At 43.8% G+C, this 126,243-nt stretch overlaps 2 protein-coding genes and 1 long non-coding RNA gene across 15 annotated transcripts; 1 reads left to right on the top strand and 2 right to left on the bottom strand.

Annotated features, from left to right (window-relative positions):
• Positions 1 to 17,616: 17,616 nt before the first annotated feature.
• Positions 17,617 to 58,241, bottom strand: LOC121283151 (caspase-1-like). 2 transcript variants are annotated; one of them, XM_041197312.1, is made up of 10 exons: positions 58,106 to 58,241; positions 50,373 to 50,645; positions 49,139 to 49,186; positions 46,218 to 46,333; positions 36,014 to 36,190; positions 34,530 to 34,764; positions 28,400 to 28,528; positions 25,663 to 25,772; positions 21,356 to 21,489; positions 17,617 to 18,024 (listed from the first exon to the last, which is right to left on the bottom strand). In XM_041197312.1, exons 1-9 carry the CDS (start codon positions 58,116 to 58,118, stop codon positions 21,397 to 21,399), a joined length of 1,194 nt encoding a protein of 397 aa, XP_041053246.1. In that variant the 5' UTR covers positions 58,119 to 58,241; the 3' UTR covers positions 17,617 to 18,024; positions 21,356 to 21,396. The 2 variants fall into 2 exon arrangements, with proteins under 2 accessions (XP_041053246.1, XP_041053245.1); XM_041197311.1 differs by lacking the exon at positions 17,617 to 18,024 and having other exon boundaries at positions 19,364 to 21,489.
• Positions 58,242 to 58,297: 56 nt separating this feature from the next.
• Positions 58,298 to 107,001, top strand: LOC121283154. Its single transcript, XR_005944201.1, has 3 exons — positions 58,298 to 58,416; positions 67,834 to 67,928; positions 105,039 to 107,001. It is a non-coding gene; the product is annotated as an uncharacterized LOC121283154 (long non-coding RNA).
• LOC121283153 (protein bfr2-like) lies at positions 69,268 to 121,884 on the bottom strand. Of its 12 annotated transcripts, none has more exons than XM_041197319.1 (5): positions 121,688 to 121,834; positions 97,847 to 97,920; positions 92,705 to 92,757; positions 77,125 to 77,314; positions 69,268 to 69,685 (listed from the first exon to the last, which is right to left on the bottom strand). In XM_041197319.1, exons 4-5 carry the CDS (start codon positions 77,147 to 77,149, stop codon positions 69,375 to 69,377), a joined length of 336 nt encoding a protein of 111 aa, XP_041053253.1. In that variant the 5' UTR covers positions 77,150 to 77,314; positions 92,705 to 92,757; positions 97,847 to 97,920; positions 121,688 to 121,834; the 3' UTR covers positions 69,268 to 69,374. The 12 variants fall into 12 exon arrangements, 10 of the variants coding, with proteins under 10 accessions (XP_041053253.1, XP_041053255.1, XP_041053250.1 ...); XM_041197321.1 differs by lacking the exon at positions 92,705 to 92,757 and adding an exon at positions 109,815 to 109,902 and having other exon boundaries at positions 121,688 to 121,832; XM_041197316.1 differs by lacking the exons at positions 77,125 to 77,314; positions 92,705 to 92,757 and adding an exon at positions 109,815 to 109,902 and having other exon boundaries at positions 121,688 to 121,835.
• Positions 121,885 to 126,243: the final 4,359 nt, after the last annotated feature.

The following is a 126,243-nucleotide window of genomic DNA, read 5'->3' as shown; positions in this document are numbered from 1 at the left end:
TGTCTCTATCATGGATCTGTCCCATTTATGGACCAACTGTCCTGCTTCTTAGAGCTGCAATCTCCATATCTGGTGCACTTTGCCAAACATTGGTGCTTTCTTCAGGCAATAACAGTAAATATAAGAAGTTTTTGATAAACTAATGTGATTACAAACATGTTGCTAGGGAGCATTGTTTGGCTTTTTAGTATGCTGGAAAGAATGGAACTGTAAAAAGAGAGAATATACCTGGAGGTAACAGAGCAATATATCAACATTGAAGGCAGTTATTGTGAAGACAGCAAATTCCATTTAATTGGAATGTAAAGAACATTCAAGGTGCTTCATAAATATCACAACTACATTAATTCATTTTCCCTCCAAACCCAAGGCACTGTCGCCAATTGTAGGATTTCACTTGGCGGAGATCAGTTAACTCAGCAAAGACCAGAGATTGAGCTAGTGGCCTTTTGATCTGCATGGTTCTAAACTAATTTCCACTTCTGTTTCTTCATAATGTGTTCACAGTATGAACATGGTAGCAGTTTCTGCTGTGAAATTGGTATTTGTTTTGTCAATTGAAGCTTTTATTGTAGGTTTTGCTGAGTACAAATGTAAGATGGAAATACAGCAGAGCTTTGTATATAAGATTGGGAATGACAGTCATTAAGTAGCAAAATCATCAACTGTTCACTTCATGTTTCACTGTGAAGTGAATGAGTGTATTCCAGACTTTGAAGATGCAACAGTCTGAAAGTTGTATCACTGTGATCAGTACACAAACCAACCTAACATTGTTCAGGTGTGAAGGAAGAGAGGTGAAGCATCAGGAGCTGTTGTAAAACAATTGAGTTCTTATAAAAGGTCATTACTTGAAACATTAACTTTGTTTGTCTCTTCACAAATGCTGCCTGACATTTTCCAGCATTTTCTGTTTTCTTATATTTCCAGTAGCTGTAGTATTTTGCTTTTTATTTTGTTAAATAATTTAGCTTTCAGTAACATTTCTGGACAAGAACTGTAGTTATGATGAGATTCTGGTGCAGTTGGGTGACTTTAGGACCATTAACACTGAGAAGCTCAGGGAAAGGTACAGGACAAATGCAGATGAAGATAATAAGGGGAAGAGAAGACTGATGGAATTTTGAGGCTCTGGATAAAGATGTATTAAAGTATGAGGTTTTGTGAAGACATATGAATATACAAATTAGGAGCAGGAGTAGGTCACTCAGCCCCTCGAGCCTGCACCACCATTCAATAAGATCATGGCTGATCTGATTTTAACCTCAACTTCACATTCCTGCCTATCCCCGATAACCTTTCACCCCCTCGCTTATCAAGAATCTATTTACCTCTGCCTTAAAGATTCAGGGGTTCTGCATCAATCATCTTTTGAGGGAGAGAATTTCAAAGTCTCACAGAGACTTCTGGGACACAAAACATTTCCACATCTCTGTCCTAAGTGAGCGACCCTTTATTTTTAAACAGTGCCCTGAGTCTAATTTCTCCGACAAGAGGAAACATCCTTTCCACATCTACTCTGTTAAACCCCTCAGGATCTTACATGTTTCAATCAAGTCACCTCTTCCTCTTCTAAACTCTATTCCAGCAAAGTAAACGTGCATTAAAAGACACCCAGATAGGGCCAACCACCAGGGTTGCTTTGGGGTCAGTGAAGTATTATCAGAACAACTGCTTCTGGTAGAAATAATACTAGAGGAGCAGCCATGTGACCTCATGCAATAAATCACCCTTTTAACCATCAACTTATGTTTTGCCCTCATTACTATGGCTAGTTTGAGAGGATGAACTCAGGGATGGCTCAAAGTGTAACCTGCCTTCGTAGCCACTAATGAATTCCTGCTGAGTTTAAACACCGAGTGAAGCATGAGATCACTACTGGAGCACACAGGGCAGGAGTGGCTGCAAAATCCAGGTTTAGTGAACTTTGTTCTGACTTATTTCTGTATTGTGTCTGGTCATAGTTTTACTACATTGTTACATTGTTCTGCATCGAAAGTGAAGCTGCTGCTGATCCCCTGACACTCTAGTGATTGTCCATTTCAGGTTGAGATTTGAGGCTTTGATGCTGTTTGTGTATTTCCTGACATCTTTGAATAATGTGAACACAGGATGGGCGACTCCAGCCAGGCATTTATTGTTGTACCTATTCACAGTTTTATAGCTGTCACCACCGTGGATTCCTGAATAACCTGATTTTGAGAAGGTACGGTCTAAGGAGATACAATCAATGGAAGCTCCTTCCTCCCGTGTTTTCTTAAAATCCTTTGAAAAAATGCTTGAACAGACCATTTTGAGTAATTCAAAAGTTTAAAGACATGTTAATAATATATGAACAATAATTAAAGGACATAGTCAATAAACTGTGAGAGTGAATATAGAATGAAGCTCTCTGTCTTTGTCTGGTTATACCTCTGTGTATCTCTATGTATCTTTCTCTATTGCTAACGTCCTCTCAAAGACTTCTGGAGATCCCCACCATCATAGATGGCAATCTTCAGACAATACCATTCTCTACAGATGATATCAGAAACAGCTGAAAGCACTGGATATGGGAAAGGCTATGGGGCCTGACAACCTCCTGAAGACTTGCTGCATCTAGCTGCACACTTAGCCAAGTTCCAGTACAGTTACAACGCAGGCATCTAGGCAACAATGTGGCTAATTACCCAGCTATGTACTGCCCACAAAAAGCAGGACAAATCCAATCTGGCCAATTATCCCCCATTAGTCTACTCTCAATCATCAGCAAAGTGATGGAAGATGTCGTCAACAGTACTATGAAGCTGTTCTCAGCAACAACTTGCTCACTGATGCTCAGTTTGGATTTTGCCAGGTGCACTCAGTTCCTGACCTCATTACAACCTCGGTCCAAATATGGTCAAAAGTGTTGAATTCCAGATGTGTGACATCAAGGAGACCTAACAAAATTGAAGTCACAGGGGGAAAAAGGAGAAAGCTCTCCACTACCTAGCACAAAGAAAGATGGTTGTAGTTGTTGGAGACCAATAATCTCAGCTCCAGGTCATTGTTGCAGGAGTTCCTCAGGGTAGTGAACTAGGCCCAAATATCTTCAGCTGCTTCATTAATGATGTTCCCTTCAACATAACAGTATGTTTGCTAATGATTGCACAGTGTTCATTGCTACTCACAACTCCTTGCATACTGAAGCAGTCTGTCCCCACATGCAGCAAGATCTGGACAAGATTCAAGCTTCGGCTGATAAGTGGCAAGTAATATTCACACCACATGTGTGCCAGCCAATGACCATGTTCAACAAGAGAGAATCTAACCATCTCCCACTGACATTCAATGGCATTACCATCCTTGAATTCTACACCATCGACATCCTACGGATTGCCAATGATCAGAAGCTTAACTGGGTCAGGCATATAAATACTGTGGCTGCAATAAATAACTCACCTCCTGATTCCCCAAAGCCTGTCCACAGTCTGCAAGGCACAAGTCAGGAGGGTGATAGAATACCCTCCAAATGCCTGGGTGAGTATATGTACCATATACAGGATTCCCTGCATCAATTTGCCAAGGCTCCTTCGAGAGCACCTTCCAATCCTGCTACCTCTACCAGCTAGAAAGCCAAGCAGATGAGTAGGAACACCATCATCTGCATGTTCCCCTCCAAATTATGCACCATCCTGACTTAGCACTATAATGCTGTTCCTTCAATGCCACTTCAAAATCCTGGAGCACCACCACAACAGTGCTGTGGGTGTGCCTACATGGACTGCAGCAATTCAAGAAGGCGGCTTATCAAGGGCAATTAGGGATGGGTAATAAATGCTGGCTTTGCGAGTATAGTTCACATCCTAAGAACAAAAAATAAGAACTACATCCTTAAAGTGCTAGGTACCAGCTGTGGATCACTGTTGCCTCTGGGCTCAAAGTTTGTGGGCTCAAGTGCCACTCCATGTAACTTGAGCACAAAATCCAGACTGACATCCCAGGGCAATACTGAGGGAGTGCAGCATTGTTGGAGATGCCATCTTTTGGAAGAGATGCTTAATCCTGTCTTCCTTCTTGGAAAAACATAAAAAATCCCTGGCACTGTTTGAAGAAAAGCAAGGGAGTTCCACTAGTGTCTTTGTCAGCATTTATCCCTGAGCCAGCATTTAAAATATAAGTTAACTGGTCATTATGTCTGTGTGGAACCTTGTTGAGTAGAAAATTAGCAGCTGTGTTTCCTACATCACAACAGTCATTACACTCAAAGTGTGCTTCATTAGCTGTAAAGTGCTTTGGGGTCTCCTAAGGTCTCCTGATAGATCCTTTATAAATGTAATTTACAGTTGTATCATTCCTGAGTGCATGGCACTTGGTGTTGATTGAATACAGGCCAAGAGTTTCCAATGAATGGAGTTGGTTTACAGTTATAAACTTGACTTTTAAAAGCCTCCAGGCTGTGTGAGAATGGAATGATTGATGGAAGTAAGGAATTTCATAGTCTGAAAGTGTTAGCAAAGAACGGATTATGCTAAATTATTCAATTTGGTGTGTTGCATTCCTACTCAAAATGTTCATCATGACATTCACTGCCTCCACAAGATGCTGAAAGCACAGTGCAGATTTGAAGTGTGGCCCAATGCAGAGCAGGCATCAATGACTTGAATGTTTGTCTCTTCCACCAGTTCCCTTCTCCACCCCTTTCACCTCCTCATTGTGCTGACTGACGTTGGACTATAGCCTGGCAGGTGCCAAGGGCCCTGTGACGCCTTATCCAAGCACCCACTTGACAGTATCTCTGATCTAATGCCCTCAGGATGATTTACTATGTTAAAGGTGCTATATAAATGCAAGTTTATTGTTGTTATGGAGGTGATAACATCAAAGTCTAATTGGGTTCCAATCATGTACTTCCAGCTGGGTAATCTATGGGCAGGATCTCTGGTTGATTTTGCCCACTCCCAGGTCATTGATGAAGCAGTTGAAGATGGTTGGGCTTTGAACACTACCATGAGCAACTCCTGCAGCGTTGTTCTACAGCTGAGATGATTGGCCTCCAAAAACCACAGCCATCTTCCTTTGTGCTAGATATGACTCCAACCAGTGCGAACTCCATCCTAAATCCTATTAACCTCAATTTCACTAGGGCCCCTTGGTGCCACACTTGGAGACACGCTACCTTGATGTCAAGAACAGCCACTCTCACTCACCTCTGAAATTCAACACTTCAAAAAGCCTCTAAGTAACCACAAATGTAATATCTTCACCCCAGGAAGGAAGGACACAGAAAGCAGGAAACCACAGGCCAGTTAGCCTAACATCTGTCATTGGGTGGAATTTTCCCAGAATTGCACTAAGTGAGGTAGTGGGGGGTAAAATGGAGTCCCACCCACCGATGAAAATGCTGGGTTTTCATGCCATATCATCCCGAACCCACCTCATTATTTATTCACTCCCACAAAATATGCTGTTTCCATGGTGAGCGGGCTCTCATTCACCTGCCCACCATCATCCCGCTGTTGCATCACGCCGGCTGCCATCTTTAAAAGGCAGCCGCCAGGAAAGTGGTCATCGCCAGCAGATCACCACTGCTGCCCAGAAGACATGGCCAGCAAAGGACAAAAGACTGCAGTCCCCTGCTTCAATGACAGGTCCTCAAGTGACTGCTCAATGCTGTGGAGGCCCACCAGGATGTGCTCTACCCCCCTCTGGCCACAGGATGGGCAACAAAGTCACCAACCTGGTTTGGGAGGAGGTGGCAGCGGTGGTCAGTGTAAACGCCCTGTAGAGGAGGACAGCCACCCAGTGCCACAAAAGGATGAATGATCTCTTTTTTTCCACCAGAGTAAGTCACTCTTTTCATCACTCCCAACTCACACACTCACAAACCCATCACACACCCACAGGGCCTTCACTCTGCCAGTTCAAGTGACATCACCATTCACTCTTTCACACACACCGACATTGTCCTCATCCCATCCATGGGACCACTCACCACCCACACAGGCCAGGCACACATATCATCTGGCCCAGTAGGCATCCTGATACACTCTCCCTATCTCTATCCATGCAAGACAAACTGGCTCACAACAGGAGGGAAAGGTCGTAGACAGGTGGAGGGATGCTGGAAATCAAAGTCCTGCCAGAATTCGAAAACAGAGCCATCCAGTGGCCGGCGAGGATCTGGACCCGTCCTGTGCTGATGGTGAGGTCGGCGCTGCTCTACCAAGTGAGGATCCAGCAGTGCAACATCCATCAGACAACCATGCCGTGAGAGATGTGTCCTCTTTCACAGGCCACTGCCATGCACTAATTATCTCCCCTTGCTTTCGCAAGCACATCTGCCAAACAGCTGACAGAGTCCATGACCCAGGGCCACCAATCAAGCTCCAAAGAAACCTCTGAAGAGGAATCTGAAGGCACCCTCGCTGAAGTCCCTTCACAGCGCTCACCCTCATCCTCCACCAGCACAGAGACACACACCTCGGTGGGACCTAGCATTAGAGTAGCCACAGGATCACAATCTGGTGAGCACATCGCACTTTCTGATCCACAGCAAGTGGAGGCAGGGACTTCCCAGGTCCTGGCACTCGGAGGATTGCTGGAGGCCAGAACGTTGCTGAATCCGAGTCAGATGACGAGCCTCTGGACTCAGTCTTTTCACAGTTGCTGGAGCTACAAAGGCAAGCTAGGAAACAACAGGAAGGGATGTCCACTGCACTTGCAAGGCACGATGGAGGAGTCCATCCGTCTTCAGGCTGAGGGGATAGCGCTGACATTGCAACGCACCGAGGTCAACACTGGCAGGATGGCGGCCTCCATGGAGACCTTGGTCCAGGACGTCATTCATGCACTGCTACCCGAGCTTAACTCCATTGCTGATGCCTTGGTTGGCCCCCAACAGTGTGTAAACGAGAGGGGTGCTTGGCAGCTCAAACTCACTCCAGCTACCCCTTCCACTCACGGAGTCAGACAGGGGCGTTCGGGCACCCATGGGGAAGAGGATCAGCAGGTGCACACTGTGGGGCCATCCACCCGGGTGACTCTGGGAGTGACCGGCCCATCTGACTCCCCTCTTCCTGTGAGCCCAGCAGTTCCAGCTTCACAGGCCGAGGAGGTTTCCACTGCCACACAGCAGTGCTCTGAAAGCAGGCCGGTGCCCAGCAAGTCTCCGCCCTCCAGAGGACGCCCGTTAAAGTCATCGCAGACAGGGTGTCACAGTCAGCAGGCTGCCTCCACCTCTGCTGTGGATGTCCAGGGAGCACCAAGACATAGAGGCAGGGTTGTACAGCCTGGCCAGGGGTGTTGATCACTGGTACATACTGTTCACTATTGTAAATAAACTCCTAAGAATATCTCCCTACCTGTGGCTCCTTGTTCTGATAAGCAGTGTTCGTGTCAGTCAGATGTGAAACCTTTCCACACAAAATAAAAGGCAGGTGTCTCAGTCCAGGGCCTCTTGCCTGTGCTCTGTGCAGCCTTCAGACCATAGTGATGGTCCAGCCTCACACTCCCTGGAAATATTACTGATGCCTGCACCTTGGCGGTGCTGGTCATTGCTGCCAGAATGTAGTGGGCAGGCGTCACAGGGTTCTCTCATACTCTCTGTGCGCTCTCAGCACCTATAAGGTGGAGCCGGCCCATATCCCATCAGCATCTGTGATCAGTGATGCTGTGCACCAGCTCCTGAGGGGTAGAGGTGTTGAAGGTGGACCAAGCTCAGGTGTGCCTAAAGTTTCATGGCTGCGTCTCTAAGATGGCCCTGATCATTGATCGCAAGCGATCTATCCTTGGCCAGACAGGAGTCAGACATTCTCAGAGGCTATGTGAAGACCTATGGAGTGTCCTCACTGCATGTTGTCATCATCCTCCTGCAATCGAGTGACTATTAGGCCTCCACTACATCTCCATGACAGGAAAATTCTCACAGAGGGTATTGACGCTGCCATAAGCCAAACTGAAAGTGCTGGCAAAGAGCAGATTATGCTAAATGGGGACACTTCACTGCATGTCATCATCATCCTCCACAAATCTGGCAGCTATGAGGGCTTCCTGAGCGCGCCTGCCTCATCTAGCCAGTGCGAGAGCCTCATCCCCATCACTGTCACTGCCGAGGACCTCCTCACCCTCATCTCCATCAGCGTCCTCCTCATCAGAGGAGGCATGCAGCTCCTCTCCCCATTGCAGTGCCAGGTTTCAGAGGATGCAGCAGACAGCAATGGTGCATAATGCCCGCTGCGAACTGTATTACAGGCCTCCACCACACCAGTCCAGGCACCGGACGTATCTTCAGCATCTCAATGATCTGCTCCACCAATTTGCAAGTTGCTACGTGAGCCTTATTATACCATCGCTCTGTTGCCGTCTGAGGCTGCTGCAGGGGTGTCATCCGCCACTGCCTCTGTGGGTAGCCCTCCGTCCCCAAGGAGCCGACCCTGCAGCTTCGGTGGACCCTAGAAGATTGCATGGATCTGCGAGCGACTCAGACGTAGGCGTTGTGCTCACTCCCTGGAAACAGTGCGCATACCTGCAGGATGTATTTCTGGTGGTCACATACCAGCTGACCAGCCACAGCTCCCTGTCACTCCTGGGCAGCGTGTGCAGGAGCCCCTGCTGCCCCTTCTTCATGAGATTGCTGCTCCTGCCTTTGTGCAGCCAGGAGCTTCTCCTCCATCTTCTACAGTCTCTGTAGGCCATCAGGCATACAGCTAGGTCACCAGGATACATGATCCTGATGTGGTCCTCCTGCAGCATGAAAGACAGAGAGAGACATGGTTATCATAGCCGAATTAAGCACATTTCCTGGCCCTGTGTGACCGCCCCTTAATGCTTCCCAAAGTATGCTGGTCACCCCTCGGATGGCTGCCCTATCAACCTGCAATATGGAGGACACTGGTCCAAACCAGGATGCTGAGGTTGCAAGGGGCTGTGAGTGCCTCCAGCAGTGACTGCTACATGGCCAGTGTTGACGAGGAGATTGTACAACGTGTGCAGTCCAACTGCTCCACTGTTTAATAAAGTGGTGGCGGACTTGAAGTCTGTGCTGGGGACTGTGTCAGGGCATGGGAGAGTAAGGTATGGAGCGCTTGGTGGCCCTTTGGTGCCTCTGTGTTGCTTGCATGGGTGGGCAGTCTAGGAGCCCGACCCCAATCCTATCACTGTGGATGTGCCTGATCTGTCAGATGCAGAGGCATGGTCAGTTTATACAGATGTCCCTAATGCATAGCCACTTCCCTTGCTTCCCTGCCCCCCATCTCGATTTCTTGTGCGCAGGATGCAGCGCCAGGGCAGCACTTGGCTCCCCCACCCCCCTTAAGCAGTCGCCTCCGAGGCTGGCCAGTACTTGCCCCCAGACACTTACCCCACCCCCTCTCCCCCCCACCCCACCCACCTCAGCAGTCACTTCCAAGGCTGGCCAGCACTTGCCCTCGGACACTCCCCACCCTCACCCCCCCACCCCAAGACTAAGCAGTCGCCTCCGAGGCTGGCCAGCATTTGCCCCCAGAATCCCCCCACCCCTTGGCAGTCGTTAGTGGGGCCAGGCATCAGTTGCCCCCGCCTCTCGGTGCCCCGAGGCCTGTATACAACAGGCGAGCTCTGGTGAACGCTGCTGCTCAGTCACCTCAGTTCCCCAAAAGTGAAGGCCACCAAGTGCACATCGCCTGCGTGCTGTTGTGAAACACGTCGGTGTGCTTTCCCGCCAATGTGGATGGACAATATGGCGGGGTTCTAAGGGCCTGGCGGGATGGCCTTTTAATTATATGCTAATGTATTACAATTAGCTCCCCACCGACCGATGGTGGGAAACGTGGCCCGTCATTGGTGGGCTGAGCAGATGATCGCAACCTGCCTCCACGCTGTTGTGAAGCAGGTTGCACCATATTTTCCACGCAGGCCACCTATACGCCTGCTGCCAGTGAGCTTGGAAAATTCCACCCATCAGGGAGATGCTGCAATCCATTATTAACAAAGGAGCAGCAGGATATTTAGAAAATCAAAATTCCCTTTTATGAAAGGGAAATCATGTTAGACAGTAGAACATAAGAAATGGGAGCAGGAGTAGACCATTTGGCCCAACGAGCCTGATCCGCCATTCAATTTGATCATGGCCGATCTGCCTCAACTCCGCTTTCCCGCCCGTTACCATTATCCATTGATTCCCTGAGAGACCAAAAATCTGTCCACCTCAGCCTTAAATATATTCAATGATGGAGCATCCACAACCATCTGGAGTAGAGAATTCCAAAGGCTCACAACCCTTTGGGTGAAGAAATTTCTCCTCATCTTAGTCCTAAATTTGTTGTTTAAAATTCATTTACGGGATGTGGGCATTGTTGGCCGGGCCAGCATTTATTGCCCACCCTTAGCTACCCTTGAGAAGGTGGTGATGAACTGCCTTCTTGAACCTCTGCAGTACATGTGGTGTAGGTACACCCACAGTACTGTTAGGAAGGGATTTCCAGGATTTCTCCCCAGCAACAGTGAAGAATGGTAATATATTTCCAAGTCAGGATGGCGAGTGACTTGGAGGGGAACTTCCAGGTGGTGGAGTTCCCATCTATCTGCTGCCCTTGTCCTTCTAGATAGTATTGGTCATGGGTTTGGATGGTGCTGTCAAAGGAGCCTTGGTCTATAGTGCATCTCGTAGATGGTACACACTGCTGCTACTGTGCATTGGTGGTGGAAGGAGTGAATGTTTGTGGATGTGGTGCCAATCAAGTGGGCTGCTTTGTCCTGGGTGGTATCAAGCTTCTTGAGTGCAGTGGGAGCTGCCCTCATCCAGGCAAGTGGGGAGTATCCCATCACACTCCTGACTTGTGCCTTGTAGATGATGGACAGGCTTTGGGGAGTCAGGAGGTGAATTAATCATCACAGGATTCCTAGCCTCTGACCTGCTCTTGAAGCCACAGTATTTATATGGCTAGTCCAGTTCAGTTTCTGGTAAATGGTAAGCCCCAGGATGTTGATAGTGGGGGATTCAGTGATGGTAATGCCATTGAACATCAAGGGATGATGGTTGGATTCTCTCTTGTTGGAGATGGTAATTGCCTGACACATGTGTGGTGCCAATGTTGCTTGACATTTGTCAGCCCAAGCATGCATATTGTCCAGGTCTTGCTGCATTTGGACATGGACTGCATCAGTATCTGAGGAGTCACGAATGGTGCTGAACGTTGTGCAATCATTAGCGAACATCCCCACTTCTGACCTTATGATGGAAAGAAGGTCATTGATGAAGCAGCTGAAGATGGTTGGGCCGAGAACACTACCCTGAGGAACTCCTGCAGTGATGTCCTGGAACTGAGATGACTGACTTCCAACAACCACAACCATCTTCCTTTCTCCCTGATTCCCATTGACTCCAGTTTTGCTAGGGCTCCTTGATGCTACACTCAGTCAAAAGCTGCCTTGATGTCAAGGGCAGTCATTCTCACCTCACCTCAGGAGCTCAGCTCTTTTGTCCATGTGTGAATCCAGGCTGTAATGAGGTCAGGTGTTGAGTGGCCCTGGCGGAACCCAAACTGGGCATCAGTGAATAGGCTATTGCTAAGCAAGTGCCACTTGATAGCACTGATGATGACCTCTTCCATTACTTTACTGATGATCAAGAGTAGGCTGATGGGAAGCTAATTGGCCGGTATAAAAACAAAAATAAAAACAAAAACAAAAAACTGCGGATGCTGGAAATCCAAAACAAAAACAAAAACAAAAACAGAATTACCTGGAAAAACTCAGCATCGGCGGAGAAGAAAAGAGTTGACGTTTCAAGTCCTCATGACCTTTCAAAAATTGACCGGGTTGGATTTGTCCTGCTTTTTGTGTACAGGACATACCTGGGCAATTTTCCTCATAGCTGGGTAGATGCCAGTGTTGTAGCTGTACTGGGACAGCTTGTCTAGGGGCGTGGCAAGCTCTTGAGCACAAGTCTTCAGTAATATTCCCAGAATGTTCACAGAATCACAGAATCACAAAGTGCAGAAGAGGCCCTTCAGCCCACTGAGTCTGCACTGACACATGAGAAACACCTGACCTACCTACCTAATCCCATTTACCAGCACTTGGTCCATAGCCTTGAATGTCATGACGTGCCAAGTGCTCATCCAGGTACTTTTTAAAGGATGTGAGGCCACCATCCTCCCAGGCAGTGCATTCCAGACCATCACCGTCTTCTGGGTAAAAAAGTTTTTCCTCACATTCCCTCTAAACCTCCTGCCCTTCACCTTGAACTTGTGTCTCCTCGTGACTGACCCTTCAACTAAGAACAGCTGCTCCCTATCTACCCTGTCCATGTCTCTCATAATCTTGTACACCTCGATCAAGTCACCCCTCAGTCTTCTCTGCCCCAACAAAAACAACCCAAGTCTATCCAACCTCCCTTCATAACTTAAATGTTTCATCCCAGGCAACACCCTGGTGAATCTCCTCTGCACCCCCTGCAGTGCAATCACATCCTTCCTATAATGTGGTGACCAGAACTGCAGACAGTACTCCAGCTGTGGCATCATCAAGGTTCTATACAACTCCAACATGACCTCCCTACTTTTGTAATCTATGCCTCGATTGATAAAAGCAAGTGTCCCATATGCCTTTTTCACCACCCCGCTAACATGCCCCTCTACCTCCAGAAGTCTATGTACACAAATGCCAAGGTCCCTTTGTTCCTCAGAACATCCTAGTGTCATGCCGTTCATTGAATACTTCCTTGTCAAATTACTCCTTCCAAAGTGTATCACGTCACACTTTTCAGGGTTAAATTCCACCTGCCACTTATCTGCCCATTTGACCAACCCGTCTATATTTTCCTGTAGCCCAAGTCACTCAGCCTCACTGTTAACCACCCAGCCAATCTTTATGTCATCTGCAAACTTACTAATCCTACCCCCGACATAGTCATCCATGTCATTTATATAAATGACGAATAGGAGACCCAGCACAGATCCCTGTGGTACTCCACTGGACACTGGCTTCCAGACACTAAAGCATCCTTCTGTCATCACCCTCTGTCTCCTACTACTAAGCCAGTTTTGAATCCACCTTATCAAATTACCCTGTATCCCATGTGCATATTGTCAGGGCCCATAGCCTAGCCAGTGCCTTCAGCCGTTTCTTGGTATTACGTGGAGTGAATCGAATTGGCTGAAAACTGGCATCTGTGATGCTGGGGAACTCCGGATGAGGCTGAGATGGATCATCCACTCACACTTCTGGCTGAAGATTGTTGTGAATGCTTCAGCCTTGTCTTTTGCACTGACGTGCTGGGCTCGCCCATCATTGAGGATGGGGATATTTGTGGAGTCTCTTATTCCAGTGAGTTGTTTAATTGTCTACCAGCATTCACGACTGGATGCGGCGGGACTGCAAAGCTTAGATCTGATCCGTTGGTTGTGGGATCACTTATCTCTGTCTAACACTTGCTGCTTATGTTGATTGGCACACAAGTAGTCCTGTGTTACAGCTTCACCAGGTTGACACCACATTTTTAGGTATGCCTGGTGCTGCTCCTGGCGTGCCCTCCTGCACTCTTCATTGAACCAGTGTTGATCCCCTGGCTTGATGGTACTGGTAGAGTGGGGGATATGCCAGGCCATGAGGTTACAGATTGAGTACAATTCTGCTGCTGCTGATGGCCCACAGCACCTCATGGATGCCCAGTCTTGAGTTGCTAGACCCGTTTGAAATCTATCCCATTTAGTGGTAATGCCACATAACACGATGGAGGGTATCCTCAATGTGATGGGTGGGGTGGAAGAGGGGTGGTGGAGGCGGTGGGGGGGGGCAGAGTGGTGATATGTGCGAATCAGCAGGAGGTTTCCTTGCCCATGTTTGACCTGATGCCATGAGACTTCACGGGGTCTGGTGTCAATGTTGAGAATTCCCAAGGCAACTCCCTCCTGACTGTATACCATTGTGCCCCACCACCTCTGCTGGGTCTGTCTTGCTGGTTGGACAGGACATACTCAGAGATGGTGATGGTGGTGTCTGGGACATCTGTAAGGTATGATTCCGTGAGGATGACTATGCCAGGCTGTTGCTTGACTAGCCTGTGAGACAGCTCTCCCAATTTTAGCAGTAACTCCCAGATATTAGTAAGGAGGACTTTGCAAGATCGACAGGACTGAGTTTGCCATTGTTGTTTCCAGTGCCTAGGCTGATGCCAGGTGGTCCGTCCTGTCTCATTCCTTTTTTGTGACTTTGTATCGGTTTGTTACAACTGTGTGGCTTGCTAGGCCATTTCACAGGGCATCGAATAGTCAACCATATTGCAGTGGATCTGGAGTCACATGTAGGCCAGACCAGGTAAAGACCACAGATTTTCTTCCCTAAAGGACATTAGTGAACCAGATGGGTTTTTACAAGAAGTGACAATGGTTTCAAGATCATCATTAGGCTTTTAATTCCAGATTTTTATTAAGTTCAAATTTCACCATTTGCCATGGCAGGATTTGTACCAGGATCCCCAAGGCATTACCCTAGGTCTCTGGATTACTAGTCCAGCAACAATAACACTATTGGCTCCCCCACAACCTAACAAAATGTCCAGCAACTTGTTCTGGGGCTCTGTTCCCATCTTCCAGAAGGGAAACAACCTTTCAATGTCTACCCTGATAAGCCCCTTCAGAATCTCGTTTCAATGAGCTCACCTCTCATTCTTCTAAACTCCGGAGAATTTAAGTCCAATTTACTCAGCCTCTCATCATAGACAACCTTTCATCCCAGGGACTGGTCTAGTGATTCTTCACTGTACTGCCTCCAATGCAAGTATATCCCTCCTTAAATATGGAGGCTGAAACTGCACACATTATCCCAGGTGTGGTCTCACTAAAGTCCTGTACAATTCTAGCAAGATTTATTTACTCTTGTATTGTAGTCCCCTTACAATATAGGTCAACATGCCATTTGCCTTCCTAATTGTTTGCTGTGCCTGCATGCTAACTTTATGCTCCTTGTATGAGTTCACCCAAGTCTCTCTGACCATCAAATGTACACATTTCATGCCTTTTAAAAAATATTCTACTTTTCTGTTCTTACCACCATCATGAATCACCTCACACTTCCATCTGCCACCTTGTTGCTCACTCACTCAACCTGTTTAAATCTGCTTGCAGTCTCTTTGCGTCCTCCTCACAGCTTGCATTCCGACCTAGCTTTTACCATCAACATACTTAGATATATTACCCCCGTCTCTTCATCTAAATCATTAATATAAATTGTAAATAGCTGAGGCCCCAGCACTGATCCTTGCGGCACTCTACTAATCACATTCTGCCAACTTGAAAATGCCACATTTAGCTCTACTCTTTGCTTCCTATCCATTAACCAGTCCTCTATCCATGCTAATATATTATCCCCAACTTCACGAGCCCTTATCTTGCCTCATATTAATCCTGTGCTCAGGAACTTATCGAATGAATGCCTTTTGGGAATCTCAGTAAACTACATCTACTGGTTCCCCATTATCAACGCTACTATAGTTACATCCTCAGAAAACTAATAGACTTAGCAAACACAATTTCCCTTTCATAAAACCATTTGACTTTGGCTGATAATACAATGATTTCCTAAGTGCATTGTTAAGACTTCCTTAATAATAGATTCCAGTTCTTTTCTGATGACTGATGTCAAGATAACTGGCCAGTGGTTCTGTGTTTTCTTTCTCCCTCCTTTCTTGAATAGCAGTGTAACATTTGCTAACATCCAATCTGCTAGGCCCATTCCAGAATCTAGGGAATTTTGGGAAATTATAACCAGTGAATCCACTATCTCTGCAGCTATGTCTTTTAAAACTCTTGGATGTAGGCCATCAGGTCCTGAAAACGTGTTGAATTTTAGTCCCTTAAATTCCTCAAGTGCTTTTTCTCCACTGATGTTAATTATCTTAATTTCCTGGCACCTTTTAGCCCTTCGGTTACTTTGTCTCTCTGATATGCAACTAGTGTCTTCTACTATCAAAACAGACACAAAATATTTGTTCAATGTCTCTGCCATTTCCTCATTCCCCAGGACAATTTCTCCTGTCTCTGCTTCTAGGGGACCAAATTTACTTTAGCTATTCTCTTCCTTTCAAACACTTGTAAAACCTCTAAAATCATTTTTAATTATTCCTGGCTAGTTTACTCTCATATTTTATTTTCCCCCTTATCAACTTTTTGGTGTCCTTTTTGCTGGTGTCTAAAACATTCCTAAGGCTCAGACCCTCTGCTTTTCTTTGCAATAATGTAATCCCTTTCCTTTAATCTAAAACCATCCTTAACCTTCTTAGTAATTCATGGATGCATCTTCCTTGCTGAGTTTTTGTTTTTCAATAGAATGTATTTTTGTCAAACATCTTGAATTGTTCCTTTGAATGTTTCCCTTTATTTACCACCATGCCTTTTAGTCTATTTACCTAACCATCCTTAGCCAGCTCTTCCCTCAAACCTATGTCATTGACATTTTTTAAGTTTAAGATTCTTGTTAGTGGTTTGAGTATTTCACTTTCAAACTTAAGATGAAGTCAATTGTATCATGATCACTATTCCCCAACGGATCTTTTACTTTGAGTTTACTAATTAACCCTGCTTCAGTACACAATATTAGATCTAATATAGCTTCATCCCTAGTTGCTTCCACAAAATATTGCTCTTGGAAATGGTTAGGAAAGTATTCTACAACCTCACCTTCTAGGCTACCTTTTCCAATTTAATTGGTCCAGTCTATATGAAGATTAAAGTCACCCACAATTATTATATTGCCTTTGCGACAATAATTTCTTATTTAATGCTCCATCCAATGGTTAACTACTATTAGGATGGTTCTGCACTACTCCTATCAGCATTTCTGACTCTTGTTATTCCTAATTTCCACCCACACTGATTCTACTTCCTGATCTTCTGAGCCAAGACCCTTTCTCAATAATGTCCTTACGTCATCCTTTACTATTAGGGCTATCTATCCTCCTCTTCCACTCTGCTGTCTTATAGAAATGAGAAGTTTAATAAAGTTCTTTGGGGATGTAACAAGCAGGGTGGATGAAGGGGAATGAATAGTGTGTTTGGATTTTCAAAAGGCATTCAACAAGTTGCCACAAAGAAGGTCATGACACAAGAGAACAGCTCATGGTGTGGAGGTAATATATTAGCGTGGATAAAGGATCCACGCTAACATATTACCTCCAAATACAGGATACAGAGAATCGGGATAAATGAGTCATTTTCAAGTTAGTAAATGAACTAGTGGAGTGCCACAGGGATCCGTGCCGGAGCCTCAATTATTTATAATTTGAATTAATGATGTGGTTGAAAGGATCGGGTGTACTGTAACCAAACTTGCTGACAATGCAAAGATAGGGAGAAAAATAAGTTGTGAGAAGGACACAAAGAATTTACAAAGGGTTATAGGTAGATTAAGTGAGTGGGCATAAAAATGGCAAACGGCGTAGAATGGGGGAAAATGTGAGGTTGTCCACTTTGGCAAGAAGAATAGAAAAGCAGATTATTTAAATGGAGAGACTGCAGAATGCTGAGGTGCAGAGGGATCTGGGTGTCCTTGTACATGAATCACAAAATGTTAGCACGTAGGTATAACAAATAATTAGGAAGACAAATGGAATGCTCTGCTGCTAATGGATCACAGCACCTCATGGGATTCTGTTCATCCCATTTAGCATGATGGTAGTACAACACAGTACAATGGAGGGTGTCCTCAGTGTGACGATGAGACTTCATCTCCACAAGGGCTGTGCAATGGTCACTGCTAACGATACTGTCATGAACAGTTGCATCTGCGACAGGTAGATTAGTGGTGACGTAGCAAGTAGGTTTTTCCCATTTCTTCCTGCCACAGGTGTGGTCTGGCCCATATATGTCCTCAAGACTCAGTCAGTTCAGTCAATAGTGTTGCTTCTGGGCCACTCTTGGCGATGGACATTGAAGTCTCTCATTCAGGGTACATTCTTTGCCCTTGCTAGCCTCTGCTTCTTCCAAATAATATTCAACATGGAGATGTACTGTTTGAGTTGGGGAGAAGTGTCTGCCTTGTACTTATGATTTTCTGGATGGGGCATTAAACTGATGCTGTGTCCGTCTACAAGAGTAAAAGATCCATTAGCACTCCATGAGCCCCAACTCCCTGGCAGTAAAGGATCCCGCCCTTGACTCTGAGTAGCCCCACCATAAAACTGTGTAACATGACATTCAATATCTATACCCAACAATATGGTGCAGTCTGTAGCATAGTTTACACTCTGTCTCAAACCATGAGCTCAAACATGGAAATCCCTTGTATAAAACAATAAAACACATTTTTAGGAAAAGAAAAATTAAAATTTCAGCCAGTTTTATTTTCCAAGAATATGGTTGTTGCTAGATTTCTGAATCTTCTCTAACAGCATTAACACTAAAACAATTAAAATAACCTAGACCATAATTAATGAAATGGAAATAAATCTCAACTTATTAAAAAGCAGAAACATTAAAAATCATTCAATGCTAACAATAGTGATTGAATTAAACTAACAACAGTACAGGGTTTTTCAACATTCAGAAGGGTCGGTGAAAATGAGAATACTACACCTGCTGGGTTCAACAATTTTGGATTTGTTGAAAAAATTTTGGATTGAGTGGCTTTCACTGAAGAGAATAAAAAATGGTTGTGGTCTGCAGCACATGACAGCTATGCAAACACAGACAATGGCAGGCCTCACTTCATGAGACCCCACATAGCAAAATCTGGCAGTGACTGCCCTCTGCTGCCAAAGCCTGGCATTGACACCAACCCCACCTCCCCAGCTGAACTGGAAAAACTCAGCAGTCTGGCAGCATCGGCGGAGAAGAAGAGTTGACGTTTCAAGTCCTCATGATCCTTCAACAGAACTGAGTGAATATTAGGAGGGGGGTGAAATATAAGCTGGTTTAAGGTGGGGGTGGGGGGGGGGGGTGGTGAGGTTATAGGGACAAGCAAGCAGTGATAGGAGCAGATGATCAAAAGTTGTCACAGACAAAAAAGAACAAAGAAGTGTTGAAGGTGGTGATATTATCTAAATGAATGTGCTAATTAAGAATGGATGCCAGGACACTCAAGGTACAGCTCTAGTGGGGGTGCGGTGGAAAGAGTAGCAGGGCATAAAAGATATAGATTTAAAAATAATGGAAACAGGTGGGAAAAGAAAAATCTATATAAATTATTGGAAAAAACAAAAGGGGGAAGAAACGGAAAGGGGGTGAGGATAGAGGAGGGAGTTCAAGATCTAAAGTTGTTGAATTCAATATTCAGTCTGGAAGATGTAAGGGGGAAGGCTTAAACCATCTTATATTTCACCCCTCTCCTAATATTCACTCAGTTCTGTTGAAGGGTCATGAGGATTCGAAACGTCAACTCTTCTTCTCCGCCGTTGCTGCCAGACCTGCTGAGTTTTTCCAGGTAATTCTATTTTTGTTTTGGATTTCCAGCACTTGCAGTTTTTTGTTTTTATCCCCAGCTGAACTGTAGGATTAAAGAGTTTTTGGAGTATCCTCATGTAAATATTGATTATATACTCGTGTTGCAAATTACATGTTGTATACTGAGCCTTGGTCTGACCTCATCTGCATTCAGTTTTGCCCATGGTACTTTAAGAAGGATATACTGGCCTTAGACATGGTCCAGTGCAGAATCACCAGAATGACTTACAGGGTTAAACATGAGGACAGGTTACATAAATTGGCTTGTACTCCCTTGCGTACCAGGAGATTGAGGGGATGATACAATTGAGATGTTTAAAATGTTAAAAGCATTCAATATGGTAGATAAGGAGAAACTATTTGCTCTGGTGGGATAATCAAGAATGAGAGCTCATAATTTTAAAATGAGAGATAGGCCACTTTTTCACACGACAGGTTGTAAAAATCAGGAGTTCTCATGCCCAAATGACTGGCTTCTGGGTGTATTGGAGATTTCAAGATTGAGATCAACATAGTTTTGTTAGATAAGGATATCAAGAGATATGGAGCTAAGGCAAGTAAATGCAATTCAGGTACAAGCCACTTATGGTCTAATTGAACATTAGAACTTAAGAAATAGGAACAGGAGTAGGTCATGTGGCCCTGCTTTGCCATTTAATATGATCATGGGTGAACTTCTACATCAACTCCATTTTCCCACCCCGTCCCACATCCCTTAATTTGCTTATTGCCCAAAGTCTATCAATCTCAGTTTTGAATATATTTAGCGGGTCAGCATCCCTTCTGGCCCTCTGTGGTAGAGAATTCCATAGATTCAGAACTCTTTGAGTGAATAAATTTCTCATCTTAGTTGATCCTTTATCCTGAAACACTGCCCCCTAGTTCTTGAATCCTCAGCCAGGGGAAATAGCCTATCAGCGTCTACTCTGTCAAATCCTCGAAGAATTTTATGGATTTGAATGAGGTGATGTCTCATTCTTCCAAACTCCACACAATCTCGGCCTATTCTACTCAATCTCTCTTGAGAGGAGTTTGCTCATCCCAGGGAATCGATCTAGTGAACTTTTGTTGCACATACTCTAAGGCAAGTATATCTTTCTTTAGCCAACTAAATGGTGGAGCAAGTTTCAGTTGCTGAATGGCCTACCCCTATTCCTATGATGCAGTGGAAGTAAAGAGGCTGGGATTTGCTGGGAAGAAACAGAAATGTGCTTGTGCTGCTTCTTAAAGTGGCTCCTGCATTTCCTGCTGCTATCAAAGTTTGAAAATGGGCATTTTCTGTAGCGTTCTGTGCTGAAAGGTGGCAGGATGGCATAAGCAGTTCAATGAGCAAGGTGCCCTGAGTGGTAGCATGGAAAGTTGAAAGCTAGCAAGGGAAAGCAAATAAACATTCAATCCCAGGAAAAATGCCAAGAGACCAAGAAAAGGACAAATCCTCTCAAAAAAGTCAATCCCGATACTTTTAAAACTAGTATCTCCTGAGAGCAGAAACATCATACCAGAGTGGGTAGGTTAACAGCAGAGGTTAGATGGATGACCTTTGCCCTTGAATTTGGATTGATTTGTAGACAAAGAAGGTTCCCAAATAGTAGGTTTTCTCAGCAGGTTTGATAGTCTGGTATTCATATATGCAACAGTAAATTGCACACACTAACAATGCGCTGATCTACTGTGACACTGCTTGAGACTTGGTGAAGGAATATACTAATCCTCTAGCAAAGTAAATAAAAGCACTAATTATTTTAGTATGATTATAATTAGGATCTGAAGCAACTGGCATTTGTATCTTTAGGCACCATATATAATTATCAGCTTATTCTGTAAAGCATAACCTCCCTGCAACATCACACAATACCCCATCACCGCAATGAAAGCTTTAAAAAAAATAATTTTCCAAGAAGTACTGAATGCATGCAAGTCACAGATCTGAGGGAAATTTTGATCTCTAGGCATGCTCTGTAATTCTGCTGCAGGACCTGGGGTCAGGCGTAGAGGTTTGCTTCTGGGAACTGATGTGTTACATGCCAGGAAACAGGTAAAACTTCTTCATCAGTGTGGCTCTTTCCTTCACAGGTAGCTGTCTGGTAAAGGTCTGGAATGACTGCTGGACCTGAAAGGGGAGAAGTCACACAGTTCCAGTTACCAACTAAGATTTACGGCAACAGTTCCCAACAGGGTCAACCAACCTGTGGATGGGCTTCGCTACTGCCTAGCATGGTATCACAATATAGCTCCCATTTCAAACACGTTCCTATTGCTTATAGTAATGCTGCTGCATATTTTCCATATTCCCCCATCTTTTATTATCTTATTTCTGAATGTTCACAATTCTCCATCCTTACATTCATATGCCCATTTCCTCATGCTTCTCCAGTCCCTGTACTTCTCCTACTGCATGCTGTCACTCTAATGTTGCTGCTTAAATGCTAGTGTAAAACTAAACTGGAGGTAGAATGAGACTAAATTCACATTTCTCGGTCACTGTGGGGGAAGACCAGACAAGTGAGGGACTCCACAGACTTCTCTGTCCGGGTGCACCAGGCATGATACATATGGGAAAACTTGAATTTTTAAAATATTTTGAACTAAGGGTAGTTAGCCAATTATCTAATGTCATACGAAAGTCATTATGAACATGGGCTGTCGTAGGCAATTTGTGTGCATTACAGCGACACTCGTTTTACTGTAGATGTCACTCACTTCAAAGATGCTTTGAAGCAAAATTCCATGTAAATACACATAATAGCTCGGCAGCACCGCATGCAGGGGCAGACTGGCTCCAATGAAAGGGCGAGGAATTCTTCAGGATTCCTACGGTAAAAAGGGGGGTGTTGTGCGTCAATAACACAGCCTATGGAACTATTCCTGCTGGCAGTCAGGAAACCTCTTGATTTCCTACATAGTCACTGCACCCCTGGGGCTGAAATTTGTGCCAAGCAGGCAGGCGCGTGCCCAACCCGCTCCAGTGTAAAGTATGGGCGATGGGGTTGGGGCCTGATCGCATGTGGCGGTCTGCTTCGCCGCTGATCCCGGGCCTGCCCGTCGTGCTCTCCTGACAAGGGCAAAATCCTGGCCCTAATCACAGCTATCCATCCGTGGAACACAGAAATAACCCAAAATAAATACTAACTTTTGTATTACCACTTGCCTCGCAATAAACCAGACCGTTTAAGCATTAATCAGTTAATTCCAGCATTAAGATTCCAATAGATAAAAACAAAAAACTGGGGATGCTGGAAATCCAAAACAACAACAGAATTACCTGGAAAAACTCAGCAGGTCTGGCAGCATCGGCGGAGAAGAACAAAGTTGATATTTCGAGACCTCATGACTCTTCAACAGAACTAAGTAAAAATAGGAGAGAAGTGAAATATAAGCTGGTTTGTGGTGGGTGGACAGAAGACGGGATGGGGGGGCGGGGTGGTTGTAGGGACAAGCAAGCAGTGAGAGGAGCAGATAATCAAAAGATGTCGCAGACAAAAGAACAAAGAGGTGTTGAAGGTGGTGATATTATCTAAAAGAATGTGGTAATTAAGAATGGATGGCAGGACACGCAAGGTACAGCTCTAGTGGGGGTGGGATGAAAGAAAACTAAAAGGGCATAAAAGGTATAGATTTAAAAATAATGGAAATAGTTGGGGAAGAAAAATCTGTATAAATTATTGGAAAAAACAAAAGGGAGGGGGAAGAAACGGAAAGGGGGTGGGGATGGAGGAGGGAGTTCAAGATCTAAAGTTGTTGAATTCAGTATTCAGGCTGGAAGGCTGTAAAGTGCCTAGTCAGAAGATGAGGTGCTGTTCCTCCAGTTTGCGTTGAGCTTCACTGGAACAATGCAGCAAGCCAAGGACAGACATGTGGGCAAGAGAGCAGGGTGGAGTGTTAAAATGGCAAGCGACGGGGAGGTCTGGGTCATTCTTGTGGACAGACCGAAGGTGTTCTGCAAAGCGGTCACCCAGTCTGCGTTTGGTCTCTCCAATATAGCGGAGACCGCATTGGGAGCAACAAATGCAGTAGACTAAGTTGGGGGAAATGCAAGTGAAATGCTGCTTCACTTGAAAGGAGTGTTTGGGCCCTTGGACGGTGAGGAGAGAGGAAGTGAAGGGGCAGGTGTTACATCTTTTGCGTGGGCATGGGGTGGTGCCATAGGAGGGGTTTGAGGAGTAGGGGGTGATGGAGGAGTGGACCAGGGTGTCCCGGTGGGAACGATCCCTACGGAATGCCGACAAGGGGGCTGAAGGGAAGATGTGTTTGGTGGTGGCATCATGCTTGAGTTGGCGGAAATGGCGGAGGATGATCCTTTGAATGCGGAGGCTGGTGGGGTGATAAGTGAGGACAAGAGGGACCCTATCATGTTTCTGAGAGGGAGGAGAAGGTGTGAGGGCAGATGCGCGGGAGATGGGTCGGACACGGTTGAGGGCCCTATCAACGACTGTGGGTGGAAAGCCTCAGTTGGGGAAGAAGGAGGACATTTCAGAGGAACTGTTTTTGAAGTTAGCATCTGTTCTGATGATGCTACCTTCATAAACAGTTCCTCTGACATGTCCTTCTTCTTCCTTAACCGAGGTTTTCCACCCACGGTTGTTGACAGGGCCCTCAACTGTGTCCGGCCCATCTCCCGCGCATCTACCTTCACACCTTCTCCTCCCTCTCAGAAACATGATAGGGTCCCCCTTGTCCTCACTTATCACCCCACCAGCCTCCGCATTCAAAGGATCATCCTCCACCATTTCCGCCAACTCCAGCATGATGCCACCAGCAAACACATCTTCCCTTCACCCCCCCCGGCAACATTCCGTAGGGATCGTTCCCTCCGGGACACCCTGGTCCACTCCTCCATCACCCCCTACTACTCAACCCCCACCTACGGCACCTCCCCATGCATACGCAAAAGCTGCAACACCTGCCCCTTCACTTCCTCTCTCCTCACCGTCCAAGGGCCCAAACACTCCTTTCAAGTGAAGCAGCATTTCACTTGCATTTCCCCTTAGTCTACTGCATTTGTTGCTCCCAATACGGTCTCCTCTACATTGGAGAGACCAAACGCAGACTGGGCGACCGCTTTGCAGAACATCTTCGGTCTGTCCGCAAGAATGACCCAGACCTCCCTGTCGCTTGCCATTTTAACACTCCAGCCTGCTCTCTTGCCCACATGTCTGTCCTTGGCTTGCTGCATTGTTCCAGTGAAGCTCAACGCAAACTGGAGGAACAGCACCTTATCTTCCGACTAGGCACTTTACAGCCTTGCGGACTGTATATTGAATTCAACAACTTTAGATCTTGAACACCCTCCTCCACCCCCTTTCCGTTTCTTCCCCCTCCCTTTAGGTTTTTCCAATAACTTATATAGATTTTTCTTTTCCCACCTATTTCCATTATTTTTAAATTTATACCTTTTATGCCCTTTTAGTTTTATTTCACCCCACCCCCACTAGAGCTGTACCTTGCGTGTCCTGCCATCCATTCTTAATTAGCACATTCTTTTAGATAATATCACCACCTTCAACACTTCTTTGTTCTTTTGTCTGTGACATCTTTTGATTATCTGCTCCTATTACTGCTTGCTTGTCCCTACAACCATCACACCCCCACACCCCCCCACTTCTCTCCCCCCAATCTTAAACCAGCTTATATTTCACCCCTCTCCTATTTTTACTTAGTTCTGTTGAAGGGTCATGAGGACTCGAAATGTCAACTTTATTCTTCTCCGCTGACGCTGCCAGACCTGCTGAGTTTTTCCAGGTAATTCTGTTTTTGATTAAGATTCCAATGTTGGACTCCGTAGGAGTCACATATGAACTTTGGATACAGTGTAGTGGAAAGATAATTTCTTTAGCAATATCTTTTTATGATATTCAATAAAGGTTGGGTAGGGAGTGGTGGTTGAAAGTTCACATTTTGCTCCTCAAATGATCTCTCTATTTCTGCAATCCTGTTGCTGATAGGGAGATGGGTGATGAAAGCTGAGGCAATTCCAGTCATATCCAACATATGAGGGGAAACTTTTATCAACTTCCTGTATTAACCTGCAATATATTCTTGATGAAGCGGGTTCCTGGTATTTAATCCCTGTATTTAATGTTGCTTTTCCAGCATTTTCTGTTTTTATTTCAGATTTCCAGCATCCGCAGGATTTTGCTTTTAGATAAGACAGCAGCATTGGCAGAGCCCACCAAGCAGGTATCTCTGCAAACTCTAGGGTAGGGATTGGTCCATGGCATAAAGGACAATTTCCCATTCCCTAGTCATCCCTTCAGTCCCTGCAATAGTTATCTTGCTTCCTCACCTTGAAGAAAAGCTCCTCAACATCAAATTTCGATGCATTTTGCTTCATTACATCGACTAACTTCTGGATGAATATGCTTCCATTTTGAACGTGCCTAAGGGACACATTTTCTGCAAAGCAAAAAGGACAATAGCATTAGTGGGTAATGGAAGGAGGATTCCTGTCACCCATAGGAAAGGAAAGCAGCCACAACATTCAACTGGCCCCTGAATTATGCCACTTTCTTCCTACTGTTCAGATTATTGGTAAACCCATCAATCTTGTAGATTTAGAATCACTCTGTCTGTTGCTTTGACTAGTGCATTTACCACACCTGATACAAGAACATCCAATAAAGGTACAGTACCCCAAATCCAGCTGTCTGAAAATTAGAATTGTCCGAAAACCGGACATTTTACTCTCAGCCCAAAGAACACAGTTAATGGAGAAAAAAAATGATTAATTGCAAACCCTTTGAAATACAATATGTGGTTATATGGGTGCTTACATAAGTCACATTCTTGGAATCACTGGAACCACTGAACAGTATTTTGGCACCCTCACTCTGAAGCCTGGGCATTAAATACAGGGATTAAATACCAGAAACTCGCCTCACCAAGAATATATCAAGGGTTAATACAGGAATCCAGGAGGGGTTGCTGACCTCAGAAGCAAAAGATAGAACAACCTCAGGCTAGTTCAGAAACTTGAAAGCAAAATGCTTATCTTAATCACCTGCCTACTCTCATCTGATCCAGTGGGTAATCCAAATTCAGGAAAATTCAAAACCTGTCACGGTCTCAGTCCCGAGGGTGCCAGATTTTGGACATTGAACCTGGAATGCTAAATAAGGCTAGGCCCTTCAGCCTGGGCTGTCTGATACAACCATTCCAATTTACAATGTAATGCACTCTTCAAACTGTCTCCCAAGGAAGATAAAGGATAACACTCTAGGAGTAAATATATTTGAAATCACTTTCTGATCTCTAAAAACAATGAAACAACACTCCCTGGCTATCAATTTATCGCTACAATTAAACTAAACAACTCCGTCCTACAAAAAGAGACTTGTATTTCTGCAATATCTTTAATCATTTCAAAGCGTATCAGAGCTCTTTACAGCCAATTAAATACTTTTTAAAGTGTAGTCACTTTGTTGTAATGTAGGAAATGCAGCAACTAAGTTACACACAGCAAAGTCCCACAAACAGCAATGAGATAAATAACCAATTAAATTCAAATAGTGCCATGAGAGGGAAGACAAGATCTCAAATTAACATATCTTCCAAACGGCAGCACTCTCTCAATACTGCGCTAACACAGTGTCAACAGATATTTGGTGCTCAAGGCCAGATAATCTGTCAGTAAGGTTGACTGAGAGATAAATATTGGCTAAGATAATGGGGAGAACCCACCTACACTTTTTCGAAACAGTGCCATGAGATCTTTTAAATTGACTTGAGAGGGTAGGTGGGGGCCTCTGCACAATGTCCTTACCATGGCTCTAATATTATGGTATGGGACTTCTCCCTTCCTTTTCTCTCCAAGTGACAGATCCATTTCAATCTTGAAAACAGCTGCTGTGAAACGAAATTTATCATATGTGGGCATGAGCATATTTCAGCCCTTGTGCTGAACTAACCTCTCAGATCCCTATAATTTCTCTTGGAAAATTGCTGTTGCCCACTGATCTCTGCTGTCTCTCTGATTGTTGGTGTCTCACAACAACAACTCGTACTTATATAGCACCTTCAGTGTCATAAAATGTCCAAACATACTTAACAGGAGCATTATAAAAGTAAATATACCACCAAGCCACATGAGGGGATATTAGTTCAGATGAACAAAAGCTTCAAGAGGTATGTTTTAAGGAGCGTCTCAAAGGAAGAAATAAATGTAGAGAGGTGAAGGGAAGGAATTCTTGAGCTTAAGCCTATCACAGCTTGAAGACATCAGTGACAGTAAATAAAATCAGGGATGCGCAAGAGGCCAGAATTAGAAGAATGCAGATACCTTGGAGAGTTGTGGGCTGGCGGAGATTACAGAGAGCTTCGAGGCTATGAAGGGATCTGAAAACATGGATAACAATTTTAAAATCAAAGCATTGCTTAATTGGGAGCTAATGTAGGTCAGCAAGCACAGGGGTGATGGGTGAATGGGACTTGTTGCGAGTTAGGACAAGGGCAGCAGAGGTTTGGATGACATCAAGTTTTTTGTAGGGTAGAACATGGAAAGCCAGCCAGGAGCGTGTTAAAATAATCAAGTCTAAAGGCATCAAAGGCATGGATGAGGGTTTCAGCGGCAGATAAGCTGAGGCATGGGCAGAATCGGGAGATGTTACAGAAGTGGAAATAGGAGGTCTTAGTGATTGTAAGGATACATGGTTGGAAACTCATTGCAGGGTCAGATATGACACTAAGGTTACAAATGGTCTGTTTGAGCCTCAGACAATTGCCAGGGAGAAGTTGATAAATAGTGAGCAAAGTTTGCAGTGGTACTGAAGGCAATGGCTTCGGTTTTCCCACTATTTAGTTGGAGGAAATTTCTGCTCAGCCAATGTCAGATGAGCATTCTGACAATTTAGAGACAGTGGAGGGGCTGAGACAACTGGTGGTGAGGTAGATCTGTGTGTTGTCAGCGTACATGTGGAAAATGATGCTGTCTTAACAACTGCACCCCATGAGACTATTCTCTGAAGTGAACTGTCGGCCATGATATTGAGAAGCAGAGCTTGTTTATGCTGGTTATGCGCAGTTACCTGGAGTGGTGGAGCAGAAACAGATGAAGTCACTTTCTTTGTGAACTTGGTAAATGGGACCGTCTTCTTCATAGACTGTAGGGGATTCGGCCTTTACACAATCACTGACATAGGCATGACCAAGGTTTGCTGCAAAGAGACCGCACACATTACTCAAGGATGTTAACCCACTTCAGCGGAACACGACCCAAATTATGACTGATTGACGTTGTTATTTTTCCTTTCAATTATGTTGCTTACAAAGTAACACCAGATAAGTCACAGCTCTATGTGATAATTTTATTGACTGACCACCTTTCCTTGTCGCTGTTTAATTGTTGCATCCTTAAGGTGGAGTTGAATATTTTCAAAGGAAGTAATAATTTTGAATTAATGATTAACAGCAATGAAATTCTAATTGACAGTCAATGCAAAATTGTCTTCTCTTAAATGAAAAGCATTTGCAGCCTTGGAGGTCAGTATTGTGGTTGTTACCTGAAACGGAAAATAATTCAATACCAGATTTTAAGCTTATCACTGGATAACATGAAAATCTGAAAATACACTTTGTACTGCCATTCACTTTCAAATTCAACAAATCTAAGGATATAAAATTTATCAACAGAAGATCTAATGTCAATCACATTTAGTGGAGCTTAATGAATACAGGAGCTGTTATTGCCTGTAATGTACCCTGAATTTATTTTGTAGAATATACACGGTGGGGAGGAGGGATACGAAGGAGGAGAGCAATTTTTGGCTGTATGTTCAGGCACTAAAAGTTCTCCAAGGTGGCCAAGTTGGAGTCTTCAGCTGAAATTCCAGTTTAGCCTACATATTGAGCAATATGATATCTTCATAAACTAGTTATGAATGGCTGCCTGGAGGGCCATTCAAGGGCTGATTGCCACTTAATGCCTGTCTTCACTCATTAAGGAGGGTCCCCTGACAGCAACCAGAAATCTGGGAGTAAAATGGTGTTAATGTGAATTTCAAGTACTATTTAAAGGGATATTCACCATTCACATTCACGTGCTGCATTGTGAAGTGAACCGCTGAAACACATCAGGAGACTTTCTGGGACACTTCGTCAAAACATCACCAACACTCTAGCAATATTTTAACCCAGGAATTCTTTGAGGACATCACCTAAAAAGAGGAAGTGCTGTGCTATTTCATCTTTTAAGAGTCATCAGGAGAAAGAGTGCTTCCACACGGGCATCTTGCTAGGAGACCCTTAGAGCAGAATCGTCCCAGATTTGCTCTGTGCAGTAGCGTCCAAGGTTTTAACTGTTGGTTGCAATGGTGGTTTTTCACACCGCATCGTCCCAAACCCACCGCATTAATTATGCATTCCTGGGAGACATGCTGTTTCCATGGTGGGCAGGCTCTCATTCGACCACCATGCCATCACCTCGCTGCTTCAGCATGCCGGGCGCCATACTTAAAGTACAGCTGTGCGCACACCTCACAGTACTTCCAGTCCACGACTGCTGCAAAGAAGACATGGCCTCGAGGGTCTTTTGGATGCAGTGGGGGCCCGCTGTCATATCGTCTACCCCCACTCTGGCCGCAAGATGGGCACCAACTTCATTAATCCGGCTTGGGAGGCAATGGCAGCGGTGATTAGTGCCAACACCCTGCAAAACAGGGTGGCCATCCACTGCCAAAAGAGGATGAATGATCTCCTCCATTCCGTCAGGTAAAGTCACTCTTCTCATCATTCTCAAATCACACTCTCACAAACCTATCACACATCCACAGGGCGCTCACTCACTGCCGGTTCAAGGGCCGTTCACCATTCACTCTCACACACACACCTTCATTGTCCTCACCCCGTCCATGGGACCATTCACCTCCCACACATGCCAGGCATACTTATCATTTGGCCTGGCAGGCCCCTGTTCACACTTCCTCCATCTCTACTCATCGCAGACTGTTAGAGGGATGTCTGAAATCAGGGTGCTTACAGACTTTGAGAACAGAGTCATCCAGCTGGCCGATGAGGATCTGGACTGGTCCTGTGCTAATGGTGAGGTTGGTGGTGATCCACCAAGTGAGGATCCAGCAGTGCAACGTCCATCAGACAACCATGCCATAAGTGATGTGTCCTGTTTCACAGGCCACTGCCATGCACTAATTATCTCCCCTTGCTTTCGCAGGCACATCTGGGAAACAGCCGATGGAGTCCATGACACAGGCCTCCAATCAAGCCCCAAAGAAACCTCAGAAGAGGAATGTGGAGGCATCCTCCTTGAAGTACTGTCACAGTGCTCACCCACACCGTCCATCAGTGCAGGGAGACACACCTCAGTGGGAGTTAGCTTTACAGTAGCCTTGGGATCACAATCTGATGAGCACATCGCACTGTCTGGTCCACAGCAGGTGGTGGCAGGGACTTCCCAGGTGTCTGGCACTTGGAGGACTGCAGGAAGCCAAAAATCTGCAGAGTTTGAGACAGATGACGAGCCTCTGGACTCGGTCACGTCACATTTGCTGGGGCTGCAAAGGCAAGCTAGGGAACAACAGGAAGGGATTTCCGCTGCACTCCTCAGGTTGCAAGGCAGGATGGAGGAGTCCGTCCACCTTCAGGCTGAGTTGATAGCACTGGCATTGCAACGCACCGAGGTCAACACTGGTAGGATGGCAGCCACCATGGAGACTGCAGTGTGGGCTCAACTTCATCGCTGACATCATAGTTAGCCTCCAACAGTGTGTATGTGGGAGGGATGTGGGGCAGCATGATCTAACTCCAGCTACCCATTCTCCTTAAGGAGTCAGCCAGGGGCCCTTGGGCACCCTTAGGGTGGAGGATCAGCAGGTGTATCCCTAGGACCATCCATCCAAGTAACTCCAGGAATGTCCGGCCCATCTGAATCCCCTCTTCCTGTGACCTCAGCAGCTCCAGCTCCAAAGGCCAAGGAGGGTGTCACTGCCACACAGCAGGACCCCAAAAGCAGGCCAGGGTCCTCCAGGTCTCAGCTCTCCACAGATCATCACAGCCGTCAAGGTCATCACAGACAGGGCTTGGCAGTCAGTAGGCTGCCTCCAGCTCTGCTGTGGATTGCCAGGGAGCACCAAGGTGTAGCAGCAGGGTTAGGAAAGTGAAGAAGATGTAGTTGCACAACCTGGGCATGGGTGTAAGTCACTTGTACATGATGTTCACTATTGTCAATAAACTCCCAAGAATGTCTCTCTACCTATGGCTCCTTGTTCTGATGAACAGTGTTTGTGTGAAACTTTTCTGCACAAGATAAAGGCAGGTGTCTCAGTCCAGGGCCTCTTCCCTGTGCTTTGTGCAGCCTTTAGACCAAAGTGATGGGCTGGCATCACACTCCCCAGACACATTACTGATGCCTGCACCTCAATGGTGCTTGTCACTGCTGCCAGAATGTAGTGGGCAGGCATCACAGAGTTCCGTCATTCTTTCTGTATGCTTTCAGCACCTTTAAGGTCACTTTCATGATCACTTTTATGGCCACTGGCAGTGGATGCCCTCCATGTCCCCTGCAGGAGCTGGTAGATGTGACCGACCAGTTCTCAGACATGCGCAGTCTTCGGCGACACTGGTTCTTGGTCATCTGCAGGAATGAAAGGTGGCATCTACAGACCCGAGGTCTAGCTAGGCGCTGACCAATGATGGCTTGCTGTGGCTCTTTGGCAGCGTGTGCAGGAGGCCCAGTCACCCCTTCTTCCAGAGAGTGCTGCTCCTCCCTCTGCGCAGCCAGATGTCTCCGTCATTCTCTTCTCTGTTGTCTTTGCTCTTTGTAAGTTACAAGGCATGATCCTGATGTACTCCTCCTGCAGGATGAAAGGAAGTGACGCATAGGTTAGCTTGGGTGTTCCAAGAAACTCTCTTGGTTATGTCTGAAGGCCCCTTAATGCATCCTGGAGGATGCTGGCCACCAATTGGATGGCCAGAGGCTAGTGTGCTGCATGGCTGCCCGAAACCCCACCCACCTCTGCCCTACTCCGCTCAACCGATTAGCAGCAGCTTTGCCCATTGGATTGCACGCTGTGCTCTCAGCTCAGGCATTCTCCTAACCCACGCTGCAAGGCTGTACTGTTAGCTTGAACTATGGGGAGACTGGTCCAAACTGGGATGATGACATTGCAAAGGGCTGTGAGCACCTCCACCAGTGTCTGCTCCATGGCCAGTTTTAGCGAGGAGATTGTACAATTTGCCCAGTCATCCAACTGTTCTACAGTCCTCTAAAATGCTCATTAGTTTGGAGTCTCTGTCTGAGGAGTGAAAATCTCTGGAGCACATGGTGGCACTTTGATGCCTCTCTGCTGCTTGAGGGGGCAGAGAAGCTAGAGATCCGACTCCAATCATGTCAATGTGACTGTGCCTGAACTGTCTCAGCTGCACAGGAATGGTGTCCCTAATGAGTGGCCGCTTTCTTCGCCCACCCCGCCCCCAGCACGCCTCAACTGCAGGGCAGCCCTTGCCCTCCTCCCCACAATGTGCCTGAACCACAAGGTAACTGTCACCCCCACCCCCAAGTCACCTTAATAGCAGGATAACCCCCCTCCTCCATGCATCAACCTTGAAGTCCAACAGGTGACCCAGGCGAGTGCTCTGCAACATTATGTGCACTGACCTCAATATGCAGCCTGCCAAGTGCACGCCTTTTATTTGCTGTTGTGCGGGCAATCAAGCTGACATGGGCAGACGATCCAGCGGGCTGACGTGGCGGGGGGGGGGGGGGAACAAACGAATGATTCCAGTGAGCTAGCCTTATAATGATATGCTGATGTATTACAATAAGTTTCCTGATGTCTGGTGGCAGGAAACGTGACCCACCATTGGCAGGCAGAGCGGATGATAGCAAACCAGTTCTCAACAAATTGTCTGCTCATATCACCTAACACGCCAGCAGGCATGGAAAATTCTGACCTTAGTCTGGACGAGGAATAGAAAAAGAGGACATGAAGGTAGCTACTGCAGGAGAGGAAGAGGAGTGTAAGGAGCATCAGGAGGTGTTCTTGCCCTTGGGGTACAAGACATTCCTCCTTCTCTGGACCTCTTCCACCAGGAGCTCCAGTATTGCAACTGAGAAGCTGTGTGCCCCTTCCATTATTCCTGAGTCACCATGCACTTGTTTCTGAATGTAAACCAGAGCACTCCTCACCTTCAGGGGAAGTGAGTGCAAGGAGCTCTCACTACATAGTAACACTTTCGAGTACAAACCCATTTCCATCTGTTTCAGATGAAGTTACATTGTTTCATAGTTTACCATTAGTGAGATTTGAACTCTTGATCTTGGGGTTACAAACCCTGTACCATAACCACTTGGCTATTTAGGCCAAGCCTCACTATGTAGTATGGCTCCTACTACAATACCGTGTCTAATCAGTGCTTGAGTGCTAAACCTGGTTCAGCAACTGCAGATGACTTCAACTTATGCTAATCAGCAATTAGGACCAAATTGTATGCTAAATTCAGACTTTCAAACAGGCTAGTTTTATTTGCACTGCAAGCACTTAGTACCTATAATCAGCTTTTGGTCAAAAGTAACCCCGCTGGTCTTTTAATCTCCAAACTGTATTATACATAGAGCTGCTGCTCTATAATAGCACAGGTCTGTTATTCTCTGAAATATAAATATGATCACAGGCTATTCTCTGATATACACAAGAACTGCTAGTCTTACATCAGTTTCTGTAATGTAGGAATGGCACACTGGTTTGTAATTTTAACAAAATTTTAATTCAACATTACCCTTCTTTTAATATCCCATCCACCATCTCCCTGTTACCTGCCAAATTGTCTGTTTTTGTCACTGCAAGATTGTCTTTTTAACGTGATCATTTAGTCTGTATATGAATTTTTATATGCAAGTTACACTGCAATTCAGCCTTTGGGCTGCGAACGTGTTTATTGAATAAATCACCATTAAACAAAATAACATTACCATAGCTTTATCAATATCTCTAACATACCCAGGACCTGATTCTCTCTCTAATATACAAAGGGATTTCTAACCCTATAGTATACATAGGGCTTCTGTTCTCGATAACATACTTAGGGATTTCTCCTTCATATATACTATTTTAGCTATTCTCTATCTTATACACCATTCCTATTATTCCCTTTAATTCACACTGCATATGAGCAGATTGTAAAAGGTGTTAGAGGGACACTCACTTCCACGACAGGCCTGGATGATGATGACTTTGGGCTTCCCTCTCAGTCCTTTGCAGTTCTTGTTGTTTAAAATGTTAAAGACATTGTCGATATGAAAAGTATCTTCTGTCTCCTCACTGTGAAATTTGCCACAGATTTTATCTCGGAGTCCATGGGACATGAGAACAACAAAGGTGCTATCAGACTGCATGTGTTCCTCTCGATTTGAAAATGCCATCAACACTTTCTCCATTCCCTGAAACACAATTCATGCTAAATCAATATTTTTGAACAGGATCTATGCATCTTGAATTCCACTTGGTCCTATTTATAATAAAAGTACATTATTCATTTCAAATACATGTGATAATAGCTCAAACTTTTGAGGACTCGTTGAATTCATAAACATGGCTATTACAGCGTACTAACTGTTCCGTAAACTCCCGTGCTATATAGAACTCTGCAGGACATTTGGTAAATGAAGTACAGGAATAACCCAGTTCTACATTTTATGTTAAAAGTGTATGTATTATATTTGTTCTGTATCTGGGCACAGATTCTTTGGGGTGTAGTTCTTCACAAGTAGAAAGTTAATGCCCATTAGAATGGAGACTGCTGGAAGATAGAAGTTTATGTAGCAAAAGTTTATGCAGTGAGTTTATTGAGGATTTAATTACCCAAAGTGGAACAATTATCAGATGTTCCCCATAGAAGTGCTGTTTGTAGCTATACGGTTAACTTAGAGATGGAAGGTACAGCTACTTGTTCTGAAGAACAGGGTCTCAATTAGCTATCATATGTATTGGACTAGAATTTCCAACGTCATATTTGATGATAGATAAAATTTTCCAATTATATTTGGTTTGTGCACTAAAGTATTGCATCACTGACTAATGGAATAATTTTTGCTGTTTGGTGTGAAATGTCTTTTCTCCAGAATGCAGGTTTGTAGAGTTTTCGCTACCTGAATGGAACTAGTATGATAAAAAAAAGAGCAGTTCGGTCATGTAAAACATTTTGATCTATTCTGTGAAGCACAGAAGTGTTCATCAACAGCCCCTTGTGACTTTCTAAATCATAAAGTTAACTCAATGCAATGCAAAGGGAAAATAAAATAATTAATCCTGAGCCAGTATAGCCATCAGATCTATCTTAATAGACAATGCAATTCAACCATCACAATGGACAATGGAAATGGCGATAAAAACAAAAAACTGCGGATGCTGGAAATCCAAAACAAAAACAGAATTACCTGGAAAAATTCAGCAGGTCTGTTGAAGGGTCATGAGGACTCGAAATGTCAACTCTTTTCTTCTCTGCCGATGCTGCCAGACCTGCTGAGTTTTTCCAGGTAATTCTGTTTTGTAATGGAAATGGCTTTTACTTACCTACATGGCTCCCCCACTCTGAGGAAAGGATATTGTGGAATGCAGTCAAGCCAAATACAGAGGGAGATCTACTGTGAACACTAAGTTGAATAGAACATTTCAAACATTAAACTTTACCTCTGCTGTTAAATTATTGTGTTTTTCCACTTGGTATCCAAAGCCATTCAGCAGTTTCTGCATTTGTTCTTCATCTACCTCTGCACCTTGCCTCTTCATTCCAGGTTTCTCAAAATCAATGTTATTAATCAGCAGGGCCAGACGTTTCCTGTTCTGTTTTGGCAGTATCTTATATACCTAAAAAAAAGTTATAGCTGTGACTTTAGCCTTTAATAATATGGAATTACCCAAAGACATTGCAATGCTAGCTATAGCATCAATCCAGTCAAGCAATCCAATTCAAAACTAAACCAATCCTGTTGCAAATCTCAAAGATCCAACAAATTTAGACCCATAAGCCAACTATCCATTACATCCCGTCACATATCCCAAGCATCTAAGTAATCCAACCACAGATCCCAGATATTGAACCAGTCACATAAACAAAGAATCTAACCAATCTAGTCACACACCCAAAGGATTGAACCAATTAAGTCATGATTCTTAAACACCTAACCAATCAAGTCACACATCTCAGACATCTAACCAATCAAGAGGCACATCTCAAATACCTAACCAATCAAAACATATATCTAGCCTGCGAAGCATTCCAAACACGAAATCAATCCAATAATATTACTCAAATCTACAATTATAGCATTTCCTCTTCGATATGCTAGCAAAACGCTCAAAATCAGAAGGATCAAAGTTGTATAATGCTTTGTAAAAAGCCATTTGACAGAGAACAGATTAATTCAAATCCTTCTACCAATCACATTAAATCTATGCCCCGGGTAAATGATCCCTGAGCTAGGGGAAACAAGTCTTTACCGTTTACCCTATTTAGGCCCCTCATAATTTTGTAAACCTCATTTAGGTCACCACTCAGCCTCCTCTGTTCTAAGGAAGACAACCCTAGCCTATCCAATCTTTCCTCACAGCTGCAATTTTCAAGCCGTGGCAGCATTCTTGCACATCTTCTCTGTACTCTCTCCAGAGCAATTATGTCCTTCCTATAATGTGGTGACCAGCACTATACACAAAATTCCAGCTATGGCCTAATCAGCGTTTTATATAGTCTCATCAGTACAGCCCTGCTTTTGTATTCAATACCTTATCCAATAAAGGAAAGTATTCCATGTGCTTCCTTTACCAGCTTATCCAGCTATCCTGCCATCTTCAAGGACCTGTGGACATGCACTCCAAGGTCTCTCACTTCCCCAACCCATCTCAATATCCTCCTGTTTATTGCGTATTCCCTTGCTTTCTTTGCCCTCCCAAAATGCATTACCTCACATATTTCTGGGCTGAATTCCATTTGCCACTTCTCTGCCCACTCAACCAAACCATTAATATCATTCTGGAGACAACAGCTATCCTCTTCACTATCAACTACACGGCCAATTTTTGTGTCATCTGCAAACTTCCCAATCATACTTCCCACATTTAAGTTCAAATCATTAATAGATACAACAAACAGCAAGGGCCCCAACACTGAGCCCTGTGGAACACCACTGGAAAGCGTTTTCCATTCGCAAAAACATCCATCAACCATTATCCAACCTGCCACCTTCCCCTGTATCCCAAGAGATCTCACTTTCCTGACCAGTCTGCCTAGTTGGACCTTGTCAAATGCCTTACTAAAATCCAAGTAGACAACATCCACTGCACTACCCTCATCAATCCTCCTTGATGCTTCCTCAAAAAATTCTATTAAGTTACTAAAACACGATCTTTCCCTAACAAAACCATGCTGACTACCCCGATCCATCCGTGCCTTTCTAAGTGACAGTTTATCCTGTCTCTCAGAATTGATTCCAATAACTTTCCCACCGCTGAAGCCAGACTGACTGGTCTATAATTTTCTGGCCCATCCCTTGCACCCTTTTTAAATAATGGTACAACATTTGCAGACTTCCAATCCTCCGGTACCTCGCCTGTATCTAGTGAGGATTTGAAAATGATCCTCAAAGCATCTACTATTTCCTCCCTGGCTTCCTTTAACAGCCTGAGATACAATCCATCCAACCCTGGTGACTTATCCACCTTCAAGGATGTCAGTCGCTCCAGTACTTCCTCTCTCACTATGCTTATTGTATCTAGTGTTTCATACTCCTCTCCATTAGCTAGAATGTCTGCATCATCCTTTTCCTTAGTGAAGACAAAGACAAAGTACTCATTGAGAACCCTACCCACATCTTCTGCATCAACCCACAAGTTACATGTACATCTCTGATAGGCCCTACCTTTTCCTTAGTTATTCTCTTGCTTTTAAATGTACTGGTAAAACATCTTTGGGTTTTCTTTGATTTTACCTGCCAATATTTTTTTGTGTGCTCTTTGCTTTCCTAATCTCCATTTTTACTTCACCCCTGTACTTTCTATATTCCTCTAGGCTTTCTACAGTATAAGTCTTTTGTGACTGTCATAAGCTTTCTTTTTCTGCTTTATCTTGGCCGCTATGCTTCTGGATTACCAGGGGGCTCTAGATTTGGCAGTACCACACTTTTTCTTTGTGGGGACATGTCTACACTGTGCCCATTGAATCTCACTTTTGAATGCCTCCCACTGATTTGACACTGTTATCCCTTCTAATAGCTGTATCCAGTTCACTCTCACCAGCTCACCTCTAAGCTTTGTAAAATTTGTCTCCTCTTAATCTAGAACTTTCACTCCTGTTCTATCTTTGTCCTTTTCCATAATGATGCTAAATCTAGCTGTATTATGGTCATGATCTCCAAAATGGTTCCCCACTGCTACTTCATCCACTTGCCCAGCTTCATTTCCTAAGACTAAATCTAGAATTGCGCCTGCTCTCATTGGTTTTAGCCAGTACGCAACAAGCCCATTCTCTTGAATGCAGTTCAAGAATTTTGCATCCACTGTGCCCTTCACACTGCTCATATCCTAACTGATATTAGGGTAGTTGAAGTCCTCAACAATTACTGCCCCATTGTTTTTGCACTCACATATCTGCCTACATATTTGCTTTTCTAACTCTCTTCCATTTTTTGGCAGTCTATAGTACACTCCTAGCAGTGTGGCTGCCCATTTCTTATTTCTGAGGTCAACCCATATGGCCTCATTTTATGCCTCATTTAGTATATCATCCCTTCTCACAGCTGTAGTGATTCTTTAATCAATAATGCTACATCCCCACCTTTTTTTATCCACCTCCCTATCCTGCCTGAAAACTCTATATCCAGGGATGTTGAACTGCCATTTTTCCCCTCCTTAAGCCAAGTTTCTGTTACAGCAATATCATGTTGCCACATATCTATCCGCCCTCAGCTCATCGGCTTTATTTATTATACTCCTTGGATTTACATATATACCTTTAACACTGCCAAATTCCTGTGCTGTACACTTTTTAACCTGTGTTTCTGTCTTTCAGAGTCACTCACTAATTCTCCATCTCCTTTTCCCTGCTCTGACTTTGCCCTCAGGTTCCCATCTGCCCCTGCCAATCTAGTTTAACTCCCCCCAACAATGCTCGCAAATCTCCCTGCGAGGATATTCATCCCAATCCTGTTCAGGTGTAGACCGTCCAGCCTGTAAACGTCCCACCTTCTCCAGAACTGGTTCCAATGGCCCAGAAATCTGATGCTCTCCCTCCTACACCAGCCTTCCAGCCACGTGTTTAAACGCTCAATTCTCCTATTTCTATACTCATTTCCATGTGGGTCTGGGAGTAATCCTGAGATTACTGTTTTAGCGGTCCTGCTTTACAATCTCCTTCCTAGTTCCTAAAGCCTGCTTTCAGGACCACATCCACTTTCCTACCTAAGTCATTAGTACCAAGTGGACCACGACCGCTGGATGATCACCCTCTGAGAAGAATGTCCTGCAGTTGTTCCGTGACATCATTGACCCTGGTGCCAGGGATGCAACATACCATCCTGGAGTCATTGCTACGGCCACAGAAACACCTGTCTGTTTCTCTAACTAACGAATCCCCTAACACTATAGCTCTTCCTTGCTCCTTCCTCCCCTCCAGTACAGCTGAGCCGCTTGTGGTGCCACAGACTTAGCAAACGCTAGTAAATGGGTCTGGGCGGCAGAAGAAACATAGGCTAGATAAGAAATAAGTGAGTTTGGCAAGGTTAAATGGAATATATTTTAATGCAAGAAGCCTGAGGAATAAGACAGATAAGCTGAGGGCACATTCAGGCATGTGGAAATGATATCATAGCTATGACTGAAACTTGGCTAAAAGGGCAGGATTGGCAGCTCAACATTCCTGGTTACAAGGTAATTCAGACGAGATAGAGAGGGGGATAGAAGAAGCGGGGGGGGGGGTGGCGGGTTGCAATACTGATCAAGGAATCAACTATAGTAGTGAGGAGCAATGATATCTTGGAAGGATCTGAAGGTAGAAGTAAAAAACACTGGTGACTGCCCTCACCAGTTTCCAAAACGGAAAACTGATTTATGAGTGCGGCCCCAGGGGACTCCTGCATTACCTGCCTAGTTTTCACAGACTGCCTGGTAGTCACCCATTCCCTTTCTACCTCCGGACTCCTAAGCCATGGTGTGACCACCTCTCTGAACATGCTATTCACATAGCTCTCAGCCTCGGGGATGTGCCACAGTGACCCCTGCTGCTGCTCAAGCTCTGAAACCTGGATCTCAAGGTTCTACAGCTGGTGACATTTCCTGCACATGTGGTCATCTAGGACATCGGGAGCGTCCATGGCTTCCCACATATTACAGGACATGCATTCCACATGACCAAGCTGTCCTGCCATGGCTTCAATTTATTTTGTTTACTTTTACAGACAGAAGAAGGGGGCCAGGCAAGTAGTGAGGGAATCCCGAGTGCATCTCGCTTGCAAACCTTTTTTCAGCCTTGGAAAACAGTGAGAGTGAAGGTTCCTCTGTGAAGGCCAACCGAAGCAAAGGCCATGGCACTGCGGGTGGTCCAGCTGCTCAGGGTGGGAGGAAGTACTATGGAAGGGCAATAATGGTAGGGGATTTGTTAGTGAGGGAGCAAATAGGCCCTTCTGCAGCCATAGACCTGACTTCAGGATGGTATGTTGCCTCCCGGGTGCCAGGGTCAAGGATGTTACGGAATGGCTGCAGGGCATTCTGAAGGGGAAGTGTGAACAGCCAGAGGTCGTTGGGATCAACGACATAAGAAGAAAGAGAAATGAGGTCCTGCAAGCAGACTTTAGGGAGTTAGGTAGGAAATTGAAAAACAGGACTTCAAAGGTAGTAATATCCGGGTTATTCCTGGTGCTACACAGTAGTGAGTATAGGAACAGAAGGGTAGAGCAGATGAATGTGTGGCTGGGGAGATGGTGCAGCAGGGAGGGCTTTAGATTCCTGGGGCATTGGGACCATTTCTGGGGAAGGTGGGACCTGTACAAGTTGGACAGGTTACATCTGAACAGGACGGGACCAACATCCTCATGGGGAGGTTTGCTAATGCTGTTGGGGCAGATTTAAATGAAATTGGAAGTGGGGTGGGATCCTGACAGGTAGTTCAGAGGGGAGAGAAGCTGAGATGGAATTAGAAGTTAAAACATTAGTAAATGAGTCTGGGAAGCAGAAGAAACATAGGCTAGATAAGAAATAAGTGAGTTTGGCAAGGTTAAATGGAATATATTTTAATGCAAGAAGCCTGAGGAATAAGACAGACGAGCTGAGGGCACATTCAGGTATGTGGGAGTATGATATCATAACAATGACCGAAACTTGGTTAAAAGGGCAGGATTGGCAGCTCAACATTCCTGGTTACAGAGTATTCAGGTGAGATAGAGAGGGGGATAGAAGAGGCAGGGGGTGGGGGTCACAGGGGGTTGCAATACTGATCAAGGAATCAATTATAGCAGTGAGGAGCGATGATATCTTGGAAGGATCTGAAGGTAGAAGTAAAAAACACAAAAGGGGCAAACAGGTTGTTGGGTGTGTACTAAAGGCCCCCAAATAGACAGTGAGATATAGAGGATCAAATACGTAATCAAATTTCAGAGAAGTGTAAGAATAATAGGGGAGTAATGGTAGGGGGTTTTAACTACCCAAATATTAACTGGGATGGTTTGAGTGTGCAAGGTAGGGAGGGAGCAAAATTCTTAAGTTGCATCCAGGGGAACTTTTTTAGCCAGTACATAGAAAGCCCAACAAGGGAGGGGACAGTTGTGGACCTAATATTCAGAAATGAGCCCGGGCAGGTGGAAGGCATATCAGTAGGGAGCACTTTGGAGATAGTGACCATAACTCAGTTAGATTTAGGATAGTTATGGAAAAGGATAAGGTTGGGTCAGGAATAGAAATTCTAAACTGAGGAAAGACTAATTTTACTAAGTTGAGATATGATTTGGCCCAAATGGACAGGGAACAGCTACTTGCAGATAAAACTGTGTCAGAGCAGTGGGAGGCATTTAAGGAGGAAACAGTGAGAGGACAGGGCAAATATGTTCTCATAAAGACAAAGGGGGGTGGGGGCGAGACTAAATCCAAAGACCCTTGGATGTCAAGGGACATAAAAGTTAGGATTAAGGAAAAAAGAGAAGTTTATGGCAGAGTCCCTAGAGGAGAATAAAAAGTGCAGAGGGGAACTGAAAAAGGAAATTAGGAAAGCTAAGTGAGTGCATAAGAGAGCATTGGTGGGTAGAATAAAGGAAAACCTAAAGAGTTTTTAAAAAATAAATAAAGAGCAAGATAATAACTAGGGAAAGAGTGGGGCCAATTAGGGACCATAAAGGTAATCTGTGTGTGCACCTGGAAGACGTGGGTGCAGCCTCAGTGAATACTTTGTGTCGGTCTTCAAAATGGAAAAGGACAAAGCAGGTATAGACATCAGGGTGGAGGACTGTGAAATATTAGAGGAAATTAACAGAGAGAGAGGAGGTACTGGTGGGTTTAGAGACCTTAAACGTGGATAAATCCGCAAGCCCGGATGAGATGTATTCCAGGCTGTTGAAGGAGGCAAGGGAAGAGATATCAGGGCCCTGGCAATAATTTCAAATCCTCTCTGGCCATAGGTGAGGTGCCAGAGGACTGAAGGACTGCTAACGTTGTCCCATTATTAAAAAAGGGAGGAAGGGATAGACCAGGAAATTACAGGTCAGTCAGTCTCACCTCAGTGGTGGGGAAGTTACTGGAAAGAATTCTGAGGGACCAAATATATCTGCACTTGGAGAGACATGGATTAATTAGGGATAGTCAAGATTTGTTAAGGGAAGGTCATGTTTGACAAATTTGATAGAATTTTTTGAGGGGGTAACCAGGAGTATTGATGAGGGTAATATATTGGATGTGGTCTACATGGGCTTTAGCAATGCTTTTGATAAGATCCCTCATGGCAGACTGGTCAAGAAAGTAAGAGCCCATGGGCTCCAAGGCAAAGTGGCACGTTGGATCCAAAATGGACTGAGAGGCTGGAAGCAGAGGGGATGGTAGAGGGGTATTTCTGTGACTGGAAGTCTGTTTCAGATGGGGTTCCGCAGGGCTCGGTGCTGGGGCCTTTGCTGTTTGTTGTGTACGTAAATGATTTGGACTTAAATGTCGGGGGTATGATCAAGAAGTTTGTGGATGACACAAAAATTGCTAGGTTGGTAAATAGTGAGGAGGATAGCCATAAACAGCAGGAGCATATCATGGACTGGTCAGGTGGGCAGAGCAGTGGCAAATAGAATTCAACCAGGATAAGTGTGAGGTAATGCACTTGGGGAGGGCTAACAAGGCAAGGTAGGACCCTGGAAAGTACTGGAGATCAGAGGGACCTTCTGTGTGCATATCCATAGATCCCTGAAGGTAGCAGGGCAGGTGGATAAGGTGGTTAAGAAGGCATATGGGATACTTGCCTTTATTAGCCGAGGCATAGAGTACAAGAGCAGGGAGGTTATGCTGGAACTGTATAAAATGCTGGTCAGGCCACAACAGAAGTACTGCGTGCAGTTCTGGTCACCACATTATAGGAAGGATGTGATTGCACTGGAGAGGGTACAGAGGAGGAGATTTACCAGGATGCTGCCTGGGCTGAGTTATGAGGAAAGATTGGAGAGGCTGGGGTTGTTTTCCTTGGAGCAGCAAAAGTTGAGGGGAAACCTGATAGAGGCGTATAAGATTATGAGGGGCGTAGATAGGGTAGAGAGGAAGGCACTTTTTCCATTAGTAGACGGTCAATAACCAGAGGGCATAGATTTAAGTTAAGAGGTGGAAGACTAAGAAGGGAGTTGAGGAGAAATCTTTTCACCCAGAGGGCGGTGGGAGTTTGGAACTCACTGCCTGAAAGGGTTGTTGAGTCAGAAACCCTCATAACATTTAAGAAGTACTTGGATATTCACTTGCATTGCCAAAGCCTCTAGGGCTATGGGCCCAGCACTGGAAAATGGGATTAGTGTAGTCATTTTTGCTGACTGGCACCAACACGATGGGCTGAATGGCCTCCTTCTGTGCAGTAAACGTCTATGAGTCTACCCCTGAATATTCAATCACACCCTTGGTAATCTTGCAGCCACATTTCTGTAATGGCTATCAGATCATTCCTATTTATTTCTATTTGTACTATCAAGTCATCTAACTTGTTGGACGTCTGCATGAATTCAGACAAACAGCCTTGCATTTTGTCTTTTTACCATTTTTCCCTAGAATTATCCTATTTGTTGGTATGTTCTTATTTTTATACACTCTATCCTTCCCTGTCATGGGCTGGTTATCATTACCCATATCGCTAACCTGCACTATGGTCTTGCCTTTTCTCTTCAACTTTCTAAATTTCCCATCACTTGAACCCTGCCCTGCCCTATTTAAATCTATTTAATTTAAAGGCTCAACTACAGCCCACATTATTCAAATTGCAAGAAGATCCCAGCAGGGTTTAAGTGACGCCCATCCCAACGGTACAGCTCCTTCTTTCCTCAGTACTGGCGGAGTCCCCCATGAATTGAAATATATTAATTAATTTATCCATTAAATCCACACTAATCTTTGAGCCATGCATTCAACTCTCTGATCTTATTGACTCGAAGTCAGTTTGCTCATGGCTCAGGTAGTACTCCAGAGGTTATTACCTTCATAATTTAGCCTCTAGCTGTTCAAACTCCCTCAGCAGAAATTCTTTCTTAGTCCTTCCTATGTCATTGGCACCTACATGGATCATAACAACTGGATCCTTCCCCTCCCACTCCCAAGTTCCTCTGCCGACCTGAGGAGGTGGCTTAACCACGGCACTGGCCAGGCAAAACAGGCTATGAAAAACATACTCTCAGCTACACAGAACAGTATCTAGACTCCTAACTATGCTGTCCCCTACCACTTCTACATTCCCTTTTACTCCTCTAACTTGAATAGCTCCTTGTACCATGGTGTTGTAGTCAGTTTGCTCATGCTCCCTGCAGTCCCTGCCCGCATCCTGTGTGGACGAAAGAATCTTGTAGCTATTGGACATGTGCAAGGGCTAAGCTCCTCCAGTACTGCCTTCTGGATCCCAATATCTGCCTCATTCATAGTCATACCCTCCTGTCCCTAACCATAGACCAAATCTAAAGTATTTAACCTAAGTGGTATGACTGCCTCCTGGAAACTTTCTCCCTCCCTGAAGCTCGGACTCCAGCTCATCAACTCTGAGCTGCAGTTCCTCACACTGCACATACTTATTCAGAAGAGGTTCCTGTGGATCACACTGATGTCCACCAATCCCACATGCTACAGCTGCAACACATCGCCCACCTTGCCATCTCTATTGTATTTTATGTAACTAATTAAGTTCTCCAGTTTTGAAATACCACCTAATTGTCTATTTATAGTTTTTAATCTTGATAATAGCCTCGTTCAATTTTGCTAAATTTAGCTGTATGCTCTAGGTCTTGACTATAACTTAGCCCAGTCCTAAGTTAACTTCTATTGGTTTGTTTTTTCAGTTCTGATATGAAACTCATACCAGAGAGGTAAGATGGGCCAGATGGGTTCTTCTGTGTGGAAACTCTAGATATAGGGTCTGATTTTAACTCACCCAAAATCCATTAATTTTGACAAATGAATGTCCTATGGTTCTAAGGAGGTATTGCAGTTCAGTGCCAGTGGATGCTTTAATGTTGCTATATGAGGGGGATTTATCGTAAACATCACACAGAACTGGGTCCAATTGCTTTTTAATTTGTTTTCATTAACCTCAGGAGCCAATTCTCAAATTGTGAGGGTTGCAGTAATCAACCCCAGCACATTTAAGTGTATCCCACTATCAGCAACATTACGCTAGCTCAGGATGTCAGTGCAGTACCTCTGTCGTCTTCTGGGAAAGCTTATCATAGTCCTGCTGTGTACATGGAGTTATCCACTCAACAGACATGGGTACCTCTGGTGCTGGAGTGGTAGTGGTTGGGACTGATCCAAAGTCTGTAAAGCACAGAGATGGAATAAAAGGTTCTATGTTTCAGCAATTTACAAACAGGTAGTACATGTACACTCAGATTCGTCCAATCATTGTTTCAAATAGAATACATTAATATCAGTGCTGTATATACAATACCAATAAACTTTGTGATAAGAAATCTGCTGATGGATATCATGGCAGGTGTGTAATTTACACAAAAATCAATCCGTACATAATGTGCAGAGGTTTTGTGGCTCATTATGCAATGCCCTTGCTTCTAAGAAAGCAGCTCTAGGTTCAAGACCAGGACTTGCTGACAATGGAAGGAAGTTTCATGATGTGACAATCTACTTCTTAATCCTTCTAACATGCCCATGACAGGCAGTAAGAGCAGGATAAATTCCTGGTCAGCCATGCTTGATGTGGAGTGGCCCCCCTTGAGCAATAACCACTTGTCGCTCTCTAAAGAGAGAGAGAAAGAGAGATACCCAAGGTTGCTCATGGATTAAGGCTAATCACAAAAAAAAATTGCACTGTGCCTCACTCATAGTTGTTTAAGTTACAACTGTGTGAATTTAACAACTGACGGGTAGAGGGCTTTATCTCACTAAATGTCATAAACCAATGCAAATATATGCAATGCTCAGAAAGAGATATTCAGGTCTTATGTAGAGGAGGTTTACAACTGGGTGCAGCAAAGGCTTGGAGTACTTTGGAAAGTACTTTGGATGGAACTTGCTGTAATGAGGACTTTTGAGTGGAGTGAAACAATAATCTTGCCTGGAAGAGACAAACGACCGCAGTGGGCAAGCACCAGGAGATATCGACAGCTGGAAAAGACCAGGAGAGATTGATTGTTGGAGATGACTGACTGCAAGGTGGGTCATGACTTAGGAGTGATCAGTGGCTGCAAGGGTCATGGTCTAGGCGTGACTGGAAACTGGATGAGTCAAGATCTGGTGATGAGAAGGTGGTGGACAGGTCATGGCCTAGGAGTGACAGGCTATTGGATGGGTCAAGACCTGGGAGTGACTGGCTGCTGGATGGTTCAAGACTGGAAGTAACAAGCTACTGGGTGTGTCTGGCTTGGGATTAATTAGTTACTGAATTGGTCATGGCCCAGGAGTGACTGGATACTGGATGGGTCAAGGGCTGGCAGTGACTGCATGCTGGACAAGTCGTGGCCTGCAAATAACCAAGTGCTGGAAAGATTGGTAATAGAATGCTGCCAATTAAGGGTTGCAGAATGCATATTGGTTAAGATTTTCCCTGGTTAAATCAGGCATTAATCCAGACAAAACAAAAACAAAATTACTTGGAACAACTCAGCAGGTCTGGCAGCATCGGTGCAGAAGAAAAAAGTTGACGTTTCGAGTCCTCATGAGCCTTCAACAGAACTGAGAAAAATTTGGAGAGGGGTGAAATATAAATATAAATATATTTCACCCCTCTCCTCAAGAGAAACAGAGTTACTCAGGTTTCAGGTCAGTGACATTTATCAACCTGAAAGGATGGTCAGGATTTTATGGGGCCCCATAGTGTGTGCTGGGAGGCTGGGGGATTGTAAAATCATGTGAGATGGAGGGAGGTACCATGCCTGTCATCTTCATGTCATCGCTAGCCTGGCCGCCATTAAATCAATTAAGGCCCTTAAGTGGCCAATTAATGGCCATATAAGGGCCTTTTCCCATCACTGCTAGCATTTTTCCAGCAGCGGATGAGCAGTTCGCTGTGTGGGGAGGCTGCCAGCTATACCCTTGTGGCCTCCCTGCAGGCTTGAGGGTGGACATGAGGTGCTGGGGGGCCCTCCTGATCAGGTAGACTGTGCACACAGGAGGCCCCTCCCAGTGGCAAGGGTCTCCTCTGCTGAAACTCCCTCATAATTGACATTCCACCACACCCACCCGCCCACCCCAATGCACTGATCCATCTAGCTGCACCACAGGGCCTCCTCCACCTTGGTTGCTCTGGGACTGCTGCAGTCCCAGCAGTGACCACTGCTCCCAGTTGTCACTGCTGGGACTGTAGAGCTTCCAGCCATCCAATTGGCCAGAAGAACGTTATACCTTGGAGGGGAAGAAGTCACAGTTGCCCTGACTTTCCAGCCGGTGGATGGGGACCACTGCTGCCCCATTAAACTCCAGCCATTAGCTGTCTCTCTCTCTCCACAGATGTTGCCTGGCCTACTGAATATTTGCAGCATTTCCTGTTTTTATTTCCATTTTTGAGCAGTACTTGCTTTTGTCAAACAGAACAGAGATAGGCAATGTACAGTTAAGTGGGAACATTATTTTTAAAATCCTCTTCATAGGCTATGGATGTCACTGGCAAGGCAGTATTGTTGCCCGTCCTTAATTGTCCTTAAGACAGTGGTGATGAACCATCTTCTTGAACCACTGTATTTCACCTGGTTTGACTTTTCTTTAGTGGTTTGCTATAACTTAGTGGCTTTGCTAAGCCACTTCAGAGGCCAGTTAAGAGTCAATCACATTGTTGTGGGTCTGGAGTCACATGTAAGCCTAACCAGGTAAGGATTAAGGATGGCAGATTTCCTGAAGGATATTCGCGAACCAGATGGGTTTTACACTAACTGATGATGGTTTCATCGTCACTATTATTGAGGTTAGCTTTCAATTGCAGATTTATGAATTAATTGAATTTAAATTCCACCAGCTGCTATGGTGGGTTTTGAACCTGTCTCTCCAGTCTTAGCTTGGGCCTCTAGATTAATTGCCCAGTAACATTGCCACCAGACCACCATTCCCTGACATAGGTGGTGCATATCACTCAACAAAGGCACATGCAAAATATAGAAGAAGATACAGCACCTGGTGAATTCACGGGAGCTTGCTTTGGAACAGTGGTTGATGCATCCGCTAGAAGGACAGAAATACTATCAGTACAGAATTCACAAACTACCTGCAGTACAGTCAAAGCCACTGAGCAAAGCATCCTAGGTCTGTTTTTAGTTACAATGGACTTCCCGGATAAGGAGCTAACCCATGCATTTCTCCTAACAGGCACATTTTATGTTGCTCCATGTGCATGAGTTCGTATATAATAACCATCCTATAATTATTCTCCCTATGTGAACCAAAGCAGTCATTCAATAGCTATCCAAACAATGGGAATTATAACCAATCCTGATCCAAGCTCACTTGATGTGCGCACATTCCTTTTTTGTAAATGGTAATCAGCATTGTGCACCATGGCTTATGCTTCCCTCTGGGTTCCAGATAGAGTCGTAGAGTCATAGCGCGAGCACACAGCTCCTCTGGTTGGGAGATTGATAGCGCGAGCACACGGCTCTTCTGGTTGGGAGATTGATAGCGCGAGCACACAGCTCCTCTGGTTGGGAGATTGATAGCGCGAGCACACAGCTCTTCTGGTTGGGAGATTGATAGTGCGAGCACACAGCTCTTCTGGTTGGGAGATTGATAGCGCGAGCACATAGCTCCCTGCGGGTCGGGAGATTGATAGCGCGAGTACACAGCTCTTCTGGTTGGGAGATTGATAGCGCGAGCACACAGCTCTTCTGGTTGGGAGATTGATAGCGCGAGCACACAGCTCCCTGCGTGTTGGGAGATTGATAGCGCGAGCACACAGCTCCTCTGGTTGGGAGATTGTTAGCGCGAGCACACAGCTCCTCTGGTTGGGAGATTGATAGCGCGAGCACACAGCTCCTCTGGTTGGGAGATTGATAGCACGAGCACACAGCTCCCTGCGTGTTGGGAGATTGATAGCGCGAGCACACAGCTCCTCTGGTTGGGAGATTGTTAGCGCGAGCACACAGCTCCTCTGGTTGGGAGATTGATAGCGCGAGCACACAGCTCCTCTGGTTGGGAGATTGATAGCACGAGCACACAGCTCCCTGCGTGTTGGGAGATTGATAGCACGAGCACACAGCTCCCTGCGGGTTAGGGGATTGATAGCACGAGCATGCAGCTCCCTGCGGGTTGAAAGCACCTCTGACTTTACATGATATCAACCTACTACTGCTCTGAATGCTTTGTTCATACTTAGTCACCGCTCCCACATTAATTAGTTTTTTCTGCCACCTACTTTTCACCAGATAAAGGTCCAATTCTTTGCATAGTACGTTGTCTGCTGTGTTCAGACACTCAATGAATTTTTCACTGGCTCGTACTCCTTTTCTTGAAACAGTGTCAATAAGACTTCTAGCCTTGTTTTTAGTTGTTTGATTTGCTTGGAGAATGTCTTCTGATTCGGAGGTATTGATCACACCTGACTCTTGCATTTCATCCACCAGATCAGCAATGACACCGCTGCTGAGTCCATTCAGTAATTCTTTTCTCAGGCGCTTCAATTTCTGGTCTGAAATGAAGACAATAAGCTTTGATGTTTTTGTTACTCGTAGATGACTTCAATACAGATGAGTTGGATACAGGTTTACAGGGTCATTATGTGGAATATTAAACAACTTTTGCTTACTATACTAGATCAGTGAGCAGAGTATTAAAATCTGTGATACTGTATAGCATCAGTGAATGGAGGTTTCATACAATGTTACAGCGCAGAGTCAGTGAACAAAGGACTTGTAGAGTGTTGCTGCACAATGGGCAGTGAATGGAATATTACTAAGTGTGTTAGTGTACAGGTTCAGTGAACAGATTATTACAACCAGTATTACTGTACAAATACAATGAGCAGATTATTACTAAGAAAGCAGGTGGCTGTGTGTATGCTGTATGTTTGTAGTAATGGAGTATTTTACAAGGTTACACTCTCAGCAAGGTATCTCCCCAATCAGATCAGAAATTCAGATGCACTTTGTCCATGTTTTCTGACCATTAAAATTGTACATGCTTGAATTTCCAATATGGCACAGAAGCTAATGCCAAAATTAACTGAATGTCATCTTTAGATTAATGGGATAAAAGAATAAACTCTTTGAAAAGGGGACTTCAAGGTAGTAGTTATGTTACTGGACTAATGATCCAGCTACATGAATTTAAACCCCAGCATGGCAGTGGGAACGTAAATTCAATTAACTAAATACAATACGGAATAAAAAGTTGAATTAGTAGTGGTGACCATTAAGCTACCAGATTTTCATGAAAATTCAGCTGATACGCTAATGTCCTTCAGAGAAGGAAAACTGTCATCCTTACCCATTCCCTGTATGTGACTTCAGACTCAGTGGATGACTCTTAAAGTCACCTGAAATGTCCTATTAAATCATTCAGTTGTATTCAAGAAGGTGGCTCATCATACCCTCTCAACGGTAATATGGATGGGCAATAAATGCTGACAACATCAGCAACACCTCATCCCTTGAATGAATGAAAAAAATGCAAAGAATGAGAGGGAGAAAGGCAATTGCAGGAATTTTAAAAAAGCTTCTGTTCATGGGCAAAAGACTCAATGGAGTTCAGCTAATTGTGCTGAAGCCTTAAATCGTGAGAGTAAAAGTACTTAATAACTATAATTTTTTGAAAGTCAGCATGTCAGAAAATTCCTAAAATTTAGACAACCAAATTAATAAAATAAAGCCTGTACACAGTTTTTGTTTTGTGATTAACATTAACCAGAACAAGTCACCACAGAACAGAGGAGAGCATATCCTGTCAGCTTCTTTACACAGATGCCAACATAGCACCTTATAAAGGAGCTCCCAGCCTAATGCATGTTGGGACATATAATGTTTCACCAAATGTATACTAATGAGATCTAAATTGCAGACTACATAATTCATATAGTAAAAAGGATAGTCCCAATATCATCAATAGTTTATCTAAAAAGCCTATTAGACAGAGGCATGTTGTAGAGGAGGACGTAGCAGTATTGTTGCTGGACTAGTAATCCAAGGACCTATTAAAATCTCTGGGAAAGTTATGCTTGCTAATAAGATGTAACTGGGGTTTTAAGTCAGAACTTTTTTGTCCCAGAGAATTAATTTTATATTTGTGCAATGCCAAATTTTTCAATTGATAAAAATTCCATAGATTTGTTAATGTAATTTTTCAAAGTTTGATTCTAATATTTCAGCTTCTAAAGTGCATGTCCCATTCCTTATTTTGCTCACTGTAAGATTTCTGAAAGCGAAGGATAATCAGTACTTTTATTTTCTGTTTGCAGTCTGTGGGAATTCCTATTTGATGCCAATATTGTGGCTGAATGCCTGGAAATCCCCTTGCCTTGACTCCAAATTCAACTTAACATTGGACAAGGGGGATTGTTAGATCATCGCGGGCAGCTTATTTTGAGGTCTGCAGCGAATGCCATCACTTTGCTGCAGACCTCAAAATTTGAGCCTTTAATGCATGCAATTACTCATAGACGTTTACAGGACATAAGGAAGCCTTTCAGCCCATCATCGTGGCCACACCGGTCAACAAAGATCTGACTACACTAATCCCATTTTCCAGCGCTTGGCTCGTGGCCTTGGAGGCTATGGCAATGCAAGTGAATATCTAAGTACTTCTTAAACGTTATGAGAGTTTCTGACTCAACCAGACTTTCAGGCAGTGAGTTCCAGACTCCAAACGCCCTTTGGGTGAAAAATTTTCTCCTCAACTCCCCTCTTAGTCTTCCACCTCTTACCTTAAATCTATGCCCCTTGGTTATTGACCCCTCTACTAATGGAAAAAGTGCTTTCCTATCTATGCCCCTCATAATCTTATACACCTCTATCAGGTTCCCTCTCAACCTTCACTGCTCCAAGGAAAACAACCCCAGCCTATCCAATCTTTCTCATAGCTCCAACCCTCTAGCCCAGGCAGCATCCTGTAAATCTCCTCTGCACCCTGTCCAGTGCAATTGTATCCTTCCTAAAATGTGGTGACCAGAACTGCATGCAGTTGTGGCCTAACCAGTGTTTTATACAGTTCCAGCATAACCTCCCTGCTCTAGTATTCTATGCCTCGGCTAATAAAGGTAAATATCCCATATGCCTTCTTAACTGCCTTATCTACCTGCCCTGCTATCTTCAGGGATCTGTGGATATGCACACCAAGCTCCCTCAGATCTTCAGTACTTTCCAGGGTCCTCCTATCCTTGTTGGCCCTCGCCAAGTAACCAACACAATTTAGTATGTGCCTTTTCTTTGTTTCCTGAATGCGATCCCCTCAAAACTACTCATTCAATATGATCCCCTTCAATCTGCTCAGTGTTTCCTTCACTCATTTTCATAAAATCCTTTTGGGGCTGCTTTCTCAATACATATAATCCAGAACTACACTAAGTGACCTCTTTAAACACAATACACTTCCCTCAGTCATTCACTTAATGAGAATCCTTTAGGCCTAAACACTCAGTGAAATACTCTCACAGAATCACAAAGTGCAGAAGAGGTCCTTCGGCCCATCGAGTCTGCACCAACACATGAGAAACACCTGACCTACCTACCTAATCCCATTTACCAGCACTTGGCCCATAGCCCTGAATGTTATGACATGCCAAATGCTCATCCAGGTACATTTTAAAGGATGTGAGGCAACCCGCCTCCACCACCTTCCTAGGCAGCGCATTCCAGACCGTCACCACCCTCTGAGTAAAAAGGTTTTTCCTCACATCCCCCTAAACCTCCTGCCCCTGACTTTGAACTTATGTCCCCTCGTGACTGGCCCTTCAACTAAGGGGAACAGCTGCTCCCTATCCACCCTGTCCATGCCCTTCATAACCTTGTACAACTCGATCAGGTCACCCCTCAGTCTTCTCTGCTCCAACGAAAACAACCCAAGTCTATACAACTTCCCTTCATAACTTAAATGTTTCATCCTGGTGAATCTCTTCTGCACCCTCTCCAGTGCAATCACATCCTTCCTATAATGTGGTGACCAGAACTGCACACAGTACTCCAGCTGTGGCCTCGCCAAGCTTCTATACAACTCCAACATGATCTCCCTACTTTTGTAATCTATGCCTTGATTGATAAAGGCAAGTGTCCCATATGCCTTTTTCACCACCCCACTAACATGCTCCTCCGCCTTCAGAGATCTATGGACACACACGCCAAGGTCCCTTTGTTCCTCAGAACTTCTTAGTGTCATGCTGTTCATTAAATAGTTCCTTGTCAAATTACTCCTTCCAAAGTGTATCACCTCTCACTTTTCAGGGTTAAATTCCATCTGCCCATTTGACCATCCCGACTATATCTTCCTGTAGCCCAAGACACTCAACCACACTGTTAACCACCTGGCCAATCTTTGTGTCATCCGCAAACTTACTAATCCTATCCCCCACATAGTCATCTATGTCGTTTATATAAATAACGAATAATAGGGGACCCAGCACAGATCCCTGTGCTACGCCACTGGACACTGGCTTCCAGTCACTAAAGCATCCTTCTGTCATCACTTTCTGTCTCCTACAACTAAGCCAGTTTTGAATCCACCTTATCAAATTACCCTGTATCCCATGTGCATTTGCCTTCTTTATAAGTCTCCCATGTGGGACCTTGTCAAAGGCTTTGCTGAAATCCTTATAAACCAGATCAACTGCACTACCTTCATCTACACGCCTGGTCACTTCCTCAAAAAATTCAATCAAATTTGTCTGACAAAGCTATGCTGACCATCCTGATCAAACCTTACTTCTCCAAGTGGAGATTGATACTCTCCTTCAGCATTTTCTCCAATAGTCTCCCTACCACTGATGTGAGATTCAGTGGCCTGTAGTTCCCTGCCTTATCTCTACAACCCTTCTTAAATAACGGAACCACATTAGCCGTTCTCTAGTCCTCTAGCACTTTCCCCGTGGCCAGAGAGGAATTAAAAATTTGGGTCAGAGCCCCTGCGATCTCCTCCCTTGCCTCCCTCAGCAGTCTGGCACACAAATCACCTGGACCTGGATATTTGTCTAATTTTAAGCCTGCCAACACCCCCAATACTTTGTCACTCCCTATATCAATTTGCTCAAGAACCTCGCAGTCTCTCTCCCCGACTTCGATGCCTTCATTCTCATTCTCTTGGGTAAAGACGGATGTGAAGTATTCGTTCAACACTCTACTGATGTCCTCTGGCTCCACCCATAGATTGCCTCCTTGGTCCCTAATGGGTCCTATTCTTTCCCTGGTTATCCTCTTCCCATTGATGTACTTATAGAATATCTTGGGATTTTCCCTACTTTTACCAGCCAGAGCTTTCTCATATCCCCCCTTTGCTCTCCTAATTGCTTTCTTAAGTTCCACTCCACTCTGCACTTTCTGTACTCCACTAGTGCCTCTGCTGATTTGGTTCCCTTAAACCTGCTAAAAGCCTCTCTTTTCCTTCTCATCGTATCCCGAATATCTCTGGTCATCCATGGTTCTCTGGGCTTGTTACTCCTTCCTATCACCCTAGAGGGAACATGTTAAGCCTGTACCCTCCCCATTTCCTTTTTGAACCCCCCCCACTGCTCCTCTGTAGATTTCCCCACAAGTAGCTGTTCCCAGTCTACCTTGGCCAGATCCTGCCTTATTTTACTACAATCCACTCTCCCCTAATCCAAAACATTTTTTTGCAACTTGTCTATTTCTTTGTCCATAACAAGCTTAAATTGTAACATGTTGTGGTCGCTATCACTAAAATACTCCCCCACCACCACCTCAGCCACCTGTCCAGCTTCATTCCCCAGAATTAGGTCTAGCACTGCACCATCCCTTGTTGGACCCTCGACATATTGATCTAAAAAGTTCTCCTGTACACATTTCAAGAAATCCACTCCATCCAAGCCCTTAACACTATGTCTCTCGCAATTAATGTTGGGAAAGTTAAAATCACCTAATATAATTACCCTATCAGATCTATTTTTTCAATAAGATCCCGGAGATTGACTCAATGACAGACCACCTTCTAAATGAGATCTCCGTCTCAGATCATTCTCACATGAGATCCCTCAGGGCAGTTCTTAATAAGATCCCCTCCAAGCTGCTCTCTCTGAGATCCCCTCAAATTCATTCTCTCAAAGAGAGATCCTCAGAGCCAATGCCACAGTTTGGAATTGTTTTATTCCAAAGAAAATACTGACATAAGCAGTTATCTAATAACGTGAATCGAGCAGAAACTTGACTGAAAAGATTTACGTTCCTGAGAGAGCTCCATAGTAACTGATACATTGATGGACTGGTAAAAAAAAACACAGAAGATCTACTTATCATCTTCCACCCCACAAGTCTCTGTATTTGACAGATTAATCTTGGCCATTTCTGCTACCTTTACTGCAAATCCACCACCAACCACATCCTTCCCTCTACCTCCTTTCAGCATTTCAAAGTGACCATTTCCACCATGACACCCTGGTCCACCGCTGTATATATCTAATCCCTGTTCCTTTCTCATTTGATTGCAGGAGGTACAATACCTGTCCTTTTACCTCCTGCCACTCCATTTTTCAAGGTCCCAAACGCTCGTCTGGGAGAGACAGGAATTACCTTGTACTTCTCCCTACCCAGGAAACAGTGCTTGCTGCTCACCACGTGGTTTTCTCAACATCAGGGAGACCAATGGTGGATTAGGGGATAGCTTTGCTGGATATCTCTATTCTGTCTGTAATAACGACACCAGCTCCTGTCATCTGCCATCCCTCTGACCCACTTCGACTTGAGCCTCCCTGTCCTTGACATCTTACAGTCAGGGTTCTGACAGAAAGTGTGGAGTCTCATACTTTAAATATTTTTGGAGATTTAAAAAAAATCTTTTCTCTCTCTCTCTTAAATGCCATCTTCCTTTTTCTTTCAGTATGTAACTGACATTGAGTAAACTAATTTTCATCTCGTGGTTTAGATTGCTGGTCTCAGTGAGGATTCCTCAGGCTGAATGGCAAAGGATTCCATAAGGCCATAATATGTCGGGGCAGACGTAGGCCATTCAGCCCATCGCATCTGCTCCGCCACTCAATGAAATCGTGGCTGATCTGATAATCTTCAACTCCACTTTCCTGCCTTTTCCCCATAACTCTCGATTCCTTTACTGATTAAAAATCTGTCTATCTCAGCCTTGAATATACTTAACGATGCAGCCGCTACAACCCTCTGTGGTAAAGAATTCCACAGATTGACAACCCTCTGAGAGAAGAAATTCCTCATCTCTGTTTTAAATGGGTGACCCCTTACTCTGAGATTATGCCCTCTGGTCCTATACTCTCCCACAAGGGGAAACCACTTCTCAGCATCTACCCTGTCAAGCCCCCTAAGAATCTTATATGTTTCAATAAGGCCACCCCTCATTCTTCTAAACTCCAATGAGAACAGGCTCAACCTACTCAACCTCTCATAAGAAACTCCCTCTATACCTGGGATCAACCTAGTGAGCCAGTCGAGTCAAGTCATTGCTTGCTCTGTTGACACCGAACCCAGGCGCCCTGTGCAGCATGCCATCTGTTTCTTTTTGATTTTTAATAACCAACTTGCCTTGCGAAAGCCTATAGGGAGTCTGCGGAAGTGGAATGAACGGCTTAGCAATGGCCAACCGACTAGTAAATCAGGGCAGGCATGGACAGGATAAGAACAAGAAGATAAAAACAAAAAAACTGCTGGAAATCCAAAACGCAGAATTACCTGGAAAAACTCAGCAGGTCTGGGAGCATCTCCGCCGATGCTGCCAGACCTGCTGAGTTTTTCCAGGTAATTCTGCTTTTGTTATGGACAGGATAACACCGTTTCTCAGTGAGACGTCCGCACATTTCACTCTCTCACTTTTCAATCAGCGTTAAACGGCCGCTCAGTGCGAACCGGATCCGGGCGAACTCACACAGTTCAATTCACGGAACAGCCCGATTCCCAAACCCAGGGCAGCTGCAGATTCTAATTTCTTTACCCCGTTTACCATCCAGTTCACATAGTTACAGACATTTACCTGCCGCCTCCATCCTCCTTTGTCAGCCCACTTGGAAATGACGAGGGTCCGATACCTCGGCTGTCTTTCCGGTCTCCAAGCAAAGAGAAGTTTCGATTTTGCTTCATTTCCGATCGGATGAAAGTTTCAAGTTCGCGCCAAATATTCCAGCCCAAGAACCCAGCGCCTCGGGCATTGTGCACTAGGATATCGGGCGAGGAACGGGAGGATTCAAGATTCACCAGCGAAAAGAGTCAAACTGGGCGAGGAGCTCACAGGGACCGTTTTACTCTCCAACAAGTCAATAAGGGAGGTTTTTCCGAAGCAGAGATGTAAGGAACTGAAAACCGGGGAGGGGTGATCCGAACAGACAAAAGGCAATTGCTGAAAGTTGCGCAAGGAAGTTACTAATTTTTTTCGAGACAATGCTGAGCAAAACTTGGGAATAGGTGAGGGATAGGAAAGGAAGGGCACCGCTAAAATAGGGAATAGCATGATGGAGGTAAGAATGAGTGAGGTACCCCAAAGCCCTATGTTGGAACTGTTACTATTTCTACTCTGTATCAGTGATTTGGATTCCTCGGGCGTGAACTGAAGGGGGGAAGGGGCGTATTGCTCGCCCATTGCTGATTTCAACTGGGATCAACCTAGTGAACCAGTCGTCAGGCCGTGGCTTGTTCTGTCGACACAGGACCAGGTGCCCTGTGACCCCAGGTATAGAGGGATTTCCTTATGAAAGGTTGAGTAGGTTGGGCCTGTACTCACTGGAGTTTAGAAGAATGAGGGGTGGCCTTATTGAAACATAAGATTTTTAGGGGGCTTGACAGGGTAGATGCTGAGAAGTTGTTTTCCCTTGTGGGAGAGTCTAGGACCAGAGGGCATAATCTCAGAGTAAAGGTTTGCCTGTTTAAAATAGACTCGAGGAATTTCTTCTCACAGGGTAGTGAATCTGTAGAATTCTTTACCGCAGAGGGATGTAGCGGCTGCGTCGTTAAGTATGTTCAAGGCTGAGATAGACAGATTTTTAATCAGTAAGGGAATCAAGGGTTATGGGATTAAGAGGCCAGAAGGGGAGGCACAAAAAGGGTGCCCTGGTGTCACAGTCCTCACCCCCTCTTCCCCCTTCCCCCCACCCCATCCCCCGGTTGCCACTTTTACCCCGAGTTGGAAAATTAGTAGATTGCTGGCCACTTTCCTTCCACCTTCTCCCACCCACTGTATTATGATGGCGGAAGTGGAAAAAGGCCTTTAATTGGCAACAACCGAAGGCATGGAATACTGCAAAGGCTATGTGCCCTGACAATAGTACTGAAGACGTGCTACAGAACTAGCTGCGCCCCTAGCCAAGCTGTTCCAGTACAGCTACAACACTGGCATCTATCTGGCAATGTGGAAAATTGCCCAGGTACGTCTTGTCCACAAAAAGCAGGACAAATCTGACCCAGCCAATTAGCCAGTCTACTCTCAATTATCAGCAGTGATGGAAGGGTTTGTTGACAATGTTATCAAGCAACACTTACTCAGCAATATCCTGCTAATTAACACTCAGTTTGGATTCATCCAGGGCAACTCCATTCATTACCTATTTATAGCCTTGGTCCAAATGTGGACAAAAGAGCTGAACTCAAGAGAGTGACAGTGTTTGACATCAGGGAGCCCAAGAAAAACCAAAGTCAATGGGAAAAAGAGGGAAAGATCTCCATTGGTTGGAGTCATACCTAGCACAAAGGAGGATGGTTGTGGTTTCTGGATGTAAGTCATCTCATTCCTGGGACATCGCTGCAGGAGTTCCTCAGGGTAGTGTCCTAGGCCCACTCATCTTCCGCTGCTTCATCAATGACCTTCCCTCATTCATAAGATCAGAAGTTGGGATGTTCACTGATGATTGCACAATGTTCAGCACCATTCATGCCTCCTCAGCTACTGAAGCAGTCCGTATCCATATGCAGCAATACCTTGACAATGTTCAGGCTTGGGCTGCTAAGTGGTAAGTAACATTTACACAACACGTGGGGGTTAGCAATGACTAGAAACTGAACTGGAGCAGCCACATAAATACTATGACTATAAGAGCCGGTCGGAGGCTGGGAATTCTGCAGTGGGTAACTCACCTCCTGATTCCCCATAGCCTGTTGCACCATCTACAAGGCACAAGTCAGGAGTGTGATGGAATGCTCTCAATTTGCCTGGATGAGTGCAGCTCCAACAACACTCAAGAAGCTCAACACCATCCAGGACAAAGCAACCTGCTTGACTGGCACCTAATCCACCACCTGCAACATTCACTCCCAACACTACCAATGCACAATAGCAGCAGTGTGTACTATCTACAAGATGCACTGCAGCAACTCACCAAGGCTCCTTTGAAAGCACTTCCCACCCATGACCTCTACCACCTAGAAGGACAAGGGCAGCAGATGGTTGGGAACACCACCACCTGCAAGTTCCCCACTAAATCACACCCCATTCTGAATTGGAACCTTATTGCCATTCCTTTACTGTTGCTGGGTCAAAATCCTGGAACTCCCTTCCTTAACAGACTCTGGGTGTATTTACATCACATGGACTGCAGCAGTTCAAGAAGATGACTCACCACCACCTTCTGAAGGACAGTTAGGGATGGGAAATAAATACTGGCCTAGCCAGCGATGCCCACATCCTGTGAAAGACAAAAAAATCTTAAGGGCCTAAAACAAGTGAGTGGGCTGGCTGACACCTGACCCACCCATCATAATATGGGGGATAGCTCAGGAGTGGGCGGGAAGGAGGGGGCTGCTAGCCACCCATTTTATTTTATGTGTTCCCTGCCTTCAATTGTGCCAGCATCCCAAGGCACTTCGCAGGCACAATATAAAACAAAGTATGACAGCCAACCATATAGGGAGACAGTAGATTTTAAGGCGTGTCTTAAAGGTGGAAAGTGAGGTAGGGAATTGTCAGGGAATTCCAGAACTTGGAGTCTGAGCAATTGAAGGCACGGCCACCCATGGTGGAGCAATTATGATTGGGAATGCATAAGAGACCAGAAATAGTGGAGCACAGATATTTTAGAAGGTTGTGAGGCTGAAGGTGATTACAGAGAAAGAGAGGGGCGTGACCATGGAGGAATTTGAAAACAAGGATGAGGAATGTAAAATTTAAATTGCTTGACTGGGAGCCAGTGTAGGTCGGTGAGTACAAGACTGATGGGGAACAGGACTTCCTATGAGTTAAGACACGGAGAGCAGAATTTTGGATGACTTCAAGTTTACGGAGGGTACAATGTGGGAGACCAGCCAGGGGTGCTTGAATAGTCGAGTCTAAGGCTAATTATGCATGGATGATTACTTCAGAAGCGGGTGAGCTGAGACGGGCAAAGTTAAGTATTGTTACAGAGGTGGAAATAGGTGGTCTCGGTAAACGTGAGGTTGGAAGCTCATCTCAGGATCAAAGTTGCAAACAAACTGGCTTAATTTCAGACTGTTGCGGGGAGAGGGATGGAGTCGGTAGCTAGGGAATGGAGTTTGGAGCGTGGACCGAAAACAACGGCTTCACTCTTCCCAATGTTTAATTGGAGGAAATTTCTGCTCACCCATTACTGGATGTTGGATAAGCCATCTGATAATTTAGCAACAGTGGAGGAATCGAGGGAGATGGTGCTAAACAAAATATGTGAGTGAGCTGCAGTATGGCAGCTAAAATGTAATGCAAACAGATGTAAGGTATTACACATAGGAAGGGAAAAAGGCAATGTAGACATGAATGTTGTTTAATAGTTAGGGATGAAGTTGAAAGGAACTTGGGAGCCTTAAATTCTCAACATATCCAGACAATGGAGAGTAGCAATTAATAAAGCCAACAGATTTAAGACATTAGCCAAAACTAGTCAATGGAAGTTGTGATGAAACTATGAAGTGATGTGGTCAGGGCTCACCTTGCATATTATGTTTAATTCTGGTCACCAAAAAAACAAAGGAAAGGTTGGATTTCCAGCATCTGCAGTTTTTTTGTTTTTATCGAAAGGTTCAAATGCTGGAGACAGCACAAAAAAAGCCATTAGGTTGATACCTTGTGTCAGTGGTTTATGTTATGAGGAACAACTTCAGAAACTTGGGCTATTCAGCCTGAGGGGAAGTGTTTGGTTGCACTGAATGCATGAATTAAGATGGGTGATGTGGCCATTCTTCATCCCTAAATATTTTGTGATATTTTAAAGGAAGTGTCTATTTGCTTTTTCAATACTGAAGAATAAAATGGCTCATGGAGTTTAACTGGGGTTGTGATTGATAGAGGGGACTATTTAAACCAGGAAGTAGAGGAGGAAGATGTTTATGTATGAAGAATAATCAAAAAGATTCAGATGGAAGGGGGAGGATGGGGAGGTGAGGGAAAACAACACACATCACTATACCAAAACAATACTAAATCTAAGGGAATCATAGGTCAAGGAAAAAGCAGTAAGGAAATAAAGCAGGCTTGTCCAACCTTTTCGCCTGAGGGGCCACATTTCAATTTTTCTCAGGCTCAGGGGGCCAATGAGCAAATTTCAGAAAGATAGGGTTTGGCACAACATTAAACATGAATTTTACAGACACACATACGTACATACACTCACCCACAAACACTCACTCATTCATCCATATTCACATATACTCACTCAGTAATTCACCCATCTTCACATACACTCATTCACCCAACCTCTCACACACACTCACTAACCGATCCTCACACACACTCACTCACTTACCCATCCCCATACACACGCTCACCCTCACAAAAAATTGGCTGGAGTGGGCGGTGGGGTTGGTGCGATGAGAGTGGCAGAGAGATATGGAGAGAGGCCTGAGTCATAGTGGCACCCAAATGCGGGCGCCTGCTAAGAGGAGCTCCAAGAGCCAGAAATGCAGCCTGAGCTGGGCCAAAACTGCAAGAAAGCAGACAGAGCCACATGGCGTGGTGAGCAGAGGCCCCGCGCATGCTCCAAAATGCCTCTATCTTCACATACAGTTTCCAGTGTTTGCTGCACCTCCAATCACCACCTGATTCTCTCCCATGTTTGCTGCTGTTGGCTCACCATTGAGCCTATCAGCAGCAAATACGGGAGAGAAACAGGCTGTGATTGGAGGAGCAGTCCCTGCAGGAATCTTGAAACTCACTGACCCATCTTGTTGGCATTTTCACCAATCGATCCAGGGACCACATTGAAGGGCTTCTTGCAGGCCACGGTTGGCCAAGCCTGAAATAACAGTATAACATAAATGAAGCAGAAGCGTTTGAACATATGGAGATATAGAGAACTGGCGGAGGTCCAGAAGCATATGTGACTGACTTAGAAGAGTTAGTATATGCAGAAAATGTGGACGTTGTGGGTATAATGGAATCATAGTGGATGGAGTAGATAGGATATAAGAATTAAAGGTTAAAATTCTAGTTGAGATAAGTGAGAAGGTGTACAACTTGAGATATTTGTAGCTATGTCTGTTTCGAAATATGTAAGCGTTATATATAATTAATCACATTGTTTCCTCATTAGAGACCAAAATTCATGCCTTAGTTTTCTCATTTCCTTTAAAAAAATATCACTGCTACCATTCAAATATTAATTAGGCTTGATAATGTTAGAATCTATTAAAGAATGTGATAACTGGACACTTTGAAAATAATGATACGATTGAGCAGAGTCAACATGGATTTATGAAAGGGAAATCATGTTTGTCGAACCTGTTGGAGCTTTTTGAAGATGTTACTTGTAGCATAGATAAAGGAGAACCAGTGGATGTGATGTTTTTAGATTTTCAGAAGGCTATTGATAAGGTCCCACACAGGAGGTTAGTAAACAAAATTAGAGCACGTGGGATTGTGGGTAATAAACTGGCATGGATTGAGAATTGGTTAACAGATGGAAAACAGAGAATAGGAATAAACAGGTCATTCTCAGGATGGCAGACTGTTACTAGTGTGGCACTGCAAGGATCAGTGCTGGGGCTACAGCTGTTCACAATCTATGTAAGTGATTTGGATGTGGGGATCAAATGTAATATTTTTAAATTCGCTGATGACACAAAACTAGGTGGGAATGTGAGTTGTGAGGAGAATGCAAGTAGGCTTCAAGGGAATTTGGATAGGCTAACTGAGTGGGCAAGAACATGGTAGATGGAATATCATGTGAATAGATGTGAAGTTATACACTTTGGTAGAAAAAACAGAAAGGCAGAGTATTTCTTAAATGGTAAGAGATTGGGAAGTGTTGATATTCAAAGGGACCTGGGTGTCCTTGTTCATGAGTTACTAAAAGCTAGCATGCAGGTGCAGCAAACAATTAGGAAGGCAAATGGTATGTCGGCCTTCATTGCAAGGGGATTTGAGTACGGGAGTAAAGATGTCTTACTGCAATTGTATAGAGCCTTGGTGAGACAGCACCTGGAGTATTGTGTACAGTTTTGGTCTTATCTAAGGAAGGATATACTTGCCATAGAGGGAGTGCAATGCAGGTTCACCAAACTAATCCCTAGGATGGTGAGATTGTCTTATGAGGAGAGATCGAGGAGACTGGGCCTGTATTTTCTAGAATTTTGAAGACTGAGAGGTGATCACACTGAAACTTACAAAATTCTTACAGGGCAAAACATGGTAGATGTTGATAGGATGTTCCTGCTGGTGAGCCTAGAACCAGGGGGTACAGTCTCAGGATAAGGGGTAGGCCATTTAAGATTGAGATGAGGAGGAATTTCTTCATTCAGAGCGTGGTGAATCTTTGGAATTCTCTATCCCAGAGGGCTGCAGAAACTCAATCATGGAGCATGTTTAAAACAGAAATCAATAGATTTTTGGATACTAATGACTATAAGGGACCTGTGGATTGTGGGGAAAAATGGTGTAAGAGGTAGATAATCATGATGTTCGATTAGTAGAGCAGACTTGACAGGCTGATTGGCCTACTCCTGCTCCTATGTTTCTATAATGCCATTGATTAGGTTTAGGCTTACAAGCCTCTCATCTTGCGTAGTAAATGGTCAGTCTTGCCATTAAATCATTAAAAATAGTGGCATATGTTATATGTTACTGTTTCAAAATATTCTGTATTCAGTACAATTAGGAAGTAATTCATCCTGGCTGGGTCACATTGAATCATTCTGGTATAGTCTGCTTCCTCTTTATTCAGTTCATAGTGATAGCTACGAGAAGTCCTATATACAGTAAGTCCCTGTTTTAAGTTGCTTCATTCAATATCGTTCCTGTTTAGCCTTGTGGATAAAACAGGGCCAGCAAATGCACTTAGCAACAGAACTTCTGCCCAATTGGCACCATTTTGGAGCGGCCTCTCCTGCTCGCCGATTCTCTCCCACTCCCTGCCTCTCTCTCACGCACCAGTCCTCCAGCTCCCCAGGCTGGATTAAATGGTGGCGACAGGAGTTTCACCCACTGGTTGAAGAGCCTGCGGGAGCCCTGCATCTCTACTTTTATGGAAAGCCTGCCAAATTAAATGCCACTTAGGCACTTAACTGGACATGACAGGTCTTCCCTGGGATCAAGGATCCGGTGGGGGGTGGGGGTGGAAGTCCCGACTGCTGAGATCTTCCGGCCAAACACAGGCTGGCAGCACTATTGAACAATGGCAGCACCGATGAGGTGGTGGCTCATGCCATATGACACACACCAGAGGCCTAGTACGGTCGCTGGCTCCTAGGCCACAGGTGAGTGATGGTGGGAAGGGGGAATCACAGGGGAGGGGTCAGCAACAAAGGCAGGGGGTATCTCTATGTGCTTCTTCCTTCCTGATGCTGGGCCCATTCAATCTGAGTGCCTTTGAACAAGGGAGCCCGCTTGGAAGCCTAGAAACTCCCCACAGGTTTGCTTGACAAGATCCCTGTATAGCATGACCCCGACCCACTGCTGGGTTATAATACTAACAGTGGCAGTATGAGGTCTTTAAGTTGGCATTAATTGCCTACTTAAGGGCCTCAGTTGGCAGCAGAATAGAAGGCAGCCCATTGGCTTTTGTGTCATGGACTTAATTGTGGTGGAGCTGCCCAATGGCCACCCTCTCACCTTAACCCCTGCCACCAAACTTGCCATGGGGAGGGCATTAAATTACGTCTCCCACTCTCCCATTTGCCAATTCTTTTCTGCTCGCTGTCCCTCCTGCTTGCTGCCCCTCCCACTCTTCTTCCTTATCTTGTCCTCCTTCCCATTTGCTGCTCCAAATGCTCCCTCACTTGCTCCCTGTCGCCACATTTCTCCTGAACTCTCACTCACAGCAGAGGGAAGCAGCAAGCAGGAGTCGTCAAGTAGGAAAGGTCAGCGAGCAGGAGAGAGTTGGAGAGCCGGAGAGAGTCGGGGACTGGAGTGTGTCAAGGAGCCAGAGAGAGTCGGCGAGCAGGAGTGTGTCGAGGAGTGGGAGAGTGTCACGGGGCGGGAGATAGTTGGGGAGCAGGGTAGAGTCGGGGAGTAGGAGAGTCAGCGAGCGGGAGTGTGTCTGGGAGCGGGAGAGAGTTGGTGAGTGTCATGACATGGTAGGTGGTATGTGTCAGGAGGACCAAATCCACAAGGGAAACATGGTCACGCTATCACAACGGTTTTGCAATTTGTACTTATTACAAGATATGTGCACTGAATTCAGAAGCAATGAGATGTTAAAAAACTAAATTAAAACATCTATTAACAAAAGAAAAGCTTTCAAGCGCATACATAAGATTACAGTTACTTAATACAAAAACAAATTCCAAAATTCGTAATTAATCTGAATCTCAACTACATACCCCTTTAAGGCAACAGAACAAAATAGATTTTAAATTTAAATAGCAAGCCAGCAAGTTTACCACAGCACCCACTCAACAGTGGCATTCCAAAGGCTTTCCTCTACCCTTGGTTACTAGACACAGCAGACTTCTGCTAAAGTGGCTGACTCCAGGTCTGTTTTACACGGTCCTCTTACATCTTACATGGACCCCCAACAGTCTTCCATACCTCTTTATATGTTTCTCTCTCTTTAATCTGTAAATTTCATTGTTCTATATGTCTTTGGAAATTTAATTTTCCCATAATATAAAAATCTCTCATGTTGCCAATATGGTCAGTACCTTTGGGAAAAATAAACACACTGCTTGTCTTGCTTATCTTGTTAGTTATACACATCCTATCATCCCTTTAAAACCTAAACAACCCCTTCAAGTATCTAAACATGCAAATTTCCTTCACATCCTATATGCTAAGCCCTCATCTGTTTTTACTCGTTAGCATTTCAAATGCCTTTTACCCCAACTTCTTTTGATAATCTCAAGCTTGCAGTCTGACACTAATTCAATTAAATCACATAGACAGAACCATTGCACTCACAACCATAAACCTACTTTACAATAAACCATAATATAATGAAAAATATGTTAGTTAATATGTGAGCTGGGGAGAGTTGGTGAGTGGGAGAGAGATGGCGAGTGGAGAAGAGTTGGGGGAGGAGAGCCTCGGGAGTGGGTGAAAGTTGAGGAGCGGCGAGAGTTGGGGAGACAGAGAGTCAGCAGTTGGGGGAGAGTCAGGAGTGGGGATTGAATAGGGGAAAGGTGAGTGGGATGCAAGTAGGAAGAGCATATTTCTTTATATTTTTAAATTTTTTTAAAGTTATTTCACTTATGAATATAGGAATTTGGGAATGTACAATATTTCAATTTATAGGGCTAGTGTTTCAATGTTTTTTTTCTGATGAGAAATGTTTTTCAGAACCCAACTACAACTTTTACATTGATTGTAATGGGAAAATCTGATTCACTTCTCAGGAATGCAACTACAAATTTACCGAGGAATCACTGTATTCGATCCTGATGCTCAAGGGCAGGATTTCAAAGAAAATGTTATTTCAAACACTGTAGAGGTAATTTAACCCATTTTGTTGTGAATGAAAAAGTGTTTGTTTGTTGCCAAATTTATTTTTGGTTCTATCCTTTTGGATCATCCGACAAAACAAGATGGCAGTTAAAAGAATTGCATGGATATATTTTATGATTTAATTGTTTCCACCGCTCCTTGCTGACTGCTGCTTCTTGATTGGTAGTTTCCGTATCTTTTTTGTACTTCTTCACTGGTAGTTTTTGTTCCTGTTTGACATCTGTTGATTTCTTACTCCTTCGATTAAAATTTTCAGTCTTCAGATGTGACCATCATTAGCGAGGATCGCATTTATTGCTCATCTCTGGTTGCCATGATAATGTGATAGTAGGCCACCTTTTTGAAATGTTACTCTTTGATACAACTGAGTGGCTTACTAAAACACTTAAGAATCAACCACATTGTAAGGGGTCACATATATGCCAGACTGGGTAAAGACAGCAGTCTAAACGATATTGAAGGACAATCTGACAGCTTTAATGTCATTTTTACTGATACCAGCGTTTTATTGCCAAATTTTTAAAAACTTAAATTCTCAAACTATCATGGTGGGATTTAAGTTCATTTTCTCTGACTCATTAAACCAATAACATAATCAGAACACAAATGTACTTGGCTGCGATTTGTTGCTAATCTGAAAATGATGTTTAACACATTTAAGTGTGAGGTGCACTTATCATACACAAACGCCACATGCAAGTATGATAGACCAGTCTGCAGATATGTTTTGCATTCACTTTTGCTCCTGCCAGAGCTCTTTACATCATTCAGACATAATCTTTACACTGCAAGTTAACAACTCTGGTGTTATTACTTACTATTTATTAACTAAATAATTTGCTATTGATTATCAAGGTGGATTGGAGGAGTGATTCCACCATCCTGTTCCACCAGCAGAGGGCTGTACTTGCAAACAGCACTCTGACTTGTAGCTTCCTGCTAATCGTGTAGAATTGCAGAATTAACCCTATATGCACATGATGAATAGATTTCTGCCAAATTTCTACCTACATATATTGAGAGGTTACATTATCCAGCAATCCTTTTCAATATGGCAACTTAGGCCAGAGCTTAGAAGCATCCTTGAAATCACTTTGCTTTGAGCAGAAATTTCAATCAAACATCAGTTGGAGGGAATTTTTTCTTCTGTAGATTTCAGATTAAAGTCCCTTAAGCTTCTTATGTACACAACGCATGATACAAGTGTGTTTCAAGATCACACTCAAAACTGAATGAATTCTGCAATAAAAGTGATCAGGTCACCAACAGCAAACACTAAGCTTAAACTATAAATGTAAACTGTATGACTAAGAAAATCAAATGGAGACATGTAGAAATCTTTATTTCCTCTTATTACTTCTTTTAGGTAGACACTGTATGGACAAATTACATTTTGAACATCTGACAAAGCAATGGACCACTAATACTGTAGCTAACGCACATAGTCATCAATATCCCTGGCAAATTTCCCACGAGAATAATACTCATATTCTCTTTTCTCCCTTTCTTCATCTAATGCTTTTCTGGCTCTGTGCACATGTCGCTTAGCTTTATTCCTTGAGTCCTCATAATCAATATCTTCGTCATCATCATCCTCATCATAGTCCTCATCGCCATCTACATCGTCATCTATATTCCTCTTTACCTTCTCGTAATAACCACCAGCAGGAATTCTTCCATCAACAGACCTCTTTATCTTCTCATAATAGTCTTCAATATCTTTTATGGCTTTCACCTGGAATACTAGAAAACAAACAGTGATCTAAAAAAAATTATAAACAAAGCTTAAATGTATTTTATAATTAAAAACAAATTCCTTGAACGATTTCTTGTACACATGTTACCGAACATATTTCATGATACTTTAACAATATGTTTTAATTGAGGGCTTGCATTCTGTAGTAAATGAAGTTCCCTCTCCCTCAGTATTCTCATTTTCCCTCTTTCTCTTCTGAAGATGCAGACTCTGGGCAAATTATAGTTCCGCAGGAATTGATCATATTCCAGTTCCATGTTTAAATTACTATTTTTGATGCATAAGCCGAGATACTAAGTGTGGGATGGCTATTTAACTGGAAAATATCATAGCAAATACTAATCCTTTCATTATCCAACATCCAGACTTTCTAACAAGCAATATTAGGGTACCTAAATAGCAATATACCTCAAAGGATTATCTTTAATTGTTAATACATTTTTCTCTTTACATATGTTGATTGACCATTTGTTTTTGTTAGAGTTCAGTGTACTTTAAATATGTATCACCATGCAAATTTCTCAAATACAAATGATACAATGTCAAAGCTCTGCAGTCCTGCCACATACAGTCATGAATGGTGGTAACTAAACAACTAAATGGAAGGAGGGAGGGGAAGGAAGCTCCATGAAAATCCCCATCTGCAATGGTGGTGAAACCCAGCATTTGAGTGCAAAAGAGGCTAAGTATTTGCAACTACCTTCAGCTAAAATTGTCAAGTTAATGATCCTTCTTAGCAGGTTCCTGTAGTCTTCACCATCACAGATACCAGTATTCAGTTCGATTAATTCCAGGGTACATCAAGAAATGGCTGAGTATATAGGACAAAGAAAAGGCTATGGACCCTGACAATATGCCAGCCGCCTGTGTTCCAGAACAAACCACATCTTTAGTTAAGCTGTTCTAGTGCAGATACAACACTAGCACCAAACAGAGTGTGTGGAAGAATCAGCCAGGTATTTTCTGTCCAAGCAGGACAAATCCAACCAGTTCAATAACACTGCTACTCACCAAAGTGATGGGAAAATTGTCAACATTGCTATTAAGCAACACTTACTTCACCAGTAAGCTGTTCAATTATTCTCAGTTTGGGTTCCACCAGAATCACTTTGTCCAGACCTCATTTGGGCCAAATTTGGATGCGAGCTGAATTCCAGGTGAGGCTTTTGGTGTTAAGACAGATTTCGACAAACTGTGGCACCAAGGAGTTCCACTAAAACTGAAGTCAGTTGGTATCAGGGGTAAACTTTCATGTTGTGGTCACTGGAGGCCAATTATATCGGCCCAGTCCATCGTTCCAGGAGTTCCTCATGGCAGCTTCCTAGGCCCAACCATATTTAGCATGCTTCATCATTGTTTTATGATTAGGGTTCATGGGTGAATGCAGTGTTCAGCTCCATTCACAATTCCCCATGAGGCAGTACATTTCTACATGTTGCAAGACCTAGACAACATGGCATTATCATTATTGAAGTTGAAAAGCCATGCGGACTCGAAACATTGGCTGTGTTCCTCTCCGCAGATGCTGCTGGACCTGTTGAGTTTTTCCAGGTATTTTTATTTTTGTTTTGGATTTCCAGCATTTGCAGTTTTTTGCTTTTATCATGGCATTACCATTAGCAAGTTCTCTATCAACATCCTAAATGCCATGACTACAAGAGCAGATCAGAGGCTGAGTATTCTGCAGGGAGTTCTCTTTAGTCCCCAAAGCCTCTCTACCAACTACAAGAGTGTTATGGAATATTTTTCACTTGTCTGGATGGGTGCAACTCCATTGTGCTGGACAGAGTTATGTATAATCTCATATTTCTGCATTGTATAATATTCCAAAAGATGATCTAATTACAGCACAAGGCAAACCAAAAAACGTAGGATGGGCTTGAGATGCTGATAGACATAGACATGAATCCTCCCAATAAAGAACGAAGGAGAAAGCACAATTGGATACATAAATGATAATTTGTTTTAATTCCAGTCCACACAAACACTGGAGGTATTATCAAATTATGATATATCCTACATATTGGAGAAGTATATTCAATAAATTTCTGCTCAAAGCCTTTTTATTGTATGTATAATGGGAACTTAAAAAAAAAACAAACTATCTACTAGAATTAGTGGGAAATCTTTTCCTATATGGTGACAATCGCCATACATGCTGCCAGTTGGAGAGATCTGTACTCTAATTTCAGGAATAGAATCTGACTTCAGACTCCCTTAACTGCAAGAGCAGATCTCACCTGTGAGGCAAGCTGATGTTGGTCTGTATGGCCATAAAGTACAGCTAGTGTAATTAGATTACTATAATGGCTTATGTCTTTTCAGAGTATGCTTTGTGCAGCAGAATGGAGGCCAGAGTAACAGGAAATTTCTATGGAAATTAAGGTACCAAGAAAAAAAGAGGCCATACAACCTTCAAGCAGACATTCAAAGATACAAATAGGGCTAGTTCTCAACAGCTGCATGGATCAGGAATTGAAGAAATAACTCTGAATGAGTTATTTTGATGCCTTATTTACCTGTCTCCTCCCTGTGGGGAGAGTTTGGCTGTTGCTTATGAGCTTGTGTTTGTCATAGGTTCAGTGCTTGGAATTCCACATTGTCTTCCAATGGGTGACCTGCAGTGTTGGTCAATAGTACTCTTAATATCCTGATAAAAACAAAAAAACTGCAGATGCTGGAAATCCAAAACAAAAACAGAATTACATGGAAAAACTCAGCAGGTCTGGCAGCATCAGCGGAGAAGAAAAGAGTTGACGTTTCATGACCCTTCAACAGAACTAGGTGAATCCAGGGAAGGGGTGAAATATAAGCTGGTTTAAGGTGTGTGTGTGGGAGGGGGGTTTTGGGTGGGTGGAGAGAAATGGAGGGGGGTGGTGTGGTTGTAGGGACAAACAAGCAGTGATAGAAGCAGATCAAAAGATGTCACAGACAACAGAACAAAAGAACACATAGGTGTTGAAGTTGGTGATATTATCTAAATGAATGTGCTAATTAAGAATGGATGGTAGGGCACTCAAGGTATAGCTCTAGTGGGGGTGGGGGGAGCATAAAAGATTTAAAAATAATGGAAATAGGTGGGAAAAGGAAAATCTATATAATTTATTGGAAAAAACAAAAGGAAGGGGGAAGAAACAGAACGGGGTTGGGGATGGAGGAGGAAGCTCAAGACCTAAAGTTGTTGAATTCAATATTCAGTCCGGAAGGCTGTAAAGTGCCTAGTCAGAAGATGAGGTGTTGTTCCTCCAGTTTGCGTTGGGTTTCACTGGAACAATGCAGCAAGCCAAGGAAAGACATGTGGGCAAGAGAGCAGGGTGGAGTGTTAAAATGGCAAGCGACAGGGAGGTTTGGGTCATTCTTGCGGACAGACCGCAGGTGTTCTGCAAAGCGGTCGCCCAGTTTACATTTGGTCTCTCCAATGTAGAGGAGACCACATTGGGAGCAACGAATGCAGTAGACTAAGTTGGGGGAAATGCAAGTGAAATGCTGCTTCACTTCAAAGGAGTGTTTGGGCCCTTGGACGGTGAGGAGAGAGGAAGTGAAGGGGCAGGTGTTACATCTTTTGCGTGGGCATGGGGTGGTGCCATAGAAGGGGTTTGAGGAGTAGGGGGTGATGGAGGAGTGGACCAGGGTGTCCCGGAGGGAACGATCCCTACGGAATGCCGACAAGGGGGCTGAAGGGAAGATGTGTTTGGTGGTGGCATCATGCTTGAGTTGGCGGAAATGGCGGAGGATGATCCTTTGAATGCGGAGGCTGGTGGGGTGATAAGTGAGGACAAGGGGGACCCTATCAGGTTTCTGGGAGGGAGAAGGGGTGAGGGCGGATGCGTGGGAGATGGGCCGGACACGGTTGAGGGTCCTGTCAACGACCGTGGGTGGAAAACCTCGGTTAAGGAAGAAGGAGGACATGTCCTCTGGGGATCTTCCTCCCACAGCTTCCAACCTGATATTCACCCAACCTCGGATGGCCCGCTTGTACCTCCTACCCAAAATCCACAAACAGAACTGTCCTGGTAGACCAATCGTCTCAGCTTGCTCCTGCCCCACAGAACTCATTTCTCGTTATCTTGACTCCCTTCTCTCTCCCCTTGTCCAGTCCCTTCCCACCTACATCCGTGATTCCTCTGACACCTTACGTCACATCAACAATTTCCATTTCCCTGGCCCCAACCACTTCCTCTTCACCATGGATGTCCAATCCCTCTACACCTCCATCCCCCACCAGGATGGTCTGAGGGCCCTTAGCTTCTTCCTCAGAGGCCTGAACAATCCCCATCCACCACTACTCTCCTCCGTCTGGCTGAACTTGTTCTCACACTGAACAATTTCTCCTTCAACTCCTCTCACTTCCTCCAAATAAAAGGTGTGGCTATGGGTACCCGCATGGGCCCCAGCTATGCCTGTCGCTTTATGGGGTATGTGGAACATTCCTTGTTCCAGTCCTACTCCGGCCCCCTTCCACAACTCTTTCTCCGGTACATCGATGATTACTTCGGTGCTGCTTCATGCTCTCGTCGGGACTTGGAAAAATTTATTAATTTGCTTCCAATCTCCACCCCTCCATCATTTTCACGTGGTCCATCTCTGACACTTCCCTTCCCTTCCTTGACCTCACTGTCTCAATCTCTGGTGATAGACTGTCCACCAATATCCATTACAAACCTACCGACTCCCACAGCTACCTCGAATACAGCTTCTCACACCCCGCTTCCTATAAGGACTCCATCCCATTCTCTCAGTTCCTTCACCTCCGTCTGTTCCGATGATGCTACCTTCAAAAACAGTTCCTCTGACATGTCCTCCTTCTTCCTTAACCGAGGTTTTCCACCCACGGTCGTTGACAGGGCCCTCAACCGTATCCGGCCCATCTCCCGCGCATCCACCCTCACCCCATCTCCTCCCTCCCAGAAACATGATAGAGTCCCCCTTGTCCTCACTTATCACCCCACCAGCCTCCGCATTCAAAGGATCATCCTCCGCCATTTCCGCCAACTCCAGCATGATGCCACCACCAAACACATCTTCCCTTCACCCCCACTGGCGGCATTCCGTAGGCATCGTTCCCTCCGGGACACCCTGGTCCACTCCATCACCCCCTACTCCTCAACCCCCTCCTATGGCACCACCCCATGCCCATGCAAAAGATATAACACCTGCCCCTTCACTCCCTCTCTCCTCACCGTCCAAGGGCCCAAACACTCCTTTCAAGTGAAGCAACATTTCACTTGCATTACCACCAACTTAGTCTACTGCATTCGTTGCTCCCAATGTGGTCTCCTCTACATTGGAGAGACCAAACGTAAACTGGGCGACCGCTTTGCAGAACATCTGCGGTCTATCCGCAAGAATGACCCAAACCTCCCTGTCGCTTGCCATTTTAACACTCCACCCTGCTCTCTTGCCCACATGTCTGTCCTTGGCTTGCTGCATTGTTCCAGTGAAGCCCAACTCAAACTGGAGGAACAACACCTCATCTTCCGACTAGGCACTTTACAGCCTTCCGGACTGAATATTGAATTCAACAACTTTAGGTCTTGAGCTCCCTCCTCCATCCCCATCTCCTTTCTGTTTCTTCCCCCTTCCTTTTGTTTTGTCCAATAAATTATATAGATTTTTCTTTTTCCCTCCTATTTCCATTATTTTTAAATATTTTTAAATCTTTTATGCTCCCCCCACCCCCACTAGAGCTATACCTTGAGTGCCCTACCATCCATTCTTAATTAGCGCATTCGTTTAGATAATATCAACAACTTTAACACCTATGTGTTCTTTTGTTCTGTTGTCTGTGACATCTTTTGATGATCTGCTTCTATCACTGCTTGTTTGTCCCTACAACCACACCAACCCCCTCCACTTCTCTCCCCCCACCCAACCCCCCCCACCCCCACACACCTTAAACCAGCTTATATTTCACCCCTTTCTTGGATTCACTCAAGTTCTGTTGAAGGGTCATGAGGACTCGAAACGTCAACTCTTTTCTTCTCCGCCGATGCTGCCAGACCTGCTGAGTTTTTCCAGGTAATTCTGTTTTTGCTCTGCTTCATTTTTTTAACTGCTATTTTGCTTTGAAGCTTCAGAGCCCAAGGCAAACGGCTGAAGCATGCATTGAAGAAACAGAGTTTAACAATTGTCATATCTACTTGCAAGAAAGACCGTTGCACTTATTAAAATGTTTGAAGCCTTTTCGTAGGTATACTCTCTCCTTGCTTCCTTTTACTACGAATACAGATTGGTGTACCACATGGGTTTAGATCAGTACAGGAATACTGGGGAGCAATCCCATTTAACATCTATGGGTGTGTGGATTGCTTCCCTTTCTGCAGACTGTATTTATTGTTGAACTTCTCAGACCTGGCTGTGCAAAGGTATACCAGGGCCTGCACCTTTTTGAATTGTCATGTTAATGCCATTTTTACTTGATTCATGCTCCAAGGACCCTGCCAAGATATCAAGTTCTGCACTATTTTGAGCCAAGGTCTTTTATTTTGCTGGATGACATGAACAGGTGTTGTATATTTATTGACAGTGAAGCCTTTCTTTCCTCATAACTCTCACTGCCTGCTGAAACTTTTCTAGTTTTCTGAAATGCTCAATTCAGCAATGTATGGCAGTGATCTGGGCATTTGCTAGTTCTTTTGAAATAAACAATTGGCTGTTTTATATTCTGTGAAGGCAGCTTTTTCCATTTGAGATTGTGAATTCATGTAAATCTGCACTGAGTTTCCATATGAAGAATCCTGTGGCTGATTTTAACTCAATGGGAGGAATATATTCAGGGGCCAAGGTCAATGACAAATATCAAGGGAAGTGCTGGCTGGCCAGTGGGTGGAAGCGAGATTTCAGATGATAGCAGGCTGCTGCTGCAAACCCAGAGGAACAGTCCCCTACATTCAGGTAAGTGGTTGGGAGGGGAGTTAGTGGATGTCATTCAGGGTTGAGATGGAAAAAGAGGTCAGGGGAGGCTCCTTGTTAGGCCAACCAGATTTTCTTTATTCAGCCATTTGTTGCATACTGCAGGAATTCAATTTCTTTTTTACAGTTGCCCAATCATTCTGTTTGATCATGGCTTTTGATTGCATCATTTGTTTTCAGATAGGGCATAAAAAGAAAATGACTGGCTCCATTTATGGAACCTTCATTCTAACACATCACCAACATGACTTAATGTAATTTAAATGCATGTTCTCCACATTGCAGATATAGTTAATATAGTCAATAAAGTTGGTCTGCTAGTGAGGGCTGCAATAAAAACAGTAGTAAAGGAGAATCCTTTGAGAATAAAGACCTAAATATGTAAAAGTGCAAAGGTGAATACATCCCTAGTTTGAGTACTTTCTTGGCACCGGGCTTAAAGCAAAACTGACAACATAATCATTAAATTTTTGTAAGTGATTTTTGCCAGGAAAAGGGATATTCATTTACTTGCCTGGTAAAGGTGCTTTGTAGAGCATTGGGCTTCATTAATCCCATGTCACATTCTTTTTCGTAGATGCCAGACCCCAGCCGTAGAAAGCAGGCAGTTAAGTTTGAGGGTCTCACCAATTGGTTTCCCATAATCCCTTGTGGTTTGTTCATACACCAGCCTCGAACCTTTCTGCAGCATTTCAGTTAGTGATCTAGAAACCAGACAAAATAATCTAGGAGGAAGATATTAGGCCAACCAGAAGAAAGAATATTGCAGGGAAGGGTCGAGAGGGTGTATAAGGATTAGTGACAAACAAAATTAAAAATGGTGTACTTTGGTGAGGAACTTTTTTTTTTATGTTGGTGCTTCACTAATTCTGTAACATTCTTTTCAGTAGGGGATGCACGAAACCAAGAAGGCAAAATAAATCAGGTTTAAGTGAAGGGCAAAGGGATTTAACAGTAGAGATGCAGGTGAATGAAATATACTATCTGATTAGGGAAGTGCCTGCTTGGATGCCTCAGAACTCTTCAGTTTGAATAAAACAAACCTTGTGAACATCAAAACAATTGTTTGAAAAGGAAATCACAAGACAAGATTGAAACTTTAATTCTAAGCTGTTTTGTAAAGACAAGCAGAAAATGGGTCCCAAAATATGAAGGAAACACACTCGTGAGGTGCCCTGGAAAGCCTTCTACCTAAAGGGCTAGAGATAAAGGAATTTGATTGAAAGCACTCTCATCTCAAAACTGGGGTGGAAATTGGTTTAAGCTCAGTTTTGAGTGCCAAATGGATTCAGGGAATGATACCTGCACCTAGAGAGAGACCTGAGGTGGCCTCACAAAACCACCCAAATTTCATCTGCTTTGGATGCCATGCCAATCTAAAGTATCATTTTGGAAGCAGGAAAAGCACTCCTGCATCTTCAGCCTCCAAACTGAGGTAAGTATAAATAAACTTGGCTTCTCTGATAGTCTCATGCAGTCCCTTTAAAGACCTCTGCTTATATCACTGTAGATCGGCAAAAACTAGTCAGAACTTGGTACAGCACAAGCTCCAACTAGTCTTTATGAATTTAGCAAATGGATCGTGAAACAGGAGCAGGACCCTCACTTCAATATTGGACACAAATTGGGCATAAACTGTTCCACTGCAAAATTTGTCATTGTTGTGCCCAAAAACTGGACAAAGTGCATTCTAATTTCTAGCTCACTGCAGTTTGAAAGCTAAACTATAGAAGGCACTGAGAACTCAATTAAGATCTCACAAGAATAAGGTTGTTGGATTCCATGTAGCATGGAAACATTTTAATGGCAAGCAGACATAGGCCCATTGATGCCTATCGATATTTAACATTTTTGGATGTTCTAAAAGGAAAGAATTTTCACTGTGCAAAATTTTTGAAACCTACAGCTTTGTAACCAATGTTTATCAAACAGGACAAGGTTGTTGATTTCAACGATATAACAGGACAAACTTGTAGTTTTCAATATTATACAAAGTGGAGATTCACATAAGCAGGAAGATGCCTCAGCAAGGTTATGCATCTTTGGTGCAGAAGTGGTTCTCACAAGGATAACCAGATCCTATTACAACATCAATGCACAGGGAACAACCGGTAGCCATTGGAAGTACTGTGGCTTTGCCCTATTTTATTTTCTGCTCTGGGTGGAAGAGAAATCATAGAAGTAAAACAAAAGAGAAAAACATTCATGCTGAGCTCCATCTGCTCAATTGTCAGTTAAAAGCTACTGATAATTGAAAATCAGCAGAAGATATAGGGAAGGTCAGTATCCAGGCAACAACTTAAGTTACCTGGAAAACTTCCTTTCAAATCATCTGGGTAAGGAATGATGGCCTTCACAACGGATGATTGATAAGACATGCTTCTTTGTTATAGAATAAGGCATTTTGAAATACATAGATTATTGGCAAAGATAAAAACAAAAAACTGCGGATGCTGGAAATCCAAAACAAAAACAGAATTACCTGGAAAAACTCAGCAGGTCTGGCAGCATCGGCGGAGAAGAAAAGATTTGACGTTTTGAGTCCTCATGACCATTTGACAGAACTAGGTGAATCCCAGGAAGGGGTGAAAATATAAGCTGGTTTAAGGTGGTGGTGATGGGGTGGGGGGAGAGAAGTGGAGGGGGGTGGTGTGGTTGTAGGCAAAAGCAGTGATAGAAGCAGATCATCAAAAGATGTCACAGACAGCAGAACAAAAGAACACATAGGTGTCGAAGTTGGTGATATTATCTAAACGAATGTGCTAATTAAGAATGGATGGTAGGGCACTCAAGGTATAGCTCTAGTGGGGGTGGGGGAGCATAAAAGATTTAAAAATAATGGAAATAGGTGGGAAAAAGAAAAATCTATATAATTTATTGGAAAAAAACAAAAGGAAGGGGGAAGAAACAGAAAGGGGGTGGGGATGGAGGAGGGAGGTCAAGACCTAAAGTTGTTGAATTCAATATTCAGTCCGGAAGGCTGTAAAGTGCCTAGTCGGAAGATGAGGTGTTGTTCCTCCAGTTTGCGATGGGCTTCACTGGAACAATGCAGCAAGCCAAGGACAGACATGTTGGCAAGAGAGCAGGGTGGAGTGTTGAAATGGCAAGCGACAGGGAGGTTTGGCTCATTCTTGCGGACAGACAGCAAGTGTTCTGCAAAGCGGTCGTCCAGTTTACATTTGGTCTCTCCAATGTAGAGGATACCGCATTGGGAGCAACGAATGCAGTAGTCTAAGTTGGGGGAAATGCAAGTGAAATGTTGCTTCACTTGAAAGGAGTGTTTGGGCCCTTGGACGGTGAGGAGAGAGGAAGTGAAAGGGCAGGTGTTACATCTTTTGCGTGGGCATGGGGTGGTGCCATAGGTGGGGGTTGAGGAGTAGGGGGTGATGGAGGAGTGGACCAGGGTGTCCCGGAGGGAACGATGCCTACGGAATGCCGCCAGTGGGGGTGAAGGGAAGATGTGTTTGGTGGTGGCATCATGCTGGAGTTGGCGGAAATGGCGGAGGATGATCCTTTGAATGCGGAGGCTGGTGGGGTGATAAGTGAGGACAAGGGGGACCCTATCATGTTTCTGGGAGGGAGGAGAAGGCGTGAGGGCGGATGCGCGGGAGATGGGCCGGACACGGTTGAGGGCCCTGTCAACGACTGTGGGTGGAAAACCTCGGTTAAGGAAGGAGGACATGTCAGAGGAACTGTTTTTGAAGGTAGCATCATAAGAACAGAAGCGACGGAGGCAAAGGAACTGAGAGAATGGGATGGAGTCCTTACAGGAAGCAGGGTGTGAGGAGCTGTAGTCAAGGTAGTTGTGGGAGTTGGTAGGCTTGTAATGGATATTGGTGGACAGTCTATCACCAGAGATTGAGACAGCGAGGTCAAGGAAGGGAAGGGAAGTGTCAGAGATGGACCACGTGAAAATGATGGAGGGGTGGAGATTGGAAGCAAAATTAATAAATTTTTCCAAGTCCCGACGAGAGCATGAAGCAGCACCGAAGTAATCATCGATGTACCAGAGAAAGAGTTGTGGAAGGGGGCCGGAGTAGGACTGGAACAAGGAATGTTCCACATACCCCATAAAGAGACAGGCATAGCTGGGGCCCATGCGGGTACCAATAGCCACACCTTTTATTTGGAGGAAGTGAGAGGAGTTGAAGGAGAAATTGTTCAGTGTGAGAACAAGTTCAGCCAGACGGAGGAGAGTAGTGGTGGATGGGGATTGTTCGGGCCTCTGAGGAAGAAGCTAAGGGCCCTCAGACCATCCTGGTGGGGGATGGAGGTGTAGAGGGATTGGACGTCCATGATAAAGAGGAAGCGGTTGGGGCCAGGGAACTGGAAATTGTTGATGTGACGTAAGGTGTCAGAGGAATCACGGATGTAGGTGGGAAGGGACTGGACAAGGGGAGAGAGAAGGGAGTCAAGATAACGAGAGATGAGTTCTGTGGGGCAGGAGCAAGCTGAGACGATTGGTCTATCGGGACAGTTCTGTTTGTGGATTTTGGGTAGGAGGTAGAAGCGGGCCGTCCGAGGTTGGGCGACTATCAGGTTGGAAGCTGTGGGAGGAAGATCCCCAGAGGAGATGAGGTCAGTGTCAGTCATGGAAACAATGGCTTGATGTTCAGTGCTGGGGTCATGGTCCAGGGAGAGGTAGGAGGAAGTGTCTGAGTTGACGCTCAGCCTCCAACAACTCGACACCAACACCCAACTAGGACCCTCCACCCCTGCCTGTCCCTCCATCCCCACCGATCTTCCAATCCCAGCCCCAGCCGTGTATTCACTATACCCCCTGAGCTTCCCCTCTCCGATGCTGAACATTCAGTGCTCAGCAAAGGACTTAGTTTCATACCCCTACGCCCTCACCTTAATGAATTTCGGGCTCGGCACGATGCTGAACTCTTCTTCCCCCGCCTTCGTCTCCGGGCTCACTTCTTTGGGCAGGAGTCCTCTCCCTGTTCAACGGATCCTTTCACCCAACTCCAATATTCTCCCTCCACCTGGACCCCTCCCTCTAGATTCTTACCTTCTCTTGATCATTTCATTGAGAACTGTCGGCGCGACATTACTCATCTCAATTTCTCTGCTCCTCTCACCCATTCTAATCTCTCTCTCGCTGAACTTACTGCACTCCATTCTCTCAGGTCCAACCCTGACGTCGTCATCAAACCCGCTGACAAGGGTGGTGCTGTTGTTGTCTGGCGCACTGACCTCTACCTCGCGGAGGCTGAGCGTCAACTCGCAGACACATCCTCCTACCTCTCCCTGGACCTGACCCCACCACTGAACGTCAAGCCATTGTTTCCAGGACTGTCACTGACCTCATCTCCTCTGGGGATCTTCCTCCCACAGCTTCCAACCTGATAGTTGCCCAACCTCGGACGGCCCGCTTCTACCTCCTACCCAAAATCCACAAACAGAACTGTCCCGGTAGACCAATCATCTCAGCTTGCTCCTGCCCCACAGAACTCATTTCTCGTTATCTTGACGCCCTTCTCTCTCCCCTTGTCCAGTCCCTTCCCACCTACATCTGTGATTCCTCTGACACCTTACGTCACATCAACAATTTCCAGTTCCCTGGCCCCAACCGCTTCCTCTTCATCATGGAAGTCCAATCCCTCTACACCTCCATCCCCCACCAGGATGGTCTGAGGGGCCTTAGCTTCTTCCTCGAACAGAGGCCCGAACAATCCCCATCCACCACTACTCTCCTCCGTCTGGCTGAACTTGTTCTCACACTGAACAATTTCTCCTTCAACTCCTCTCACTTCCTCCAAATAAAAGGTGTGGCTATGGGTACCCGCATGGGCCCCAGCTATGCCTGTCTCTTTATGGGGTATGTGGAACATTCCTTGTTCCAGTCCTACTCCGGCCCCCTTCCACAACTCTTTCTCCGGTACATCGATGATTACTTCGGTGCTGCTTCATGCTCTCGTCGGGACTTGGAAAAATTTTATTAATTTTGCTTCCAATCTCCACCCCTCCACCATTTAGACGTGGTCCATCTCTGACACTTCCCTTCCCTTCCTTGACCTCGCTGTCTCAATCTCTGGTGATAGACTGTCCACCAATATCCATTACAAGCCTACCGACTCCCACAGCTACCTTGACCACAGCTCCTCACACCCCGCTTCCTGTAAGGAATCCATCCCATTCTCTCAGTTCCTTCGCTCTCCGTCGCATCTGTTCTGATGATGCTACCTTCAAAAACAGTTCCTCTGACATGTCCTCCTTCTTCCTTAACCGAGGTTTTCCACCCACGGTCGTTGACAGGGCCCTCAACCGTGTCCTGCCCATCTCCCGCGCATCTGCCCTCATGCCTTCTCCTCCCTCCCAGAAACATGATAGGGTCCCCCTTGTCCTCACTTATCACCCCACCAGCCTCCGCATTCAAAGGATCATCCTCCGCCATTTCCGCCAACTCCAGCATGACGCCACCACCAAACACATCTTCCCTTCACCCCCACTGGCAGCATTCCGTAGGGATCGTTCCCTCCGGGACACCCTGGTCCACTCCTCCATCACCCCCTACTCCCCAACCCCCACCTATGGCACCACCCCATGCCCACGCAAAAGATGTAACACCTGCCCCTTCACTTCCTCTCTCCTCACCGTCCAAGGGCCCAAACACTCCTTTCAAGTGAAGCAACATTTCACTTGCATTTCCACCAACTTAGTCTACTGCATTCGTTGCTCCCAATGCGGTCTCCTCTACATTGGAGAGACCAAATGTAAACTGGACGACCGCTTTGCAGAACACCTGTGGTCTGTCCGCAAGAATGAGCCAAACCTCCCTGTCGCTTGCCATTTCAACACTCCAACCTGCTCTCTTGCCCACATGTCTGTCCTTGGCTTGCTGCATTGTTCCAGTGAAGCCCAACGCAAACTGGAAGAACAACACCTCATCTTCCGACTAGGCACTTTACAGCCTTCCAGACTGAATATTGAATTCAACAACTTTAGGTCTTGACCTCCCTCCTCCATCTCCACCCCCTTTCTGTTTCTTCCCCCTTCCTTTTGTTTTTTTCCAATAAATTATATAGATTTTTCTTTTTCCCACCTATTTCCATTATTTTTAAATATTTTTAAATCTTTTATGCTCCCCCCACCCCTACTAGAGCTATACCTTGAGTGCCCTACCATCCATTCCTAATTAGCACATTCGTTTAGATATCACCAACTTCGACACCTATGTGTTCTTTTGTTCTGCTGTCTGTGACATCTTTTGATGATCTGCTTCTATCACTGCTTTTGCCTACAACCACACCACCCCCCTCCACGTCTCTCCCCCCACCCAACGCACCCCCCACCCCACCCCACCACCACCTTAAACCAGCTTATATTTTCACCTCTTCCTGGGATTCACCTAGTTCTGTCGAAGGGTCATGAGAACTCAAAACGTCAACTATTTTCTTCTCCGCCTATGCTGCCAGACCTGCTGAGTTTTTCCAGGTAACTCTGTTTTTGTTTTAGATTATTGGCAATTTAATCTATGCTGCCCTGAACTATTTTCTGAACAGATGAAGGTCAAGTTTAATGTTAGAAATAAAGGAGTGCCAGGCTGATTGCATGAATCTTAGGTGAAAGAATGATGATTGTTGAGCACTGATAAAAGCCCAGAATCGACATTAGCTTTGAAGGTTTATCTAGATTCTCTTAGAAGATGCATTGCCACATGAGAAAGCATTTATACTTTAATAGCATGTAAGGGGCAGTTTTAAATTTGCGAAGTACTGGAAAACCTTGAGCTTTTCATTTTTGAAAGGAGACGCACAAAATGTCACCTTGGAAGCATAAACGAGATAGTAAATGGTACGGAAAAGAAAAATTTAGAAAATTAAACTGAAAAAGTAGGATATGGGTTTAAACTAATAAAATACAAACTTAGGACTTGTATCTGAGAGCTCCTTTTCATACAAATAGTGATCATTATATGGAATGGGCTCCTGAGCAGAGTAATGGAGATGAAAATTCTGGAACTGTTTAAGAAACAATTGGCTGCTACCATAAGACAACTTTAGGGTCTCTCTGGAAAGATGAGTAAAATGGTAGAATGCCCTTCCTCATTTATAATTATCTTGTCAATTAACTCTTTTTGGGAAAGTTTTTCCCTCTTCATCTCATAAAAATATTTCATAATGTTAAAAACCTCTTTTCCTCAGCCTTACTTGCTTAAGTGGAATAGTCCCAATATTCGAATTTTCTCCTCATAATTGTAGCTTCTGGGCCTTGGTTTCCTTTTGATAAATCTATATTATATACTCCCTATTGCTTTCTATCCTTTCTAGTATGGGGCCTCCAAATTACGCTAACCATGACTTAACCTTTGCTTTGTACAGCTTTATCATTAATCCTTGCTACTGACCTCTGTGCCTCCTATTTATGAAACCCAAAATGCTATAAGCCTTTTTTTTTTAAACAGTTCTGCCCTCAATTTTTCAAGGAATTGTGTGTTTAAATCCTAGGAGTCTCTACTCTTCCACACCCTCAGCAGATGACTTAACTGCTTGACCTTGAAATTTATATCTTATCCATCACCAAAATTATTTAAAAACAAAAATCATCAAAGAAGGAATCAACCTAGTGAACCTTCTCTGAACTGCCTCCAATGCACAATTATATCTCTCCTTAATTAAACAAGGAAATAAGGTGTGGTCTCATCAATACCCTGTACAGCTGTAGCAAGACTTGCCCACTTTTATAGCTATATCCCCCTTGCAATAAAGGCCAAAGTTCCATTTGCCTTCCTAAATACCAGCTGTACCTGCTTGCTAACATTTTGTGTTTCATATACCACAGCATTCCAGAGTCTCTCACCATTTTAAATAAGTTTGCTTTTCCATTCTTCTCACCAAAGCAGATAACTTCACATTTTACTACATTATATTCCATCTGCCAAATTTTTGCCCACTTACTTAACCCATCTATACCCTTTTGCAGATTCTATGCCCTTCTCACAACTTACTTTACAATTATCATCAGATGTGACTACAATATACTTGGTCCCTTCGTCCAAGATATTAACAGAGGTTGTAAATAGTTGAGGCTTCAATACTGATCCTGGTGACAGCCCAGTAGTTACAATTTGCCAACCTGAAAATAGCCCATTTATCCTGACTATGCTTTCTGGTAATTAACCAATCCTCTATTTATGTTAATATATCACCCCCAACACCATGGAGTTTTATCTTGTGTGGTAACCTTTTTGTGGCACTTTATAGAATGCCTTTTGAAATCCAAATACACTGCATCTACTGGTCCCCGTTTATGAACCCTGCTCATTATATCCACTTGTCAAACATGATTTCCCTTTCATTAAATGATGTTCACTCCACTTGATTATATTGATTTCCAAATTCTCCTGCTACTACGCTTCCTAAATAATGGACTCCAACATTTTCCCCAATGACAGATGTTAGGCTTATTGGCCTATAGTTTCTTGCTTTCTGTCTCCCTCCTTTCTTGAATAGGAGCCTTACATTAGTAGTTTTCCAATCTGTTGGGACCTTTCCTGAACCTAGAGAATTTTGGAAGATTACACCAATGCTTCCACCAGCTCTTCAGCCACTTCTTTTACGATCTTAGGATGCAGTCCATCAGGTCCAAGGGACTTGTCAGCCTCTAGTCCCATTAAAATTGCCTAGTACTTTGTCCCTAGTAATAATGCTTATTTTAAGTTCAACCGTCCCTTTTGTCCCTGATCTCCTTTTATTAGGATGCTTTTGTCTTCTACCATGATGACAGATACAAAATATTTGTTCAAAGTCTCTGCCACTTCCTTGATTCCCATTATTAATTTCCCAGTCTCATTCTTTAAAAGATCAACACTTACTTTAATACTATCTTCCATTTTATATACTTGTAGAAGCTCTGTATGTTTTTGTATTGCTAGTTTACTCTCAATCTCTTCAATTTCTTCCTCTTTATCTTTTTTAGTCATCCTTTACGGATGATTAATTTTTTTCCAATCTTCTACCATTGTATGCCTTTCCTTTAAATTTGATACCATCCTAAAGTTTCCTCATTGGCCATGGATGGTTCACCTTTATCGCAGAGTCTTTCTTTCTCAATGGAATATACCTTTGTTGAGAATTATGAAATAACTCCTCAGATGCCTGCCACTGCGTATCTACCATCTTACCTTATAATCTATTTCCTGTCAACCTTAGCCAACTATATCTCCAAACCTTTGTAATTGTTTTTATTTAAGTTTAAGACACTAGTCTCAGACCTAAGGTTTTCACCTTCAAGCTGAATATGAAATTCCATTATGTTATGATCACTCTTCCCTAGAGGATCTTTTACTGAGATCATTAATCCTGGCCGTTTACACATTAACAGATCTAAAATAGCTTGTTCCCTCGTTGGTTCCACAACTTATTGATCTAAGAAACTGTCCTGAATGAATTGGCACACTGGATCAACATCAAGAACTGGTTTAAATGATCAACTATCTTACAGATAGCCTGAAGGATTGCTATAATGAATCCTAGTAATTTGGTGATTTAAAAAAGGGCGGGGGTGTCAAATTAGAAGATGTCCTTCAACCACAGTACAGCTGTTCTGACTGGCTGCCCATGCTGTATTCCTGAGAAATTCAAAGTGTTTGGTATTTGAAAAAAAAGAGGTAGGCAGGACCAAAGCATCCAACCATGATTAGAAGTATGTTGATTCTGATGTTATAGTTGAGGTGTTGCAAACTTAGTAACCACGCTTCAAACAAAAGAAAGACCGACAAAGAGAGAGGTAGACAGACATCAAGGGCAATGACATCACAGGTGATAATGAATTGGATTTTATGCCACACCACTTTAGAATGGATACCAATTCACAATTGCCAATTTTGTGCCACTGCTAACAATCAATTTCAAACTTGACTAAAAGCCAGTGTCATAGATGTATTGAATCAGGTGCTACAGTTAAAACTTGGGATAATTTTAAGTAACCCAGGGGGTTGCCTTGGAAGTCCTCAACTTTGGCTCTAGACCCAATGAAGTCTCGTGGCATCAGATCAAATATGGGCAAGGAAACCTCCTGCTGGTTACCCCCTCAGCTGATGAATCAGTATGCCTTCATTTTGAACACCAATTGGAAAAAACACTGAGGGTGGCAAGGGCACAGAATGGACACTGGGTAAGGGACTTCCATATCCATCAACAAGAGTGGCTTGATACCACCATTAGTGACTGAGCTGGCTGAGTCCTGAAGGACATAGCTGCTCACCTGGGCCTGCAGCAGGTTGCGAAGGAACCAAGAAGAATAAACCTACTTGACCTCATCTTCACCAATCCACCTATCACAGTATCTACTTTTATCTGTCCATGACAGTATTGGTAGAAGTGACCATCACTCAGTCCTCATCCATTGTGTTGTGTGGCACTACTGCTGTGCTAAATAGGATAGATTTAGAACAGTTCTAGCAGCTCAAAACTGGGGCCATCAGCAGCAGAATTGTATTCAACCACAATCTGTAAACTCACGGCCCGAAACATCCCCCACTCTATCATTACCATCAAGTCACGGGATCAACCCTGATTCAATGAAGAGTGCGGGAGAGCTTGCTTGAAGCAACCCCAGGAATACCTAAAAATAAGGTCTCAACCTGGTGAAGCTACAGTACAATACTACTCGCATGCGGAAGCCACATGCAATAGACAGAGCTAAGAAATTGCACAACCAGTGGATCAGATCAGAGCTCTGCAGTCTTGCCACAGCCATTTGTGAACGGTGGTGGACAATTAAAACTAACAGGAGGTGGCGGCTCCACAAATATCCCCATCCTCAGTGATGGGGGAGCCCTGCACATCAGTGCAAAAGACAAGGCTTTACCATTTGCCACCACCTTCAGCCAGAAGTGCCTAGTGGATGATCCAGCTCAGCTTCCTCCCGAGGTCCCTAGCATCATAAATGCCTGTCTTCAGCCAGTATTTTTCACTCCACATGATATCAAGAAACAGCTGAACGCAGTGGATACTGCAAAGGCTATGGGCCCTGACAACATTCTGACAGTCAAATTGAAGACTTGTGCTCCACAACTAGCCACACCCCTAGCCATTGACTGTTCCAATACAGCTACAACACTGGCATCTACCTGACAATGTGGAAGATTGCCTAGATATGTCCTGTCCACAAAAAGGACAAATCCAACTTGGCCAATTACCACCTCATCAGCCTACTCTCGATCATCAGAAAAGTGATGGAAGGTGTCACTGACAGTGCACACAACATTACACTGTAATAACCTGATCGCTCATGCTAAGTTTGGGTTCCGCCAGGACCATTCAGCTCATGATCTCATTACAGCCTAGGTCCAAACATGCACAAAAGAGCTGAACTCAAGAGGTGAGGTGAGAGTGATTGCCCTTGACATCACGGCAGCATTTGACTGAGTGTGGCATCAAGGAGCCCTAGCAAAATTGACGTCAATGGGGATAAGGGGGAAAACTCTCCACTGGTTGGGGTCATACTTAGCACAAGGAAGATGGCTGTTGTTGCTTGAGGTTAATCATAGCCCCAGGATATCACTGCAGGAGTTCCTCAGGTTACTGTCCTAGGCCCAACCATCTCCAACTGCTTTATCCATGACATTCCCACCATCATAAGATCAGAAGCGGGGATGTTTGCTGATGGTTGCACAATGTTCAGTACCATTTACGACTCCTCCCATATTGAGACATGTCCATGTTCACATGCAGCAAGACCTAGACAATGTTCAGGCCTGGGTTGATAAGTGGCAAGTAACATTCACACCACACAAGTGCCAGGCAATGACCATTTCCAACAAGAGCGTGAATCTACCCATCTCCCACTGACATTCAATGGCATTATCATCTCTGAATCCCTCACTATGAACATCCTGGTGGCTACCATTGGCCAGAAACTGAACTGGAAGAGCCACATAAACACTGTGGGAACAAGAGCAGGTCAGAGGCTGGGAATTCACTGACTTTCCAAATCCAGCTGATCATCTAAGGCACAAGTCAGAAGTTTGAAGGAAAACTCTCCACTTGCCTGGATGAGTGCAGCTCCAACAACACTCAAAAGCTTCCACACAAGACAATCCAGGACAAAGCAGCCAACTTGATTGGCACCCCCCATCCGCCACCTTCAACCCTCACTCCCTCCACTACTGATACAGTGGTAGCAGTGAGTACCATATACAAGATGCACTGCAGCAATTCATCAAGGTTCCTTCAACAGCACCCTCCAAATCTGGGACCTCTACCATCTGTAAGGGCAAAGGCTACAGATCCATGGGAACACCACCACCTGCAAGTTCCCCTCCAAGCCACAGACCATCTTGACTTGGAACTATATCGCCATTGCTTTACTGTCACTGGGTCAAAATCCCGGAACTCTCTTCCTAACGGCACTGTGGGTGTACCTATACCACAGGGACTTTAGTGGTTCAAGAAAGTGGCTCACCACCACCTTCTCAAGGGCAATTAGGGATGGGCAACAAATGTTGGCCTAACCAGCGACACCCACATCCTACGAAAGAATGAAAAAATGTAGAAAACTGATACAACAAATAGATGGCACAATTAGCTGGTTACGTTGAGAGAAGTTTTTGGTATCTATACTTTATCTGAGACTCTAATATTTAAGTTTCTCTTCAAGTATTATAGGTCAAGGGAAAATGAGTTGAAGGCATATAAAATGCAAAGGCTTCCTGGTTGTGGTGTAGATCAACGGTTAGAGAAATTATAGAAAGAGTGCCACTGCAATATCTATATTACAGAGCATACAGAGTAGAGGACTTGCCTGTTAAAATGCAACTAAAGGATTCTACTTTTCAATGAATCAATGTGTGGAAGGGTAGGGAAAGGAGTAAGAGAGAAGTGTGACATTTCTCTACAGGAGACAAAGAGTGCCACAAAATACATTATGGGACATGTATTTATGATGTAATCAAGCTCTTCAACTGCCTTCTGTCTCTGTTGGGGTCCAGCATCCATCTACTGTAAAGAATAGGACAGGATTAGTGAGGCACCAATATGAATACCAAACAGAAATGGCAGTGGTAGTGGTTTACAGGGTCTTCTACTGAAATGTTTCTGGAAGTTCCTGTATATATTTAAATATCTTCTATGTACTTTTGCTGTTTATCTTTTTGCATAAGGCTAGACAAAGCCAGGGGATTGAAACATTGTAACTTTGGTGCTAATTTGCTAAATAAATAAATGCTGTCTCTTAACACTTTCATAATTAAATTATTCAAACATCAGTTACATGTTAAAAGCACAAAATGCCTTTAACAATCTAGTAAAATTGAAAGTTCACTTTGTAGTTCAAGTTGACACTTACATCTGATTCAAGTGTTCATCTAGAGGGAGATGTGATTAGTTAATTTAGAAATAAATGAGAAATGTTAACAATAATCCCAGAAATTAAGAAAAAAACTTCACTGAAACATATAGTGCTTTGCACTATCGCAGCATTATCAAGACCTTTTGAATTCTGTACCTTTTTAAGTGTTATTTGTTGTTCTCCTAACATAATACATTATAGGACATGTATTTATGATGTAATCAAGCTCTTCAACTGCCTGTACTGCACTTCATTTCACTTCTTCCCTCACACCAGCTGAGCCCAGGTTCTTATCCCAAGACAATGGGGATTTGGTCCTCCTATGTCTAATTGTCAGTCACCGTTTTTTCCCTAAGTTTATTTATTTTACATTAGTTTAAAAAGCACAGTAGGGCACTATGTTCTGTGGAAGATGTCATTACCTAGAATGGGGGGAGTGCTGGAGTGGGCGCAGGCGAGCGGCCTTCCGATCAGCGCCCCTGATCGGGGGAGCATCGCCATTTTACGTGGGCAGGCCAATTAAGACCTGCCCAGCGTGGTGTCTGCCAGGAAGTGCTATGCACTCCCTGTGCAGACCGGGGGATTACCTCAGCAAAGTGTTGCCTCCGGGAGATCGGCTCTGATTGAAAACTTTAAAAGGTGATAAAAAAATTTCTCTGTCATGTCCCGTCATGTGACACTATCATATGAGTTGGGACATGTCCATAACTTTTATTGAAACATTTCATTAAAATTTAAATATCCTCTTGAAACCTCATCTCACCCGTGGATGAGGTTTAATGTTTTTTCCAAAGCCCGCCTGGGCTCCCGGTCTGCCCGCCTACCTTAAGGTTAGACAGGCAGGTCCATTAATCATCTTAGTTTTTTAATGGCCTTAATAGGCTGAACTGAGAATCTAAATGACGCGGGGTGACGTCAGAACACACACCCAACGTATTCCCCCGTCATTTTACATACTGGCGAGTGGGCCCCACCCCCACTCGCAGACCGGAAGATGCTGCCCTATAACTTTACAAATACTCCTTTAATCCAGGGAAGGTTCTCTAGATATGTAACCGGTAGAACTTTACAAATTTTCAAAAGGTGGAATTGTTTTTAACCTTCAAATGAAATTGAGAGTATGTGGAGAGACAGAATTACTATTTTCAATAATTGGGCTTGCTGGTTAATGCCTAATAATTAGTACTGAAGATAAATTTAGTCAAGTCTGTTGAACCTATAAGAATAAGTTACATAGTCATTGAATTACATTGGTACAGGTTCTCATGTTGAATATCATGTTCCAAAGGGTATAGGAAGGGGGTTAGTTTGTAATTGGACATAAACATGGAAATTTCAAATCTATATTATAATAGAAAAATAAATCCCAGTAATTTATCCCAAATCTCTATTCTCAATTGCAGTGTCTATTTAAACTTGGGTTTTAAGTAAATCTGAGACATCTGCAGCTCATCATATAACGTTAATTGATGAAAACACTACCATTACTCACTCCACAACTTTCCAAAATGTAACATGTATTACTTACATATACTACTTAATCTACTGTCTTTAATTAACTGTCAGATATATTTTCTCAAGGGTTTGAAAATCTGTTAATTAATGAAAGAACATGCATTATAGTATATAGTTGATATGTTGGGTAACAGGTGTGATTGAGAGAACTGGAGTGGTGTACTTCTTGCTTCAGCATGATAAATTTCTTTAATTGAATTGGGTGAAATCAGATTGGCCATTACCTCCCAAATTTTCCAGATATTTTCCAAAAGGATGATGGATTTATATACAGTACTTACATCATACTCTCTTATATGTGTCTTGGGAAACTTCAATAACTGCTACCAGAATACTAATTAAAATAAAAGCCCATGTCCAGAGTGAGACAGGGGCAGCCAACTCATTAACTTATGACAGTAAATCAAAATTACCAACAGAAACTTATCTCCCATCCCCCATGATTTCATGCCCTTTGTTATGAAATATCGATGACATTTTGTTAGGGTAAAATAAAGATTAGCTTTACCTTTGTATTAAAGATGAATTTACAAGGTTAGATTCACATAAGATTAATATTTTGTCCTTTTAAACCCATGTTTCAAGAGTTAATCTACTTCTAATTCACAAAATAAATGTTCTCCATCAGTTCCAAAATATCCACTTGATATTAGTTTGTGCTGTTTCCTACAACCTGTATGTCTGCAACCAACAATTTTAATTACTTTGAAGACCATTGTGGTTAATGGAAGATCATACTAGTTGTTCTTCAAAAATAGGGACTAGTACTTCAGTTAGAATAATGTTTACACAGAGTTCCAAAGCTGTCTAATTCACTTCCAGGTTTAGTGATCAAGGCAGAAACCATTGAACACATTCAAAATTAGATTCAGTAAGTGGATAAAGGAAAAGAGGGTGAAGGATATGGAACAGGGTGGGTAAACGTGATTAAAACTGCTAGCTTGCACTGTGGAATAAACAGTAACACGGACTGGTTAATCCAAATGGCCTATTTCCATGTTTATTCCTGTATTACACGTAACCTATTCCATCTATACTTGACATAGATGATCCTGAAATTAGGACTCAAAAATTTAAAAAAGTCCCACTGCCCAGCACTAATTGATGGACAAAATTCACCAAAAATGTATACTTAAAAGATAACTTTGTTTACAAATGGGCTATCCCACTCTGGAGAGGCAGAAGAATTTTAGTAATTTCTTTCACATTCCATGAGATCTGCTTACCGCATTGCCTCTGATGCACTCTCAGCATCTACCTACTGTTCAGAGTAGTGGCTTGGAAGCTGACAATATAAATTAATGCATAAATGATTATGTAACCTTTCCCAAATATTATAGGGCCTGTCAAATTATATATAAAACTAGGAACATAGGAACACGGGAGTAGGCCATTCAGCCCATCAAGCCTGCTCCACTATTTAACCCACCATTCAAAATGGTTGACCATCCACTTGAATGCCTTTTCCCCCCACACTATCCCCATATCCCCTTATGTCACTGCATTTAGAAATCTGTCAATCTCTGCTTTAAACACACTTAATGATTGAGCTTCCCCAACCCTCCTCATCTCGGTCCTAAGTGGCTTCCCTCTTATTTTGAATTTTGTTCCCTAGTTTTGGATGCTTCAAACAGGGGAAACATCTTACCTGCATCTACCCTGTCTACCCATTTAAGTATTTTGTCAGCTTCAATGAGATCACCTCTCATTCTTCGAAACTCAAAGTGAAAACAGGCCCAGCTTCCCCAATCTCTCTTCATAGGACAGTCCTTCCATTCCAGGAACAAGTCTGGTGAACCTTTGTTGCACTCTCTATGGCAATAATATCCTTCTTAATGTAAGGGGTACGAATCCCACCACAGCAGATGGTGAATTTTTGTATAAACCCATCTGGTTCACTAATGTCCTTTAGGGAAGGGAATCTGCCGTCCTTACCAGATCCAACCTACATGGGACTCCAGATCCACAGTAATGTGGTTGATTCTTAAGTGCCCTCCGAAATGGCCTAGCAAGCCACTCAGTTGCATCAAACTACTAAAAAGTCAATAAGGAATGGAATTGGATGGACCACCTGGCATCAACCTAGGCACCTGTCGACCCTGCAAAGTCCTCCTTACCAAAATCTGGGGATTAGTTAGTGCAAAAATTGGGAGAGCTGTCTCACAAACTAGCTGAGCAATTCATGGAATCATACCTTACAGGTAATGTCCCAGACACCACTATCACCATCCCTGCAGAGGTGGTGACACAGTGGTATACAGTTGGGAGGAAGTTGCCCTGGGAGTCCTCAACATGACTCTGGATCCCATGAAGTCTCAGGGCATCAAATCAAACACGGGCAAGGAAGCCTCCTGCTGATTGCCATGTACTGCGCGCCATACCCCCCACAGGTGATGAATCAGTATTCCTCCATGTTGAACACCACTTGGAAGAAGCACTGAGGGTGGAAAGGGGACTTCAATGTCCATCACCAAATGTGGCTTGATAGCATCACCACAGACTGAGCTGGCTGAATCCTAAAGGACATAGCTGTTAGACTGGGTCTGCGGAGGTGGTGAGGGAGCCAAAAAGAGAGGAAAACGTGCTTGACCTCAAGGAAAAACATATTTGCTCATTGTCACCAGCCTGCCTGCTGCAGATGCATCTGTCCACGACAGTATCAGTAGGAGTCATCATCAGAGGGCATGCTAGGAGCAGCATCAAGCATACCTAAAAAATGAGGTGTCAACTGGTGAAGCTACAACACAGGACTACTTGTGTGCCAAAAAGCATCAGCAGCAAGTGATAGACAGAGCTAAGTGATTCCACAACCAACGGATCAGATCTAATCTCTGCAGTCCTGCCACAGCCAGTTGTGAATGGTGGTGGATAATTAAACAACTCACTGGATGTGTCTCCATAAATATCCCGATTCTCAATGATCGCCGAGCCCAGCACATCAGTGAAAAAGATAAGGCTGAAGCATTTGCTACAATCTTCAGCCAGAAGTGCCCAATGGATGATCCATCTTGTCCCTCTCCAGAGGTCCCTAGCATCACAGATGCCAATCATCAGCCAATTCGATTCACTCCACGTGATATTAAGAAAGGGCCGAATGTGGGGATATTGCAAAGGCTATAGGCCCAGACAATATTCCAGCAATAATGCTGAAGCCTTGTGCTCCAGAACTTGCTGCACCCCTAGCCAAACTGTCCCAGTACAGCTACAATACTGGCATCTACCCAGCAATGTGGAAAATTGCCCAGGTGTGTCCTGCACACAAAAAGCAGGACTAAACAAACCAGGCCAATTACTGCCCCATCAGTCTACTCTCATTCATCAGTAAAGTGATGGAAGGAGTAATCAGCAGTACTATCAAGCAGCACTTGCTTAACTATAACCTGCTCTCTGATGCTCAGTTTAGGTTTCGTCAGGGCCACCAAGCTCCTGACCTTATTACAGCCTTGGTTCAAACATGAACAAAAGAGCTGAACTCCCGAGGTGAGAGTGACTGCCCTTGACATCAAGGCAGCATTTGACTCAGTGTGGCATCAAAACTAGAGTCAAAGAGAATCAGGGGGAAAACTCTCTGCAGGTCAGAATCATATCAACACAAAAGAAGATGGTTGTGGTTGTTGGTCAAATCATCTCAGTTCCAGGACATCACTGCAGAAATTCCTCAGGGTAGTATCTGAGGCCCAATCATCTTCAGCTGCTTCATCAATGACCTTCCTTCCACCGCAAGGTCAGAAGTGGGAATGTTCGTGATGACTGCACAATGTTCAGCACCATTTGTGACTCCTCGGATGTTGAAACAGTTCATGTCAAAATGCAGCAAGACCTGGACAATATCCAAGCCTGGGCTGACAAGTGGCAAGTAACATTCGCACCACACAGGTGACAGGCAATGACCATCTCCAACAAGAGAGAATCCAACCATCGCCCCTTGATGTTCAATAGCATTACCATCACTGAATCCCCCACTATCAACATCCTGGGGGTTGCCAATGACCAGAAACTGAAATGGACTAGCCACATAAATACTGTGGCTAGAAGAACAGGTCAGAGACTAAGAATCCTGCGGGAAGTAACTCACTTCCTGACTCCCCAAAGCCTGTCCAACATCTACAAGGCACAAATCAGGAGTGTGATGGAATACTCCCCACTTGCTGCACCAACAGCACTCAAGAAGCTTGACATCATCCAGGGCAAAGCAGCCTGCTTGATTGGCACCCATTCCATAAACATTCACTCTCTCCACCACCGACGCACAGTGGCAGCAGTGTGTACCATCGGCAAGATCTCACCAAGCCTCCTCAGATAGCACCTTTGAAACCCATGACCATTACCATGTAGAAGGACAAGGGCAGCAGACACATGGGAACATCACTATCTGGAAGCTCCCCTCCAAGCCACTCACCATCCTGATTTGGAAATATCTCACCATTCCTTCACTGTCGCTGGGTCAAAATTCTCGAACTCCTTCTCTAACAGCAGTGGGTGCAACTACATCACATGGACTGCAGCGGTTCAAGAAGGCAGCTCACCACCATCTTCTCAAGGGCAATTAGGGACAAGCAATAAATGACAGCCCAACCACTGATGCCTACATTCCATGAATGCGTAAAAAAAAATAGCATTAGCTTTCCTAATTGTTTGCTGCACCTGCATGTTAGCTTTCAGTGACTTATTGACAAGGATGCTCAGGTCCCATTGTACATCCACACTTTCTAATCTCTCACCATTTAAGAAATACTCTGCACATCTGTTCCTCCCACCAGAGTGGATAACCTCACATTTTTCCACATTATATCCCATCTTGCCCACTCACCAAGTCTGTCCAAATCCCCTTCGAAGCCGCTTTGCATCTTCCTCGCAACACACATTCCCATTTAGCTTTGTGTCATCCGCGAACTTGGAAATATTACATTTGGTCCCCACATCCAAATCATTGATATATATTGTGAACAGCTGGGGCCCAAGTACTAATCCATGCAGTATCCACTAAGCACAGCCTGCCAACATGAGAATGACCTGTTTATTCCTACTCTGTTCTCTGCCTGTTAACCAATCCTTAATCCATGCCAGTATATTACCTCCTATCTCATTTCATAATTTTGCTAATCAACCTACTGTGAGGGACTTGATCAAAAGCCTTCTGAAAATCCAAGTATATTATGTCCGCTGACTCTCATTTATGAATTCTAAACTCCAACAGGTTCGTCAAACATGATTTCCCATTCATAAATCCATGTTGACTATGCCCAAAAGGAATTTAAACTTGAAATTATGCAATTTTATCACTATAATAATGAATGTTTTGTCACTTTTGAAGATTTCTTCCCATGTGTTTATGTTAAGGAGTTGCAGAGAAAATTTTATTGCACAATTAAAAGTATTTCCATAAATAACTGTAAAACTAATAGAACTCCAAACTGACCTACCTGCCATAGATAGTAGCTGCATTGTCAAAAGGAATTTCACATGTTTCATCATCACTTTCACAGGTGGATAGAAACTGTGGATATAAATGCACAGATGACAAATGTTAATGCTCAAGCTGCTTCCAGAATCAGATTTTCTCATTTCTACATTTCTTACCTCAAAGACTCTCAGGCACTGTGGAGTCTGAATCCTTATGTCATTTGCTAAATAGCCATTACTACAGAACAAAATTACATTAGAACTGAAGCTTTTCCTAATAGCAGCCTGTTACACATAAATCCACATGATACTTGCTGCTCTCCAACAGTACTTTGTGAATCATGTTGAAATACTTCTGCACCCATATTTAGATTTTGTGCTCTGCAATGCAAAGGATGTCAGTGTGGAGGAGTTGAACACAAGTTCCTTTTAGCATCAGTGTCATCAATAAGTGTTCCTAGGCTTAGCAGAGCACAGGCTAAGTGCAGCTCCTCCTAATATCGTCCATTAATGTACTTTACCTCCCAAACTCAGGAGAGAATCTTCCATTGCACTACTTCCATAATAAAGCCTTGGAGTGAAAATGATAATTTTGTGACAATTGCAACTAATTTATAGTAGTCTGCTGCTATGGACTCTCGATCACTAGGATCCTGATACAGATAGCCAAGCTCATTTCATGTAGAGGCTCTTACAACTGCCAGAAAGACACTTTCATCTATCATTTAAACTGAATTTAAACCCATGTATGATTGATGATTACAATGCATACTAACACACCGTGTGTTATGCTACCCTTACACCCTGAAAAAACTGACACCCAGTCCCGTAAACCGAGAAGTGACATTTTTTGCTTGGGATGGGGATGGGGAGGAGAGAATTTACAGAGAACTAAAAGTTAGGTTTTTACATGGAGGTATCAATATTAATAATTTGAATCAGCATGTATCAAATCTAGAAGCAAAACAAGCACCGACAAAGAATATAGCTCAATTCATTTCATAGTTTTTGTTTGGTAGTAATTTTTCAGATCTGATATAACAGAGCATAGTGTGTTTAGGATTTCCAAACTGTAGTCACGTATTTACAAGATATACAGTTCTTCCTAGCCATTTATTAATATTAAGATATGAAACAAGAAATATCCTTTAGCCTATCACCCTTGTTCCTTTCACAGGTCATTACAATTTGCCACTCAGTAGAAGAAGGTGACTAAAGACAAATTTTCCATAGCAACAAAGTTCTGAAATGTTTCCGTAGCTGCCAAGGCAATCCAGCCAAATGTCAAAATGTTTGAAACCACCAGCTACTGAAAATCTCATCCATGATTTTGTTATCTCCAGACTTGACTATTCTCTCCTGGCAGGCTTCCCAGCTTCCACACTCCATAAGCTTAAGCTCATCCAAAGCTCTGATGCCTGTATCCCAACTAGTAACAAGACCCATTCATTCATCACTGCTGTTTGCTGACCTACATTGGATCCCATTCTGGCAAAGTCTTGATTTTAAAATACTTGCGTTTTAAATCCCTACATGGTCTTGCCTCTCCCTATCTCGGTAATTGTTAAACTCCTGACAGCTAGGTGAAGCATGAAACCAGAGCCAATCTTTAATCAGCTTAGATTTATTCAGAGTGAAACATTACAAGTGTATACCTCCTAACTTAACCCTCATGCAAGCTTCAGTAAGCATTTCCTTTTTGTGCTCAAGTAACAACCTGATCGATACCCTCCACCTGCATAGTTAACTACAACTGATATACAATTAACAGCAACCTCCTCCAGCCCCACAATATTCCGATGAAAATAAAAAGACTTGCATTTGTATAGCACCCTTCAGAACCTCCCAAAGTGCTTGACAGCCAATGGCAACTCGCCAAGACTCCTTCAACTTCTACCACCTAGAAATATAAGGGCAGCAGAAGCATGGGAACCGTCATTTGCAAGTTCTCCTCCAAGTTACAGACCATCCTGACTTGGAAATATATTGCAGTTTCTTCACTATTGTTGGGTCAAACTCCTTCCTGATTGCTGCAGTTCATGAAGGCAGTTCATTACCACCTCCTTAAAGGCAGTTAGGGATGGGGCAATAATTACTGGCCTTGTCAGCAATGCATGCATCTTAAGAACGAATAAAGAAAAGTCTGAGAAGTCTGTTTTCCTCCAGTGCTGGTCTTGTCATTCCCCACTTCCATCACCTCAATACTGGCAGCTATACCTTCAGCTGTCTAGACCATAAGCTCAAGAATTCCCTCCCTAAACCTCTCCCACTTCTTCAAAACACTTCTTAAAACCTACCTCTTTTGAATATTTTAACTACATTAAAGGTGCTATATTAATGCAGTTTGCTATGTTTTTTTTAAGCCATGCAAGATTTTAGTTAACTGTCTACCCTCTTCCACTTGGAAATGGCTCCTGCTAAGTTTGAGTAAACAGAATTGAATAAATAGCAATGTATGTGAATGGTCACAATTATGTTAAACTATCATAAAAACAAAAAGATAAAAACAAAAAAACTGCGGATGCTGGAAATCCAAAATAAAAACAAAAACAGAATTACCTGGAAAAACTCAGCAGGTCTGGCAGCATCGGCGGAGAAGAAAAGAGTTGACGTTTCGAGTCCTCATGACCCTTCGACAGAACTTGAGTTCGAGTCCAAGAAAGAGTTGAAATATAAGCTGGTTTAAGGTGTGTGTGTGAGGGGCGGAGAGAGAGAGAGAGAGAGGTGGAGGGGGGGTTGTGGTTGTAGGGACAAACAAGCAATGATAGAAGCAGATCATCAAAAGATGTCAACAACAATAGTACAAAAGAACACATAGGTGTTAAAGTTGGTGATATTATCTAAACGAATGTGCTAATTAAGAATGGATGGTAGGGCACTCAAGGTATAGCTCTAGTGGGGGTGTTTTTTTTAAAAAATAATGGAAATAGGTGGGAAAAGGAAAATCTTTATAATTTATTGGAAAATAAAGGAAGGGGGAAACAGAAAAGGGGTGGGGATGGGGGAGGGAGCTCACGACCTAAAGTTGTTGAATTCAATATTCAGTCCGGAAGGCTGTAAAGTCCCTAGTCGGAAGATGAGTTGTTGTTCTTCCAGTTTGCGTTGGGCTTCACTGGAACAATGCAACAAGCCAAGGACAGACATGTGGGCAAGAGAGCAGGGTGGAGTGTTAAAATGGCAAGCGACAGGGAGGTTTGGGTCATTTTTGCGGACAGACCGCAGGTGTTCTGCAAAGCGGTCGCCCAGTTTACGTTTGGTCTCTCCAATGTAGAGGAGACCACATTGGGAGCAACGAATGCAGTAGACTAAGTTGGGGGAAATGCAAGTGAAATGCTGCTTCACTTGAAAGGAATGTTTGGGTCCTTGGACAGTGAGGAGAGAGGAAGTGAAGGGGCAGGTGTTGCATCTTTTGCGTGGGCATGGGGTGGTGCCATAGGAGGGGGTTGAGGAGTAGGGGGTGATGGAGGAGTGGGCCAGGGTGTCCCGGAGGGAGCGATCCCTACGGATTGCCGATAGGGAGGGTGAAGGGAAGATGTGTTTGGTGGTGGCATAATGTGGAGTTGGCGGAAATGGCGGAGGATGATCCTTTGAATGCGGAGGCTGGTGGGGTGATAATTGAGGACAAGGGGGACCCTATCATGTTTCTGGGAGGGAGGAGAAGGCATGAGGGCGGATGCGCGGGAGATGGGCCGGACACGGTTGAGGGCCCTGTCAACGACCGTGGGTGGAAAACCTCGTTTAAGGAAGAAGGAGGACATGTCAGAGGAACTGTTTTTGAAGGTAGCATCATCGGAACAGATGCGACGGAGGCGAAGGAACTGAGAGAATGGGATGCAGTCCTTACAGGAAGCGGGGTCTGAGGAGCTGTTAAACTATCTTTCATTGTCTCTGGGATACTGGTTTCAGAATTCACCAGTAAATTTAACCCTTATGAAGCAAGCTTTAACTTAAAATCACATTCAGGAATAACTCAGGTCTAGGTCTTTTTTCCATGAAAAATAGGTTAAGAAAAAATAAGGAACATGACAAATCTCAATCATCGACCCTAGACAGGTCCATTACCCACTGAAACAAAAATGACTGCAAAACCGAAGACTTCTTTTTGTTCACTACAATGGATTCCCTCCTCACCATTGCATTCCTGCCTCACCTCCAGATACAATTTCCAGAACCGACACACTGCTTACTGTTGCAGAGGTCCATGATATTGCTTCTCTTCAATGGTTGCAGATGCAACTCATCACCCCAGCTCAAGATCATAACCCCATCCCACGATCATAACCCCATCCCATTTTATCTTCAGAGATCACCCTTTCCTATTTTTTATTCATTCATGGGATGTGGGCATTGCTGGCTAGGCTAGCATTTATTGCCCATCCCTAATTGCCCTTGAGAAGCTGCCTTCTTGAATCACTGCAGTCCCTGTCATGTAGGTACACTACAGTGCTGTTAGGGAGGGAGTTCCAGGGTTTTGATCCAGCGACAGTAAAGGAACGGTGATATACTTCCAAGTCCGGTTGTGAGTGGCTTGGAGGGGAACTTCCAGGTGGTGGTGTTTCCATTTGCCTGCTGCTCTTGTCCTTCTAGATGGTAGCGGTCATGGGTTTCAAAGGTGCTGTCTAAGGAACCTTGGTGAGTTTCTGAAGTGCATCTTGTAGATGGTACACATTGGTGCCACTGTGTATCGGTGGAGGGGCGACTGACTGTCAGTGGATGGGGTGAGTAGAGAAAAACTGAACTTGTGGTCTCACCTAGAGAAAAAATGGCAGAATGGGTTAACGAGCATTAGCAAACAGTCATAATATCACCATAGAACCATCTGACTCAACACCCTCAGGGAAGTGAAGCAAAATGGCGTTCCAGAATTCAAGACCAGTGCTGAGTGGTGCACAAGATTCAAGAAAAGGCAAGGTTTGATACTCCATCAGAAAACAAAAATTCAGTGTCTGCCATCTGAACTCAATGATAAAATCATCAAATTCCAACGTTTTGTCATTTGACATCGAGAGAACAATGCATATCAATTAGCCTACGTTGGAAATAAGGATGAAACACCAATGAACTTCAACATGCCAGCAGACAACACCGTTACCAAGATTGGTACAAAAAAACATTCTTATAAAGACGACCGGCCACAAGAAGAAGCAGTTCACAGTGGTTCCAACGAGTATGGCAGAAGACACAAAAGTAAATCCAATGGTGATATTCATACACAAAACTCTCCAACCAAAGAAATTTCAGAAAGGCATTGTCATCCATATTCACAAAAAAGGCTGTATCAATGATTGCAAGAAATGGATTAAAGTAGTGTGGAGTTTGAGATCAAGAGGACTACACGAAGAAAAACATTTGCTTGTCTGGGACACGTTCAAATTCCATCTTGTCAACAATGTAATTTATGAGGTGAGATCAACTAATACCAGCATGCCAGTTATTCCTGGCAATCTTATGAGTGTTGCTCAGCCCTTGGATGTGTATATAAATAAACCTCTCAAGGACAGTATCTGAGAGATGTGGAACAATTGGATGTTGAAAGGCAAAAAAATATTCACCAAGGGTGGAGATATGTGAGCACCCTCACTCACAACACTGTATCAATTGTCATAGATGCGTGGAATGAACTTGATTCCAATATTGTCAAAAAATCATCTCTAAAATGTGGAATATAGAATGCGCTCAACGGTAAAGAGGACGATTACTTGTGGATGATGCTGCCAGTTACCAGCACTACCAATGATGATGAAGACAAGGAAGATCCAAATGGTGCTGTTGTACAACCAGGCCATTAGGACAAATTGTTCGGTGATTCAGATAGTGATCAGAGTGATTTTAAAGGATTTCAATGTGAAGTGTAGTTAATTTATTGTGGTGTGTATTTATATCAAGTTGGATGAAATGTGCATAGTTTGCAATGTTATAAAATAAGTAATTGTTAGAGAATCAATGCAAATTCTTTACTGTTGTTGGTTTTTACTTTATTCCATTGCAACTATCTTCTTTGGATCCAAATCAAGCAGGCATATCAATCTTTCAAAAATATTACCCCTGTAAAATTCCATCCCCTGACTTTTGCCTAAAAACCTGTCTTGGAAATTCGACTTTTACAAAAGTTTATATTGTATGAACATCAACAGTATTCCATCTCCACTTCTGTAGGGGAGCAAGACCAATTGCAGCCCCTCTACCTGACTACTGCCCTCAAATAACCTGAGACTTTTCTGGGTCATATGCCTGGAGAGCTCATCGGCTAAGTACACCATGTAGCAGTATCAGAGAAGCTTCATTGAATTTTCCTTTAAAAAACTATTGAGAAAAATAATGATTTATACAAAATAACAAACTCCTTCAAAGTTGGATCTTATTCAATTAAACTACACAATAGTTTTATCACCTTATTCTGAATTGGTATCTTTTTGTTTCTAAATGATATTTGTCCCTTGCTTTCATACTTCATGTTACAACTACTTTAGCCTTCAATATCTTTTAGGTGGTTTTAATGTGCTTAAATTTTAGAATCTGTATGCTTTGGAAACACTACTAATTATTGCAACATTAAAGTTCATGCTTTGACATCAAATAGGAGTTTGTCAGTCTGCCAGTGGACTCTGGGATATCCTTGTTCTTTTGTTTTAATATGTGCAGCTCATATTAAAACTTGTTTTTTTTTAGGTTTCAGTTGGCGTTACCAAAGAGCTGCAGAAGTTTATTTATATTTTTGTAATGTAAACATTTAGTTGACTAATTTTTGGTTGTTAAGCAGAATTTATAACATTTCAACAAACTTGCCACTGAACAGCTAGGTTAATTACTGACAGTGAATTAATGTACTTCTAACTGGCAAACAATCTTGTCACTCAGCTAGTCCCCTGGGTAGTATCTCTGCTTATTTAACACAAGTGAACTATAAAGCCTTGAAATTCTAAATCCTTGACGGCCCAATTTTTATCTCCGGATGCAATTCAACTCTAAATTGTTAACAACTGGTTGGTCCAATTTCTTGGGTCATCCAGTTGCATATGTATTCACAGATCTAGTTATAGATTTAGGCATCTGTAGGGAATGAAAAATTGTGCACAAATAAACTTTAAAGTGATGGGGCCAATTAAAGGGAAGTATCACAAGGGGGTGAAGTTTTGGAGTGTAAGCTGAACAGAGAATAAATAAAGTTTACTGACCTAATATATTGAACTGGTTGGTACATTTCTGTTGCAGGCTATCTTTAGGTCAACAGGATGGATGACCAAAGCCTTCCAATACCATGCCTGGCAGATGGAAACCCAGATGGTGAATATGGTGTTCCCAACAACAGTGTAGGAAAAACTTGCTGACATCAAGAAATCATTACAGGAAGTCACAGAATGCATACAGTTCTCTGGACTGCATTTCATAATGGAGGGGGCACCTTCTTTACAAAAAACAGTGAAAAAAAATGAAAATAAAACAGAGCAACAAGAAAAGCCATGATACTAGCAGTAATAGCTGTGGAAGAAATGTTGCGTATTTTGCAGATGCAACTGATAGAGGTCACATTTGAGGAATTTCATTGTAAAATGGAACTAGTTGAATAAATAGGTTATTACTACCAGCAGTTCTCCTATTGCACTGCTCACAGTATGTCAGAAGGATACACTATTTTATAGTAATAGGAATATTTTGGTATGAAGTGATTTTTCCCCCATTTATTTCATCTACACGATATTGGTATCACCAGCAAATCCAGTACTTGGCAAATCTCAACATTAAATACCCCTTCCGAGTGCTTAATACGATCACTAAATGCCTAAAAAGTCAAAATATATTCCACATCCCAGCATTACCACACCTTAGCAAGTATTTAAAAAAACATTCAATCTCAACATTCCTTAAAAAAAATCCTGAAACAATATCTCAGAATGTATATAACACTACTAACTGTTGGGTCTGACTGTGCAGATTGCTCCAGTTTCACTTCTGAAATAACACACCCAGCCAATATTAATGTCCAGCCTTTGCACACCACATAATACGTTCCCAATCTTTGACATAAAACAGAAGCTGTCATCGTGTCCCATGACTTCTTGTTGATACTTTTAGTCAATGAATTAAAATGAGGAAAACTATAACAATTTTAAATGGAAACTATATTGGTGTGCAGAATGTAGAGCTGTTCTTATGAGCACACTTGTGAAACCTTTTTCTTCTAAATTCATTATATTCTCAATTGAAAGATAGTGGGAGAATCAACAACAATGAACAATCAAATAATAAGTCAGAAAAAAATATATTTTACTGAATTACACTATAACCATAAATTCTTTTAAAATGATCTACCTTTGCACTTATTTATAATAATCGTTCTTTTTTTTAAACTTTCCGACTAGTGATTGGAGCTAGTTTGGAAGCACACCTCTGAGGTAAAAACTCTTCCTTTGTGAAAGAGAACAATCGATTGTGGGCTGCACTCCCTACTGTGGCATCATGAATAAGGACAGAACACCCCTTTCACGATGTCAGAGCAAAGGAAGCTCCACACAAAATCCCTGCTTGTAAACTGCCTTCAACCAACATAAAACAGGATGGAGATACACAAATATATGTAAGTGATTATGTGGTAAATCAGTAGAATATTCGGCTCCATTAATTGTGGGGAATAAAAGCTATGAATCAACACCGAGGAAAACCTCTTTACCCAGGCTGTAACTCCTGAGAGAATCAGAAGAATGGCTTGCAAATGTAAGAACACATAACTATATTGCAATATCATAGGTTTCTTCAGGAAGAACAGTAATAAAGCCATCCATCTGGCAGAATACCTCTTAATTTGGATACAGCAGGACTAATTTCGATAGCTTTAGCTTAGGCATGGTTTGTGACACTGAAGAGTAAAGTCAACGTTAAATCTGACCTCCAGAGAAGCAACAATGAAATGATGTGATGCACAGAAAAGAAGCCATGGCACCTGCACTAATGGCTGTGGAAGAAATATTATTTATTTTGAAGAGGCAACTGTTGCACATTTGAAGAATTTCATTGTAAAATGGATCTGGTTGAATAAATAGGTTATTACTACCAACAGTTCTCCTGTTGGACAGCTCACAGTAGGTCAGAGGGATATACTGTTTTATAGTAACACAAATTTTTGTTATGAAGTGAATGCTTTTCTCATTTTATATAAAAACAGAAAATGCTGGAAAAACTCAGGTCTGGCAGCATCTGTGGAGAGAGAAACAGAGTTAAGGTTGAGAGTCCGTATGACTCTTCTTCAGAGCTTTTTTCATTTATTCATCCACAGGATGCTGGCAACATTGACAAAGCCAACATTTGTCAAATCCCAAGTTGCCCTCATGTGGTGAGTTGCCTTATTGAATTGCTGCAATTTGTGAGATGTACCTACACGCTCAGTGTTGTTTGGTGGGAAGTCCCAGGATTGTGACCCAGTGATAATGAAGGGGAACGTATGTGATGGTGTTCCTATGCACCTGCTGCCCTTATCCCTCAATGTGGCCGAGGTCACAGTTTTTTGAGGTTGTAAAACACCCTGGCCGGTTGATGAAGTGCATCTTGTAGATGCTGCACAATGCAGTCATTTTGTGCCAGTGGTAGAGGGAGTACTTATTTAAGGGGGTGGATGAGTTGCCAATCAAACAGGTTGATTTGTCCTGGATGGTGTTGAGCTTCTTGAGCTCCACTCATCCAGGCAAGTGGAGAGCATTCCATCATTCCTGATTTTTGCTTCATAGGTGGTGGAAAGGCTTGGGGAATCAGGTGGTCACCACAGATTATTCAGCTTCTGACCTGCTTTTGTTTTTATATGGATTCCAGTTCAGTTTCTGGTCAATGATAATTCCCAGGATTTTGATAGTGGGCGATTTAGCAATGGTAATGCCGTTGAATGTCAAGGGGAGATGGTTAGATTCTCTCTTGTTGGACACGGTCATTGCCTGGCACTTGTGTGGCAAATAACATTCACATCACATATCAGCACAAGCCTGAATGTTATCCAGGTCTTACTGCATATGAGAAGTCATGAACGATAATGAACACTGTGGTATCGCCAGCGAACACTCCCACTTCTGACCTTAAGATGGAGGGAAGGTCACTGACAAAGCTGTTGAAGATGGCTGGGCTTAGGACATTTATAAAGCACCTTTAATATGGTGAAATATCCCAAGCCGCTTCACAGGAGCATGATAAAACGTATGACCCTGAGCCACATAAGGCGATATTAGCTTAGATGAGCAAAAGCTTGGTCAAAAGAGGTAGGTTTTAAGGAGTGTTTTCTAGGAGGAAAGTGAGGTAGGGAGACGGAGAGTGTAGGGAAGGAGTTCCGGAGCTTGGGGCCTAAGCAATTGAAGGGACAGCCTCCAATGGTAGAGCAATTAAAATTGAGAATGCACAAGAGGCCAGAATTAGAAGAGCATAGATATCTTGGAGGGTAGTGGTGTTGGAGGAGATTGCAGACATGGGGAGAGGCAAAGCCATTGAGGATTTGAAAACTAGAAAGAGAATCTTAATATCAAGACATTGCTTGGCAGGGAGCCATGTAAATTGAGCACTATTCAGAGGAACTCCTGCAGTGATGTCCTGGGGCTGAAATGATTGGCCTCTGACAACCACCCTCCTTTGTGCTAGGCATGGCTCCAAACAGTGGAGTTTTCCACCGAATCCCGTTAACTTCAATTTTACTAAGGTTCCTGGATTGTGTCAAAAGCTGCTTTGATGTCAAGGGCAGTCACTCTCACCTTACCTCTTGAATTCAGCTCTTTTGTCCATGTTTGGACCAAGGCTGTAATGAGACTCAAGCTGAGTGGCCCAATGGAACCCAATCTGAGCACTGTTGACCAGCAGCAGGATTTTCCGGTCCTGCCAGCAGCGGGCATCATCGTGGGCAGGACGGGAAAATTTGGAGACCAGCCAAAAGTCTTTGACTACTCTCCAACTTTTCCCGTCTTGCCCATGATGATGCCCGTCGTTCACGAGACTGGAAAATTAGGGCCCAGGTTATTACTGTGTGAGTGCCACTTAATAGTATTGGCGATGACATCTTCCATCACATTGCTAATTGGCTGGATTGGATTTGTCCTGTTTTTTGTCGACAGGATATATCTGGGAAATTTTCCACATTGTTACGTAGTGGCCAGTCCAATTCTTTTCATCTATCTTGATAACCAAGGTGATTGAAATTGGGAATTAGTCTAGTGGTCTTGCTTTGCATCCTTTCCTCAGTACCAAACGGTTGTAATGATTAAATGTAAGAGATTTAGAACAGAGAACAGGAGAAAATTTTTACTTAGAGGCTGTGGAATGCACTACTGGAGTCAGTGATTGAAGCAGAGACCATGCCAAAATTTATTAAGAGATTAGATAGGTGGTTGAAAGAAAGAGGAGCAAACAGATCTGGAAACATGAGTGAGCACACAGTATTTTGGACTGCTGCTCACATGGAAGCTAAACACCAACATAATTTGCTTGCACTGATAGAAACTGCAACATGGAAATGAATTGATATAACTTCCTTTTTCAGATTTATATTTTGGTGTAACTTACAAACTTGAAGATTTTCTTATGCTACCTCCATTCGAGTCATTAACATGTAAAGTAACAAAACATTTCTATTCATGTGTTTGTTCATGTCTATCTTTTGGGGCTTAATTGTTAGCTGCTAACCACATCATCATTACAGTAGAGATTCATTAAATGCAAGAATTTAAATGTAGGAGTATAGTAATTGATATTTTTGTTTTTATACAAAACCTCCAGTGCCCGAGTAAGTAAAATAAGTTGGCAAAATATGGTACTTAATTTAAATTGGAGGAGATTCTTTGTTATTCAATTGTGTCCAAGCTGTAGGTGACTTCATCGTCTCCTGTGGTTCCTCTCAGGACAAGAGCGTGGTGCAAGTTTGGCATGGATGTCCACTGAACTGGTAATTAATTTTGTCATCACTGGTGCTTGTGGGAACGTCTGCAGGTTGGTCACATCTATGCACGTTGGATGTTGCAGGTTTACCTTTATGATCCCCAAAGCGTGCTGAACCAAGTTTAGTGCTTGCCTCCACATGGTTGGTTAGCTGCAGTGTTTTCCCAAGAGAGGTGGTCTGCAATTCAGAAGTTTACAAGTCTCTTTTTTTAAGGTGCCCTTGTATACTTTGTACAGACCACATTAATGTTGTTCACCCGAGACATTCCTCATAGAAGATCTGCTGGTAATCCTGGAACTCCCTCCCTAACAGCACTGTGGGTGTACCTACAACACATGGACTGCATAACGTAACTACAGGACAGTATGTAGCTGAAGAGAAGGCAGACAAGGTTGGATCTTTGGAGGCCTCGTGAGGCAGCAGGGTGGGAAGAAAAGTCTTTCACTGAAATGTTCTGGCTACAATTGGACAAATGAGATTGGAACCAAAGAGGTGTAGAACCATTCAACTGGATAGTGAAAGAGAAAATTAACATGAACTGCTCCTATTGAGAGTTTGATATAGGGAAGTGCTCCAAGATGTTTTACAGAAGTTAATCCATAAATGCTTGTCAGACAGGCAATCAAATAGCATAGCAATAACCTTGGAGTTGAGGGTGGTGATGTAGTAAATCTGGGTGAGTGTGTGTGTGTATAAATTTATATTTTATATATGAAAAAAAAAGATGGTCTCATGCTTGAATATAAATCTACAAACTCTACACAGATTGTATTCAAGACGAGTTTGGAGGAGGAAGGGATAGTATATCGAAAAACAAGAACAAGAATTATAACTAAAAGCTTTTAGATCAATATGCAATATAAAGTTTGGCAAAAGTGTGCTTGTTAAAAACAATAAAGGCTATGTTAAAGGCCAACTGTGAGCAGAGAATAAAAATGAAAAGTGAATTCTGAACTTCCATTCAGAATGGTATTGGTCAGATAAAGGAACCTCAAAGTCTGTATGTAGGAATGTAGCTAATTATTATTTAAGACTATTTAGAGGTGAATCTGTAGGGATGCAACTGATTATCCCCTTTTTTCTTATTTTGGTTGGCAGCTCCAACCCAATTCAGTTTTCATCATGATTGCCAAACATATTATGTTACACACTAAAAGAAAAAAAGTTAAACTTTGAGGACTCACTTTAAAATTTTAAATAAAATATATCCTAAAATTTATGCTTTACTTTAAAAAGACAAATGAATATTTTAAATATGTAGTTTGAGTTGGCAGTTACAACAAACAGAAGGCAACAGAATAAAGAAGCCCATATTGTTGGCCATACTATAGGGCATCATAACTTATAGATTGGGGAAAAGAGCAACAGTTAAAATTAGTGACATGAACCAACGATTCTTTCAATATGCTGCAGCTCACGCGATACAACCAACTGGAAGTTGATGCACTCTGAATTTCAACATCATGTAATATGAACTGCAGAACATAGAGAACTGGAATCACTGATTCTGAATCATCTAAAATATCTTATAGCAGGTACATGTGGCTTGGTGTCAAATTCTGTTTGATGCACTCCTGTGAAGCACCTTTGGGATGTTTTACTACATTATTAAAGGCATAAATACAAGTTGTTGTCAATAGTGCTCTCTTGCACCACAGATCTGAATTCTAGCTTGATTTCTCAAATTAAAAAACTCGATGTGAAGTCCATAAATGAACATCTTTGCTTTGTCTCATTTTCTTATCCATTGTCTTCCTTGTTATATTTGCCACAACATCATGTTGCATAATACAAATCTCTCTTGCAATCAATTATTTGAAGAACATTGGCACAGCCACCACCAAGGACAATTAAGAATATTCACTAACATTTAGCATGGGCTAATCTGTCAACTTTTATTTCAGCAGCCCACCTCCCAACTTCTTGTGCCGCTCCCATTGTTCTTTCTAAATCCACATCTAGTAAGTGACCTGTCTAACTTCCACATCTTTTTCTTGCTGTTCTCTGTCATCTATGTGGCAGCTCCAAAGCTGCAGTAAGAAGGAAAAGAAAACTGTTGCAGAAGCAACAGTTAAGAAAGATAAGAGTTTGCAGCAGTTCTAACAAGATTAACTAATGTTAATAAGAGCTGTTCTGGGCAGCAGATGGTATTGCTAAACTTTCTACAAGATCTTAGAAATTGCCATTGGTATAAGTTGGAAATGAACACTTAATACAACTGACATTCCTACATCTGCAATTTTAATGTGAGTGTCAATCCCGTTAAAATATGCATTAACACAGCAGAGAACTGTCATACAGGTAGCATAAGCATTTTTCTGCTTTTATCAATTATATTATTTTAACCAAATGTTTCTATATCACAAGGAAATAATTCAATTCATTCCGAAGATGCAGTAAAGTTGGGAGATAGGGCAAATGGCTTAAATAAACCCATGGGATCACCATGGAACGGTTACAGCACAGAGGAGGCCCTTTGGCCTTTCTTGTTCCTGCTGGCTCTCTACAGGAGCAATTCAGCTAGTCCCACTCCCTGCCCTTCCCAAAGCCCTGAAAATTCCCTCTTCAGGTAATTATCCAATTTCCTTTACAAAGCCATAATTGAATTTGCTTGCACAAAATGCGCAAGCAGCACATTCCATGTGCTAACCACTTGCTGCATAAAAAAATTCTTCCTCGTGTCATTTTTGCTGATGTGACATACATTTAAAAAATTATTTGAAAATACATGGGACTTGAAATCATGCCGTGTGAGGACACTATGAAAACTTTTGACGGAACAAAAAAGAAAGTATGCTAAATGCTGGAAACCTGCAAAATAGAAAATATTGGAAACATTCAACTAGTCAGGCATAGCACCTTTGGGGACAAGTGAGAGCAAGTTGCATAATCTTTGATTGTATTCCTGAGTTTAGATGATTTAGCTGACATCTTTTAAATGATTAAGGGATTTTAGAGTAGATACAGGCTCAGAACATGATAGTGTTGGAAAGAGTGAATGTCCCTCGAGGAGACATATATATGAATTAGGAGCAGGAGTAGGCCATTCGACCCTTTGAGCCTGCTCCATCATTCAATAAGATGATTGTAACCTCAACTCCACATTCCCACCTACACCCGATAACCTTTCAACCCCTTGTTTATCAAGAATCTATCTACCTCTACCTTAGAAATATTTAAAGACTCTGCTTACAGCATGAGTTCTAAAGCCTCACAACCCTCAGAAAAAATTTCTCCTCATCTCGGGCGACCCCTCATTTTGAAACAGAGAACCCTAGTTCTAGATTCTCCAACAGGAGGAAACAATTCTCCACATCCACCCTGTCAAGACTCCTCAGGATCTAGTATGTTTCAAACAAGTTGCCTCTCTCTCTTCTAAACTCCAGCAGATACAAGCCTAGCTTTCCAACCTTTCCTCATAAGGTAACCATCCCATTCTAGGTATTAACTTAATAAAGCTTCTCTGAACTGCTTCCAAAGCATTTACATCCTTCCTTAAATAAGGAGACCCATACTGTACACAGTACTCCACTAGGACAGGATCCATTTGGTTAGAGTTGAGAAGCAAGGGTATGATCATATTCCTGAGGGTATTCTATAAGCCTCCAAACAGTGAGTAGTGAGAGAAAGGGGAGCAAATCTGCAGGGAAATCATAGAAATGTGCAAAAACTATAGATTGGTGATACTAAACACATTTTGGAAATTCCTTCCCTTCCTTTCTTGCTACTCCAACATTATGCCATTCGATGTTTGGGTAATTAAAAGTCCCTCAGCATCACCAATCTATAGTTTTTGCACATTTCTATGATTTCCCTGCAGATTTTCTCCTCTCTCTCACTACTCACTATTTGGAGGCTTATAGAATACCCTCAGGAGTATGATCATACCCTTGCTTCTCAACTCTAACCAAATGGATCCTGTCCTTCTGGAGTACTGTGTACAGTATTGGTTTTCTTACTTAAGGAAGGACGTAAATGCTTTGGAAGCAGTTCAGAGAAGGTTTATCAGGCTAATACCTGGAATGGGTGGGTTATCTTATGAGGAAAGGTTGGAAAGCTAGGCTTATATCTGCTGGAGTTAGGAGAGAGGCAACTTGATTGAAACATAAAAGATCCTGAGGAGTCTTGACAGAGTAGATGTGGAAAAGATGTTTCCTCTTGTTGGAGAATCTAGAACTAGGGTCTCCTGTTTCAAAATAAGGGGTTGCCTGGGATGAGGAGAATTTTTTTCTGAGGGCTAAGAGTCTTTGGAACTCACGGTGGAAGCAAGGTTTTTGAACATTTGCAAAGCAGAGGCAGATAGATACTTGATAAACAAAGGGTTGAAAGGTTATCGGGTGTAGGCGGGAATGTGGAGTTGAGGTTACAATCAGATCAACTATGATTTATTGAATGGCGAAGCAGGCTCGAAAGGTTGAATGGCCTACTTCTGCTCCTAATTCACATGTATGTCTCCTCTAGGAGCATCCTCTTTTTCCAACACGATCATGAACTGGGCCTGTATCTACTCTAAAATTCCTTAATCATTTTAAAGATGTCAATTAAATCACTTGTAAATCATCTAAACTCAAGGGAATACAATCCAATATTATGCAACTTGCTCTCACTTGTCCCCACAGATGCTGTGCCTGACTTGTTGAGTGTTTCCAACATCTTCTATTTTCCATCGGGTGCTCTGGTTTTCGCCCACCTTTCAAAGTTGTGCTGGTTCAGTGAATTGGCTATGATAAACTGTCCCCAAGTATGTGCCCTGTGGTGGACTGGCATCCTATCGTGGGTATACCTCACCTCCTGCCCATTGCCTGTCAGGATAGGCTCCGACTCCCCGTGACCCGGAGTTAGATGAAACGGTTCTGGAAAAGTGAGTGGGTGTTCAGGAGAACTTCCTTGACCAGTATGATCCTGGTCTACCTAGGAAGGAGTCATTGGTGTATCTGATGCTGGGGAATGAGGTGGACAAGTGTCTGTGCAGGGACTCGTGGGTAAGACTGATCATTCGTTGCTCCCAATGTGGTCTCCTCTACATTGGAGAGACCAAACGTAAACTGGGCGACCGCTTTGCAGAACACCTGCGGTCTGTCCGCAAGAATGACCCAAACCTCCCTGTCGCTTGCCATTTTAACACTCCACCCTGCTCTCTTGCCCACATGTCTGTCCTTGGCTTGCTGCATTGTTCCAGTGAAGCCCAACGCAAACTGGAGGAACAACACCTCATCTTCCGACTAGGGACTTTACAGCCTTCCGGACTGAATATTGAATTCAACAACTTTAGGTCGTGAGTCCCCTCCCCCATCCCCACCCCCTTTCTGTTTCCCCCTTCTTTTTTTTTTTCCCAATAAATTATAAAGATTTTCCTTTTCCCACCTATTTCCATTATATAAAATAAAAAAAAACCCACTAGAGCTATACATTGAGTGCCCTACCATCCATTCTTAATTAGCACATTCGTTTAGATAATATCACCAACTTTAACTTTAACACCTATGTGTTCTATTGTACTATTGTTGTTGACATCTTTTGATGATCTGCTTCTATCACTGCTTGTTTGTCGCTACAACCACACCAACCCCCTCCACCTCTCTGTCTCTCTATCTCTCCGCCCCCCACACACACACCTTAAACCAGCTTATATTTCAGCTCTTTCCTGGACTCGAACTCAAGTTCTGTCGAAGGGTCATGAGGACTCGAAACGTCAACTCTTTTCTTCTCCGCCGATGCTGCCAGACCTGCTGAGTTTTTCCAGGTAATTCTGTTTTTGTATTATATCATAAGGTATAGATTAGTAATGGAGAAGAGCAAGGAATAATCCAAAGCAGAACACCTGAATTGGAAGAGAGCTAACTTCAATGGGGTGACAGGGGATTAGCCAAGACTGATAGGAAAAACTGTGACAGAACAATGGGTGATCTTTGTGTGTGTGGAGGGGCAGTGGTATGGAGTAATGATTCAGGTGCAGGCTAGGTATATTCCAAAAAGGAGAAAGATGGGGAACTCATCCATCCTTGCATGACAACGTTGCTAGAGGTTATGATGAAACAAGAAAAGAGGGTCTATGATGCATGCCAGATGTATTCTTCAAGTGAAAGCGAGGCCAAATACAATATTGATGGGGGAAGTGAAAAGAAAAATAAGACTGAAAAAGATAATATGTGATTAGGCTGATAGGTAACATTAAAGGGAATGCAAAAGCCTTCTATGTAGACAGAAAGTCAGAGGCTGGATGGGTCTTATCACGGATAAAGATGGTGATATTGCTTAGAGATGCAGGACTAGGCTAGAATACTTAATGAGTATTTTGTATCAGTGTTTATTAAGAGGATGCTGACAAATATTGGTAGAAACTGAGATAGTAGAAGTAATGGATGGCTGGATGTACTTAAGATACTTAGAATCTTATAATAAAATATTAGGAGATTTCAACTTTCCCAACATTAATTGCGATAGACATGGTGTAAAGAGCTTGGATGGAGTGGATTTCTTGAAATGTGTACAGGAGAACGTTTTAAGGTCAATATGTCAAGGTTCTAACAAGGGACGGAACAGTGCTGGACCTAATTCTGGGGAATGAAGCCGGACAGGTGGCTGAGGTGGTGGTGGCGAAGCATTTTAGCGATAGCAACCACAACATGGTAAAATTTAAGCTTGTTGTGGACAAAGAAGTAGACAAGTTGCAAAAAAATGTTTTGGATTGGGGGAGAGTGGATTTTAGTAAAATAAGGCAGTATCTGGCCAAGGTAGACTGGGAACAGCTACTTGTGGGGAAATCTACAGAGGTGCAGTGGGGGGCATTCAAAAAGGAAATGGGGAAGGTACAGGCTTAACATGTTCCCTCTAGGGTGATAGGAAGGAGTAACAAACCCAGAGAACCATGGATGTCCAGAGACATTCAGGATAAGATGAGAAAGAAAGAAAGGCTTTTAGCAGGTACAAGGGAAGGAAATCAGCAGAGGCATTAGTGGAGTACAAAAAGTACAGGTGGAGCTTAAGAAATCAATTAGGAGAGCAAAGAGGGGATATGAGAAAGCTCTGGCTGCTAAAAGTAAGGAAAATCCCAAGATATTCTATAAGTACATAAATGGGAAGAGGATAACCAGGGAAAGAGTAGGGCCCATAAGGGACCAAGGGGGCAATCTATGGGTGGAGCCAGAGGACATCGGTAGAGTGTTGAACGAATACTTCACATCCGTCTTCTCCCAAGAAAATGAGGATGAAGGTATCGAACTCAGGGAGAGAGACTGCGAAATTCTTAGGCAGCTTGATATAGGAAGCGACAAGGTATCGGAGGTGTTGGCAGGCTTAAAAGTGGACAAATCTCCAGGTCCGGATGATTTGTGTCCCAGACTGCTGAGAGAGGCAAGGGAGGAGACCGCAGGGGCTCTGACCCAAATTTTTAATTCCTCTCTGGCTACGGGGGAGGTGCCAGAGGACTGGAGAACAGCTAATGTGATTCTGCTATTTAAGGGTTCTGGAGATAAGCCAGGGATCTACAGGCCAGTAAGTCTTACGTCAGTGGTAGGGAAACTATTGGAGAAAATGCTGAAGGAGAGAATCTGTCTCCACTTGGAGAGGCAAGGTTTGATCAGGGATAGTCAGCATGGCTTTGTCAGAGGGAGGTGATGACTAACAAATTTGATTGAATTTTTTGAGGAGGTGACCAAGTGTGCAAATGACAGTAGTGCAGTTGATGTAGTTTATATGGATTGCAGCAAAACCTTTGACAAGGTCCCACATGAGAGACTTATAAAGAAGGCAAATGCACATGGGATACAGGGTAATTTGGTTCAAAACTGGCTTAGTTGTAGGAGACAGAAAGTGATGACAGAAGGATGCTTTAGTGACTGGAAGCCAGTGTCCAGTGACGTACCACAGTGATCTGTGCTGGGTCCCCTATTATTCGTCATTTATATTAACATCATAGATGACTATGTGGGGGGTAGGATTAGTAAGTTTGCGAATGACACAAAGATTGGCCAGGTGGTTAACAGTGAGGTTGAGTGTCTTGGGCTAAAGTAAGATATAGACGGGATGGTCAAATGGGCAGATAAGTGGCAGATGGAATTTAACCCTGAAAAGTGTAAGGTGACACACTTTGGGAGGAATAATTTGACAAGGAAGTATTCAATGAACGGCATGACACTAGGAAGTTCCGAGGAACAAAGGGACCTTGGCGTGTGTGTCCATAGATCTCTGAAGGCGGAGGGGCATGTTAGTGGGGTGGTGAAAAAGGCATATGGGACACTTGCCTTTATCAATCGAGGCATAGATTACAAAAGTAGGGAGGTCATGTTGGAGTATAGAACCTCGGTGAGGACACAGCTGGAGTACTGTGTGCAGTTCTGGTCACCACGTTATAGGAAGGATGTGATTGCACTGGAGAGGGTGCAGAGGAGATTCACCAGGATGTTGCCTGGGATGAAACATTTACGTTATGAAGAGAGGTTGGATAAACTTGGGTTGTTTTCGTTGGAGCAGAGAAGACTGAGGAGCGACCTGATTGAGGTGTATAAGATTATGAAGGGCATGGACAGGGTGGATAGGGAGCAGCTGTTCCCCTTAGTTGAAGGGTCAGTCACAAGGGACATAAGTTCAAGCTGAGGGGCAGGAGGTTTTGGGGGGAATGAGAGAAAAAATTTTACCCAGAGGGTGGTGACAGTCTGGAATGCACTGCCTGGGAGGGTGGTGGAGGTGGGTTGCCTCACATCCTTTACAAAGTACCTGGATGAGTACTTGGCATGTCATAACATTCAAGGCTATGGGCCAAGTGCTGGTAAATGGGATTAGGTAGGTAGGTCAGGTGTTTCTCACATGTTGGTGCAGACTCGATGGGCAGAAGGGCCTCTTCTGCACTGTGATATTCTGTGAATGGATAAGTCGTCTGGTCCAGATGGCTTGCACCCAAGATCGCTACAGAAAGTGGGGGTGGAGATAGCGGAAGAGCTTGCCATAATCTTCCAATCTTACCCAGATATGAGGGAGGTGCCAGAAGATTGGTGAGTGACAAACGTGACACGCTTATTCGTGAAACAGTGTCAGGACGATCCTAGTAACTACAGATTGGTCTATTTAGCATGGGTGGTGGGTAAGGTTTTAGAAATGATAATCAGGGAATATCAACAGGCACTTGGAGAGGTTTGAGTTAATTAAGGTGGGCCAGCACAGATTTGTAAAAGGCAGATCATGTATAACTAACCTAATTGGATATTTTTGAAGTAACAGACAAAGTTGATTAAGTGAATGCAATGGATTTGTCCAGATGGATTTTAAGAAAACGTTTGACAAAGTACGACATAAAAGGCTGATTACCAAGATTGAAGCTCATGGAATAGGAGGGTCAGCTTGTATAAAAAATATTGGCTTAGGACAGAAAACAGTGTGGTAAATGGCTGTTTTGCAGACTGGAGGACAGTAGACAGTGCTGGGGTCAGTGCTAGGACCACTGCTTTTTTTGATAAATATAAGTAACTTGGATAATGGAAAACAAAATAAAATTTCAAAATTTGCCTTGATACCAAACTTGGAGGTACGGCAAACAGTGAAGAAGATGCCAGGAAACTGCAACAGAACAAAGTTAGACTAGCAGAATGGACAGACAAGTAGCAGATGGAATTTAATATCAAGAAGTGTGAGGTGATGCATATTGGCAGAAGGGAGAGGGAAAGACAGTATAAACTTAATGGCACAGTTCTGAAGAGGGTGCAAAGAGAGAGGAACCCGAGGGTCATGTGAATTAATCTTTGAAGGCAGGACATATTGAGAGAGTAGTCAGCAAAGCAGATAGAAGCTTAGGCTTCATAAATAACAAGAGCAAGGAAGTTAGGCTGGATCTTCACAAAACTCTGGTTTGGTCACAACTATAATATTGCATTCACTTCTGGTCATCACACTTTAGGAAGGATGTGAGGTCTTGAGATGGTGAAGAGGAGATTTAACAAAATGGTTCCAGGGTTGAGGGATTTTAGCTACCAGGTTAAGTTGGAGAAGCTGGGATTGTTCTCCTTGGAGCAAAGTAGATCGAGGGGAGATTCAAGAGAGGTGTGACAGGTTTAGCTAAATCATATAAGACTCATGGGGCACAGGTTTAAGGTTTTGGGCAAAAAATGCTGGGTGGATGTGAGGAAGAATGTTTTAATGCAGCAAACTGGAATGACCTGAATTCCTATGAGGGTGATGGAAGCGGAGGCAATCAATGATCTTAAAAGGCAATCTACACAAGGGAAATAAATTTGCTGAGCCATGGGGATAAAACAGGGGAATGGGACTGACTGGACTGCTCTACAGAGAGCTGAGTTGATGGGCCAAATAGCCTCTTTCTATACCAAAACGAACATGAGAACATGATGATATAAACTTAAAATTAGGGCAACATTATAGAAGTGAAATCGGGAAACATTTCTTTCCAGGGTAGTGAAAACCTGGAACTTTCAAAGGACTGTGAATGTTGCTTCAATTGCAATTTTTAAGACTGAGATCAAGATATTTTTGTTAGCCAAAGATATTAAGAAATATGGAGCCAAGGTGTGTAGATGGAGTTGCGATACAGATCAGCTTTGATCTTACTTAATGGCAGAAAAGGCTTAAGGGGCTGAATAGCCTACTGTATATCAAATGGTTACATTAAGGGTAAAAGGCAAATGAAACCCAACTGTTGTGAATTGTTAAAAGAGGCAGCTGAGTTGAAGAAGGTGCATTAAAAGCTGGCAAAACAGATCAACCACCAGTAGCCCTGGAGTCTGGTGGAAGGAAATGGCAGCTCAGCACCAGGCCATTCTGCTTATGCCACCATCCACAGAAGCATGGTGTACATATCCTACTTTATCACTATCAAGGAGAATAGGAGCTGTAATCAAATCTGAAGTTTAATTCTATAGAAAAGTGCCTAGTAGACAGGTAAGGTGCTATTTATCAACCTTACACAGAGCTTCAATGGAATTGTTGAAGGCCAAAGACAGAGGTCAGAATGGGAGTGGGATGAAGAATTGAGGAGGCAACAAACACATGGCTCAAGGTCACACTTGGTCATAGTACAGCACTGAGCAAAGCAATCACTGAACCTACATTTGACCTTCCCAAAATATCAGAAACTGCAGAGTTTCTTCTCCGCCGATGCTGCCAGACCTGCTGAGTTTTTCCAGGTAATTCTGTTTTTGTTTTTGTTTTGGATTTCCAGCATCCGCAGTTTTTTTGGTTTTATCTCTGAGTAACATTGGTTTAGTACAACTAACAATGAACTTCCGTCCAGGAGTTTGGAGCTCTGGACGATGGTGCTGAACAAGGTCAAAATCAAAATACAGCTGATGTTGGAAATCTGAAATAAGAGCAGAAACTGCTGAAAATAGTTAGCAAGTCTGGCAGCATCTGTGCAGACAGAATCAGGCTAAATGTCAATGAAAGGTCACGACCTGAAACGTTAACTCTTATTTCTCTCTCCACAGATGCTGCCACCCCTGCTGAGTGTTTCCAGCATTTTCTGTTTTAAGTGTTGGACAAGATGGTTACATGGGCTGCACTCAAGTGGGAAAGTGCCAGCTGTTTGTGCTTGGGTCCAGCTCGAAGAATATGTTGAGTTTTGGTTTGAAGCACCTCACTCTGCATTAACTCGTTCATTTCCAAGGTCTAAGCTTGCAGAGGGATGTCCAATCAACGCATCAAGTGTCCATCCCCGCTAAAAGTCACCTGAACCTCAGCATCAATTTGGCGGCGATTGCACACATGATTGAGGGAAGACACCCAAGGGGATAGGGGAATCAGTCGGTGGATCTCACACCTCCTGACAGCCACTTACTGAGATACAAATACACATGCATTAGGCCGGGGGCAGATAGGGAACCTTCACTTAGGGACCTGGTCTCTGCTGTTCCCACCTTACCCGCATTTCCAGAACTTGCCGCTTTGCATTCATTTGCCTGTCATTTCCCCAACATTATGATATTTGTCACATTCGCCCCCTCTCCCGGATACTCACAGGTGCACTTCTACCTTCGGTAAATGTGCTAATCCGGGCGTCCCGCCTGCCCCTGCTCCACTTCCACTCCCACTCCCTTCAACCGTCTCCCGGCGCAGCCGCGGTATTCAAACCCAGCGCGAGACCCTCATCACAGGCGGGAAACACCGCCCCCACTGGCAAACTCCGGAAACACCGCCCCCATCTGCAAACTCCGGAAACACTGCCCATTGGCAAACTCCAGAAACAGCGCCCATCAGCAAAGGCCAGAAGCACCGCCCCATCGGTAAACCCCAGAAACACCGCCCCATCAGCAAACTCCATAAATACTGTCCCATTGGCAAACTCCAGAAACACTGCCCATCAGCAAACTCCAGAAATACCACCCCATCCGTAAACTCCAGAAATACCGCCCCATCGGTAAGCTCCAGAAACACTGCCCCCATCTGCAAACTCCAGAAACAGCGCCCATCAGCAAAGGCCAGAAACACCACCCCATCAGCAAACTCCAGAAACACCGCCCCCATCAGCAAACTCCAGAAACACCACCCCATCGGTAAACCCCAGAAACACCGCCCCATCAGCAAACTCCATAAATACTGTCCCATTGGCAAACTCTAGAAACACCGCCTCCATCAGCAAACTCCAGAAACACTGCCCATCAGCAAACTCCAGAAATACTGCCCCATCAGTAAACTCCAAAAATACCGCCCCATTGGTAAACTCCAGAAACACTGCCCCCATCAGCAAACTCCAGAAACACTGCCCCATCAGCAAACTCCAGAAACACTGCCCATCAGCAAACTCCAGAAATACCGCCCCATCGTTAAACTCCAGAAACACTGCCCCCCATCAGCAAACTCCAGAAACACCGCCTATCAGCAAACTCCAGAAACACCACCCATCAGCAAACTCCAGAAACACCGCCCATCAGCAAACTCCAGAAACACCGCCCCATCAGCAAACTCCAGAAACACCGCCCCATCAGCAAACTCCAGAAACACCGCCCATCAGCAAACTCCAGAAACACCACCCCATCAGCAAACTCTGGAAACACTGCCCCATCAGCAAACTCCAGAAACACTGCCCATCAGCAAACTCCAGGAACACCACCCCATCAGCAAACTCTGGAAAAACTGCCCCATCAGCAAACTCCAGAAACACCATCCATCAGCAAACTCCAGAAACACCGCACCATCAGCAAACTCCAGAAACACCGCCCCATCAGCAAACTCCAGAAACACTGCCCATCAGCAAACTTCAGAAACACCACCCCCAGCGGCAAACTCCAGAAACACTGCCCATCAGCAAACTCCAGAAATACCGCCTCATCGTTAAACTCCAGAAACACTGCCCCCCATCAGCAAACTCCAGAAACACTATCCCATCAGCAAGCTCCAGAAACACCACCCCCCCCCCCCATTGGCAAACTCCAGAAACACTGCCCCTATCAGCAAACTCCAGAAACACCGCCCATCAGCAAACTCCAGAAACACCGCCCATCAGCAAACTCCAGAAACACCGCCCCATCAGCAAACTCCAGAAACACCGCCCCATCAGCAAACTCCAGAAACACCGCCCATCAGCAAACTCCAGAAACACCACCCCATCAGCAAACTCTGGAAACACTGCCCCATCAGCAAACTCCAGAAACACTGCCCATCAGCAAACTCCAGGAACACCACCCCATCAGCAAACTCTGGAAACACTGCCCCATCAGCAAACTCCAGAAACACTGCCCATCAGCAAACTCCAGGAACACCACCCCATCAGCAAACTCTGGAAACACTGCCCCATCAGCAAACTCCAGAAACACCGCACCATCAGCAAACTCCAGAAACACCGCCCCATCAGCAAACTCCAGAAACACTGCCCATCAGCAAACTTCAGAAACACCACCCTCAGCGGCAAACTCCAGAAACACTGCCCATCAGCAAACTCCAGAAATACCGCCTCATCGTTAAACTCCAGAAACACTGCCCCCCATCAGCAAACTCCAGAAACACTATCCCATCAGCAAGCTCCAGAAACACCACCCTCCCCCCCATCGGCAAACTCCAGAAACACTGCCCCTATCAGCAAACTCCAGAAACACCGCCCATCAGCAAACTCCAGAAACACCGCCCATCAGCAAACTCCAGAAACACCGCCCCATCAGCAAACTCCAGAAACACCGCCCCATCAGCAAACTCCAGAAACACCGCCCATCAGCAAACTCCAGAAACACCACCCCATCAGCAAACTCTGGAAACACTGCCCCATCAGCAAACTCCAGAAACACTGCCCATCAGCAAACTCCAGGAACACCACCCCATCAGCAAACTCTGGAAACACTGCCCCATCAGCAAACTCCAGAAACACCGCCCATCAGCAAACTCCAGAAACACCAACCGCAGCGGCAAACTCCAGAAACACCATCCATCAGCAAACTCCAGAAACACCGCACCATCAGCAAACTCCAGAAACACCGCCCATCAGCAAACTCCAGAAACACCGCCCATCAGCAAACTCCAGAAACACCGCACCATCAGCAAACTCCAGAAACACTGTCCCATCAGCAAACTCCAGAAACACCGCCCATTAGCAAACTCCAGAAACACCGCTCCATCAGCAAACTCCAGAAACACCATCCATCAGCAAACTCCAGAAACACTGTCCCATCAGCAAGCTCCAGAAAAACCACCCCCCCCCATTGGCAAACTCCAGAAACACTGCCCCTATCAGCAAACTCCAGAAACACCGCCCATTAGCAAACTCCAGAAACACCGCCCATCAGCAAACTCCAGAAACACCGCTCCATCAGCAAACTCTGGAAACACTGCCCCATCAGCAAACTCCAGAAACACTGCCCCTATCAGCAAACTCCAGAAATACCACCCCATCAGCAAACTCCAGAAACACCGCCCATCAGCAAACTCCAGAAACACTGCCCCTATCAGCAAACTCCAGAAACACCACCCCATCAGCAAACTCCAGAAACATTGCCATACCACCAACCCACCCTCCCACCCCCATCGGAAAACTCCAGAAACATTGCCCCCATCTGCAAACTCAAAAAGCATCATACGGACTCATAAGGTTAACCCTGTTTCTCTCTGCACAGATGCTGCCAGAAATGTTGAATTTTTCCAGCATTTTCTGTTCAATGCCAAGAGGTCTGGAGGAATTCAACCCCAGCTTGGCACTAGGCTATTGCACAAAACTGCATTTTCATTCTCTCCAGCATGGAACAAACATCGTCCTTCAGCAGCATGAAGTAGTGTCTGATGAGTGATAGCTCAACTTCCATTGCAGCAAAAACAGCACCCACCTAATGTCTGAGCTCTGCCAAAGAAACTCAGACTGCTATCATCATGGCTCTGGAAACCACTTTTCAAAGGAGCTTCCAGGGTGTCATAGCACTCCGGCAATCAGCACGTTACTAAGATTGCTGAGCTGCTGCCCTGGGGGAGTAGCAGAGGTCCCATGGAATACGAACATGCTACTCTCTCCCAGGATGACAGCATTTGTGCTCCCACCCTGCCACTCCACCAATACCATGCTATTTCCCATTAGCAAGCCAGCTTAGGCTACTGCAGCTCATGTCAAGATGGTGTAGTCTGAAGCTGAGCCTTCTAAGCTCATAAGCTCAGAATTACTCAAGGTTGCCCTTCAAGACCATCTGCAGTCTACCCCTGTGAAAGTCAGAAATCTTCCACCAGCTACGCTGTAGTCCTTGGTGAAGCACCTTGCAGAAGCACAAGTACAGGCAAAGGCATACAGAAGAGGCACTAAGGGAATGGGGCTTAATTTATTTCTCTATGCACTATGGCATTATTTAATTTATAAATTTTGATGGGAGTGTGTATTTTGGATTGGCTTTTGTGGTCTCTTTGTGGAAATTAGGCCAATGTTTTGGTCAATGACAGAGGAAGGATAAGGAATATGGATATGGGGAAATTGAGGTTGAGGTTACCTGTATCTCCCATTAATTATTTGTTCATGTAGAGCCTGGGCAGAAAGGGGCTGTCTAGGTTGCAGCCTTCTTTCCTCTCTCTCTTCCTGTTCCTCTGCTTCCTCATCCTTCCTCTTCTAACAGCTTCTCATGCTCTATGTAGCCTCTGCTCATTTTCCCAGTCATCCTCAATGCTAAGAGGCCTACCAGGCCCTCCATGCCTGGAAGCAGCTGGTGGCAGCATCGGCATTAAATCATATTGCATGCTGATTGACATAATGATTTGTTATGCTCCCAGCAATCATTGGGTATGCGTGGCAAAGTGCTTTACAAATTGGGGGTTCATCACATTTGCCATTGGAATCTGGATTCCATTTTGGTAGTTTAAAAGGCCTTGTAGCACCTAAAAGTCCAATTTCACCACTTGCCTTTCCTCATTGATTAAGGTACCACACAAAAGGTTACTACACAAGAGTTCCTGGAGTTGGGGGTAATATATTAGCATGGAAAGAGAATTAGTTAACGGGCAGGAAGCAAAAAATATGGATAAATGGGGCATTTTCAAGTTGGAAGGCTGGGACTAGTGGAGTGCGTCAAGGGTCAGCACTGGGGCCTCAGCTATTTACAATCAATATTAATGACT

This window comes from Carcharodon carcharias, chromosome 10 (assembly GCF_017639515.1).
Source record: "Carcharodon carcharias isolate sCarCar2 chromosome 10, sCarCar2.pri, whole genome shotgun sequence".
In the NCBI taxonomy this organism is placed as follows: Eukaryota; Metazoa; Chordata; class Chondrichthyes; order Lamniformes; family Lamnidae; genus Carcharodon; species Carcharodon carcharias.
Note: the sequence above shows the minus strand (reverse complement) of the source record. Positions and strands in the feature narration are given on the sequence as shown.

What these genes read in the sequence shown, in the direction of transcription:
- LOC121283151 (XM_041197312.1), bottom strand. An exon ending in AGCTCCCGTGAATTCACCAG is followed by an intron (nt 46,334 to 49,138) that starts GTGCTGTATCTT and finishes TGTGCTTTACAG; the next exon opens with ACTTTGGATCAGTCCCAACC. An exon ending in TTTCTGCTCCACCACTCCAG is followed by an intron (nt 25,773 to 28,399) that starts GTAACTGCGCAT and finishes TTTGCTTTGCAG; the next exon opens with AAAATGTGTCCCTTAGGCAC.
- LOC121283153 (XM_041197313.1), bottom strand. Translation starts at nt 111,663, where the DNA reads ATGGGAGCGGCACAAGAAGTTGGGAG. An exon ending in GCGGCACAAGAAGTTGGGAG is followed by an intron (nt 97,921 to 111,637) that starts GTGGGCTGCTGA and finishes TTATATCCACAG; the next exon opens with TTTCTATCCACCTGTGAAAG. An exon ending in GCAGCTACTATCTATGGCAG is followed by an intron (nt 69,686 to 97,846) that starts GTAGGTCAGTTT and finishes TTTGTTTTCTAG; the next exon opens with TATTCCAGGTGAAAGCCATA.